At 48.5% G+C, this 125,490-nt stretch overlaps 4 protein-coding genes across 15 annotated transcripts; 3 read left to right on the plus strand and 1 right to left on the minus strand.

The window, feature by feature from the left end:
• Positions 1 to 12,510: 12,510 nt before the first annotated feature.
• IMPDH1 (inosine monophosphate dehydrogenase 1) lies at positions 12,511 to 29,845 on the plus strand. 5 transcript variants are annotated; one of them, XM_086395765.1, is made up of 16 exons: positions 12,511 to 12,770; positions 13,149 to 13,224; positions 17,113 to 17,211; positions 19,364 to 19,412; positions 22,104 to 22,205; positions 22,350 to 22,424; positions 22,689 to 22,895; positions 23,047 to 23,134; positions 23,948 to 24,147; positions 24,773 to 24,863; positions 25,114 to 25,209; positions 26,535 to 26,678; positions 26,772 to 26,916; positions 27,468 to 27,611; positions 27,740 to 27,823; positions 29,081 to 29,845. In XM_086395765.1, the coding sequence occupies exons 2-16, from the start codon at positions 13,202 to 13,204 to the stop codon at positions 29,100 to 29,102; spliced, it is 1,569 nt and encodes a 522-aa protein (XP_086251891.1). In that variant the 5' UTR covers positions 12,511 to 12,770; positions 13,149 to 13,201; the 3' UTR covers positions 29,103 to 29,845. The 5 variants fall into 5 exon arrangements, 4 of the variants coding, with proteins under 4 accessions (XP_086251891.1, XP_086251888.1, XP_086251889.1 ...); XM_086395762.1 differs by lacking the exon at positions 13,149 to 13,224 and adding an exon at positions 28,377 to 28,393; XR_015162191.1 differs by lacking the exon at positions 13,149 to 13,224 and having other exon boundaries at positions 26,348 to 26,678.
• LOC147373851 (uncharacterized) lies at positions 29,780 to 33,824 on the minus strand. 2 transcript variants are annotated; one of them, XM_086395767.1, is made up of 3 exons: positions 33,370 to 33,824; positions 32,233 to 32,698; positions 29,780 to 30,288 (listed from the first exon to the last, which is right to left on the minus strand). In XM_086395767.1, exons 1-3 carry the CDS (start codon positions 33,730 to 33,732, stop codon positions 29,924 to 29,926), a joined length of 1,194 nt encoding a protein of 397 aa, XP_086251893.1. In that variant the 5' UTR covers positions 33,733 to 33,824; the 3' UTR covers positions 29,780 to 29,923. The 2 variants fall into 2 exon arrangements, with proteins under 2 accessions (XP_086251893.1, XP_086251894.1); XM_086395768.1 differs by lacking the exon at positions 33,370 to 33,824 and having other exon boundaries at positions 32,233 to 32,821.
• An 18,557-nt stretch (positions 33,825 to 52,381) lies between these two features.
• Positions 52,382 to 62,910, plus strand: PRRT4 (proline rich transmembrane protein 4). Of its 6 annotated transcripts, none has more exons than XM_086395770.1 (6): positions 52,382 to 52,710; positions 53,923 to 53,982; positions 54,214 to 54,626; positions 54,713 to 54,817; positions 55,705 to 55,824; positions 60,160 to 62,562. In XM_086395770.1, exons 2-6 carry the CDS (start codon positions 53,975 to 53,977, stop codon positions 61,983 to 61,985), a joined length of 2,472 nt encoding a protein of 823 aa, XP_086251896.1. In that variant the 5' UTR covers positions 52,382 to 52,710; positions 53,923 to 53,974; the 3' UTR covers positions 61,986 to 62,562. The 6 variants fall into 6 exon arrangements, 5 of the variants coding, with proteins under 5 accessions (XP_086251896.1, XP_086251897.1, XP_086251895.1 ...); XM_086395771.1 differs by having other exon boundaries at positions 54,357 to 54,626; XM_086395772.1 differs by having other exon boundaries at positions 52,384 to 52,710; positions 53,923 to 54,626; positions 60,160 to 60,386; positions 60,909 to 62,562.
• Positions 62,911 to 67,524: 4,614 nt separating this feature from the next.
• Positions 67,525 to 99,995, plus strand: RBM28 (RNA binding motif protein 28). 2 transcript variants are annotated; one of them, XM_086395774.1, is made up of 19 exons: positions 67,525 to 67,824; positions 71,334 to 71,492; positions 71,789 to 71,883; positions 72,313 to 72,388; positions 72,803 to 72,895; positions 73,705 to 73,776; positions 74,412 to 74,577; positions 74,746 to 74,888; positions 79,391 to 79,463; positions 81,593 to 81,702; positions 84,289 to 84,362; positions 85,364 to 85,499; positions 86,512 to 86,576; positions 88,303 to 88,461; positions 91,819 to 91,968; positions 92,289 to 92,363; positions 94,791 to 95,047; positions 95,612 to 95,711; positions 98,170 to 99,995. In XM_086395774.1, the coding sequence occupies exons 1-19, from the start codon at positions 67,707 to 67,709 to the stop codon at positions 98,302 to 98,304; spliced, it is 2,256 nt and encodes a 751-aa protein (XP_086251900.1). In that variant the 5' UTR covers positions 67,525 to 67,706; the 3' UTR covers positions 98,305 to 99,995. The 2 variants fall into 2 exon arrangements, 1 of the variants encoding a protein (XP_086251900.1); XR_015162194.1 differs by having other exon boundaries at positions 67,562 to 67,824; positions 85,364 to 85,450.
• The last annotated feature ends 25,495 nt before the right edge of the window (positions 99,996 to 125,490 follow it).

Below are 125,490 nucleotides of genomic sequence, written 5' to 3' on the forward strand. Positions count from 1 at the left end.
GTGCTGATTTAAGTTTTCGAACCACTTCCTAAATATGCTCTTGGTCTTGGGAGAGTTCTTTTTGTTGGCTGGAAGCTAAGCAGAGCCTCTCCAGGCTTTTTAGGACCACAGATATGATGCCCTTTTCCCTTTCTTCAATGTATATAGGGAGAAGAAGCCTAGAGCATGCCAACTCAGCCTCACCCTGGCCTGGGGTCCTCAGGCCACCTCTGCACCTTTGAGAGGAGAGGGCTGCTGCCTCCCCTTTTCACCCCAAGCTTGCCTTCTGGTCCTCTGGTGCCTTAGCCCTCCCCAGCCAGCGGCCCCTGGCTGAGCTGGAGGCTCACCTAAGGGAAAGGAAGGCAGTGCTGTGGATACAGGGCCTGCCTGGAGGTAACCAGGTGAGGCTGAAGCTTGTGCGGGGCCCTGGGGATTTGCCAAGGGGCCCAAGGCTCCAGAAGGGACCTGGGCCATCCTCACCATGAGGAGGGAGCTGGGGTGGGAGCTGGAGCGCTTGGGGGGAGGGGTGGAAGCAGGAGGCCAGATAACCTCTCCAAGCATCCCCCAGAGTGTCACGGGGTGAGTGGGTAGGGCAGGAGGGAGTCCAGCCGGAGGGAACCAGCAGGGTCTCAAGGCCTGAGAGCAGGATGAGGGAGGGGATGACACTCTCAGATGTGCCCTTGGATGAATTAGGCAAGTGGGAGGCTATGCCTGGGGATGGGGGGGAGGCTTGGGGAGGCGAGGTGGGTCTGGGGCTACCACTCCTATGACAGAGCCCTCCCCCGCATCTTCTTTCCCCCCAGTATCCAGGCCTTCCCCTCAAGGAGTAGGTGGAGGCCCCATTCGCCTCTCTCCCCTGCCCTCTGTGACCTGGCAGGAGGCAAGAGGCAGGGGCTGGCAGGCAGGGAGGCCAGGGTGGGACTCTTTTGAAACTTGGGAAAAGTGGGCCCCAATTCCCCACTCTCCATGGAGAGGAATAACCTCCCCGTCCTGCCTTCAGTTCCCTCGGGGCACCATGGGGACTGACAAGCACCCACAGTAGCCATCCCTCAGGCCAGGCAATGCACTGAACAGGGTGGGGGCTTGCCCTGGTGCCCTGGGCCCACACTGACCCTACCAGTGCTCTGGGTCCCTCTGGTCCAGCCTCAGGCAAGAGGCAGGAGTGGGCTGGGGTGAAGGCTGGGGTTTGTTATGGTTGTGATAATGTCAAGGCCTCCCAGGCAGGAGAAAACTGCGGTTTGCACATTGCTTACATTTTTCTTATGCAGCCAGGCTGGGAAATAGTTGGAAATAAAAGCGTGGGAAGGTGGACAGACTGTCCTCAAAGAAAAGCTTTTGGTGCCACCTGTGCCCCTTAGGGCGAGGGCATCTCAGTGGGGGATCTTGTGCAGAGGATGCTGTGGGTGTGGGCATGAGGAGTTGCCATGGTTTTGGCGTAGATATTTACTGGCCCAGTGACCTCTACCCACCACCGCAGTTCACACTCCATGCTCACCCATACACCAACCCTGCGCAACCAGAACCTCATCCTCACTGGAGACGCAAAGGCAATCAATAACTGGGTGACATGTGGCAAAGCTGTCAAGCTATTTAAGCCCTGGAGGCCAGGGCTGGGACAAGGAGGGATGAGGGAAAACAGTCATGAGACCATGTGGGTCGCGCCTCCTCCCATTGGCCCCATCCTTGGATGTGGGTAGCTGGCAGGGGTGGGAGAGAGACCCAGGTCTGGACATCTAATCTTGCTAATCTCCCGGGTGCGCCTTCTTCCCTGACCTCAGGCCTCTCCTTCTTAATATCTAGGGCACAGGTAGATGATTCCTTGCCATTGCAAAGCCTGCAGTTGCCCCTGGCAACCCCCAGGGTGTTTTCTCCAAGTCCAGGTGGCAAGCCATCTCAGCCAGCCAGGAACACCTGCCTTCTGCTCTCCTTTCCACCCTCTTCTGCCCCTGCTCCTGATGCTTTGCCTCCAGATCTTTTCTTCCCTAAATGTAGATTGGAGAAGAGAGGCTCCAGGCAGTTAGATCAGACTCAGGAACAGGCTTTGTGATCATGCCTGGGGACCCTGGAACCTCTGTCCTTAGATCAGTGTCAGCCATCATCCTCATGGGACATTTGTGGAGTGTCTGAGTGCAAAACTCATGGTCCTCTTCCTCCGCCAGGTGAAATTTCCTTCGCATTTCACTTGCTCTGACAATACAGAAGACCTACCTGTCCCTATTCCTCCCCGCCCTGCCCCTACCACCTTATGGTGACCACAGCACAGCCAGCCCAAAGTTTCTCTGTTTCTATTGAACCTCTGGTTTCTCTTCCCCCTGTTAGTCTGTTGACTGACAGTTAATTTTGCGTTTGTGTTCTTTAGAACCTGATTCTATTTTCTACAGTTCCTTTCTACAAGTCTTTCTCTCCTTTTCTGGCTTGAGAAGCATAAGAGTGTGTGTGTATTTAGATTCCTATAGGGAGTCCTTTCAAATAAAGAAATAATGATGCTCCAGAGTAGGACAGCTGGATTCAGGACAGAAGGAAGCTTTTCTTTGAGTGATGCTTCAGATGGCAAATCCCAGTTCTGGGTGGGACGATGGCTCAGGGAAGGTGGACTACAGTGGAGACAGCCCAGGACCCGGGCAACAGGAGGACTGGCTTCTTCTCCAACTCAGATAGACCATCCCAGGATCTGCTCTCAAGTTTTCTCTGCTGCAGTTTTCTCATCTGTTACATGGAGATGTGGCACCACCAGCCTGACCCAACCCACAGACTGGGGAGTGGAGATAATGCTCCATCAGAGATGGCCTGCTCACTGTTCCAGAAACCTCCTAGCTCTCTTCACCTCAGCACTTTCACCCATGCCACATTCCTTCCTTGGGATGTCCCTGCCAGGCCCCCTCCCTTCCTAAATCCTAACTTCTTCAAAGACCCAGGCAGGAACTTTTTTTCTCTAGGAAATTGTCCTTGATTACCCCAGCTATAGTGCTGGGTCTCTTCTTACAACTTCTGCAAACTTAACTGGCATTACCAACGAGCATGTAATTCCTTTATATTGAGGATTCTCAAATTCAGAGCTATTGACATTTCACTCTGGATAATTTTTTATTTTAAGGGGTTAGCCTGTGTGTTTTAGGATTTCAGCAGCATCCCTGGTCCCTACCCACTAGATGCCAGCAGCACCCCTCTGGTTGTGACAACCAAAAATGTCTTCAGACACCCCAAAAGGAACCCTGGGCCAAGACTGTCTCCAGCTGGGAACCATTACTTTATATTACTATTTAACTTTTAAAATTTCGTTTTCCTTTAGTGCCCTAACGTGCCTAACACACTGTTATATGCATCAAGTGCTCCACAAATTTCTGTTGAACAAATCAATGCACACTTTGCAAATGTTAAAAGTGCAAGTAGGGAACTCTGCTCAATGTTGTGTGGCAGCCTGAATGGGAGGGGAGTTTTGGGGAGAATGGATACATGTGTATATATGGCAGAGTTGGACTGCTGTGTACCTGAGACTATTACAACATTGTTAATTGGCTATACTCCAGAATAAAATAAAAAGTTTTTAAAGAAGTACAAGTAGAATCATTATGATAGCTACCTTTAGGATTAAGTTACACTTTTAGGAAGTTAGGAAAAGCTACACTTTTATGGGATGGAGATATTCATATTTGCTTCCATAAGGTCAATCCACTCTCTTCCCACCATTAGATCTTTTTTTTTTTTTCCACCATTAGATCTTGAGGAACAATTGTTAGCAAGGAACTGCGCTATGTTGACTGCAGAAACTTTGTTACAATAACTGGGACCCACGATAAAAATATTTCCAAGTTAAACTCCACTTATTTCAAGTGATATCTGACTCAAAGCCTGAATCACAAAATAATCTAGATTATCTGTTGAATTCCCCTGCAATGGGCTATATACCTTGTATTAGATTCTCCACTGGTGGTGTCAGGTTCTGTACAAGAAGATGAGAGTTACTGGGAAGATATTTAAAAGCTCAAGTGTTGGAATAAACAGGCCCACCATCTTTCCTGGACGCCAGCAATCATCAATGTCTTCTCTGCCTGTGGACAAACTGCTTAGCCTCCCTGAACCTCAGTTTCTTTGCCTGAGAAATAATAAATAATGGGAAGCAGAATTAATGAGAAACATATGCAAAGCTCTATTCTAGTGTCTGATGCAAATATACTCAATAAATATCAGTCTTCTCCCCTCCATTGGATTTGGTCCCATATTATAGTTATCCTTGCTTTTTCTGCCTTCCTCTGTTGTAGGTCACTCTAGGGTAAGTGCTCTATCGAATTTCTCTTTGCACATCACTCTAACACCTAAGCACAGCACCTTGCCCATAGGAGGTGTTCCACATATTTCTTCTTCTGTTTTTCTCTTCTTTGCCATACATTTTTGATGAATGGACTATGCACCTGACTTTAGGAAATCTGGAAGGTAAAGAAATACAGACACACTAGTACCTGGACTGACCGCCATCCTTCAATCTTATCAGTTCAGTTCAGTCGCTCAGTCGTGTCCGACTCTTTGCAACCCCATGAATCGCAGGACGCCAGGCCTCCCTGTCCATCACCAACTCCCGGAGTTCACCCAGACTCACGTCCATCGAGTCAGTGATGCCATCCAGCCACCTCATCCTCTGTCGTCCCCTTCTCCTCCTGCCCCCAATCCCTCCCAGCATCAGAGTCTTTTCCAATGAGTCAACTCTTCGCATCAGGTGGCCAAAGTACTGGAGTTTCAGCTTCAGCATCATTCCTTCCAAAGAAATCCCAGGGCTGATCTCCTTCAGAATGGACTGGTTGGATCTCCTTGCAGTCCAAGGGACTCTCAAGAGTCTTCTCCAACACCACAGTTCAAAAGCATCAATTCTTCGGTGCTCAGCCTTCTTCACAGTCCAACTCTCACATCCATACATGATCACAGGAAAAACCATAGCCTTGACTAGACGGACCTTTGTTTGCAAAGTAATGTCTCTGCTTTTCAATATGCTATCTAGGTTGGTCATAACTTTCCTTCCAAGGAGTAAGCGTCTTTTAATTTCATGGCTGCAGTCACCATCTGTAGTGATTTTGGAGCCCCCAAAAATAAAGTCAGCCACTCTTTCCACTGTTTCCCCATCTATTTCCCATGAAGTGATGGGACCGGATGCCATGATCTTCGTTTTCTGAATGTCGAGCTTTAAGCCAACTTTTTCACTCTCCACTTTCACTTTCATCAAGAGGCTTTTTAGTTCCTCTTCACTTTCTGCCATAAGGGTGGTGTCATCTGCATATCTGAGGTTATTGATATTTCTCCCGGCAATCTTGATTCCAGCTTGTGTTTCTTCCAGTCCAGCGTTTCTCATGATGTACTCTGCATATAAGTTAAATAAGCAGGGTGACAATATACAGCCTTGACGTACTCCTTGTCCTATTTGGAACCAGTCTGTTGTTCCATGTCCAGTTCTAACTGTTGCTTTCTGACCTGCATACAGATTTCTCAAGAGGCAGGTCAGGTGGTCTGGTATTCCCATGTCTTTCAGAATCTTACACAGTTTATTGTGATCCACACACTTAAAGGCTTTGGCATAGTCAATAAAGCAGAAATAGATGTTTTTCTGGAACTCTCTTGCTTTTTCCATGATCCAGCGGATGTTGGCAATTTGGTCTCTGGTTCCTCTGCCTTTTCTAAAACCAGCTTGAACATCAGGAAGTTCACGGTTCACGTATTGCTGAAGCCTGGCTTGGAGAATTTTGAGCATTACTTTACTAGCATGTGAGATGAGTGCTATTGTGCGGTAGTTTGAGCATTCTTTGGCATTGCCTTTCTTTGGGATTGGAATGAAAACTGACCTTTTCTAGTCCTATGGCCACTGCTGAGTTTTCCAAATTTGCAGGCATATTGAGTGCAGCCCTACATTAATTGCATCCTAATCCTATAAACCGGCGCACTAAGCGTGGCCGAGAGGAGCTACCCCACGTCCGAGGTCAGGGGCGGCTGCCGAAAGGAAATACCCCGCGAACCAGCTCAGGGGCGGCGGCCGAGAGGAGCAACCCCACACCCGAGGCCAGGGGGGTCGTCTGGGAGGACCAACCCCACGTTCAAGGAGCGGTGGCTGCGCAGGTGCAGGAGGGCCTAGAGGAGCTATCCCACGTTGAAGGTCAGGAAGGGCGGCGGTGAGGAGATACCCCTCGTCCAAGGTAAGGAGCAGCGGCTGCGCTTTGCTGGAGCAGCTGTGAAGAGATACGCCACACCCAAGGTAAGAGAAACCCAAGTAAGATGGTAGGTGTTGCAAGAGGGCATCCGAGGGCAGATGCACTGAAACCATACTCACAGAAAACTAGTCAATCTAATCACACTAGCACCACAGGCGTATCTAACTCAATGAAACTAAGCCATGCCTGTGGGGCAACCCAAGACAGGAGGGTCATGGTGGAGGGATCTAACAGAATGTGCTCCACCGGAGAAGAGAATGGCAAACCACTTCAGTATTCTTGCCTTGAGAATCCCATGAACAATATGAAAGGGCAAAATGATAGGATTCTGAAAGAGGAACTCCCCAGGTCAGTAGGGGCCCAATATGCTACTGGAAATCAGTGGAGAAATAACTCCAGAAAGAATGAAGGGATGGAGCCAAAGAGAAAACAATACCCAGCTGTGGATGTGACTGGTGATAGAAGCAAGGTCCGATGCTGTAAAGAGCAATATTGCATAGGAACCTGGAATGTCAGGTCCATGAATCAAGGCAAATTGGAAGTGGTCAAACAAGAGATGGCAAGAGTGAATGTCGACGTTCTAGGAATCAGCGAACTGAAATGGACTGGAATGGGTGAATTTAACTCAGATGACCATTATATCTACTACTGCGGGCAGGAATCCCTCAGAAGAAATGGAGTGGCCATCATGGTCAACAGAGTCCGAAATGCAGTACTTGGATGCAATCTCAAAAACGACAGAATGATCTCTGTTCGTTTCCAAGGCAAACCATTCAATATCACAGTAATCCAAGTCTGTGCCCCAACCAGTAATGCTGAAGAAGCTGAAGTTGAACGGTTCTATGAAGACCTACAAGACCTTTTAGAACTAACACCCAAAAAAGATGTCCTTTTCATTATAGGGGACTGGAATGCAAAAGTAGGAAGTCAAGAAACACCTGGAGTAACAGGCAAATTTGGCCTTGGAATACGCAATGAAGCAGGGCAAAGACTATTAATAGAGTTTTGCCAAGAAAATGCACTGGTCATAGCAAACACCCTCTTCCAACAACACAAGAGAAGACTCTACACATGGACATCACCAGATGGTCAACACCGAAATCAGATTGATTATGTTCTTTGCAGCCAAAGATGGAGAAGCTCTATACAGTCAACCAAACAAGACGGGGAGCTGACTGTGGCTCAGATCATGAACTCCTTATTGCCAAATTCAGACTGAAATTGAAGAAATTAGGGAAAATCACTAGACCATTCAGGTATGACCTAAATCAAATCCCTTATGATTATACAGTGGAAGTGAGAAATAGATTTAAGGGCCTAGATCTGATAGATAGAGTGCCTGATGAAGTATGGAATGAGGTTCGTGACACTGTACAGGAGAGGGATCAAGACCATCCCCATGGAAAAGAAATGCAAAAAAGCAAAATGGCTGTCTGGGGAGGCCTTACAAATAGCTGTGAAAAGAAGAGAAGCAAAAAGCAAAGGAGAAAAGGAAAGATATAAGCATGTGAATGCAGAGTTCCAAAGAATAGCAAGAAGAGATAAGAAAGCCTTCCTCAGCAATCAATGCAAAGAAATAGAGGAAAACAACAGAATGGTAAAGACTAGAGATCTCTTCAAGAAAATTAGAGATACCAAGGGGACATTTCATGCAAAGATGGGCTTGATAAAGGGCAGAAATGGTAGGGACCTAACAGAAGCAGAAGATATTAAGAAGAGATGGCAAGAATACACAGAAGAACTGTACAAAAAAGATCTTCACGACCCAGATAATCACGATGGTGTGATCACTCATCTAGAGCCAGACATCTGGAATGTGAAGTCAAGTGGGCCTTAGAAAGCATCACTATGAACAAAGCTAGTGGAGGTGATAGAATTCCAGTTGAGCTATTTCAAATCCTGAAAGATGATGCTGTGAAAGTGCTGCACTCAATATGCCAGCAAATTTGGAAAACTCAGCAGTGACCACAGGACTGGAAAAGGTCAGTTTTCATTCCAATCCCAAAGAAAGGCAATGCCAAAGAATGCTCAAACTACCACACAATTGCACTCATTTCACATGCTAGTAAAGTAATACTCAAAATTCTCCAAGCCAGGCTTCAGCAATACGTGAACCGTGAACTTTCTGATGTTCAAGCTGGTTTTAGAAAAGGCAGAGGGACCAGAGATCAAATTGCCAACATCCGCTGGATCATGGAAAAAGCAAGAGAGTTCCAGAAAAGCATCTATTTCTGCTTTATTGGCTATGCCAAAGCCTTCGACTGTGTGGATCACAATAAACTGTGTAAGATTCTGAAAGACATGGGAATACCAGACCACCTGACCTGCCTCTTGAGAAATCTGTATGCAGGTCAGAAAGCAACAGTTAGAACTGGACATGGAACAACAGACTGGTTCCAAACAGGACAAGGAGTACGTTAAGGCTGTATATTGTCACCCTGCTTATTTAACTTATATGCAGATTACATCATGAGAAACGCTGGACTGGAAGAAACACAAGCTGGAATCAAGATTGCCGGGAGAAATATCAATAACCTCAGATATGCAGATGACACCACCCTTATGGCAGAAAGTGAAGAGGAACTAAAAAGCCTCTTGATGAAAGTGAAAGTGGAGAGTGAAAAAGTTGGCTTAAAGCTCGACATTCAGAAAACGAAGATCATGGCATCCGGTCCCATCACTTCATGGGAAATAGATGGGGAAACAGTGGAAAGAGTGGCTGACTTTATTTTTGGGGGCTCCAAAATCACTACAGATGGTGACTGCAGCCATGAAATTAAAAGACGCTTACTCCTTGGAAGGAAAGTTATGACCAACCTAGATAGCATATTGAAAAGCAGAGACATTACTTTGCAAACAAAGGTCCGTCTAGTCAAGGCTATGGTTTTTCCTGTGATCATGTATGGATGTGAGAGTTGGACTGTGAAGAAGGCTGAGCACCGAAGAATTGATGCTTTTGAACTGTGGTGTTGGAGAAGACTCTTGAGAGTCCCTTGGACTGCAAGGAGATCCAACCAGTCCATTCTGAAGGAGATCAGCCCTGGGATTTCTTTGGAAGGAATGATGCTGAAGCTGAAACTCCAGTACTTTGGCCACCTGATGCGAAGAGTTGACTCATTGGAAAAGACTCTGATGCTGGGAGGGATTGGGGGCAGGAGGAGAAGGGGACGACAGAGGATGAGGTGGCTGGATGGCATCACTGACTCGATGGACGTGAGTCTGGGTGAACTCCGGGAGTTGGTGATGGACAGGGAGGCCTGGCGTCCTGCGATTCATGGGGTTGCAAAGAGTCGGACACGACTGAGCGACTGAACTGAACTGAACTGAATCCTATAAAAGTATTTGATTCATATACTTTAAAACTTGAAAAGACTTTGTAAGAAATCAAATCCAATATTCTCATTTCTCAGATGAGGAGACCCAGTAATGATACATAGTTCTTTCATGTAACCAAAACTGTCCATTGTCCTGTGGCTTTATGAAAATTTAGTAGTTTTCCTTTAGTTCTGGTTTCTTCAAATAGTTCCTCTGAACTGGGGTCTCTCAATATCAGCACTACTGAATTTGGGACTGGAAAATCCTTTTTTGTGAAGGGCTGCCTGTGCACTGTCGGACTTTCGCAGCTTCTCTGGCCTCTACTCACCAGACACTAGTAAATCACTCCTACCTCCTTAGTCATGACATTCAAAAATATCCCCAGACATCACAAATATCCTGAGAACCACTGATCTACACTTTACTACAGGTAAAATCCCTTCAAATGACACACTGAGGCCCTCAGGTTATGTGGTTGTCTTAATGAATAGTTGGCTGACAAGCTTCACTTGTAGCCTACAAGCTCCGGAGAAAGCCAGAGCCACTCTGTGATGAGCACCGGTCTCAGTCCCCGGGGGACCCACTCCTCATGTATGTGTGGCATTTATTTTTTATATTCTGCTGACTTCCAGGGACCTTTGAAGTGAACCCTGACATTTCTTTCTCAGAACAGCTGGCTATGTCCTGTGTGTTGCCCAGGAGTCTGGACGGTGTGAAGGGCTGTCTGCCCTGCCACAGCCCTTCTTACATTGTACTCTCACTGCCTGTTTATCTTTCTGCCCCAGTGGACGTTAAGGTTCACGGCAGCAGAGACAATGACCATCTTGTTCACCACGTATTCTCAGCATCCAGTTGGCACATGGAGGTGCCCAATAAGCATTTATTTAATGAATATATAATAGAAATTACAACATATTTCATTTAGTTGTGGGTCAAAAGTGCAGAATTTTTGTAACCATAGCTTTCTCAGCTTAAAATAACACAGGAAGCTTACCTGTGTTATTTCACTAATGGCAAAGCAACCTTATGAGATATATATTATAACTCCATTTGTAAGATGAAGAGAGACGTACCAGGTAGTCCAGTGGTTAAGACTCCAGGCTTCCACTGCAGAGGGCATGGGTTCAATCCCTCGTCAGGGAACTAAGATCCCATAAACCTCTTGGCTCAGCCAAAATAAATAAATAAATAAGGAAACTGAGGCTCAGAGAAAGATTGACTTAGGTAATTATATAGTAAAAGCCTGGATTTGGACCAAGGCTCACCTAACTGCCAATCCTAGTCCTCTTTGATATACTACCTCTCCTGTTCAGTCATAAACCTGTGTGTTGGCTCCTCCTATGTAAAGAATGATCAGTTCACAAATAGGGACCAGAAAAATGACTTCATCACTGTGTACAATTTAGATTAGTCTGCTCTTGCCTCTTTGAGAAACCTGTAGGAACATGGTAATAATCTTGTTATACAAAATGGTCCTAGTCCATTCAGGCTGCTGTAACAAAAATACCATAGACTGTGTGGCTTACACAACAGCATTTCCCCCCTCAGTCTGGAGGCTGAGCAGTCCAAGATCAAGGAGCTGGTAGATCTGATGTCTAGTGAGAGCACACTTCCTGGTTCATAGACATGATATCCTTTCATGGCAGAGTGAGTGAGGGAGCTCTCTGAGATCTCTTTAATAAGGACACTAATCCCACACAGAAAGGTTCCACCCTCATGACCTAACCACCTCCCAAAAGTTCCGCCTCAAATACCATCTCATTGGGGATTAGGTTTTAGTATGTGACTTTTGAAGAAATACAAACATTCAGTTTATAGCAAAAATAATTGTCTTTAATGGCATTCACAGTGACAAGATTTCATGTATGGCTCAGTGTCAGAGAAACTGTGCTTTGATCTTGAATCTGGGGAGCAGGTGAGTACATGTATAGGAAAAGGTACCAGGCAGGATAAAATCCAAAATCTTTCTATTGTGTAAATTCAATTTCCTTTGTGAAATAGTTGCTGAAAGTTCTGACCCTTGACTCTGCCTCCTTTAAATGCATCTTAGCCCTCAGCCATTCAGCGTTTACCATTTGCTCCCTCAGATTGTCATGTTTTTGTAAAAATATATTTAATAAAACAGATTTTTGTCAATTGCTTATGTTCTATCTATTCTGTCTCCTTAAAGAAATTGCCTGAGACGAAGGACGCTTATTTTTCCTTGCCAACTCTGCTAGGTGCTCAATCATTGCTGACAATGATGATAACAATTTTGAAAGAGGAAAAAGTATTCTTTTTAGTCAGTAGATGAACAGAGGTTTGCACACCTGTGTGCTCAGCCCCACTTCCTGGTTATAGGGTACCCCAGGCGAGGGAAAACAAGGTCCTTTTCCTTAAGGAGCCTGCAGTCTTATCTGTTCCTTCCTCAGACAATGACAGGTAAGGGCTAAGGGAAACCTGTTTTCCTCCTAAGAGAATCTGTTGAACAGGTGAAGGGCTCGGTAGGCAAAGGCAGATGGATAATCTCCCAGCCTATCCTCCAGGAGGGCATGGCAACCCACTCCAGTATTCTTGCCTGGAGAATCCCCATGGACAGAGGAGCCTTGGGAGGTCCACGGGGTCGCAAAGAGCCGGACACGACTGAGCGACTAAGCACACACATCTTGCTCTAGCAAGGTAGGTCTGAGGCTGGCCGGTAGGAGGCGCTTCAAAGGACCGAGCCTCGGTTCCCAAGAAGAGGAACCGACGTAAGACGCGAAGTAAGCCCCGGCTGCGCTCTTTTTTGATTTTCCCTTGGAAGGGGCCAGGAAAAACTAGAAGGTCCGGGCAGTGGGGAAGGGGTGGAGGTCTTCTGCAGTTCAACTTCCATCTCCCAGCATCCTGTGGCGGATCCGGGGATGGGAAAGACAGGCTGAGTTTCGGTAGATGGGCCGGTGGGAGAGTTTTGCCAGCGCAGCGGACTCCCGCCCCGGAGCAGCCCCGCCCGCGGCACTGGAAGCCCGCCCCCGGCGCGCAGGCTCCGCCTCGGCGGCCCCGCCCCTTCCCCGGACTCGACTGGGCTGCACTCACTCCCGAGCGGTGGCCCGGGAGCCTCCAGGAGAAGAGGCTCCCGCCCGCCTCGAGCAGCGGCCTCCGCATGGAGGAGCCACGCGCTCCGCCAGCAGGGTCGGCGCCGTTCCCGGTGTCTCTGCAGGGAGGCGGAACCGCTGATGTTCCGGAGCCCGGAGCCCGGCAGCACCCGGGACACGAGACGGCGGCGCAACGGTACAGCGCCCGCCTGCTGCAGGCCGGCTACGAGCCCGAGAGGTGACGCCCAGGGCAGAGCGCGCGGGGCGCATCCGGGGCGGGCGCGGTGGCCCTGGGAACCGGGCAGCGCTGCTGGGGAGGGAAAGGGCATATCCCACCACTCAAGCCCTCTTATCGCCTCAACCTGAAACTTCCTGAAACTGGGCTCAGATGCCACACACCCGGCTTTGTTTGGGGGATGCAAGCGGGCACTGTGCCGAGGGCTCAGTGCTGAGTTGCACCAGGGAGCAGGTCGGGAAAACAACGATCCCTAAAATCTGAGCCCGGGGTCTGACCTCAACTACACACCCGATAATACCTGGTCCAAGTGGCTCCAACTCAGGGGGTTCAAACCGAACCTGTTGGAGTCCAAGTCCAACTTGGCTTACTCCTCCTTAGCTGTCTCCTCCTAGAACTATCTTCAGAGTCTTACTGTCAGGGTGGGTGTCCAGATGGATGACCCTCTCAGAGCCTGGTAAGGACACAAGCCCCTCCTCCCCCATTCACTGAGGTCTGATGAGACTGCCAGTGCAGCTCACCCCAGGGTCTCTCTTTTAAGATTCAAACCCGGCTCTGCCCTTACCCTGCTGGGGTCTGTAAGGGTCATTGGAGGAAGAGTGGAGGTGTTGATCTGGGCCCCAGGGGACTGACTGAAAAGGAGACAGTGGCTAATCTCTGGATTGTACCGCAGCTTGAAATGCAACCCACTGTCCTTCTGGTCCAGAGGATTTGGACTTCTTTCTGTGTCCCATCTGTTGGTGCTCAGCAGCTTGGGGAGGTGACCTGGAAGCTGGGTTTTTTTTTGGGGGGGGGTGGTTGGTGGTCTGGGGGAATTAGCTCTGCCCAGGGGCTGGCCGCTATTATGTAAGAACTTTTAATGGCTTAAGGGGCTGCTGGGTGAAACCGGGCCCCTCCTGCCCCGGAAGGCTGGCTCTCTAGAATTGACTCAGTTTCGGGCACCTGCATCCTTGCCATCCTAGAAACCCAGCTACTGGGGCTCAGGGTCTAGGGTGACAGAGAGAGGCCATAGGAGGAGAGGGGCCCAGGGGGGCTGGATGGAGGCAGTGCCTTGGTTGGGGGCAGGTGTTGCAAGAGTGTCATTTTGGAACTCAGACCAGGGCCATGCAGGAGCATCCTTTCTGCAGACTGTACTTCTGCACCTGTGCTATCGCCACCCCCACCAGATTCTGAAGAGCTGGTGTCAAACCTGAGACCCAGCCAGGTGGCGTAGTAAGATTCAAAACCTGCTGGCTAGACCTCCATCTGCCAGCTCTAGTTTAGAAACTGTGGGAAGAGGACAGGGTTCCATGAGAAGTCTAGGTCTGAGGCCAGAGTTATTGCGCTCTGGCTTGAACCTGGACAAGCTAGGTCCCCTAAACAAGCTCAGCAATGTCAGTGTTAATGCTCCTCCCCACAACTCCCACAAATCTCCCCTTGGAAGTGTTTTGAAAGCTTGTCCCTTCAAAATAGCCCCAGACTAGAAAGAGACCTCCGGGTTCCCTGCCTGGATGTGGGTGCCTGGCTGGGCACCATTCCCCCCCTTTTGAAGGAAGGGCCTTGATGGGGCTTGGCCTGCTCTCCTGCTCACAGCTGATAGGTGTGGAGCCTCAGGGGACCATTGGCCCTTCCTTGAGCTGGGGAGGCCCACCGGTTGCTTGGTGTCTCCTCCCCAGGGAGGAAGCAGCTGGGGAAGATCAGGAAAAGGGAGGAGGAAAGCTGAGGGTGGGGGTGGGAGGTGGATTAACAGTCTCTGGAAAAGGACAGCCTAACCCAGGGCTGAGCCCAGCAGCTTAGAGTAATGAGATGCCCGGACACAGGTCAAAGCAGGAGGAGGTGGGGGGGGCGGTGGCGGGCAGTGGGCAGCAGAAAGGGAGTGGGGTTGTGAGGTCTGTCATGCTGGGAGGAGGACTCTCCCCACAACTCAGCCTGATGGCAGCCCTCCTCTCCTGGTTCTGAGTTCGAGGCGGGGGCAAATGTCATACTGAGGTCACCTGAGCTGGCAGACCCCAGCTGCTGTCCTGGGCCCCAGCCCTGGGGGAACCCTAGCCATCCATGGCCCACGTTGCAGGAGACAGTGACCCAGAGCAGACCACAGGGGCAGCCTGTGTGCTGTTCCTGCCATGCCCTTCTAGCTTCATCTTTCTGTGGCTAGAAAGGTGCCCAGGAAGCAACTGGCGCTGAATGGCCAGTTGCTTCCTCTAGCCAGGCTCACTGCTCTGCCTCCAGGCGGCTACTAGGAGGTCCTCATGCTTGTGCCCTCAGGATAACCCCTTTCCCCATATGGCTCAGATCCTCTGCATGAGTCTGTGAGTGCTGAGGTATCAGGTACACCCTAGGTATCCCTGGCAAGCTGGCCCCAACTCCCACTCAGCAGAGAACCCTAGCAGGCCCTCCTCAACACCAGAGGGCTTCCAGGGGCCCCCATCAGGAGCCTCCTTCAAACTCCCGAGTTGGAGAGGGAAGTTTGGGAATCTGTGATTTTTCTGGTGCCCCGCAGTAAGAAAGAGGGCACAGTGGACATCTGTGAGTCCCCAGCAGCACTCTAGCCTCATGGGCCTCATCGTTCTAGCTCTGTGGGAAGCCTCCCCTTCCCTCTCACACAGATGGAACAGTCTCTCTTTTCCTGGCAGGGTCCCGGGGAGTCACTGAGGGAGGCTGGGCATCTCAGGGAGGCTCCCTTGGGCTCGGCTGCCACCACACTGGTGAGAGGTAAACAAACCCAGCCTCCAGGGCTGGGGACAGGAGGAGGACCACAGACAGCTGCCCTGCCAAGGAAAGGACAGGGTCCCTGGCCCACTTGTCCCTCATCTCACCAAGGGACTAGATGAGGACAGAGGGAGGAGAGGGTGGCATTTGGGCCTGGGGCAGGGAAGGGGCTGACATCTGCTTTCCAGCTTCTCGTCAGGGAGTAGCATTAGCAGTTCTGGTCACATGAAGGGGAAGGGCCAGCCCCAGACACCCCACCTCCTCCCATGGGAATCAACCTGCTACCTAATCTTACTACCTTCATGTAGAAATCTGGGTCTTGCTGGGCATCCAGGGCCACCAAATGTCTGCTTGCGGAAATTCTCAAGACTTCCCTAGCCTCTGTCCTAATCTGTATGTATATTTACTTGCCTAAGTCAGGCCTGTGGTTCCCCCCCACCCCCAGCTTCCCACCATGCTACCCTCCGAATAAAAGCAAACTTTGCTCTCTGGGGCTAAACCTCCCTGGTATCCACAATACTCTCTCAGCTGAGGATAACACAGGATGTCAGATTGAAGCATTAGATCAGGAACCAGGGGTAGTGCCTGTCCCCAACCCCTCCTGAACTGTAGGTTTTGCATCTATAAAGCAGGGGTGGGGGGAGGACACCTAATAATTGGCAATTAGTAGGAGTTGGACACGACTGAGAGGACTTCACTTTCACTTTTCACTTTCATGCATTGGAGAAGGAAATGGCAACCCACTCCAGTGTTCTTGCCTGGAGGATCCCAGGGACGGGGGAGCCTGGTAGGCTGCCGTCTCTGGGGTCCCACAGAGTCGGACACGACTGAAGCGACTTAGCAGCAGCAGCAGCAGAGTAAATGTGATCATTTATGAAAAATGCCTTGTAGACGGCAGAGGGCTCCAAAGCCACCCAAAGGTCTGGGATTGGCATTGTTCAGATGCCTGACCCCTAGGAATGATGCCCGGTTGTGGGGAGCAGGGTGGGGGTGCACTGCAGAGAAGGTATACAACCTCAGACTCCTGTGTGTTGGGCAGCTGCCGGCCCAAACCAGTTCCTCAGGGCTCCGGGCCCTGATTCGAGTCTGAGCCTTAGTCTTGGGGAAGATAAACGGTGTGAGAGGTTACCCTGGGACTAGGCAGCAGGGCCCCGGGGAGACTCATGCCCGCGGGGTCGGTGGCCTGGGTGGCCCGGGATGCTGGCCCTGGCGGAGGCGCTGCGGGGAACCTAAGAGGCGGGACTTGGAGCGGCGGAGGGGCCGTGTCCCGACCTGGCTCCGCCCCCTCCTCCGGTGAACACACGCCCTCCGCCGCCCCGGTTCCCAGCGGCCGCTGTGCCACTGCGGGTAGCCCTGGGCGTGCGCGCGGCGGCGGCTGGGCCGGGCTCCGCGGGGCTCTTTGTGCTGCTGGGGGCGGAGGCGGCGGGCTCCCGAGGGAGGGGCGGGAGGAACGGGGGTGCCAGTGAGGGCGGTGCCCGGGGCCCGCCCCGCGGCTGCCGCAGCCCCCGCCCCCGGCCCGCCCAGCCCGCGGCGGCAGCGTGGCCGTGGTGCGGCGTCAGCAGCAGCAGCAGCAGCAGCAGCCTCGGCGGCGGCAGCAGCAGCAGCGGCGGGGCGGCCCGCGCGGGTGTTTATGTCGGGTCGCGGTGTCTCCTGGCAGCATGGCGGACTACCTGATCAGCGGCGGCACCGGTTACGTGCCCGAGGATGGGCTCACTGCGCAGCAGCTGTTCGCCAACGCCGACGGCCTCACCTACAAGTAAGCGCTGGGGGCCTCAGCCCCACCTGGGCGCGCGCACTAACGCGCCGCGATCCTCCCAGGCCCCGGCCCTGCAAGTGCGCCGCTCGTTCCTGGGTGACGCCCGTGTCCCCGGCCCGATTCAAGCCACTTGGGCTGCGGCGGGAGCGAGCAGGGGGTTGGGGGTGGGCGGGTGCGGGCAAGGCCGGGCCAGGGAAGGAAGGCGGCCCGCGCCGAGAGCAGACGGACGGACGTGGCACAGCGACATCGCGGCCCTCAGTGCCATGCCCTGTTTCTGGCTAGATCCGGGTCCGGCCTGCCCCCTTCCTCTTTCCTCGGGGCATCTTGACCGCATGAAGGGGGCACTGGGGGCGTGTGAGAACAGGAGATGTGGTTCTGGAGACTTTTCCCAGACCTTGGTCCAGGACACTCTCACTCCCAGCGTCACCACGAGGGCAAGAGTCGGTGCAGGGGGTGAGGGGGGGAGGTGGTGGTGCTCAGGCAGCTGCTTGGGTGTTGCCCCCAGGATATGCCCAGCTGGGCAGTTGGGATGGCTCTTTTTTTCCACCCTCCAGTCCAGCCCACTTTCCACGTGTGCCCCTGCCTGCCTACAAGTTAGTACTGGTGTTCCCCACTTGGCCGGAGTATTCTTTGACGATCACCCACCCAAGCCCTCCCCACCCAGGATTTTTGAAGAAGACAAGACCATTTCCCTCTGGCTTAGTGTGTTTTTCCATGGGCCCTGGGCCAGTTGTCCTGCTGGCTGCAGGCCTGGCACTAGCTCTTCTCTTGGCTGCAGGACTGTGTCCATGCCAGGAAAGAGCATCAGGACCTGGGACTAAGGGTGGAGTAGGGATGCTCTGAGCCAAGAGCATCCTTGCCCTGTCCCCTGCTAGCTCCTGTCTTTGCCTATAAGCGCTCCTGCCTGGCAGGCTGTTTCCCTGGACACCAGGATACCCAATCATTCCTGAGGAGTGTCTCCTCTTGCTTGTCTGCGTAGCTGAGATGTGGGCCAGGCGAGGGGTATGTGTGATACCTAGAAAATGCCAAGGGGCCCAGACTCCAGCATTTCTTTTCCTGCCTCTAAGTGAGCCACAGAGGCCTCTTCACTGTACAGAAGGGCCCCCAGGGGACAGGGGCAGTTAAGATTATTTCTTTGGTGGTCTTTGATGAAGTGGGATAGAGTATATATGATATATTTTTCAGTGGTGTCTCCCAGGAACACTCCCAGGGAGTCGTTCTACACCCTGGGGCAAATTAAAGACCCCACTCATCCCTTCCACCCTGTAGCTTCTCCTTCTGGCCCTGGGGTGCCTGCTGCTTTGCTTAGTCTGGTTGGGAGTGTTCCTGAACACCCTGAGACGTTTACTTTTGGGCGTGTCTGTCAAGGCCCTGAGATTGCAGGCCCGTCAGGCCTCCTGGGCTGTGGCCCTGTGCTTTGCGGCACCTGGGCAGGCCTGTACCCCTCTTCTGGGGATTGCTGGGACCATGGCCCAGGTTAGTGTTGGCCACTGCCAGGCTTTGGCTGGGCCTCCTGTGTTGTGGTCCTAACCGTAAGGCCCCTTCCTCTTGTTTCCCATCCCAGGCCGTGTCCGTTGGTTGCTCCAGTCCAACTGGGCAGAGCGTTAGGGATGCCTGCTCTATTGGCATGTACCCCATGCTCAGCCCCCTGGGGTCCCTTGGTGCCATTCTGAGCCCTGTGTGACTCAGCAGCCCCAGCACTGGGCCGAGCAGCTTGCTCTGTGCTGTGTGGTGTTCATGCTGGGTGGCGCTCCTACACTGTTCTCAGGTGCCTTCCGTGTTTATTTATCATCTCCCCGCCTCCAAGACTGAGAAGTTTTCAAGGGCAGACCCTGTATCCACTGGGTGCAGCCTTATGGGAATGTCTGGGTCCCTTGATGAACTCTGAGCCCTAAAGGCAATGGGTGTTTGGGGCTAGCTGCCCTGGTGGCGCCCCAGGACTACAGAGTTTGTGCCACGTTTGGCTCTAGCTCTCTGGGCTGAGGTTGACAACTATCAGGGGGCACGAGGGTGGTTCAGTCCTGAACAGGTCACAGGGTTCAGATACTCGGCTCCTTTCCCCAGCTACACACTGCTTCCCCTGGAGTGGCAGGCCCTGCCCCTTTCAGGAACCCCCTCCTCACCCAGTAATGCTCACTTCCTTTCTTCACAGCGACTTCCTGATTCTCCCAGGATTCATAGACTTCACAGCTGATGAAGTGGTGAGTAAAGGGCGAGGGGCTGTGTGTGTGGCATAGTACACCGATCTCTGGCTCAGGGGTGTGGGAGAGAGATTTTTCTGGGGAAGGTGGATGTAGCCATTTGTGCTGTGGGCAGTGGATTATGCCTGATGGGTTAGAGGCAGTGATGGGGATTCAGTGGGATCCTGAAAGGTGGGTCTGGCCTGGGGCCTGCAGTGAAGTTCAGAAAGGCCCAGGGAGGGTGTGGGGTGGATGAAGGTGTGGCTGCTTTATTACTTACTGGATTTCTTCTGAAGTGCTAAACAAAGATACCCTAGAAGCCAGTAAAATTATGGAAACTTTGGAAGAGGTGGACAGACTTGTTTGTGGATCCATGACTTAGATGAACTGGTGAGAAGATCTGAAGAAGTTAGATTGTGGTCTAATACAAGGAAACAATGCTTCTCTTAACCGGTGGGGCTTAGGAATAAACTGAATCAATGACCAATATCCTTTATACTATTAACATGAAAAGTGAAAGTGAAGTCGCTCAGTCGTGTCTGACTCTTTGTGACCCCACGGACTGTAGCCTATCAGGCTCCTCCGTCCATGGGATTTTCCAGGCAAGAGTGCTGGAGTAGATTGCCATTTCCTTCTCCAGGGGATCTTCCCGACCCAGGAATCGAACCCAGGTCTCCCGCATTGTAGGCAGATGCTTTACCGTCTGAGCCACTAGGGAAGTCCTACTATTAACATATGACAACCCAAATTTCCCTGGTGGCACAGTGTTTGAGAATCTGCATGGTAATGCAGGAGACACAGGTTCGATTACTGGTCTGGGAAGATTCCATACGCCTCAGAGCAACTAAGCCTGTGCACCACAACTCCTGAGCCTGTGCACCTAAAGCTGTGCTCCGCAGCAAGAAAGGCCACCGAAACGAGAGGCCCTCACACCACAACGCAGCGTAGCCCCTGCTCACCACAACTAGAGAAAGCCCATGTGTAGCAAGGAAGACCCAGCACAGCCAAAAAAAAGTTTTTTTAAATAATAAATAAAATTTTAAAAATACGCAACATTATAGGAGCCAAGAGGCTAAATGCTAATGGGTGTTAGTCATTTCATGGAAAAGTTATCCTATGATGAATTAGTATGCATTTTAAAAAAAGTTTTTCTGTTGCTGTTATCATTAATATTTATTCAGGTTTGATTCTTATGGAACGCCAGAGGGCCTGAGTGTGCCCAGATCTTTTATATGTTGGGGAAGCTCACATCCAGCTTGTGTAGTCAGTGCTGACCCAGACAGATTGTTAAGGGGACATTAGGACTATTCTGGATATTCCCTTTGTGATAGCAACCTGGAAGCCTTCTTGGTTTGGCTGTTCAGTTTCACAAAGTGAAAGTGAGCAGCCTGGCCTTGTGCTGGTGCTTCCCTGGTGGCTGAAATGGTAAAGAATCTGCCTGCAATGCAGAAGTCCCAGGTCCGATCCCTGAGTCAGGAAGATCCCCTGGAGAAGGGAATGGCAACCCCCTCCAGTACTCTTGCCTAGAAAATCCCTGTGGACAGAGGGTCCCGGTGGGCTGCACGGGGTCGCAAAGAGTTGGACACAGCTGAGCAACTAACACTTGACTTTGTCCCAGATCCTGGGCAGAGTGCAAGGAAGAGAGGGATGGAAGAAGCCCACTGGCCATCAAGGGTCTCCTTCCTTTGGTCTATGTCAGGAGGCTGTGGCTCTTCTGTGCTAGGACAAGCGAGGACAAGGGAAGTTTTCTAGACTGCAGGCCCAAGGTTCTCGGCCTGACTCTGGGAATAGACTGTAGGGGTCCTTGAGTCTCCAGGAAGTTATGTAGCAAAGTCTGTGTCTGGGGGTTTGGGGGGCTAGGATCCACAGCTGTTAGCCTGAATCTCGGAGGCGTCTGCAATCCGGCCTTATCTACTGCTCACAGGCAGATGCTTCCTGAATACCCTTGCCGTCTTGACCTCTCCTTTGAGCTATGGACAGGTAGTCACCTTCTCCCCGGCTGGGCTGCCTAATAGACTCCTTCCCATGCCTCCATCTCACCAGGCCCCAGAATCTCCCACCTGGACCCATCAGCAGCCTCCCTAGTGGTCTCTCTGCCTAGACCTTGTCACCCAGAATCCCGTCTTCACATTGGAGCCTGAGCGAACTCTTTGAAACACAAATCAGATCATGTCTTTCTTCTTCTTGTGGTCCTCCAGTGGCTTCTCATCGCAAAATTGAATCCAAGCTCCTCCCCAAGGCTTTCAAGGCTACACATCCTTGCCCCCCTCCCCTCCCCGTCTCTCTCCCTTCCCTCTACTCTGCTAGCTTTTTCTTTCTTAAATGCACCTCAGGGAGAACTGGAATCAGAGGCAGGGTTTCACATACAGTTCCCTTGACCTGGAAAGACTCCTGGACTTCTACTTGACTAGTTTCCCTTTGTCATCCCCTCAAGAAAGGTTTTACCAACCACCACATTCTTCCTCCAATGGTCATTCTGCCTCTTGCTTTTCTTTGGAGCCTTCACCCCAACCAGAATCATCTTGGATATGTTTCGTGAGTGTCATTTTTCTTTCCAAGTAGAATGTAAGCTCCAGAGGACGTAGCAGAGACCTCATTCGCTTTGCTCACTGCTGTATCCCCAGGGTCGGTGCCAGGCACACACAGGAGCTCAGTAAGTGTTTGTTGAATGAATGATAACACTTTTCACGTAGACCACGTCTCCACCCTCAGGATCTGACTTCAGCCCTGACTCGGAAGATCACACTAAAGACGCCACTCATCTCATCCCCCATGGACACTGTGACGGAGGCTGACATGGCCATTGCAATGGCTGTGAGTTGGGCACGTGGGTGGAGACCCCAGGGCTGGGAGGACTGAGCAGGGTGGGCCGGACGTCAGGAGGAATTGGAATCAGAGGTGGGGTTGGCAGAGTGAGGACGACTGGCTGACTCTAACTGTACTTCCCTTCTACCCCAGCTGATGGGTGGTATTGGTTTCATTCACCACAACTGCACTCCAGAATTCCAGGCCAATGAGGTGCGGAAGGTCAAGGCAAGTACCAGGCCCATTCCCAGGAAGAAGATGCCCTCTGGTGGTCCCCTGCCTCACAGACCCTCGCCCCTCCCCAAACCTCCATTGCCAAGTCTGTGGGCCCGTGCGCTCCCTGGCTGATTCCTGCGGGGTCTTGTCTGCCCTTCCAGTGAGGGCACAGGGCTCACTGGCTTCCTGCCCCAGTACATTCTGTCCCCTGTGGCCAGACTGTACACCATCTCCAGCTTTCTTCCAGCCTTTTCCTTCCCCTGTCTCTGCCCTCAGAAATTTGAACAGGGCTTCATCACGGACCCCGTGGTGCTAAGCCCCTCGCATACCGTGGGTGATGTGCTGGAGGCCAAGGTCCGGCATGGCTTCTCAGGCATCCCCATCACTGAGACGGGCACCATGGGCAGCAAGCTGGTGGGCATCGTCACCTCCCGAGACATCGACTTCCTTGCCGAGAAGGACCACACCACCCTTCTCAGTGAGGTACCTGTGCGGCAGGGAGGGTATGGCTGGGGGCAGAGAGGACCCCAGGTCTGGGGCCTCAGGCTGGTGCCTGTGACCAGGGACCAGAGGGAGGCCTGGCTCCCTTCTCTCTCACCTGCCAACCTGCAGGCAAATGTTCCTGGCCCCACAGGTGATGACCCCACGGAATGAGCTGGTGGTGGCTCCAGCAGGTGTAACATTGAAAGAGGCAAATGAGATTCTGCAGCGCAGCAAGAAAGGTACCAGGGAGCAGGTGGAAAATACAACCCACCTCCCCACCCCCGCCTCCCATCAGAGCCCCCTTTTGCTTCACAGCTTTGCAGGTTGTCCCTGCAACCAGGCTGGGGACAGGTCTGAATAACCTCAGACTGGAGCATGATTCCTGAGGTCTCTTTCCTGGCTTAGGAAATCCCATCCCTTATTTGGCGTCTTCACAGTATGTTTCTCAAAACAACTCGTTCTGTGAAACACTCATCATGAAGAAAGGGCACTGTGGTCCTAGAAAGCCAGAGAATGCTTCTGTGTCCCCATCTTGCATAAGGAATGGTTCATTACTTTATCAAGGGCTCTGAGAAGTCCTGCAGTTAAATTCATTTGCCAGTGGGGTAGTTGACATAGTATTCATTAGGCCCCTATGGGAGCCACTGGGAAATGCCCCCGTGGCCCAGGCTGGATCGTCCTCAGGGGTGGCAGTGGATGGGACATATGTTCCCCCCGGCAGGACAACCTCACGTTTGTGCCCTGGCTAGGAGGTTTTGACCACTGTGGCCTGTGGCCCAGCAGGTGAAGGGCTGCCAGTGCGCAGGGGCTGCCCACGGAGCCCGGCCTAGCCACAGGGCAGGAAGAGTTCCAGGAACTGGGTTTCTTTGCTTCCTGTTCCCTGGGCAGAGGGCCAGGTCCCTAGGAACACTTCCTGGGTGGGTGCTGTCACCTAGTGGTGGCATTGGGTACTGCAGGGGAATCTCTGGCCTGGTCTATTTTCATCCTCATTATCCATCCTACCCGACCTCCAGAAGCCTGCTCTTCCATCTCACTCCTGCGTTCCTTGTCAGGAAAGCTGCCCATTGTCAATGATCGAGATGAGTTAGTGGCCATCATTGCCCGCACTGACCTGAAGAAGAACCGGGACTACCCCCTGGCCTCCAAGGATTCCCACAAGCAGCTGCTGTGCGGGGCGGCTGTGGGCACCCGTGAGGATGACAAATACCGCCTGGACCTGCTCACCCAGGCGGGCGCTGATGTCATAGTGCTGGTAGGGGCACTGCCCTGGAGAAGGGGCGGTTCAGTGGAGTCTGTACTTTGGAAGACCCAGCTTCACCTCTAATTAAGCCCAGTGTCAGAACTGGGAGGGTCACTGGGACTCTGACAGCTTAGAACTAACTGAGGAGCCGCCTGGGGCACTCTGCATGTAGATAACATGACCTTGATGTTTATCGCGCTCATTGAGTTCGATGGCTCACCAGGTGCCACACTAAGAACTTTATGTAGGTGAATTCAGTTAATCCTCATTGATTATAAAGCCCATTTGTCAGTTGGGGAAGCTGAGCTTCAAGAGGTTAAGTAATTTAGTTAGTGAGTTGGTGGGAATAGAATGTGACTCCAGGTCCCATCTCTTTGCTGTGAGGACTGGTCCATATTGTGGGTATGAAGGGGCTTTGTCTGCTGTGCAACTATCCGTGAGTGGTACTTACCCTCTGGGGGAGAGGCAAGCCCCTTTGAGAATCTGCTGAGAGTTGTCTAGTGACTGCCCAGAAACAGACAGGGGCGCATTCTCATAGGGCTTTCATTGGTTTGTCCACTCAAGACTCCCCAAACCCCCCTCCCTCAGTGAGGGCCCTCAGCCTCCACCCTCAACTTTCCTGGTCCCCTTCCCACAGGACTCATCCCAAGGGAACTCTGTGTATCAGATCGCCATGGTACACTACATTAAGCAGAAGTACCCCCACCTCCAGGTGATTGGGGGCAATGGTGAGTGCAGGGTCCCTGCTCACATCCTGGCCCTCGCCCCCTCACCGTGTAACCTCTCTGTGTCACTTGGCATCCTCTGGTGGTGGCATTGCTCCTGGCATGGGAGGTTGGGGGGGGGGGTGCAGGAATGGGCTTTGGTCACAGTAGGTTGGTGGGGGGTGGGTATGGACTGGAGTCCCAGGACGCCCTTGGGCAGGGCAGGGGCAACCCATCCTGACACTCTTCCTCCCCTCTGACTGCCCCTCCCCAGTGGTGACAGCAGCTCAGGCCAAGAACCTGATTGACGCTGGTGTGGATGGGCTGCGTGTGGGCATGGGATGCGGCTCCATCTGCATCACCCAGGAAGGTGAGTGTCAGGAGGAGCGTGAGTGGCTGCACTTCGAACGTCCCCCAGCCTTTATCAGGCCCCAGGGCCTCACTCTCCTGCCACGAGTGCGTGCAGAGCGCTCACTCAGCCAGGCCCCTTCCTGGGGTTCAGGAGTGACCCAGGCTCAGACTGACTGTTTAGCCCACTGACTTGTGGGGAGACAGGTATCCGAGGAGGTGACTGTAAATTTTTGGTGTGTGTCAGTCTGCTTCTCCGATTCTGGTCTGGGAAGCCCAATTGGTGGGCCCAGGACTGAGGTATTTGGTCCCTTTAGTGAGGGTCATGTCTCCCAAATGCTGCACGACCTGTTTGGTCTTTAAGCCTCTGCTTTTAACTGTCTGGGCTTCCCTGGTGACTCAGATGGTAAAGAATCCATCTGCAATGTGGGAGACCAGGGTTCAATACTGGTTTGGGAAGATTCCCTGGAGGAGAATATGGCAATCCACTCCATTCCACCTCTGTATTAGCTGATCCCTGAGGTAAGATGTAGGCCTCTTCTATAAATTAAGGAATGTTAGTTGAGCACCTCGGAGAAGGCAATGGCACCCCACTCCAGTACTCTTGCCTGGAAAATCCCATGGACGGAGGAGCCTGGTAGGCTGCAGTCCATGAGGTCGCTAAGAGTCGGACACGACTGAGCGACTTCATTTTCACTTTTCACTTTCATGCGTTGGAGAAGGAAATGGCAACCCACTCCAGTGTTCTTGCCTGGAGAATCCCAGGGACGGGGGAGCCTGGTGGGCTGCCGTCTATGGGGTCGCACAGAGTCGGACACGACTGAAGCGACTTAGCAGCAGCAGTTGAGCACCTGCTGTGTGTCGGGCGTTGTTCTAAATCTTGGGGATGTGAAAAGAAAAAAACAGAGGTACAGGCACAGGAGACTTCTTTCCTCCTTTATCTAGCTTTGCATCCATTCCCCAGATATGTGTCGGTTTCTTAGAATTCTCACTTAGAAATCAATACTTAAGAGTCTTGGACAATGAAACTTAAAGAAATACAAACCAATATCCCAAAGGAGGCTGTGAGTACCTAACCCTAGTAATGGTGAGGGGTAGCTAGTGTGTGGAGAGAGGCGAGGCTGAGGTCAGTACTGATGCAGCCGCTGGTGTCCCCATAGGGCTCTTGTAGGTGAGGAGGTGCAGGTTCCTGGAATGACATTTACCCTACTGCTGTTGTTATTTTTATTTGCCACGTGAACATCCAGAGCAGTCCTTTTCGCCAAGTGGAGGTAAGGCGCAAGAGGCCTGTCCTTGGCCCCTATTGCTGTTGACACTGTTGACACCTGTCTTGTGTACCGTCCCCAGTGATGGCCTGTGGTCGGCCCCAGGGCACTGCCGTGTACAAAGTGGCTGAGTATGCCCGGCGCTTCGGGGTCCCAGTCATAGCCGACGGCGGCATCCAGACCGTGGGGCACGTGGTTAAGGCGCTGGCCCTCGGAGCCTCCACAGGTGAGGGGGCCGGTCCGCTGGGGATGGGGCAGGCCGGCGAGGGGTGGTTGGAGGGCCCAGGGGCTAGAGACCCTGACCCCCCAACTGCTGCAGTGATGATGGGTTCCCTGCTCGCGGCCACCACGGAGGCCCCCGGCGAATACTTCTTCTCGGATGGTGTGAGGCTCAAGAAGTACCGCGGCATGGGCTCGCTGGACGCCATGGAGAAGAGCAGCAGCAGCCAGAAACGCTACTTCAGGTGCCTGCCCACCCCACCCCTCCCCAGCCTTGGGCCAGCACATCGGCCTCCAGTCCTTTAGGTCCGCACCTACCCTCTGACTTCCCACGGTGGCACCCAGTCTCCATATTACAGCTCTGGAAACCGAGGCACAGGGCAACGAGTCACAGGCCCGAGACAGTGCCGGGGCCACAACTAGGAACCCACGCTTATTTGCGCTGTAGCACAGAGAGTAACAGCTTTAGGAGTCGTTCTGGGGCTTCCTCGGGGGTGCTGATGGTAAAGAACCTGCCTGCCAATGCAGGAGACATAAGCAACAGAGGTTCGATCCCTGGGTTGGGAAGATCCCCTGGAGGAGGGCATGGCAACCCACTCCAGCATTCTTGCCTAGAGAATCCCATGAACAGAGGAGCCTGGAGGGCTACAGTCCATGGGGTCGCACAGAGTCAGACACTACTGAAGGACTGAGCATGCCTGCTGGCTAGTAGCCCCTCTGCCAGTACCCTCGAGAGGTGGAGTGGGGTCCCCTGAGCCCTGGGCAGTGGGGCTCAGTCTTCCTGCCCTCCACGCAGCGAGGGGGACAAGGTGAAGATTGCGCAGGGCGTCTCGGGCTCCATCCAGGACAAAGGCTCCATTCAGAAGTTCGTGCCCTACCTCATAGCGGGCATCCAGCACGGCTGCCAGGACATCGGGGCCCGGAGTCTGTCTGTCCTGCGGTGAGTGCGGCGACTCAAGGGCCGCAGGTGGGAGGCGAGTGGGAGGTTCCTGGCACCCCCCTCGCTTCCTTTCTCTGTCTCTCCTCCCTGCTTGCTGCCTCTGACCGGTGCCATCTCCCCGCTGGCAGGTCCATGATGTACTCAGGAGAGCTCAAGTTTGAGAAGCGGACCATGTCGGCCCAGATCGAGGGCGGCGTCCACGGCCTGCACTCGTAAGTGTGGCGGCTTCCTGGCCCTGGCTGGCTGGCCCTGGGTCGGGCAGGCGGGGCCGTGGTTCAGAGGCTGAGCCGAGGTTTCAGGGACGGAGGCTGCGGCAGGGTGACCCCAGCACCCTCTCCTTCAGGGCCTGGCCCACCCTGGAACCCCGCCCTTTAGCCCCCCATGCAGGCAGGCCCTCCCCTCCCCTCGGTGGTCTCACCCCCCAACCCCCGAGCTGGGCACGGGAGATGTGACCACTTGTCCCTCCCAGCTTCCCAGCCCTTGCTTGCTCAGAAGCTTGGTGGCTGGTCGCAGGGCTGGCGGTGCTGGGCTCTCGCTGGTGGTGGCATCAAGCAGGCCAGTGGAGGCTGGGGGCGCAAGCCCTTGGTAGGGAGAAGGGCAGAGAGACCGATGCCAGAGCTGGTGCTGGGGCAACCATGGGCGGGGGTAGCGCTAGTTGGCAGCAGTAGTTGCAGGCATGCAGCCCCGCCCTGATCGAGAGGGCCAGTCCCCCCAGGCAGAGGCGGGCATCTAACCTGTGTCTCTTTCTGCCCCATCCTCCCATAGCTATACCTTTCTGCCGTGTAAGTAACTGCGCTGCCCGGGGCCAAGCGTAGAGTAGAGCAGCGGGCAGTCTGGGTGGGGCCTGGGCTGGGGTGGGGGGCGCTGGGCTGGAGGTGGAGCTGGGGTGTCATCATGGGACTTGGACCCTAGGACTACATCCTGGTGGGGGCAGCTGGCCTTGGCCTCCCCTGCAGGGGAAATGTCCCTTCCTGGGGTGCAGAGAGGCGTCCCTGACCACAGGCCTGAGGCTGTCCTGCCTGGGACCGGACCCAGTGACCACAGGGGGCTCAGGCCACTGCGCCTGCACGGGTGGGTGGAGATGTGAGCGGCAGAGCCCCGGCTTGGTCTGACCTCTTCCTGTGAGGATGGGCCGTGCTGTCCTTAGCCACCTCCACCCCGGCCCTGAGGACAGACCCTCCACCAGCTGTGGCCCGAGGAGCATGGCTGTCTCTGGGCCTGGCCTGGCTCTTCCGGGAGCCTTGGCCTGAAGTGGATGAACAGAGGCACTGGGCTTGCTTCCTGTCTCTTCCCACCCCCGACCCCCCACCGTGGCTGAGGGGCAGGGGCTTCAGCAGCAGCTTACTGCCTCCCCTGAGTCTGGGGGCCACCTGGCAGCCCAGGGCCAGCCTGGGCAAGGGGCTCTGGGAAGGCGGGGCCCGCTTCCCGCACGCCCACTCTGGGTTTTCGCTCTGCCTTTGTGCCTGCAGTTACGAGAAGCGGCTGTACTGAGGACGGTGGTGCCTGCGGCCGAGGCAGCGGAGGAGGCATGCCCCAGGGCCCGGCTTTGGGCGCAGCCTCCCTCCGTAACTGAGCAGTCCTCAGACTTGCACTGCTGCTTCCCCGGCTCCTTTTCCAGGGAGAGAGGCGGGGGTGGGCCCTGAGTGTCCACTGCCCTTCCTTGGGCCTCCCCCTGCCCCCTACTCCCCCGCCCCAGTCCCCTCCACCCCTGCAGAGTCAGGACTGCTCCCGGGCTGGCTTGCCCTGGGAGTCCTCCCAGGTTCCCCGTTCTTCAGCACCCCCCTGAGCCCAGCCAGCCTGGACTCTCAGGCCCTGTGCCTGCCTCAGGTCTTTCTCGCTGCAGCCTGCTCCGGCCCGGCTCCCACCCCTGGGACCAGTGGCCCCTCCTGGCTTCTCCCGTAGGGCACCCCCCCACCCCAAAAATGGTGCTCTCCTGGCCTGCCTCCGGCCCCTTCCCAGGCTGCTGCGCCCTCAGCAGGCCTGACCTAGGCCGGAGGGAAGTCTCTGCCCCCTTCCCCTTGCCAGGACTCCCCAGCCCTGCTCCTCAGGCTGCCCGTCCCTGGCCCTGGGGAGGAGGCTGCCCACCATTCCCGACTGGCCCCCATGCCCGGGTGTACCGTCCCTGCCCTCTCCTCTCAGCTGCAGTTGAAGGCTTTAACTTTGCACACTTTGGGGGCCACAGTCGCGTCATTGTATGTTAAAATAATCTGAATAAATCAAGAGGTTTCAGCGCCTCTGCTGTCCTGTCTCCGTCCCCTGTCCACTGGACTGCTGGCCCCCATCCCAGTGGGGAGCTGGAGCCCAGAGTGCCATCAGAGCCGGGCTGCGGGGGCCACAAGGCCGAGCCTCCCCAGGAAGGTGGCGAGGGTGCTGCTGTACTCCAGGGGGTGCTGGCGCAGGTGGGCCGCATGGCGCGAGGTCTCCCAGGCCTGCACCCACACCGGCATGCCCAGCCGCTGCCAGGCGGCCAGCAGCTCCTGCAGGCAGGCACTGTCACAGAGGGGATCATCCAGACTATAGTAGACAAGTGTCGGGGGCCTGACGGGTGGCTGCTGGAACGCGGCCACCGCAGCCTCATAATGCCGGATGGTACAGCTGGGACACAGGTGGAAGTAGAACATGGCTGTGGCCCTGACCACTGGGCCCAGGGCCTGTGGCTTCATCAGCTGAGACACACCTGTGGGTTCCAGGAGGAGGAGGTTAGCACCTGTTGTCATATGCGGCTCAGGCCCTGCCTCCTGGGAGTGGGGGACAGCACTGACACACGGACTGCTGAGGATCCCTAGAGCTGGGGGTCCTGGGACAGAAACACTGCCTTCTCTGCCTTTGTTGTAGCTGGTCAGTGGGCACCCAGCTGTCCTGCCTGGTACAGACACCATTCTGGGCAGAGGCAAGGAAGGTGGCCTGGGAATGCTCTAGTGACAGGAAGGAGCAGAGGGCAGAAGGCCCTAGTTGTGAGTAGTGGAGAGCTGGAAACAGCCCCATGACTGCCAGGGAGAGGTGGCCTCAGCCCACACTCGGCCTGCTGGTCCCTGCCCTTTCCCAGGCCATTCCTAAAAGAGCCACGTGGTCAGGACCCAGCCTCTCTCTCTGGTATTTTCCAGCTTTGTGACATCTTCAGGGACGAGAAGGAAAGATCTAGGTGGTAAGATGTTGGGTGGGTTCAGAATTGGTTCAACAACTGCTCCTGGAGTTGCAAAGTGACCGGGTCATTGAGGGTCCCCTGAGGCCTTATGCCCTGGAATCTGCGGTCTTGGTGAGCACCTTGGAGTCTGAGGTGACCTGACTGGGTGGGAGAAGGAAATCCAGATACCCGGGGATGGTAAAAGAGAAGAGAGGATGGACCAGAACAAGGCCGTGTTTCACAGATAGTCTTGCACATTGCTTTACAAAAACCATACAGGAAGCAGTTTGACCAGCAATTGAAAAGGCAAAGATCTAAGGGTTTTTAGAGAAATGCCAAGTCACTCTGCATCAAGGGTGAATTCTCCTTTTGAGTTAGACCTAACTGGTCAATTAGAACTGACCCATGGGATGGTTTTTTTGGTTGTTGTTTAGTCGTTAAAGTGAGAATGTTAGTCGCTCAGTCCTGTCCAAGTCTTTGTGATCCTATGGACTGTAGCCCACCAGGCTCCTCTGTCCATGGAATTCTCCAGGCAAGAATACTGGGGTGGGTAGCCAATCCCTTACTCCAGGGGATCTTCCCAACCCAGGGATCTGACCCAAGTATTCCACATTATAGGCAGTTTCTTTACTAAATTGTGTCCAATTCTTTTGTGAGCAGTTACTTTGTTACTTGAGGTATGTTAGTTTGGTCCTTTAGAGGAAGGAAGAGCACAGTGGTCCTGAAACTAGTGTGTAACAGAAACCACCTAGATCTAGGACCCACAGGCCCAGGCTCGTGGAAGTAGGATTCAGCACGAGGTGATTCTGAGACTCACCAAAGTTTCAGAATCACTGTTTTGGAGGAAACCCGTGCACCCAATCACAGTTGGCTCTTGAACACTGCAGGGTTTAGGGGTGCTGACCCTTCACGCAGTTGAAAATCAGAGGTTGAAAATCACACTCGGGCCTCCACATGTGCAATTCCACATCTGCAGATTCAACCAGCCTCAAATTGTAGTGCTATAATACGTATTTACTGAAAAAAAACCCCATATAATGGACCCACATAGCAGTTTAAAAAACCCTGTTCATGGGTCAGCTGTACATGATTGCTGAGACTCTTTCCAAAGCTTGTGTCACAAGAAAAGAATTTCAAAAGGCACCACATCTATTTCATGGTCCCAATGTGGGGATTATGTGAGTATGTACGGAAAGTTACAGGTGCTCAGTAAATTAGTCTTAATACAGGCTGGAGTTAAAGGCGTGCCAGGTTGGACCCAGGCAGCACGCTCACTCTGGGTTGTATTTTCAACCACAGTGGGGAAGGCCCAGGTGGGACAAGACGACCGACACTCCAGGTAGGAAGGCCACATCAGGTGGGACGGTCAGAGACTCGAGACACCTCTGGGACACTTAGATCACAGGCCCATTGGTCAGCAGACCTGTCCATCCACCTGGAGTCCAGCCTGGCTTGTGTGGCCCAGGTGCCCCCTCATCCTTGCCCCAGTACACTCACCCAGCGCCATGCGGTCCAGGCTGCCCACCACCAGGCTGTCGAAAATATGGCCCTTCAGGCGCTGGGCCACGCTGCCGTGGCGCCCCAGGTCCTGGCCCATGAGCAGGAGCATCTGTGCAAAGGTGTAGCCACCCAGGGAGAGTGCGTGCACCACCAGTGGGCGGCTGGCCAGGGCCCCAGGCCCCTGCAGCAGTGCCAGCACGTGGGCAGCCCACCTCAGGCCCTGGCGTGGGCACAGGAAGTGGCTCAGCGTGCTCTCCACGGCCAGCACGTCGAAGCCGCAGGCCAGGTACAGCTGCAGGTACTTGCCCTGGGCAGCTGGCCTCGCCCCCAGCCACGGCAGGAGCAGGAGCAGTGGGCGGGGCCCTGGAGACCCCGCTGGGCCCGGCCTGCAGTACAGGTGGATGGAGCGGGAGAGCTGGGTCACCGTCACATCGGCGGGGAGCAGCGGGGCCATGGCCGCACCCTGGAGGCCATGGGAAGGAGGAGTGGTAGGTGGGCCTCCGCTCGCCCCCGCGTTTCCCCCACACACATCCGCTCTCAGATGGCTGCGGCTGGGATTAGCTCTCGGAGGGCCCTTTAAGCTTCTGCGGTTCTAATGCTCTTCCGGGAGCTGGGCAGTCAGCCCGGAGAGGAGGGGTCAATACCCCAGCTGCCCTCAATCTCTCCCTCAATCCCTCGTCCACCCCTGCCCTCCCGCTCTCCTCATACCCAGGAGTGGGGTCTGGAGAGGAGGAGGGACCAGCCATGGGGAGTGGGGGTAAGGCAGCATCTCCCTCGACTCTTCAGAAGAGCATTGAATTCCCACCCCAGCCTCTCTGATTGCCTCTCTGCTTTACACACACACCATTTGGAAGTTGAGGGGCCAAGTCTATCCACCCCAGCCTCTCTGATTGCCTCTCTGCTTTACACGCACACCATTTGGAAGTTGAGGGGCCAAGTCTATCCACCCCAGTGCACTCCCAGCAGCCCTTCTGCCATCAGCTGAGGGGAGTTTGGAGTCAGAGGGTAGTACCAGAGTCAAAGCATGCAGGCCCCCCTACCCCATAACCTCTCCCGGGGCCCTGCTCCCTGACTCCGCTCCCCATACCTACTGTCCTCAGGGCAGCGCCCCTCGCCTGCAGGATGTGGACTCACCTCCATCAGCCTCCTTTCCCTTCCCTGCCACTCAGCTCCAGAGGGAAGGTGGGAGGGGTCTGTGACTTGGGAGACCTTGGTCCCCAACTTCCTGCTCCACCCCTGGGAGACCTTGGTCCCCAACTTCCTGCTCCATCCCCCACCCTTCTTAAGCACATTGGCAACATGAGCTTCTGGGCTGGGAGCCAGGGTGTCTGGCTCACAAGTCAGCGACATCCCCAGCCCAGATAAAAGTCTGGGAGGAGGCATGTGGGTTGCAAGGTGCAGTATTCCCCTGGGACAGGTAGGTAGAGACCAGCCTTTCCTAAGTGCCTCTGCCTCAGTTTCTCTGCTTGTGATCCTAACCAGGGAAAGAGGAGCCATCCACAGGCACCCCAACAGCTTCTTGTCTTTTTATCACCCCCCAACACACACACACACACACACACACACTCAGCAGCGGCTCCACCTCACCCTTCACTTTTCAGGGCAGGCTGACCTCAGGATGGCCAGGTACAGGGGCTGCCCCAGGCAGGAATCCAACTCAGGAGACCTGGTCTGCACTGAGGATTCCCTTTGAAGTAGGGTGATCGGAGGCTCCACGGTGGGGGTTGGGAGGTGGGGTTGGTCTGACATGCTGTCAAGGTAGGTAGGCAGTTTCTCCTCAGGGAAGAAAAGCGAAGTCCACACTAGAGCATCAGGGGCTGAGCGGCTGGCAAGGAGGAGGGAGCCAGGAGGAGATGTTGCGTAAGGACCTGGCTGTGACCTTACACGTCATTCTCCCACCCCATGTTAACGTCTTACTCCCCACCCCGCCGCTGCTCTCGGTGGGAAGCGAACGAATGAGAAGCGAAACGTGTGTCTGCACTGCGGAGTCGGAGCTTCAGGAAGCCTATTAAGGGGAGGGGTTTCCTTCGGACCCCGCACCACCGGGAGTCCTGCTCCTCGATCCTCGCCGTTCTCCAGGAAGGACACTGCTCCTCCCTCCGCTCCCCGTGGTTCACAGTGCTTCCAGCTCCTTTCCGTTCTTCTAGTCTCTGGGAAAACCTAGGGACAAGAAGTAGGAAGGACTTTTCACGGTGGAGATGCTGGGGCGAGAAGAGGGGCGGGGCAGAGGGTGTTCCCTGCCCGGGGATGGGGGGACTCCCGCGTGTGGATGCTTTAGGAGCAGTGTGGCACAATATCCAGCAGGTGGCACCAGAATCCATCGACCTGCTGGACCCCAGGGAACCAGAGTGGGGCAGTTTCCTGGGCGACGGGCAGCCTTTCAGAAAGCCCTGCCCTTGGCAACCGTTCCCTGGTTGCCCGTGTCCCTAGTAAATATTTGGTTTCTGAAGGACAGGCTGGGGGTTAAATAATCTAATCTCAGAAAGGATAGAGGCTGGCTGAGGATGAGAGAAGATTCGAAAGACCTGTTCTCTGCTGTCATTTTGCTAAGGACAGGTCACTGCGGCAGGTGCATCCCACCCTCAGCTATACTGTAAGGCACTCACATGTATCCCTGTGTTGTGGATGGGGAGAATGAGGCTCAGAGAGACAAAATGTCTTGCCCAGGTCACCAGTAATGAGAGGTGTGCCCAGTTAGGAAGCTGGACCTGCCTGGATGACCCTTCCCTTCCACTGCACTTCCCGGTCCTGTGTGAAGGGTCCAACCCCACAAGAGAAGCTGGCGTAGGGGGTGCTTCTGGGGCCCAGACCTGTTGGGAGAACAGGAGAGAGCAGTGAAGAGAAGCCCACCCCTTCCAGCCCAGCTGTTCTTGCCTGGTGTGGGTGGGGTAGTTCTCTATTCAGGGCTCCCTCATCTTGTAGGGCCCCTCTGTCAGAGGACCGCACAGTTGGAGGGGAGGGGATTTAGGGCTTCTTGGGGCTTATGTGAACCCTCTAGGGAAACCAAAGACAGGTGACTCTCTAAGCAGGACGCAAAGCTGGAGCCCAGGACTATTCTGGGGAGAAGAATCAGGAAAGGATGCTTCAGCAGCTGTGCAGAGGAGAAAAGCAACTTCCGCTGGGTCAAGGGACAGAGACTGGGGGACTTCCCTGGTGGTCCAGTGACTAAGACTCCAAGCTCTCATTGCAGGTTCAACCCATGGTCAGGGAACTAGATCCCACATGCCGCAACTAAGACCTGGTGCAGCCAAATAAATAAATATTGGCGGGGGGAGGACAGAGATTGGGAGGATTCAGTTCAATGATCGATTCGGCTCTCACTGCCTCGTGATCTCGTATCTCTGCCTACTCCCCATCTCCTTCAGGATACTGAGTAGGATCTCATGCTGAACAGAAGCAGCACCCCAACTTCTGACTCTGTTGTGTGTCCAATGAAACAGAACCAATAGGACATATACACACAATATTTATTTACGCCTGAGAACTGGGAGAGCCATCCAGCCTGAGTCCAGTTCCAAAAGCAGGAAGAGATCTATGTCTGAGTTCAAGGACTTAGGCAGAGGGAGCAAATGCTCTCTTAGCCTTTTGTTGTCGTTGTTCTCTTCAGGCGTTCAGCAGATTGGATGAAGCCCACCCCCACTGGGAAGGACAATCCACCTTACCCAGTCTTGCAGATTCAGGTGTTCATCCCATCCAGAAATACATGCACAAACACCCAGAATGTGTGACCAAATACCTGGGGACCACATGGCCCAGTCAGGTTAACACATAAAATTAATCACCACACTCCCTCACCGTCCTCCCAGACCTGGTTCTCCTTAAACTTGCCCCATCTCAAAAAATAGCAATTCTATTTTTCTAGTTGCTCAGATAAACAAATAATAACAACCCGCATCCAAACTGTTGGAGCCACCCTCAATTCCTACATCCCATGTTTAATCCATCAGCAAATCCTGTCTTCACTGTATTCATAATATATCGTCAGTCTGACCGCTTCCTCCACTCTCTCCCATAGCAATGCTGGCCCAGGCCATCACCATCTCTTGCCTGGGTTCCTGCAGTGAGCTCCCGTTCTCCCAGCCGCCCGTGTTGTCTCCCTACAGAATCTTCCCAACACAGCAGCCAGGTGATTCTTTTATTTTTTAAAACAGTTTTTATTTTATTTATTTATTCGGCTGTACCAGGTCTTAGTTGCAGCATGAAGGATCGTTAGTTGTAGCATGCAAACTCTTAGTTGTGGCATGTGGAATCTAGTTCCCTGACCAGGGATCGAACCCGGGCCTCCTGCATTGGGAGTGCGGAGTGTCAGCCACTGGACCGCCAGGGAAGTCCCAGGTGATTCCTTTAAAACATAAGCCAGCGCAACTCATGCCTCTCTTCAAAGCCTTCCAGAGACCAGGCACCCCTGGTGCCAAAGTAAGCCCAGTCTCTCTTTTTTTTTTCCATTTCTTATAAATGTATTACATAATAATATTATGATTATTATCAATAATAATATAAGAAACATAGATGACTTGGGGTGTATCACGTAAGGTTCAGGAGGCCTCGGGACTGAAGCAGGAGGTGAAATCCCTCAGATGGAACTCCATACAAAAGGAGGGGCAAAGCAGAACTGACCCTGTAAAGTTAAAAGGCCCAAGTGAACAGAACCCAAAACCCACAGGTGAGTGAGAGTGTGCGTGTGGCAGTCTGTTACAGTGCCACTGTGTGTGTGACCTGGTCTGTTAGTGAAAGGGTTCCTGGGTGTGAATCTGCCCAGGGAATGGGGCCAGCGGGCCAGGGCGGGGCAGGTGGGCACAGACAAGAGTGCCAAACCCCTGGCACACTTCTGCGCTGTGAAAACTTCTGCTTTCTGTATTTAAAAAAATTTCTATTAAAAAAGCTTAAAATGTAGCCAGAAACTTGTGAGTGACATGGATGGAGCTTAGTCCAGAATCCAAACCCTAGGTTTAAAAACATCCTGGGTCCCCCAGCCCACAGGTCATTTCTGAGTGTGAGGAGTCACAGTAAGGGGGGCTGGGGTGCGCACTAGGGTCTTTGCCTCTCCTCAGGCAGTGGCCTGACTCTAGGGGTGCCCCTATGATCCCCTCCTAGAAGCCCAATGGGAGGCGGAGCACTGCTTCCCAGGGCCCTTGGGGGCCTCTCCCAAGCAGCAAGGCTTCACCAAGAAGGCCCCCTCAGGCTCAGCGAGTAAGGCTCAGTCTACTGTGGCCTACAAGGCCCTGTGTGATCCAGCCCCTCTATGCCAGACCTTGTTTTCTCTCCCTCTGCCCTCACCTGCTCTGATCCCACCTCACAAGCCTTGCTATCCTCCAGTGCTTTCACCCAGCCAGAGCCCTCCATTTCCCCAGAAACCCACGGGGCTCACTTCTTCACGTCCCTCGAGTCTCTACTCCAGCTGCCTCTTGTGAGACAGCCTTCTCTCTGACGCCCTGTATGAAGCAGCAAACCACCACCCTACCCCCACTGCTGGCATTCCCTCTTCTTCCTTTGCTGTTTTTCATAACAATCACAAACATACTCTCTGCGTGAGTGAATGATTAAGTACAACACATATGCATCACCTAATACACACCGGTAAGTAGAGCAGTGCTGAGATACAAAGATGGACAGGACACCATGTTCCCCTGGCGGAACCTGGCACCTGGCTGGGCAGATAAACTTGATGTTCTATCTGTGGGCAGTGGCATGTATACATATGATAACATATGATGCCTTTGGAGGGTTTGCCATATGCTGGGCACTGTATAGGCCTGTGTTATGTCATTTAATATAGCCCCATGAAGTGGAGACTATGTCCTCAATTCCAGAGGAGAAAACAGGCCCAGAGAGGCAAAGGGATTTGCCCAAGGTCACCCAGCTACTCAGCCACTGAACTGAGATTGTGACACCATCGCTTGCTTTCTAGGCCCCAAGTCCCTCCTCCTCCCACTTTCCCAGGGGATTCCAGGGGTGGAGAAGGAAAAAGAGGAGAGGAACGGAGAGTTTTTTGCCCCGCAGGAGAGAAGCAGAGTGGGACTGAGCCGGCAGGGGGGCCTGGGTGTCCGGGCACCTCACCAGCCCCTGCCGGCTTCTCCCCACCCCCTTTACTCGTGTGGCCTCTGCAGCCCTGGGGGTTGATGGGGCTCCCTCCCCTGGCACCAGCCTTCTCTGCCACACCCCCACCCTTGCCTGGGGCCTGGCTACACAGGGATCCCTTTCTGGCCCAGTGAGGCATGTAACCCCGGGCTGACAGGCGTCCGGATGCCAGGGCAGCTTGGCTGGCCAAGGGTGAGGTCACGGGCTGAGCACTCGGTGCCTGGCCCCTCCTCCCTCCCATCAGAGTCTCACTCCTCGCCCTGTGGGCTGCAAAATGCCCCCTGCAACCTCCCTCCTGCATCACAACCGGATCTGGCCTTCCCCGGCAAGGCTTGGTGTATTAGTTTACTGTGGCTGCTGTAACAAATTACCATGAGTTTATCTTCTAATAAAACAACACAAATGTTCTATCTTATAGTTCTGGAAGTCTGAAGTTGAAAATGGATCCTCCAGGCTGTGTTCCTTCTGGTTTTTCTTTTTTTCTTTTTGGCTATGCTGCATGGCATGTGAGATCCTGATCGGGGATCAAACCTTTATCCCCTGCACTGGAAACAGGGAGTCTTAACCACTGAACCACCAGGGAAGTCCCTGGCCTCTGTTCCTTCTGGAGGCCCTAGAAGAGCGAAAACTCCCTTGCCTTTTCTAGCTTCTAGAGACCACCTGAATTCTTCAGCTCTGGGCCCCTTCCTGCATCCTTAAAGCCAGCAGTGCATCATCTTCAAACCACACTGCCTTTCTGACCTCGGCTCCCACGGTCACATCTGCTCCAACTGACACTCCTGCCTCCCTGGAAAGTGAAAAGTGAAGTCGCTCAGTCATGTCTGACTCTTTGCGACCCCATGGACTGTGTAGCCCTCCAGGCTCCTTCGTCCATGGAATTTTCCAGGCAAGAATACTGGAGTGGGTTGCCATTTCCTTCTCCAAGGGATCTTTCCAACCCAGGATTGAACCCCAGTCCTCCATATTTCAGGCAGACACTTTACCATCTGAGCCACTAGGGAAGCCTCCCTGGAAGACTCTTATAATCATCACTCCACCTGGATAATCCATAATAACGGCCTGCCTTGAAACCTTTGATGTAGTCTCATCTGCAGAGTCCCTTTGGCCGTGTGAGAGTCACAGGTTCCAGTGACTAGGACATGGGCATTTTTGGAGGGCCGTCATTCAGCTTACCATACTAGCAGGATGCTCACCTCCTCTGTGTTTATGGCCCTTTTACCTGAACCTTGCTCTCTGCTAAATACCACAGACAAGGGACTTCCCTGGTGGTCCAGTGCCTAACACTCCCCGCTCCCAATACAGGAGGCCCTGGGTTCAATCCCTGGTCGGGGAATTAGATCCTAAATAAGAGTTCACATGCCACAGCTTGAAGCTCCTGTGTGCCTCGGCAAAGATGGAAGACCCTGCATGCTACAACCAAGACCCAGCACAGCCAAAGAAATACATATTGAAATACAGTAGACACTGTGTACCACACTATTCCTAAGTGGGGTTCCAGATCCCCACTGTATGACGGAGAGCTTGCAGACTCCAGAGCCTGTGGGCTCGCTGTGCTCCCAAGGTTGCTTCCCCAGATTGGAAACGAACCCCTCCCTTCTGGGAATTCCCACCGGCCGCTATGCTTTAGCTCTGAGCCCCTTGGGTTTGCATCTTGGTCTGGCCCACAGGCTGCCCCGAAGCAGGGGGTTGTGTCTTAGCTCCTGGGGCGCTGGCATGGGGCGTGGAGGAGTAGGCACATACGCAATGTCAGGATGGCAAGAAGAGAGAGGATTTTGTGGGCTGGGTTTTGTGGGCTCTGGCAGCCCCCCGCCATGCATGTAAGGTTGTGTGTCTATTTTTCTGGGCTGAGGAAGCACCAGATTCTTAGAAGGGGGTTGACCTCCGAGGATCAACAAACCCTGCTCTGGCTGGTCCTCACCCGCCTTTTCTGGGTCCCTTCTCTGAACCAGCCTTCTGCAAAGATTCACCCAGCACCAGGGGCCGAGGCCAAGGAGGCTGTGAGGAGATGCTGGGATGAGGGTTGGTTTGTATTGAACTCTCCCCTGTATTCAGTCCATGATTCAGTATTTTCTGCACTTCCACAGTACGGGACTTCCTTGGTGGCTCAGACAGTAAAGAATCTGCCTGCAATGCAGGAGACGAAGGTTTGATCCCTGGGTTGGGAAGATCCCCTGGAGAAGGGCATGGCTACCCACTCCAGTCTTCTTGCCTGGAGGATTCCATGGACAGAGAAGCCTGGAGGGCTACAGACCATGGGATCGAAAGGAGGTGGACTCAACTTCGTGACTAACACTTTCACTTTCACACAGGATGTCACTCTCTGCCCTCCTCCCATGTCACCCCCACCTCTCCCCCACTCCCCATATCTCAGTGTCCACTCTGACTTCCCTTATCACCTCCCGAGCTCCTGCCTGCCCCAAGGCTCCTGGCGGTCTCCACCCTTCAAGTTTTTCCTGTCCTTACCCTGCAGACATGACTTCACCCTCCTATCGGCATCAACCCAGCCCAAAGGGAAAAGTGAGCATTCCTCACAGCTCTGCCCGAGCCAGGACTAGAACACTGCCCTCCTGGTTCCCCAGTGAGGCTTCTTCGGACACATTATTAGTTGTTATTATTATTATCACCGTTACTGTTAATGATAGAGTTTGATGAATCGCTTATTTCACATTGTAAAACAAGATACTTGTTATAAACAATCTGCTCCAACTGCCTGAGGCAACAGTATTTCTGATTTGCCCCTCACCCTTGTCTTTCTTCCTAGAAAAGTTTTGCAAGAAACCTCACCAGCCCCCCTCCCACAGGCAACCTGATCAGAGGTTACACCTGTGCTGGGAGTAGGGCCCAGAACACAGAAACACATAGACCATGGGCCACTTGTACCCACAGCCCGTGTTTCAGGGTGAGGGGACCCCAGGGCATCCAACCGGGCAGCCCCAAGCCTGGAGCCTGTCCGCTCCCTCCTTCCTCACCCAGCCAAGGTGCTGTGGCAGGTAAGGTAGAAGTGAGTCCCCGGTGTCAACTTCGCCATTTACATAATGAAGGCATCAGGTCTCAGGAAAGGAAGAGATCTGAGATGAGGACAGGAGATTGCTGTGAGGTTCCTCAGCTGGCTGCAGGAGAAGCTGGCTCCAGGTTGGGGCTGCTGGCTTCTCCTCTGGCAATAGAGGTTGAGTATGGGGCCTCCCCCAATCCATGCCCTGGCCAGACCTCACGTGGGTGCTGCTGCGGTGGCTGTGGTCATCCCCACCCCGGCCCCATGGGCCCCTCAGCTGCTTCTCTGTTCCTCCCAGCACCTGAGGGCTGGAGGCATCGCCAGGAGGTTGGAAAAGTGACAGACAGAGGCGCTTGGGCTGCGGGTCTCCACTCCCCTATTGCGGAAAACGACTGGGTTCTCCTGGCCCTTGTGGGGAGGCTTTCTGCTGTCAGAAACCAAAGCCCAGCTGTGGTTTGCTCTAACCCCTGTTTGTGTGGGAGGAGGGGCCGAGCCCCAGTTTCGGGTCTCAACCTTTTGCCCCCACTGCCCTCTGATCCTAATCCTGGGTGGTCCCAGGGTCTGGGTAGGATGGGAGGGGCAGAGTAGGGACCTTAGCCCTAAGCAGGGCATGTGCTTTTACACTGGGATGCTAGAACCAGGACACTTTTCCCTGGGGCCCACTCTGCCCTATAAAACTTAAACAGATCAACCTCACAGATGGTATCACTGCTCCTACCAGCCGCAACCTCTTTACTTCTACCTGCTGGGGAGAGTGCACCTTGCCGTCCCTTCCTGGGTAGGAATAATCCTCCTCTCCCAGCCACTTCTGTCTCTTACTCGTCCCCACCTGCTCCTGGTACCCCATCCCCCTCCAGTCTCTTCTGTATGCTCCCCCCAAACTTCAACCCCTCCACTCACCCCAGAGGCTTTGTCACCCCTAGAATCATAACACCATGGTAATATGGCAGCAAACAGCTCCATAGTATTTTGTGTGCCATTTCTATGTATCCAAAGCATTTTGGGGGCTTCCCTGGTGGCTCAGTGGCTAAGACTCTGCCCTCTCAATGCAGGAGGCCTGGGTTCGAACCCTGGTCAGGGAACTAGGTCCCACATGCTGCAACTAAAGACTCAGCGCAGCCATATATATATATATATATGCATTTCGTGTATATAGACTCATCTAGTGGTCCCAGTTACTAGTTACTCTGTGGAGGAAGGGTTGTTGTTATCCCCGTTTGGTAAATGAGGAGTCTGAATCACTGGAAAACAGTAAGGTTGAGTTAAGTGTAAGGACTGCAGAAATCAAGGAGCTAGAGAGCCCCAAAGCAGACATTTGGCAACAGCTGTCCTTGTCAAAAGATGAAAGCACTCTTCTTTTTTAAAAAATTGCACAGTGATGTGTGCAGCAGACCTTCCTGACCCTTGTCCCAGTCACTCCTAATCCCCAAGAGCTAAAGACACAAAGAGATGAAATGCAGAGACTCGCTGAGGAGGATCTCTGCCAACCTGCCCCAGCTCCTCCACCCTGGGGGCCAGCTTGGTTCCTGGAGCCTCCTTTCTCTTACCATGCTGCTTCTCCTTTGCCTCTATTTGTCTTCATCTCTCTTGGAGAAAACAGGCAATCAGCCGCAGGCACTGGCCTTCTGGGTGCTGGGGAGGTGTTCTGACCTGCTGAGCAGAGGAGCCCCTACCCCAGGCCTGAAACCTGACTCTTCTCAGTGGTTCCTGCTGTGGCCCCTCCACCCTTCTGCCTCTGAGGGTCAAACCAAACTCCACTCCCAGGTGGTTGGCTCATGGCTGCCAGGGGCATCCCTGGAATGTGACCTCATCTTCTGTCCACAGAGAAGGGGTAGGAAGTCTCAGAGCAAGGTTCAGAGGGAGTGTTAGAGAACAGCCGGGCTCAGGAAGGCTGGATAGGGCAGTGTCTGAGGGAAGACGTTAGCCAGGCCACTGGGAGGAGCTGAGAGGGGTCCTAGTGTGGGACTCAGGAAGACTGTAGGATTCTTGGGTGATGGAGGCGTTGAAGGTGTTTAAGCACTTGCCTGGGTGATGCATGTTGTACTGAACGTGAAAAGCTCTATTTTTCTGGTTAAAAAGTAATGTTTGGACAAATCACTGAGTTTTCACGGAGGGAAAGTATTTGCAAAAGACATATCTGATAAAGGACTATCATCTAAAGTATACAAAGAATCCTTAAAACTCAACAAGAAAAGGAAATAGCTCAATTTTAAAATGAGCAAAAGAATTGAAAGACATCTCACTGAGAAGATGGCAAATAAGCAAAGGAAAAGGTGCTCGACATCCTATGTTATCAGGGAATTCAAAACAAAAAAGCAATGAGATTCTGTTACATATTTATTAGAAGGGCTAAAATCTGAAACACTGACATCACCAAATGCTATTGAGCATGTGGAGAAACAGAAACTCTCATTCACTGCTGGTGGGAATGCAAAGTGGGGAGACTGGTTGTTTCAAAACACTTTCTTACCATATGATCTAACAATTGTGTTCCTTGATATTTACCCAAATGAACTGAAAACATATGCCCATACAAAAACCTGCCTATGAATGTTGTGGCAGCTCTATCATAACTGCCAAAACTTGGGAGGTAACCGAGATGTTCTTTAGTAGGTGGATGGATAAGTAAATGTGATAATGTGAGAATGGATAACTAAACTGTGGTTCATCCAGACAATGGGGTATCCTTCAGCACTAGGAAGAAAAGAGCTATTGAGCCATGAGACAAGGAGGAAACTTAGACACATATTTCTCAATGAAGGAAACCAGTTTGAAAAGGCTACATACTATATGATTTCAACCAAATGACATTTTTGAAAAGGCAAAACATATTTGGCCACCTGATGCAAAGAACTGACTCATTTGAAAAGATCCTGATGCTGAGAAAGATTGAAGATGGGAGGAGAAGGGGATGACAAATGATGAGATGGCTGGATGGCATCACCGACTCAATGGACATGAGTTTGAGTCAACTCCAGGAGTTGGTGATAGACAGGGAAGCCTGGCGTGCTGCAGTCCATGGGGTCACAAAGAGTCAGACATGACTGAGGGACTGAACTGGACTGAATGGAGACAGTGAAAGGATCAGTCGTTGCTGGGGGCTGGGGAACAGAAAGCAGTAATCTAGGTGAGACAGTGATGGTGACAGAGGGTGGTAAGGGGTGACTGAGAAGGCTTTTAGAGATAAAGCTCCCTGGGTTTGTTGATGAATAAGATAGAAGGATGAGGGCAAGAGAGGAGTCAGGAAAAACAGTTAGATTTTTGGTTAGTCAACTGAGGAGGGGAAAGTAGTAGCATTACACAAAATAGGAAAGAATGAGGGAGACTGAAGGGAAAGTTCTCTCGGTGGAGAGGTTGCCTGGTGTTTTGTGGGAAATGACTGGGGGATAAAGCTGTGTTTTGGACATGACAAGAAGCATCTCTTAGTTGAGCAGAGATGTCAGGTAGGTGGTTAGACAATAGAAGTCTGGAGCCCAGAAGTCAGAGTTGGTATTTAAAGCCAAGTTACTGGATGAGATTGCCTAAGCAAGACTGTATACCATATGTGGAGGAGGCTGAGCAGCAGAGGAGGGGAGCCGGGCAGGCACAGCGTCTCCAGAGCCAAGAGGAGTGAGCAACAGAGGAAACAGCGATGGAGGGTGTCTACTGTTTCAGGGAAGTCAAGAAAGAAGATTCAGGTCCATTGCACTTGGTCTTGACAGGAGCTGTTTCAGGAGTGCAGTGGGATGGAGGCCATGCTGGAGCAGGAGGTAAGGAAGTGGAGATGATGGGGCAGACAGCTGGAGAAGTTCTGCCGTGAAGAGCAAAGCAATAGGCCAGTTGCTTGGCTAGTGCTTCTTACCACTGCTTTCCCCTACCTGTTGATTCTTGTGCTCTGTTGAGTTACATTTAAAAAAAGAAATCATTGTCTATCGCTTATATGTGGAATCTTAAAAAGTTCAACAGGGATCTCCCCAGTGGTCCAGTGATTAGGTGGATTTGATCCCTAGTGAGGGAGTTAAGATCCCACCTGCTTCTCGGCCAAAAAGCCAAAACATAAAACAGAAATATTATTGTAACAAATTCAATAAAGACTTTAAAAATGGTCCATATAAAATGTTCTTTAAAAAAATAAATAAAAATTAAAAGTACAACAAACCAGTGAATATAGCATAAAAGAAGTAGACTCTCAGATATAGAGAACAAACTAGTGGTTATCAGTTGGGGTGCAATATAGCGGTGGGGGAGTGGGAGGTTCAAGGTACTGGGTATAAGATAGGCTCAAGGATGTAGTGTACAACAGGGGAAATACAGCCATTACTTTGTAATAACTGTAAATGGAAAGTAACCTTTCAGTTCAGTTCAGTTCAGTCGCTCAGTCATGTCCGACCCCATGAATCGCAGCACGCCAGGCCTCCCTGTCCATCACCAACTCCCGGAGTTCACTCAGACTCAAGTCCATCGAGTCAGTGATGCCATCCAGCCATCTCATCCTCTGTCGTCCCCTTCTCCTCCTGCCCCCAATCCCTCCCAGCATCAGAGTTTTTCCAATGAGTCAACTCTTCGCATCAGGTGGCCTAAGTATTGGAGTTTCAGCTGTAGCATCATTCCTTCCAAAGAAATCCCAGGGCTGATCTCCTTCAGAATGGACCGGTTGGCTCTCCTTGCAGTCCAAGGGACTCTCAAGAGTCTTCTCCAACACCACAGTTCAAAAGCATCAATTCTTCGGCGCTCAGCCTTCTTCACAGTCCAACTCTCACTTCCATACATGACCACAGGAATAACCATAGCCTTGACTAGACGGACCTTTGTTCGCAAAGTAATGTCTCTGCTTTTCAATACGCTATCTAGGTTGGTCATAACTTTTCTTCCAAGGAGTAAGCGTCTTTTACTTTCATGGCTGCAGTCACCATCTGCAGTGATTTTGGAGCCCAAAAAAATACAGTCTGACACTGTTTCCACTGTTTCCCCATCCACTTCCCATGAAGTGATGGGACCGGATGCCATGATCTTCGTTTTCTGAATGTTGAGCTTTAAGTCAACTTTTTCACTCTCCTCTTTCACTTTCATCAAGAGGCTTTTGAGTTCCTCTTCACTGCCATAAGGGTGGTGTCATCTGCATATCTGAGATTATTGATATTTCTCCCGGCAATCTTGATTCCAGCTTGTGCTTCTTCCAGCCCAGCGTTTCTCATGATGTACTCTGCATATAAGTTAAATAAGCAGGGTGACAATATACAGCCTTGACGTACTCCTTGTCCTATTTGGAACCAGTCTGTTGTTCCATGTCCAGTTCTAACTGTTGCTTCCTGACCTTTAGAATTATATAAAAATAAGTCATTGTAGCTTTGTAATATAGTTTAATATTTATATAAATAGATACATACCACCCGAGGAGCAAGTTTTTACCATACATCCCATTTGCCACTCTTCTGTCCCCAAAAGTTCTTAAGTATTTTTGCCTGTTATTCTTACAGCTGAGCTATAGAATAATCATTTCAAAATTTTAAAAAATCTCATTGATATTTTAATTGGAATAACACTCAACATATAAGTCAAGTTGGAAAGAATTAATGATCTTATAAAATGGTGAGAAGTTCTACCCAGAAACGAGATTTGTTTCTCCATTGGTCAAGGCCTTTTTCAATTTTTTCAGTTTTATTGAGGTACAAATTGACACACAAAATTGTAAGATAGGTGAGCATGTCATGTGATGATCTGGCACGTGCACACATCGTGGAAGGATTCTTTACAGTCTCTTATCGCTCTCATATGGTTCTGTTTTCTTCACCTAGGTTTCTTTCATTTCCTGTTAAGTTTCTTTCTTTCCTTAATGCATTTTGCCTATATCAAATGGGATATTTCTCCAAAATCTTGTATAGAAAAGCTATTGATGGGGGTATTTAGCTTTAACCTAATCACAGTTTTTTCTTATGGTTTTCCAAGTGTTTCACAGTGTAATGCTATTTTGGCATTTCATTTGCTCTTTCCCAATATTTCATACTCATGTTTTTTCTTCCTCCTTCTATTCCTCTTCACCTTCCTCCTCCTTTTTCTTCTCACATTTTTACATCTCAATTTGGCTACAAATTGCAAAACAAAATCATGTTGGAGAAAGCATTGATAGAAGAATCTCTACTTCTAATTTTAATGAGAATTTCTCTTGTGTTTGACAGTTAAGTATGGGGTTAGCTGTTCTTTTGAAATATAATTTTTATCAATAAAGATGATATCCTCCCATTATTCTTTTTTGAGTATCTTTTGAACATCTAGTAAAATGAGAAAATATATTTTTTGTAGTGGGCCTGTTGATATATTATTTAGTGCATTTAAATTTTTATTGAAAAAGGTATTGGTATCATGCATTCAAAAGAGTTTGTAAAATTATATGTAAAAAAAGAAAAAAGTACATATGATATTATAAAAATATACTAAAATGGACACTCATATATCTACCACATAAGGTAAGAAATAGAACATGACCAGCATTTCATCTTTTATTTTGTTTTTTGGCCAGGGATCAAAGTGAGGCATGTGGGATCTTAGTTCCCTGACCAGGAATCAAACCCATGCCCCCTGCAATGGAAGTGTAGAATCTTAACCACTGGACTACCAAGGAAGTCCCTCCTTTGCTTTGGGAGGAAGGGAGTGTGTTAGAAGCCCCCTGAGTTCCCTTCATCCAGTCTTAACCAGTCCCTGGTTATGTCCTCCCCTCCCCTAGGAAATGAGTCTTTTGATGTTTAGGCTAATCCCTTCCTTGCTTTTGTTTATGGTTTCACCGCATCTGTGTATTTTCCTGAACAGGGCTGAGAAGGAAACATAATCCTAACTGTGAAACAAAAGGCCAATCTTGCACTCTTCCAGGATGAGAGATGCTGAACAGAGCTTCTGGGTTTTGGTGTGACTTTGGCTTCCCTGAGAGTTTACAAGATCCTTTGCTGGGAATAACTGTGGAGCACATCTCGAGGGAGTCCTGAAAAACACAGAGCTCACTGCAGTGAGAGCTGCAGTTGTGAACTAGACCTCGGACATCTGGATGGAATATGGTCAGGGCAGTAGGCTGTGCTGCGCTCTCTGCTTCTTCTTCTTTTTAAAAACTTTTTATTTTATATTGGAGTATATCTGATTCACAGTGTCATGATAGATTCAGGTGCACAGCAGAGTGACTCAGCCATGCATACATGTGTATCCATTCTCCCCTCAGCTCCCCTCCCATCCAGGCTGCCACACAGCAGTGTGTGCTCTCTGCTTCTGAGCTCACTCCCATCTTCTCTCGGGAGCAGGTCACACTGGGACCCTTCCTCAGCAGGTGTGGAAGGGTGAACAGCAGCCTCATTGTACTCAGACAAGACAAGGCAAGTACCGCAAATACCAACCGGAGCAGGCTCACCCAGACATTCTGAGCTGAGAGTCTGAAGACGGTGCCAGGATCTGGTGTCAAGGATCTTGGTGATAACTGTCAACGTGTCCATCTCTTGAGTCCCATGTCCCTTTACACGAGGCACACAGCTGATGCCCTGGAATCCCCCTTCACCATCTTCCCAGGAGATCCCTTTGCCTCTCTCCCATGACGGATTTCCTATGCTTTCCAGAAAACCTGCAGGAAAGATAAACTTTTTGAAATCTTGTGTTTCTGAAAAATCTATATATTCTATCTTTTTACTTGATTGATAACTTGAATGAATCCAAATACAAAGCCTTTCTTATATGTAACCCTTTGTATGTTACTTTTTTTTTTTTTTTCCTTTTTGAAAGTTTCTTGGCTCTTCTCTTTAATTTGCCTGGGTATGGGTTTATTTTCATCCAACCAACCCTTATAATCCAGTAACTCATATCCTTCTGTTCTGGAAAATTTCCTCCAATTAGTTCATTGATGATTTCCTCCCTTTCATTTTTCTCTTTTTGGAATTTATATTATTTCTATTATCCTGAAAGTGTCCTTTAAAGTTCTTATCAATAAGAACGTACTGTATAGCACAGGGAACTCTACTCAACACTCTGTGATGGCATATTTGGGAAAAGAATCTTTAAAAGAATAGACATATGTATATGTATAACTGATTCACTTTGCTGTACACCTGAAACTATAATAACACATTGTAAATCAACTATATTCCAATTTTTAAAACGCTCTCATCTTTCCTCTCCTACATTCCTACATTTTCTCTCTCTCTGTACGTTTGTTTTACTTTCCAGGGAGATTCAATCAGCTTTACCTGCCTGTCTTTCTGTTGATGTTTTTGTTTCTGCTGTCATGATTTTATTTCTCAAAACATAATTGTTGCTTTTGCTATTCTCTGGATGTTTCTTTGTATAGCACCTTGTTCTTGTTTCATGGATGCAGATCTTATCCCTCTAAGGATACTGTGGTCTTTTTGACCCTCTCTTCTCTCTGGGTAATCTGTTTCCTTGAAGTTACTTTTTCTGACTGTTTTGTTACTCTCTTCTGCATTTGAAAATTCCCTAGATGTCTGGCAATCTTTGGCTATGATTAAGATTGTGGGGATGGGAGGGAGGCTAGTCAGAAACTCTGAGCTCAGAGAGAGGCTGGGTTTGCCACTGCAGCATGGGCCAGCTGGGCTGTTTCTTATGTCAGTAACTTTAGGTCTTTCCTCTTGGTCTGGTGAAATACCCCAGAGTAGCGTCATCCAGTTTCCTGTCTAGGTCCTACTCCCAGCACTTGGGGAGCCTGATGGTGACAGAAAGCTCAGCATCTCTGCATTTCACCATTCCATGTGGCAAGGTCAACTGATCCTTTGGATTTCAGTATTTTTCAGTGTGGTATCTCCATTGACAACTGTGCTCCAACCCAAACATCGTCTATCTTATCTTCAGAAGAAAACTCCCCAGACTCTGGCTGGGATATGAGAGGGGCTGTTGCCCAGGAGTTTGGAGCTGGGGGAGAGATGGAGGGATCTAACTGCCCATTCTGGTCCTTATCTTAGCAACCTCTTCCACCTTTCACTTCTAGGAATCCATAGGTACCACGGAGAGGTTCTCTATGCCTCTGAGAATCTTGCAATGCAGGTCCAGTTAGTTCTCAGCTCCCGTCAGCCGTGACAGCTGACATGACTCCTTGGCGCCGATAAGTCAGTGCTGGTCTGCCATTCTGCTTCAAAAATGTGGCTGTTGTCTTTTTCCATGTTCTCTCTATCTTTGTAAGTTTATCTCTTGATTTAAAAAACCTCTTTATTGAAGTTTTAGTGGGGTTTTGGGAAGGAGTGAAAGTAGATATACACATTCAATTACCATCTTAACCCAGAACCCTAACATCCCTTTTCAGTATGTTTTTAAAAATATAATTCCTGGGAATCACCTTCCTTGGTCATGGAGGGCTGTTATTTTAATGTACTGGGGTATGTTTATTTCTGTCTTTCCATTTAGAAGTCTTTCCGTGAACATGATTAGCAGGAAATGAGCCTTTCTATGAGGAAGATTAAAGGAAAATGTCTCTAGTGGGATAACTTTTATTAAGTATATGAGAGAAGCCCAGAGGCTGGATCTCAGTATGCAGTCTCCAGGCAGCCCCTAAATGACAAGGTTGTGGGGGGGGGAGGTGGGCGGGCAGAGTTTCCCTACTAGAGGAAGGACCCTATAGCAATCCCTGAGGGTGCATCCAGGGAATGCCCTTGGCAATGTTTTGTTTAGAGACTCAGAATAAATCCCAGATTTCATCAGTGATGTGCCCTGGAAGGGTGGGGGGTGTTCAGTCAGTGGCCTGATTTTATCTTACATCAATTGGGGGGATTCTGTGATAAGAAAGTGAGCCCTGGATGCCTTTCTGAAATGCTACCCATTGCCCATTTGGGCCCCAGAATCGTTCATTCGTTATTCACTTTGCTAATACATGGTGAGCATGCCCCTGGGCCAAGTGCTATGCTGGCCATACCTGAGACAGACCTGCCCTAGGTAACTCTTTGAGCACCCACTCCCCAACCTTACAGAGCAGCGAGTTAGGGGGATCAGGGTAACATCCAAGGCTGTAATCTGGTGACACATTTTCTCCCTATGTGGCTTGTGATGAGGACTAAGTGAGGAGATGCCTAAGCACCCAGCATGGTAGGATGTCTGGGTTTTTCCAGGATAGCTTTATATGGGGCAGAGAACCCACTGTGTTTTATGTTTTCCTGATACTTTCAAATAGGAACATTTTGGGGATTTAGAGATTCAAGTCTGCATAAACCAGCCAGAACTACTTAAATCAGTCACTGCAACAGAACCACAGGGTCCCTGAAGTGTCCACAGTAACTGCCCTGCTCTTGAATAATCTTCCACACTGGCCTGGGTGCACTTATATTCCTGGGCTAACATTCTTTGACTTCACTGTTCTCCTCTTGCCCATTATTAGAAACAAGCTGTAAACCACTTCTCACAAAGCTCTTTAAGGTTTTTTTTTTTTTTTTTTTTTTTTTGAGAACTCAGTCTTAGCAAAAAGAAATGTTACACACAGATTGAGCCTTGGCTGTTCATCTATGAAATGTTGGAGGCACTTCCAACTATTGAAAGCCACCAGGTGATGAAGCAGACAGCAGAGAGACTGAGTTCAGGTTGCCAAACGGTGCCATCTTGGACAAATTCCTGAGTTATTTTTTTCCCCCCAAGCCTTAATTTACCTATCTGTGAAATGGGTACACCCACAGAGTTGTTGTCAGGGACTAATGAAACAAGGGGTGTGGACGTGCTTATTACACTTTCCACTCATCGCTTAATAAACATAGTGGTTCTTCTTGCCTGGGCAGGTTGCCGTGTGTGTGCACGCGCGCGTGTGTGCACACGAGAGTGCACGCGGTGCTCTAGCCCGCGGTGTTTCCCGGGGAGGTCATGCGAGTGGATGTGCATGATGGGCCGCCCTGGGAGCGTGCGGCTGCCGGCACCAGGCTGAGAGCGCAGCACCGGCGCCCGCCCCGGCCGGCAGGCAGCGCTGAGTGAGTGAGCGCGCGTGGGGACGCAGGCACAGAGGCGGCGGCGGCTCGGGGCTGCGGTGCGCGCCCGCCTGCCGGCCGGGTAGGGGGCGGACCGCGGGCCGCGGGCCGGGGGAGGAGGAGGGGAGAGGGCGGGCGCGCGGGGCGGGAGCGCAGGAGGCGGGGAGGGCGGGCAGAGCGCGGCTGCCGCGGAGCCCGGCGCGGGCGGCTCTGCCGGGGAGCGAGGCTCGCAGCCAGGAGGCGGCGCGGCGGGTGGGAGCGCGGAGCCCGAGCCGGGCCGGGCCGCCCGCCTGGGGCCAGCGTTGCGGGCCGGGGCCGGGCCGCGCCAGACTGGGGGCCGCGCGTCGGCGAAGCCGCCGTGACCGGGACGAGCCGAGGGGGCGTCGGGCGCTGGGAGCACCGGCCAGACTCGGTGGAGAGTCGCCCAGCCGGGCGCCTGGGTCGCCGCGACCGCCCCTTTTCGGGGGACTTGGCGGAGGAGAACCGCCTGCGGGAGAGGAGCAGGTCTGCTGTCTGGGCAGGGGGAGAGGGAGGTGTGTGTGTGTGCGCGCGTGTATGTGTGTGTGCGCGTGTGCCTGTCTGTAGCGGTGGGTGTGTAGGAATGTGCATGTGGAGGGGGATGATGGGGTGTGATGTGTATCTGTATTCTGACTGTGCGAATGTGTATGTAGGGGTGTGTGTGCCTCTGTGTCTGTGTATACTGTGTGTCTGTGAGGTAGGGGTGTGTGTGTGTGTGTGAGACAGAGCAGGCTGGAAGCTCAAAGAGCTTGGATCTGAACCCATGTAGGAGGGAGGGGGCTTGGCAGGACTGAATGTGTGTGTGTTTGTGTGTGTGTGCACTTAGGCGCAGGGATGTGTGAAGGGTGAGTAGGTGAGTGTGGGTCAGGGTGCTAGGTGTGGCCGTGTGTGTGATGTAACAGTGGTGGGTACACATGTGTGCCCCCTGGCTTCCCCTCCCCTTCCCCTTCCAGCTTTGTGTGCCTGGGGTGGGTCAGGCGTGTACTGCAGCCAGCCCTTGGTCCAGCTTGCCTGCCAGGCCATCCCTCCCCCCAGTACTTCTAGGGTTAAGGGATGGAGAGCAAGCCAAACCCCAGGCAAGAGGGAAAAGGCTGAAGGGGCAGAGCTTCTGCCAGCCCAGGGCACGCTGCTTCCCTGGCCAGAGCCGCTTTCTCCAACCTCTGCCATCACTCACTCTGTGCTTTATCCCTCCAGGGCTCCCTGGGTCTGAGTGAGAGTGAGGCTGGAGCAGGGGTGGGAATAGGGGTACACTCATCTGTGAGGGGAGCTTGTTCACAGTTCTGTTACCAGAAGGGTGCTCGGCACGTAGTAGGCCTGAACAGATACTCTAGGGCAAAAGGAGGAAAGAGGGAAGAAAGGAAGGGAGGGGATCAGAGGCTGGGAGTCAAGTCCATGCACTCAGTTATTAGTCAAGGGTGAGAGCAGCTGGATGCAGTCAGACCCCAGGCCTCAGACTGAGCAGGTGGGGGTGGGGTGGGGGTGGGCACTTAGGGAAGAGGAGCCTTGGCTGGAAGGGAAGGGGACTGCAGGGGAGAGACTGGTGCTGGGGCCTGAATGTTCAGCAAGAAGCTGGCCACTCTCCTTGGGCAGAAGCCTTTGTGTCTTGCCCCCACCACCTGCTTCTCCTGGATCCGCAGCGTCTCTTGGAGGCATCAGATTCCAACCCGGTAGGGCTCATAGCACCTCTCCTCTCTCCAGGACCTTCGTGCGCAAAGGTGCAGAAGACCCAAGCTCGCGGCCCTACCAGGCCATGGCAGGGTACGGCTATCTGGGGCTGGGGCTGTTCTGCTGGGTCCTGCTTGCTGTTCCTGTGGGCCCCCAGCCTGCCTCCTCTGTCCCAGGGGCCCCTCTCACCACTTTGAACCCCCCGCCCCAGAGTGAGGCCTCTATGCTGTCTCTCAACCTGGGACTTAACTTCAAATTCCACCTTCGGGGACCGGCTGCTGTCTGGGGGAACCCTGTCACGGAGACCCAGGCACTTTCTCCCAGGCCGAGCCGGGAGCCCAAGGAAGAGGCGGCCAGTGGGCTGAGGACTGACCCGCTTTGGGAACTGCTGGTGGGCTCTCTTGGAAACTCCCCCCCAGAGTGGGGCTCTGCAGAAGGCAGCTCTACTTCGTGGGCCTCCTCCCCAGCTCTGGAGTCCGCATCCCTCCTCTCGAGGCCCGCTGATGGGCCCACTGCACCCTATCGGCCCGGGATGGGCACTGTGACCTGGAACACTGCTCTGACAGCCACAGCGCCTCCATCCAGTGCACCCAGGCTCCGCCAGAGCGAGCTGGAGCTGAAATTCGATGTGGCACTGAGAGCAGGTGCAGCCCCCACGCTCGGGCATCGAACGCTGCCCCTGCTGCCCAGCCTGCGGGCCAGCCTGGCAGAGATTGCTGGGCGCCTGGGACCCTTTGGTGAGTACCCACCCCCTCCCAAGGAGAGCTGCTGCTGGGCCATCTGGCAGGTAGGAGGAGGCTTCAGCATGGGGCTCCTTTTGCAGGGTTCTTTGGCACTACAGTGTCCCCGCTCCGGAACTTATCAGGCCCAAGCCCCCCAGGCCCAATTACATCCCCAGGCTCTGCCTCTGGAGTTTCAGATTCTCCAGGTGAGTGTCTATTTCACTGCAACAAACGTTTATAGAATGCCTCTAAATGACAGTGCTTCCTTTTTTCTCTGACTTAAGGGGAGCTTGCATTCCTTCTCCCAGGCCCTGGGATACAGCCACTGCTCCCATGGGGAAATGCTCTCTTTGTCATACAAAGTCTGATTTGGCCCTTGTAGTTTAGCTTCTGGTATACACGTGGCTGGGCTTCCCTGGTAGCTCAGCTGGTAAAGAATCTACCTACAATGCAGGAGATGCTGGTTTGATTCCTGGGTTGGGAAGATCCCCCTGGAGAAGGGATTGGCTACCCACTCCAGTATTCTCGGGTTTCCCTGATGGCTCAGACGGTAAAGAATCCGCCTGCAATGCCGGAGACCTGGGTTCGATCCCTGGGTTGGGGAAATCCCCTGGAGGAGGGCATGGCAACCCATTCCAGTATTCTTGCCTGAAGAGTCTCTGTGAACAGAGGAGCCTGGTGGGCTACAGTCCATGGGGTTGCAAAGAGTCAGACACAACTGAGCAGTGAAGCACAGCACAGCACATACATGTGGCTGGGCTTTCTAGGTGGCACTGGTGGTAAAGAACCCTGCTGCCAATGCAGGAGATGTAAGAGACGGGGTAACCCTGGGTGGGGAAGACCCCCTGGGGAAAGAAATGACAACCAACTCCTATATTCTTGCCTGGAGGAGCCTGGCGGGCTACAGTCCCTAGGGTTGCAAAGAGTCAGACACGACTGAAGCCACTTAGCACGCACACACGCATACATGTGGCTCCAATTCCTGGGACAGTGACTCCTTTTGGTCAAGCTCTGAGAAAGGACTTGATTTTCTCCAAAGTTCCAGAGGCCAATGCCCGGCTGGCACTCTAGCCCTAATGTGCTCCCTTTGCAGGATTCTTTGGCACCACTCTGTCCCCACCCCCATCCCCCCAGGAAAGAAAGCTCCCAAGTCCAAGGCCACTGGACCCAGCTGCTTCTCTAAGCTCTGCGTTAATTGCAACAGCATCACTAGGTAAGTGTCCGATTCATTTGAACTTGATGATTATTTATTGAGCACATAATATGTGCTAGCCATGCACAGACATTCTGGGATCCTTTTATTTGATGGTCATCATGATCATGATCACCATTCTCTTCATCATCACCATGGAGATGTATATTAATGGTCTGAGAGCAAGTGTTGCTGAGGATGGTCCCACAGAGTTAAATAGCAGTCCTCTGGGAGTTTTGTAATCATAGGCAGAGCAGGATGTAGACAAATGTATCAGGGCAAACAGACTCAGGAACTCCTTCCTGATTTCCACAGCCTCAGTACTAACCCCACCCTCCACTTCAATCTGCCTGGCCTGCCTCCCACCCTCCCACTCTGAGCTTGGGGCTCTCTCCTTTGCTGTCTGATCTGACATGACATGCTGTCACATATGGGCAGAGCAGGGCCCCTCATTGGGAAGACATTGAAGAGAAGACCCTGAGCAGACAGACACCATCCTTGTCAAGGGAGCCTTTCAGAACATGCGTGGCGGCAAGCTGGTGGTGCAGAGCAAAGACCAGGGGCTGTGGGATCTTGAGACCTGGCTTTGGATCCCAATATACTTCCTAACTGGCCAGTGGCCCCACCCTCCTTCCCCTTCCTCAGTGATGGCTGGATAGGCTATTTAAGTTCTTTGAGCCTTAATTTTCTCATATATCTAGGGTTTAGTAATAGTGCCTATTTTGCTATTGTAAAGCTTCCATGTAATGTAAATTTTGGGCATGAGGCTGGTCATGAAGTATTAGCTCATTAAATAGTATCTGTTAATGTGGTTTCCCCCCATCATGTTCCAAATACACTTCCAGGTATACCTCTCAGACATCGCAACTGTGGCCCCAAAATGTGATGGGACAACACATACTGTAAAAGGCAGAGGACAAGCTGCTTGGGGAGGGGTTCTGGGAGGTGAAGCCAAGGGAGCCATGCAAAGGGCTAACTGTGACTGGGAATGCTCTGAGCCACCCCACACCAGGAACTGGTGCAGCAAAGGAAACCACTGGTCCCCAAGCTTCTTCCAGCTCTAGACTTAACACAGCACCTGACTGTTGCTCACTCCCTAGTGGTCCCAGCACTCCCGGGCATGTGGGTGGGAAGCCTGCTGTCTCTTTCCCATCCATCCCAGTGAGCAGCAGTGGCAGGATCTGCTGTGGAGCTGGGGGCAGGCTCTGTGGCCTCAAGGGAAGGAGGCTGGCTGGCGGTCTGTCAGCCTTGGTGACAGCACTGGCCAAGCAGGTTTAATGAGTCTGGACAGTATCAGAGGCAGCCCGGCCGGCTGGTGGCCCCACCCTCCTTCCCCCTCCTCAATGATGGCTGCAGGAAGCCAGTCTCTTCCTGGCTGTTCCTCCTGGATAAACCCCGGAGGGCTCCAGGCCTCCTGGAGAAAAGGCCAAAGGGTTTTTTGTTCACGCCAGTACCTTCTGAGGGGAGTAGTGCCAAGTAGTTAGGAGATAAAGGAATCTCTCTGTATCTTCTCTAGGAACTTTCTAACCTAGGTACAGTTAACCTTTGGCCCTAGGGCTTCTCTTCTCTAGTTCCTCTTAGGACCTGAAAGAGGAATGTGAAAAAGGTGGCTTAAAACTCAACATTCAAAAAACTAAGATCATGGCATCCAGTCCTGTCACTTCATGGCAAATAGATGGGGAAAAAGTGGAAGCAGTGACAGACTTTATTTTCTTAGGCTCCAAAATCACTGTGGATGGTGACTGTAGCCATGAAATGAAAAGATGCTTGCTTCTTGGAAGAAAAGCTATGACAAACCTAGACAGCGTATTAAAAAGCAGAGACATTACTTTGCCAACAAAAGTCCGTATAAAGCTATGGTTTTTCCAGTAGTCATGTAAGGGCATCTGAGGAGACCAAAACATGAGGGGTGAGGGAGAGTGTGTGTGTATTTGATCCCACTGCTGTCAGACTGGCTCTGCCCCACCCCACCCCACCCCACCAGCAAACCGTCAGATCCAGCTGAATGATTCTCCATTTTAATTCACTGCTGTGTCTTCAGTAGGTGTTTGGGAATGGTCAGTCTATCCAAATGGTGTTCTTCAAACAGGGTTCACAGAGTGAGACAATGTGTTGATGTTCACTGATTTGGCTAATTGTTGACTTTATAAGGGACAACAGCCTTTTGTTAGTTAAATCAAGAATGAGTTTGAGGCCCCAGAAATGGTCACACTCACACGGACACACACCAATGACTGATGGGTGATGAACATTAGCCCATAATGATGAGACCAACAGCAGTTGTATATTGAATGCTGATTATGCACCAGGCTCTCTACAGAGCTTTGCACACATTGGCCATTTATCCTCATCACAGCCCTGCTCTTATTTCAGACTCGAGGAATGTGATGGGACAGGAACCAGGGAACATGCTGCCACTGAGCAGGCAGCCTGCTGTAAATATGTAATGTTTTGGCAGCTCCCTCTCTGCCCTCTCCAGTTGCCCAGTTCTACCTTTCCCTCCCTTCTCTCCGGGACTGCTTTCAGGCCCCCTCACTCCTTACCCTTGTTCTCAGGATTGCTCAGTTTTGCATGTCCTAAACTTAAGCTCGGAGAAGGCAATGGCACCCCACTCCAGTACTCTTGCCTGGAAAATCCCATGGACGGAGGAGCCTGGTAGGCTGCAGTCCATGGGGTCTCGAAGAGTCGGACATGATTGAGCAACTTCACTTTCACTTTTCACTTTCATGCATTGGAGAAGGAAATGGCAACCCACTCCAGTGTTCTTGCCTGGAGAATACCAGGGATGGCGGAGCCTGGTGGGCTGCCGTCTATGGGGTTGCACAGAGTCAGACGCGACTGAAGCGATTTAGCAGCAGCAGCTCAAGCTGGCACTGCCTGGGGTGGGGTGGGGTTGGGGGGTGTTCCTGGAGCCTTCCTGTTCTGTCCCACCGAGGCAGGGCTGAGTATGGCCAGGCAGTTGGGGCAGGGGTCTGCTTGTCAAGAGATCCTCCTTGCCTCATTCTACACCTGTCTCCTGTGCACCTCCCCATCCCCAGCTGGCTCCCCCATCCTTCACCACAATCTTTCTGCCTCCATCCCTGCCCGCAGCTGTGCTTCTGCCCAGCTGGCTAGGTGGGGGAGGGAGGTTTAGCCTGAAGCGTCTTCCCTTGCTGCCTGGCCAGAAGGAAAATCCTTGGGTCTAGCTCTTTCTCATTCCTCTCTTGTTCCAGGAGAGTAGCATGGGGGATCTTAGTCCTCACACTCTCTTACCCGACTTTCCTTTCCCCAAGGGATGTGTGGGGCTGGGAGCCCAAGTTAGCCAGAGCGCCCCAGAGCATCTGAGGGGCTCATTTGCTAAGATGGCATTTTATCCCACTATGACCCCCACAACTGTTCCTTCCTGGGAGTTCAAAGGTAGTCTTGAGACCTAGGGGAGTGATCTCAATGTCATCTTCTGTAAAAGGGGTGAAAACCAAAGGAGTATTAAGGGCCTCAGACTAATAGCTTGTAGTTGAGTCAGGATGGGGACCATGGCCATTGGTAGGCTGAGGGTTGGAGGTATAGCAGGCAGGAAGGCCAGTAAATATGAAAGATTGCTGGCGACAGGAGGGTTGTATCACTTCCTCTGCTGTGTGTGTGCGTGCGTGCACATGCACGCTTGGTGGCCTTCCCTGAAGAGACTGGGAGAAGGGGGAAGCTATTGAAAAAAAGCTGGAGAAGCTCCTTCTAGCACCAAGGTGTGAGATGGGAGTCAGGGGTGCAGAACAAGAGACAAGCAAAGTAGTATTATGAGGTTGCTGTGCCATCAAGAAGAGGGGCTCAAACTGGTGCTCAGATCTGGATTTTAGATGCAGCTCTGCTAATGTGTAACCTTGGACAAGTCACTTTGCCTCTCGGCACAGCCTCAGTATCTTCACTTGGCATGTATTCAATGAGTATCTTCTGAACGCCAACTCTGTGCCAGGACGTTTTAGGGAGGAGTATTCAGATGTGAGCAAAGCAAACAAAAATCTTTGTTCTCATGACTCCTCCTTCCTGGCAGGAGAGTTCAGTTAGAGGGGGCTTCTATAGCTCCCTCCACTTGTAAAATTCTGTGACCTCTTAAGAAAAACCCTTTTCAGTGGAATCACAGTATACTGAACAAAGCTGGGAGCCAGGCCTGGATGGGATGACCAGAGGGGATGAGAGCTGAAACTCTGGAGGAGTTTGATATGGGAGGGGCCGGTGAGTGGTGGCCAGGTCCGTGAGTCTCCTATTTATGACAAGTCCTTCCTGGATGTCAGAAGGACTCCCATTGGCATACAGGCTACTGGCTGTATGGTGGGTAAGGGGAGGGTTGCACGAATGCCTCAGACGAACATTCTTTGCCCACAGAGTCCACCACCCCCACCTCTGGCCTGGACGACCCCTCTCCTGCCAGCCTTGGGAACCTTTCGGTGCAGCCAGAGTGTGGGCCAGGGTCCTGCAGTATCAGAGAGCTGCCTGAACCCGAGGGGCAGCCGCCTGCGGCCCCCCTGCCCCTCTTCTTCCTGACACTGGAGGCCGACTGGGCAGAGGCCAAGGCTCGCTGGGGTCTGGCCTGGGAGGCCCACGTGTACGGGGTAGGCGCGCTCTTCGGCCTGGTGGCCTTGCTGGCGCTGCTGGCGCTAGCCCTCCTGCCCTGGCGCTGCCCGCCCGGCGCTCCCTGCCTGGCGCTGCTGGACATGCTCCTGCTCTCGGCTGGGACCACGCGGGCCTTCCCGCTCTTCTACGACGCCTACGGGCACCGCGACCGGCTGCCGGCGCTGGCCTGGCTGCTGCTGCAGGACCTCCCGCTGCCCTGCCTGGCCGCCGGCCTGGGCCTGGCCTGCCTGCTGCTGGCCCGGCCGCGCCCGCCGCGCTGCCCCGCCGGCCTGGCCGCGCTGCTGCTCCTGGGGTTGGGGCTGGCGGCCGCCGCCGCCCTCGGGAGCGCCGCCCACCGCCCGCTGCGGGCTCTGCGGCTCGCCTCCCGCGGGCTGCACGCCTTCCTCGCCGCCCTCCTTTCCGGGCTCCTGCTGGCGCTCTCCTGCTTGGGGGGCCGGCGGCGGCGGGCCGGAGCGCCCCTGGGAGCGGCCGGCTTCAAGGGCGCCACGCCTCTCCCGCAGGCGCGCAGCCCCTTCGGCCCGCGTGAGTCCTGGCGGCGCGCGGCGCGCACGGCCCCGGTGGCGGGCACCTTTGGGCTGCTGAGCGGAGCTCTGCAGGGCTACGAGGTGCTGCACGCCCTGGGCTACGGCGGCCAACCTGGCCTGGAGGGGCCCTGGCCTTGGTGGGCCTTCCAGCTTGGCCTGCGCCTCGGCGAGGTGGGCGTCGCGCTCCCGTTGGCGCTGCTGGGCCTCTACCCGGCGCTCTGCAGTCCCCGCGTGCCGCCGCGCTGCTGGGCCAAGCTCTTCCGCCTGTCCCCCGGCCACGCCGCCCCGCTGCTGCCCGGAGGCTGGGTCACCGGGGCCCCGGACAAGAAGCCGCTGGGGAGCGCCATCGCGCGTGGCGACGCGGAACTGCTGCAGCTGTGCGCCCTGGCCGGACCGGGCCCCGACCTCCTCCTCCAGGGAGGAGGCTGCCGGAGCTTCGACGGCGCGGCCGCCCACCCGGCGCCTTCCCCGGCCTCGTCTCCCTGCAGCGATGACACAGTGGACTTCCGCCCGCCCTCCCCCATCAACCTGCGGCGCAGCATCGAGGAGGCCCTCTGCAGCGAAGCACTGCTGGCGCCCGGCCTCTTCCAGGTCCCAGCCTTCGGGGAAGCTCTGCCTAGCCTCGGCGTCTACCGCACCGCCTCGCTGGGGGCTCAGACCGGGGTCGGGCCCATTGGGAGGTCTGGGGAGGCCCCTGGCTCCCCGGCGCCCCGCGAGCTCCCGTCTCCCGGGACCTGGCCCGCGGGCAGCAGCGCCTCCTCCGGCTCGCTGTGCGGACTCTCGCGGGACAGCTCGTCCGTGCTCCTGTGCTCCAGCCCGGACAGGGCCCCGCGCTGTCCTCTGGTCTGCGTCCTCAGCCCCCCGCGGCCCTCAGGAAGCAGCCCCAGCCTCCCGGCCTCAGGATCCTACCAGGCCCTGTCCCCACCCTCCCGCGACTCCCCAGAACCTGCTCCTGAGCTGCAGGCCGAAGAGGCCTTGCTGCAGGAGCAATTCCTGGACGCCTGCAGACAGATTGACGAGCTGAGCATGGGCAGCGACACCATAGACCTGTGAAGAGGTGGCCCCCCAGCCACCCCCGATCGCACGCCCCCTTCTGGCGCCTGTTCTGCCCCCCCCCCCCCCCCCCATCTCCCCACCCGAGACCTGCACACTGTAACCCTTCCCCAATCCTGCCTGGCTCAGATACCTCTCCCGGCTTCCTTTCCCATCCAGAGATCCCTGGATGGGTGGGTCAGCAGCCAGGCTCTGTTGATGGGGAACTAGTGCCACCTTCTCTGGAGCCCCGGGGCGTTGATGCCCTCAGCTGCAATTCTAGGCTGGCAGGGGTCCCACTGTCCTTGGCATTCACCAGCAATAAAGCTCCAAGGTGCTCCACTCCAGACCACCACTTCCCACTCTGGTGCTGAGTGAGAGGGGCTGTCCTTAGAAGACCTCAGGACCCACCACTGTCCCCAGACCCACCTCTGCTACGCCCAGGAATCCCATCCCTGCTGAGTGAGACTCCCATGTCCTCCACATGATCCTTCCCCGTAGAAGGGTCCATGGCCCATCTAGGAGACTCTGCAGCAGTTGGGTGGGAGGTGAGTGCTTTCAGAGTTAATTTATCAATAAAATATTTTCAGAGGAGAAAGGTCTGACCTTCTTGGAAAAGCCTAGATGAGGCAACAGCAGCAGTGGTTCTGTGAGAACAGAAAGAGAAGCAGTGTTTGGGTGGGGTGGGTCCATCTCAGACCCTAGTGACTCCTGACCCAAATGAGTCTTGTCCTCCACATGACCTTTCCCCATAGATGGCTCCATGGCCCATCGGGATGAGCGAAGGTCCTGGGAGTGGCCCCTTGAAGATCCTTCTGACTCCCCAGGAAGTGGCTTTTCAGAGATGGAACACAACCCTGAGAGGTGAGGCAGAAACTCTGCAGTAGTTGGTGGAAATGTCTCTATTCCTAGGGACCTGGCTTCACATCCTGGGGGACAACTGTTTAGGGACTAGTTAGTAGCAAAGTCCTTCATGGAAACGTTGATACGCATCTCAAAAGCATGATCACTTTGAGCTGGGATTCCCAGCAATCTCCCTGCCACATATCTAGAGGAATTCACAGAGGCCTTTTGGATTCACAGAAGAAATTGCTCGCTCCATCTACCAACAGGACCTCTTCAAGTCTGCACTCACAACCCTCTTCCCTGGAGAACATTCATCTCCCACAGGTGCAGAGCCTCCCTGGGGAAAGCCTGTCTTCCCCAAGCCCCAGCACCATCCTACCCACCAAAGCAGAGCTCACAGTGCAGAGACCCATGAATACATCCAGCCACCAGGCACTCTGTAGTCCCTCCCTTGTCCAGGGCATTTGGCTCTGAGCGCTGTAGTATGCATTTGTCATTTGGCTCAAATGCAGTAAGTTCAGAGTGGCACTAAAACAGAGTTGTAGATTTTAGAACAAAATTCTGGCAGTGTTTTGGCAGATGTCCTGCACATCACAGGGAGGCCCACAGGGGCACACATACTAGGCTTGAAGTGGAAAAACAGGAATAGGAATGGTTTTTTCTTCCAACTCTGCCCATCAGCTCGTGAGGATTTGAGAAGGGAAGCACGGGAGCGAGGAGGGAGGCAGGCTGGGAGGGGGCGGGGCGCTCAGCAGACCAGGTCTAACGCTCTAGTGGAAGAATTACAGCGCTGTTCAGCTTGCCCCTGAAGCTCTGTCTTGGCTGAAGGGAGCACCCAGGGCTTGGAACCTCAGAAGGAGAAGGGCAGTGAGTGAGAGTCATAGTAGGGAAGAAAATGAGAGGAGGATAGGGCAGGTACTGCTGAGGGATGAGACCGAGTGGTTCTGACTGTGTCTTCTCCATCACCTGGCTCAGCTTGGCTCAGAAATTCCTGCTGCATCGTCACTCTGGGCTGAGGCCCAGAGAACTGCCATACTCCTAATTACAGGCATATCTCACTGGTGTCGTAGTGGCTGTAGTGGCCCCAGCCTCAGAGCTGCTTTGTGTCATGGAAGGAGTGCTTGCTGTTCTGAGAAATTGTTTCTTTTCTTCCCCACGTACACCTCCATCTGCCTCTGCTCACACTCAACTCCTCTCTGCTGTCTCTTCCTCATTGTAATGCTTGCCAGCTGCTCTCACTCACTCTTCCCACCATGGGTCCTTGAGTTCAGGTACACACCTCCCAGCAAAGCAGTCCAAGACCCACGTACCTCCAGTCACTCTGTCTCTCTGTCTCTTTCTCTCTCTCTCTCTCTCTCTCTCTCACACACACACACACATGTACATACACATAGGCTCCTTTTCTGTCTGGACATTCTGAATGGGGCTGGTGAGTTGGGAGTGGGGTGGGGGAATAGAGCTTGGTGTCCATCAACTCCATCACTTCTTTGATTTTCCTCAGTGAGAATCACCTTAGCCCTTTGACTTGATCAAGAGACTGAGGCTTTGGTAAGACAACCCTTCCCTTTTATCTCATGCCTCAGCCCTTCCTAAACCAAAGCAGTTTCCCAGAAGAGCCTGGGTAGACCGGGACGTAATATATACACCCTCGGTTCCAGTTCTTAGTGTTATAGGAGACTGAGAGACAAACTCATCTTCATTCATTCAATCTCTTTAAAACATTTTATTGAGTTCTTACAATGTGCTAGATGGTGAGAGTAAAAAGGTGACCTAGGTGGACAACGGGAGAAGGCAATGGCACCCCACTCCAGTACTCTTGCCTGGAAAATCCCATGGATGGAGGAGCCTGGTAGGCTGCAGTCCATGGGGTCTCAAAGAGTCGGACATGACTAAGTGACTTCACTTTCACTTTTCACTTTCATGCATTGGAGAAGGAAATGGCAACCCACTCCAGTGTTCTTGCCTGGAGAATCCCAGGGACGGGGGAGCCTGGTGGGCTACCGTCTATGGGGTCACACAGAGTCGGACAAGACTGAAGCGACTTAGCAGCAGCAGCAGCAGGTGGACAACAATCCTGAACTCGTGAAGCTGAAGCTCTTTGGGGGAAACCCGACATTAAAGAGCACATCATATAAGTAATTCCAATAACACAAATAATTAAATACAGTGGTGAAAAGTGCTAAGAATGAGAAGTATGCAGTATTATAAGAATGTTTAGCTTGCAAGCAGGAATGTAGCCAAAAGGATGGAGCTTGGGAGAGGCTGGCTGAATACAGCCCAGCCCTCTCCTACTTCCTTTCCAGGCTCCTGCAAGTGATGGATGAGAGAGAGTCTAGCAGTTTATTTCCCCTGGAAGCCACATTGCTGATGTGCTGCAGGGTACCACGACTCCTGCTATTTAATAAAGAACCCTGCATGTGTCCTGGATAGATAAATGAGCAAATATTCCTGATTGAAGAACCACATGGCCTTCCTGATATGAGTGGATAGGAGGGGATGGGGCTGAGGCTGAGGCTGGGAGACTGAGATGGGGAGCCAGGTCTGAAAGTTGGGAAGAGTACAAAGGGTCAGCTGCACTGTTTTCCTTCCCTAGGGGCATGGAGCTCCTCTGCACTGTGGGTGGCTGCTGCCCTCTGATGGGCACAGGACCGCAGTTTCTTTTTGTTCTGTAGGGAAGGTTTGGGTCCAAAGCAGCTCCAACTTAACACTGTAGGAGGTGTCCCAAAGGGATGCTGGAGCAGCCTTCTCAGGATTCTTTCCCCAGTGCACGCTGCAGCCAGGACTGGGAAGGTGTCCCCACAGCTAGGGCCCTGATGCTTGTCATTTAGACTTTGGGTATGAAATTTTGATTTCTAAGGTGGTGAGGGGGCAGGAGAGGAGGAGAAAATAAAGGAGAAATGTGGAATTCCAAACCAACTTTATTCAAAGGGTCCATTTTCCTTTGTCTATTTGTCTCTCTTTATCCTGGATGGAATTAACCCATTACCTTATACATCTGTTTCATATTTCAATACTTCCTCCATTGAGTTATGTGTTTAAAAATAACTGTGGCTTTTTCTTTTAAGCATAAATGCTTGGCGTTAGGGTTTCATAAATCTAATGTTAAATGTTTTCCCTTTCCCCGCATCGCTATCAACCAGTTATCCACCAATCCAAAATATGTGGAAAGTAGATGGGGTTTGAGGAGAAAGGGGAACCCTTTTCACTGTACCTTTTGTACTTTTTGAATGTTCTACCTGCTCTGTGTTCAGGTTATACCGTTTAAAAGTAATTACTAAAAAGTCGCATTGGGTACTTTTGTTCTATACAAATGTTATGCAGGGTGCTGCAGTCTTGCACACAGGTCAGTTCCTGAGCCCAATGGGGTGGCAAACACTGTCTGTGTTCCAGGATCCAGGAGCACCCAGATCTCCTGGCCAGTGAGATTACACAGCCTTGGGTCCATCTAATAAGTTGACCTGAGGAAAGCTGTCTCTGGGAAGACCTGGGTTCTAGGTCTGTGTAAGCTGGATGTATTGCTTGTTCTGGGTGTGTTCTCTTGTGATCTTGCATGGTGCAGGCTTTGCTTTACTTGTAAGTTTTTTTTGTACTGATGTTTGTCTATCTCCCCAAAACTATTCTCCATGAAGGTAGGAGCCCTGTCTTTTTTTAGCTCATCAATTTTATCTTTAGTGCCTGGCACATAGTAGGAGCTCAGTAAATATTTTTTGAAAGAATGATTATGTATGACCTGTGCCTATTTGAACCTTAATAGCTTTGTCAGCGAAGTGTTAAAGGCACAGATTTAGTTATCTGTTAAAGTGTGACAGATGTCTCATATTCTCTGAGAACTGGAAATTTGTTCAAATGATATATGTGATTACTTGTTTTGACTTGCATTATGGCTGTGTTTTATGCACGTAATCTTGGGTCTCCTGGATCCTGGAACACAGGCACTTTAGAAAATATTTATTAAACATCCACTATGTGTCAGATCCTGGGTTAGACCCAGAGCAAAAACAGCTTCTCCTGCCTGCCCTGCTGAGTTTGGTATCGATCCCCAGCAAGTTAGATTGTAATAAGCCTAGAAACTGCTGCTGCTGCTGCTAAGTTGCTTCAGTCGTGTCTAACTCTGTGCAACCCCATAGACGGCAGCCCACCAGGCTCTGCTGTCCCTGGGATTCTGCAGGCAAGAATACTGGAGTGGGTTGCCATTTCCTTCTCCAATGCATGAAAGAGAAAAGTGAAAGTGAAGTCGCTCAGTCGTGTCCGACTCTTAGCGACCCCATGGACTGCAGCCTACTAGGCTCCTCTGTCCATGGGATTTTCAAGGCAAGAGTACTGGAGTGGGGTGCCATTGCCTTCTCCTGCTGCTGCTGCTAAGTCATTTCAGTCGTGTCTAACTCTGTGCAACCCCATAGACGGCAGCCCACCAGGCTCTGCTGTCCCTGGGATTCTGCAGGCAAGAATACTGGAGTGGGTTGCCATTTCCTTCTCCAATGCATGAAAGAGAAAAGTGAAAGTGAAGTCGCTCAGTCGTGTCCGACCTTCAGCGACCCCATGGACTGCAGCCTTCCAGGCTCCTCCATCCATGGGATTTTCCAGGCAAGAGTACTGGAGTGGGGTGCCATTGCCTTCTCCGAGCCCTTCTCCGAAGGGAAGCCAAATTTCCCTACAGAGGCGGGGGCGGTACTTGGGTTAGGGGGTGGAGCCCCGCTCAGGAAGCTCCGCCCTCAGGCGGCACTATTTTTCTTCCCTTCCGGAATGGTTTTTCCCTTTCCTCTACGTCTTCCTCCGGACTCTTTTGACTGACGCGCACTTCCGGAGTCTCCCGGCAACTTTAGTAAGCGTGGTCCTCTTACTAAAGCCAGTTACTTGACTCGCGTGCGCGACCTTGCGCGCCAGTTTCTCGGCCTCATGGCCGGACTGACCCTGTTTGTGGGCCGCCTCCCGCCCTCGGCTCGCAGCGAACAACTGGAGGAGCTATTCAGTCAGGTGGGGCCGGTCAAGCAGTGCTTCGTGGTGACCGAAAAAGGTAGGGGGCGGGGCGATCGAGAACAGAGTTGGGGTTCCCGGGAGCCGGATGGAGGCAGAGGACATTCTTCCAGCCTTAAGTGAGCCCTTAAATGAAAGGCCTTGGAAGTTGAATTTCTTTTCCAAACGGACTCTACACTAGATAAATCCATAGGAGCCGTTTCTGAAAGTCAAGTCAGCCCCTTAAGTTTATGTAGGCTTCCTGTTTATCATGCGCGCTCACATACAAGATTTCATTTATTAGTGAAAAACTTAATAAATGTGATGGACAGGGAGGCCTGGCGTACTCCAGTCCATGGGGTTGCAAAGAGTCAGACACGACTGGGCGACTGAACTGGACTTAATGAAACACCACTAAGACTTACTGAGAAGCAGCTGATTGCCAGGTGCGGTGCTTGAGTTTCATCTGTTACTTCCTTTAATTTCCCCATCAGTCTTGTTGGGTGGAGAGTAAACTCTATTTTACAGATGAGAAATCTAGGGCTTAGGGAAATTTAGTAACTTCAGCTTAAGTTCGTACTGCTAGTAAGAAGTGGATTCAGAATTTGATCACCAGACCCCGAGCTCTTAACCAATCTGTTATTCATTCACCCATTTATGTATTTCGTAAATATTAATTGAATGTTTACTAGGATCCAGGCAACTGTTGTAGGTCCTCGGGATACATTAGTGCACAGACCAAAAGCCTTGATCTGTGTTCAGGATGTGGAAGACAGCCAATGAGCAAAATATATAGTGATGATGGTGATATATATTGAGGAGAAAAATAAGTCAGGGAAGAAAGATAGGGTGGTGGTGGTGGTGGTGGTGGTGGTGGGGAACCTGTAGAGGAGTGAAGAATAGACATGGGGAAACCTTACTGATCTGAGAAAGTGAACTTGGGTTTCTCAGTGCGAGGAACAGCTTAGGCAGAGGGAGCTCAAGGATACTGAAGAGGAGTGCGTATAGTATATTGGAGGAATATAGACGAGACCAGGCCTACTGGTGTGTACTGAGTGAAGGAAAGAGAATTAGCAGATGCCACCTGGTCCTTCCAGATAATGTAGGACCTTACAGGCCATCAAAAGGACTTTGACTTTTACTCTGAGATAGGAAACCACTGATTTTGAGCAGGGAGCAGTGAATATGATCTGCCTTGCATTTTGAAAGATTCTCTGAGACTGCCATGCTGAGAATAGGCCATTAAGAATAGGACAGGAGACCAGTTACTAGGCTCTTGTGGTAATCCAGGTGAAAGCTCATGGGGTTGGACCAGGTGCTCTAGCAGTGAAGAAGGTAAAACATGATTGGAATATGGATCAGATTTGGGGTCTGAGAAAAAAAGTGTCAAATCTGACTCCAGGGGTTTTGACTTGAGCCACTGGAGTTATTTACTGACTTGTGGAATACTGCCATATGCCTCTCATTCTATTTGATGTTCATGGCATCACTATGAAGGAGGGTTAGCATGTATTAGAATGAGTAAGAATTGTAAGGGTTTTAATTGTAGAAGCATTTCTTCTTACCTAGACTATATTACATGGCACCTGATGTTGCCCAGAACACAAATTTAGCTTCCTTCCAAGTCATCAATCTGTCGCTGTAGGTGGCTGCTTTCTTGCCTTTCAGGCTAGCAACTGGTTTGAAGTAATATCTTGGGTACCCCTCTCTTCCCCCATGGTACCAGAGTATGTGAGTAGGCAGTCCTAAAACTGCGCTAATAATCACTCCATCCTTATCTTCTGTTTTGTTAGTAACAGAAATTAGATTTAAGATCACTGACATGGCTCTGATTGGTATACACACAGCTGGGGCCTTTATCATTTTCAGTATAGATATGGGCAAATGAGAGAATGAGAGTGCTGTACAGCAGTGTTTCTTAAATGGCAGATCATTGTTCATTTGTGGGTCTTGAGTGGTTCATGACTGGAGTTTTTTTTGTGTTTTTTTTTTTTTTAATGAAATAGTAGTATATCTGTATATGGTAAAGGAGAAGTTTTCATGAGACTTTTTTTTTCAGTATATAAACAACTGGGTCCACTATAAATCACATTTGTTACTGTAGGTCATCAAACCAGTCTGAGAAACATTGCTCTGCAATGCTTGGTTGCGTTCCAGGGAAGAGCAGGCCTTTGAATGGGAATTCTCCTTTGGGTCCTCAGAATATAGGCTACGTGTAACCTTACCTGTAGCTATGTACATAGTCAGCATCTTTAACAAAAGCTCCTATTCCCATTAAACAGCAACAACAAAAAAGTTGCTTTCCTGTCTAGACAGCCAAATGTATTGAGTACTCTACTTCAAAGGATGGGAGGGAGGGGATGGCAGATGAGGTCTTACCACTAGTGGTGACTTGAACTTGCCACTTACCCTCTTTAAGATGGGAATAATTTCACAGGATTGTTGTAATTGTTTATAAAGGACGGTGTTTTTGTGACTGTAGGCTTTTTTGTGACTACGTGCTTTTATTTTGTCAGCAAACTCCTTCACGTTTCAGCTGCTTTTTATTTTTGGTTGTACTGATCAAGAAGGGCCCTGATTTTTCTTGTTCTTGTTTTCTGAAAGGTGAGTGGGCAGGCTTTTGTGAGAAGGAGTTTCAAGGATAAGAAATATATATAGTATGCTTTCCTAGTGCCAGGTGTCAACTTTAACCAGTTTATGTGGCTCAGCGTCCCGTGTTAGAAGGCTTGCACCCTAAAGCAGGTAAGGGTGTAGTTGTAAAGGAGAGCGTGTAGAGTTTTGTTTCTTTTTCGGGTAGTAGGTCTTTTTCTGCTTGGTCTTTTTCTTTTTTGATGCAGTAAATTACTTAAAATTTTACTACACAAAAATATTAAACTAAAAAAAAAAAAGCATACCAGAAAGGGCAAAGGTGAGTTACAGTTGACATTTGCAACTGTTCAACAATTCCTTTGGAAAAAAGCGATGATAATATTGGCTTTTCCCTTCTTGGTATGTTCTGACAAAATGAGATAAGAGATTTACAGCTGCTTTGGAAAGGTTTAATTTGATATTGATTTCTAAGGCTTGGTAATAACGGTAATAGTATCTGCAGGCTCCTGAAGCAGTGTTTATTGTTTGAGGTTCTTTTCTCAGGGCCCCCAGGATTCATTGCTGATCTGTCCTCTTTTCTGAGGAGGGGCAACTGAATTATTTCATTGTAGTTTTTGAAGCTACCATCCTTATCTTTCCTACCTTCTCTGGTGATGTTTTGTTCTGTGTGATGTTGAGTTCTTCTTTGGAGGTGTAATGCATATTATGGGTCCTCCATATTCTTGAGATTACCAGGAAAGATGGAAGAAAGGGAGCTAACAGCCAAGACACCACATTAGAAGAGGAAGCCTAGCAATTTTTGAGGAGAAAGGAGATGGGGGGTGGCTCTCACGTTAATCTTGTCTCTTTCCCTCTTGAGAACTTTGGCCAACTGATAACTGGCTGGCCTGGCTGTATATCTGCCAGTTGAGGGCTGTGAGAATTGACTGGTTTAGAGATCTTGGCTTACTGTTAATCCCTCCCCACCCCATACTGTTCCAGGGAGTAAGGCATGTCGAGGCTTCGGCTATGTCACTTTTTCTATGGTGGAGGATGTTCAGAGGGCCCTCAAGGAGATTACCACCTTTGAAGGCTGCAAGATCAACGTGACCATTGCCAAGAAAAAACTGAGAAATAAGTCCAAGGAAAAGGGGAAAACTGGTGAGTTTCTAGTAACTGAAAGGAGTTTTCCCCCAGGATTGAGGGGACAATGGATTGGCTGGGGGTAGCATCTAGACCTAAAAGCTTCCTGAATTTTCTTTTGATGTCCAGAATCATCCAGTGTGTTTGTTACTCATTTTAGTCTTTTGTTTACTTATGAGTTTGGAAAACCTGGTGTTGCTGGGCATTGCCGTACTAAACCCTGAGATAAATGCCTTCTGTTGCTAGTACTTCTTTCCTGTGATATTCTGGGCTGAGAGGATCACAGACTTACTTCACTGCCTGTTATTTTTCAGAAAATTCAGAGTCCCCAGAGAAGGAGCTGAAGCCTAAAAAAGCCAAAGTGGCAGATAAGAAAGCCAGATTAATTATTCGAAACCTGAGCTTTAAGGTAAGAGAGAGGAAACACTGACTGTTCTGAAGGCTCTTGGGGCCAGGGCCTGCTTGTTGGTTGAACTCCCCGCCAGGGTGGTATAATTGGGCTTCATTCCTCCTGGGAATGACCTTTAGCAGTGTTGAATTCAGAAAATGGGCCTGTATAAACACGAATTTATTCAGGATAGACAGCATGAAGATGTCTTCCTTTTGTGGAAACCACTGCTGAGATTGGGAGAGGAGGACAAGCTCTCTCACGTCTGTCCTTTTTCCCATTTGGGTACAAAGCAAGGTGTCCTCTACTTGGGAATGTTTGATGTCCTAGTCTCAAAATTTTAAAAGGAGTAAAAATACTCAAGCTCTTCCCAGTGAACTAATTTAATAGTTGATGTTTTATATTTATTTGCCGTGATAACATCTCTTTCTTTCTCACTTTCCGGTTCAGTGCTCAGAAGATGACTTGAAAACAGTATTTTCTCAGTTTGGAACTATCCTGGAAGTAAATATCCCCAGGAAACCAGGTACCTGCCAACCTTTATTTTGTGTGGATTAGGTTATTTTACATAATGGTGTTTTTCCATGTCACCTTTCAACTAAGCACTATTTGAAATAGAAATAGAAGGTTGGGGTCATACTCTCCAAGCCCCAGATGATATGGCATATATAAAGTATAGTGCTTGACACAGAACAGTGTTTATTCCCCAGGTGGTGTTTTTAGTTAGATCAGAACTCCGTTTAGAAGACGAATGAAATGTATTGCTCTCTTGAGCCTGTGTCAGCCTAACGTCAGCAGGATAAGGCTCTTGCTTTGGGCAGGGGGCTGACTGGCTGGCAGGATTTGAGCCTTCTCGCCAGTCCAGGTTGCTGTATAGTCTGTCTTAGTGTCTGTTGGTTCCTCCTGCTACCTCTGATTTCTTTGTTATGTTTGCACACAGATGGAAAGATGCGTGGTTTTGCTTTTGTTCAGTTCAAAAACCTCCTAGAAGCAGGAAAGGCTCTCAGAGGCATGAACATGAAAGAGATAAAAGGTAAGTTTTCTGTGCCCATCCTATTGACTCAGATATTTCTGGTGTTCATGCAGATTAACACAGTAACCCACTTTCTACATTTCTGAAAGGTGTTTGCCTTGTTGAGAGTCTCATATATATAGAATATATATATATTGGAACTATCCTGGAAGCTAATATAGAAGTTGCTTTGATCTTAGGGTTAAACTCGACAGGACCCTTCCCAGCCTTCTCTTTTTCTTTTTTCAGTGATGAGTGTCCTTTAAATCTCTTAATGAGAAACCATTGCTGAAATGATCATTGATATACAGGCATATTGCTGTCTAGGGGAATGTGAGATTAGCGGATTCTTCCCTCTTGATTATGATCCCTATTAAGCATATGTGGGCTCCTAAACTGACCTTGAGGTTACTCTGGGTATTGATTTACCAGGTACTCTGCCTAAAGAAGGGATTGGCTTGGAGACTTCCTAACTTCTGAGTAATGTGCAGATTATTCCAGAATGTCTGTTTTCCCTCTTGCTAATCTAACTGGAAACTTGATCTAACTGGAAGCACTGTACTAACGCTTTTTTTTTTTAAGTCTATCTTATCCCAGGTGTTGTGACTGTGTAGAAAGGCAAAACTTCTGTTCATTGATAAAAAAAGGTTAAGGGTTAAAAGAATAGATACCTACCAGGAGTTTTGTTTTAGGACCAACAGCCTCTGAATCTGCAGTTTATATGCCTCCTTTGGTTCCATTACTGTCTTTGATGACTAGGAAGTTGTTTATAGGAAATAGGAGTGTTAAAGAGAAGAACGCCTTTCTGATGCTACTTTTGTGTCTGACAGGGCGGACGGTGGCTGTGGATTGGGCTGTGGCAAAGGATAAATATAAAAGTACACAGTCTGCTTCTGTCCCAGGTGAGATGCAGTGGTGTGGAGTAGGCGGGGTTGTGTGTCCTAACTGTGTGCAGGTCCGCATTGTACCATCTGGTGATCTGGTCCCAAAACAGGACCTTTTGAGTCCAAGCTCACTCCTCGATGTGGATGTGAGTAGTGGAGCCCAGGTTCATTGTCCCTACTACTTGCTGTCCTTCCCCAGTTTTCATAATACGGAGTGATGGAACATTATAAATAGGGACGCTTGAGACTTGAGTTTTATTTAGAAAACAATTGGCTTTTAAGCCACCAGGAGCTCAGAGAACAAACCCACAGAGGTTAAAGCTCATAGCTGGGCTCCAGAGTGTTCCCTGTGCTGGCCGTGGCACACAGTGGTGGGCTGTTTGCAGAGGCTCAGTTGCTGAGCCAGGTTTTAACCTTAAGGCTTCTGATGAATGGAACAGTCTCCAAGGAAACCTCAGGGATGAGGGGTTTTTGTTGTTTGTTTTTTGCTTTTTTTTTTTCCTCATACTTTCTCCTGTTAGGTAGAGAAAGAAAAATATATGAGCGTCTGAAAGACCATAGGAACCAGTAACTTGGGGTGTTAGGTACTGTTGTTTAAATGACCTTGTTTTGGATACTCGATGAATTCCTAACTTTCTTTATCGACTATGAAGGTGAGGAGAAGAGGCCTGAACCTGAACATCAGGAATTGGATCAAGAGAATGGCAGGGAAGAAGAGGATATGGAGGAGGGGGAGAATGAGAGTGATTATGATGATGACGAGGAGGAGGAGGAGGATAAAGAATCAAAGCTGCCCAAACCTGTACAGATTCACAAGAGGTACGTGGCTCAGTGTGTTCTGAGACAACAGAGGAAGATTTAGGACTGTCTCTAAGAGGAAGGTGGTATCTTTCCCTGGCCCCAACATTGGAGAATTGGCATGAGTGGTGAAGTTGGATAGGGCCCCCTCTCAGCCCAGAACCTCAGTTCTGATCTGTGCCATTGCAGGGTGGTCAAGAGGCCAGCACCTGCAGAAAGCAGTGACGAGGAGCATTCTGATGACGACAGCGACCTGGAGGAAAGAGATAGTATTGATGGTGGAGAGGACCTGGCTCAGAGTGATACCAGCAGTGAAGAGCAAGAGGAGGAAGGTTTGCCTGGACTTTTTATAGACACTTAAATTTAAAATAGTTTACTGAGAAGTGGGCATCAGTTCCACTCGGGCCTCTTTTTAAATAGGACCTTAGGATGTCCTGTCAAACTTGTGTTTAAATGCTGAAAGGGAAACTTTTATATTCCTTTCTTCTAAAGATATTTTTGTTTTTTAAATGAGTTTGGAGTGGTTTTGAGGATTAAGATTCTTAGGGAATTTAAAACCTAGCTTACTGCTGAGGTCTTGTCTCTCTCTCTGTCTGAATTATCCATGTTGAATGAATAATTGGATAAACAGGATATTGCATCCTGCCACCAAAGTAGGTCCTCTTTCATTAATCTAATTATTTTATTTTTGTACTAAAATTACATTCTATTAAATGTGACAAACTCATTTTTCCATCCCTGTTGTATTTTTCCATTCTTGCTGTTGTCTGTAAACAACAAATTATATGAAGTAGATTTGAAAACCCAAAGAGGGTGTTTTTTCCCCTCAGTGATTAAGAGTATTATTTGAAGTGTCTACAGTGTTAGCAGTGGAGAAGGAAATGGCAACCCATTCCAGTATTCTTGCCTGGGAAATCCCATGGACAGAGGAGCCTGGTGGGCTGCAGCTCTTGGGGTCACAAAAGAGTCAGACACAACATAGTTACTAAAACAACAACAGTGTTAGCAAACCCCAGAAACTCAGCTTAGGATATGCTACTCAAAATCAGAGGTACTTGAATCACTGACACCTTCCAAGATGGAGACTAACAGCAGCAATAAAGTAATCCATTATTATAGCAACAAACTACTGAATTCAGAATTTTTTATCGGAAAAGGTCAGTTCTTTTTAGGAGTCATCTCTGCCTTTCATTGCGTGGGCTTAGGAGTCAAATCACGTGGGTTCAAGTCCTGACTCTTTCATTTGCAGCTGTATGGGCCGGTCAAGTCCTTGCCTCTAGTGTCCTCATTACTTCATCTGTGATTGGATATTAGAGGTCCTCATCTCCTGACATTTAGAAGAGTACCTTCCCTACAGTAGACTCTCAATGGTATTAGTTGCCTTTGTTGCTACTGTCTTTTTTTTAGAAAAGAAGGGCTTCCCTGGTGGCTCAGAGGTTAAAGCGTCTGCCTGCAATGCGGGAGACCTGGGTTCGATCCCTGGGTTGGGAAGATCCCCTGGAGAAGGAAATGACAACCCACTCCAGTATTCTTGCCTGGAAAATCCCATGGACAGAGGAGCCTGGTGGGCTACAGTCCACGGGGTTGCAAAGAGTTGGACACGACTGAGCGGCTTCACTCACTCACTCACTCCAACAGTCTTCTAAAAAATGTGCGAGTCTTATGAAGTTAGATGTGAGATGGCTGCTGATAGAATCTTCTGGCTTTAGCGGTAACTAGGATGGATGTAGAGGCAGTTTTTGAGTTCTGCTAACTAGAATGTAATCTTGGCATTCCACTACTCCATCCAGTTCAGCAAAACAAGTCCCCTCTCCTCTTCATTCACTTAAAAGAAACACTTATTGAACACCTACTAATGTTAAACTTTGAACTGAAAAAAAAAAAATCCTTGTTCTCCTGGAGGTTTTGATCTGGCTCCGTGACTTTCAGTCCCAAAGAATTGGCAAGAAAACAAGCAAAGACCAACAAACACTTCTGCATTTGCAGAGTTTTTTTTTTTCAATGTAGATAAACAAATTTGGAACTGATGAATGAATGTTATTCTGTGCATACCCTTCCAAATTGTGTGCAAATAAATGCCCAGTGTTTGCTGTTTGAATTGTTGTAATAGATGCTGCATGTGACAGTGATTTTTGAACCTGTCAGGATAGAAAAATGTACCTTTTCTTTTTTTTTTTTTTAACTATTTTTCAGTTGCTCAGTTGTGTTTGCCTCTTTGCTACCCCATGGACTGCAGCACGCCAGGCTTCCCTGTCCTTCACCATCTCCCGGAGTTTGCTCAAATTCATGTCCATTGGTGATGCCATCCAACCCTCTCATCCTCTGTCATCCTCTTCTCCTCCCGCCTTCAATCTTTTCCAGCATCAGGCTCTTTTCCAGAGTGAGTTCTTTGCATAGGTAGCCAAAGTATTGGAGCTTCAGGATCAGTCCTTCCAGTGAATATTCAGGACTGATTTCCTTTAGGATTGACTGGTTTGATCTCCTTGCAGTCCAAGAAACTCTCAAGAGTCTTCTCCAACACCACAGTTCAAAAGAATCAATTTTTCGGTGCTCAGCTTTCTTTATGGTCCAGCTGATTTTTCTGTAGCTCAGATGGTAAAGAATATGCCTGCAATGCAGGAGACTTGGGTTCGATCCCTGGGTCAGGAAGACCCTCTGTAGAAGGGAATGGCAACCCACTCCAGTATTCTTGCCTGGAGAATCCCATGGACAGAGGAGCCTGGTGAGCTGGTTGGTGGGTCACAAAGAGTCAGACACGACTGAGTGACTAACACTGCTACTACTCACATCCATACATCTGACTACTGGAAAAACCATAGCTTTGACTATACAGACCTTTGGCAGAAAGGTGATGTCTCTGCTTTTTAATATGCTGTCCAGGTTTGTCATAGCTTTTTTCCCAGGGAGCAAGCATCTTGATGGCTGCATTCACCATCTGCAGTGATTTTGGAACCCAAGAAAATAAAATATGTCACTGATTCGACTTTTCCACATCTGTTTGGCATGAAGTGATGGGCCCAGATGCCATGGTCTTAGTTTTGTGAATGCTGAGTTTTAGGCCTGCTTTCACTCTCCTCTCTCACCCTCTTCAGGGCTCTTTAGTTCCTCTTCTGTTTCTGCCATTAGAGTGGTATCATGTACATATCTGAGGTTGTTGATATTTTTTCTGATATACACACCTTGGTTTATTCAGACAGCAGATATTCAGAATGCCTGCAGTGCTGGATACTGGGTGAACAGGAGTGAATTAAGAAAATAAAACCCATGTTTCCTAGAGATCACAGGTGTAGCTTGTTTAGCAAAGGGTTTCAAATCCTATCTCTGCTCCTTTCTTGAGGTATGACTTTGGGACAAGTTACTTAACGTCTTTATAACTCAGTTTCTTCATCTATAAAATGGCTCTAATAACTACATAGAGTTGTGAAGATTAAATTTTTTTTACTACTAATGACTTGATGGATGTGAGTCTGAGTGAACTCCAGGAGTTGGTGATGGACGGGGAGGCCTGGCGTGCTGCCATTCATGGGGTTGCAAAGAGTCGGACACGACTGAGCGACTGAACTGAACTGAACTGAACTGAATGACTACCAATATTATCATTGGTAGATAATGGTAGAATGACTACTACAATATTATCATTGTACTGTTCTGTGCCAGTAGTGGAGTATAAACCACAATTTTGAATTGAAATGGGGATAAAGGACCTCCTGGGGCATTTTGTAAAACTAACCAAACTTTCATCAAGAATGTTGGATTCAAACTCCACTTATTTATTGAGTGAGGCAGGTCATTACAGAATCAAGAGTGGTCAGTAAGTGGTCCTTTAGTTTCTTTGGAGGTTTTTATTCACTAATCAGGTCTCCCTTCTCCCTTTTTTGTAAGTCTGGCATGTTGATTTGACCATATGAGAAATCTGAGGAAATAAACTTTTTCTATGAGGAGAGAATGGTAGACACCTTAGAAGCAAAGAAGCTTTTACACTGAGAGAACTGAGAGACCTTTAATTCTACAACCAGATTCCGCTGTCTCTTCTTTGACTTGAAAAAATGACTGATAGACACTAATGAGAGAAAATTAATTTAAAATATATGTGTGGTGCAAAAGGGTGTAATACAGAAACTAAAAGTTCCTCACCAGTCCTCCCAGTAGTCCCCCAAAGTAACCTCTGTTATTTCTTTTGTATCCTTCCAGAAATTTTCTTCATATATATAAGCATATATGTCAGTTCTTAAAATCAGTGAATCTCCCTTAAACCCAAATCCACAGCCACTTAAGGCCCTTCCCCAGAGACAACCTGATGGGCTACAATCCATGGAGTCGCAAGAGTGGGACACAACTTAGCGACTAAACCACCAGACAACCAGTGTTCTTGTGTATCTGAGGATAGTCAGTATAATACGTCTGTAAGCTAAAACATGAATGTATATGCACTGGTGTAAAGTGTAATGTATATTTGTCTATGTGAATGTATTTTTTTTTCTCTTCTGATGTTCTACATTTTACATTTCTAGAAAGTTTACCGTCAGACAGTGTAGGGGAATCTCTTTCTCTCTCATTTTCCCCCACACCCTTACCACAATGAATTTAATCTTTTTTGATTTTTGCCAATCTTCGGTGAAAAATAATATCTCATTTCTGGTGCTGTGTCTTTCTTTAATTATGAGTGAGTTTGAGGATTTTCATATATTTAGTTGCATGTCCTTTGTTCATTTTTAATTGGATTTCTTCTTAATTTACGTAAGATCTTTATATATTTAACAACTTAGCTCTTTGTTGTAAGGCTTGCACTAGTCCTAAATTCAGTTTGTTGGTTTTCTTTTTACTTTGGATATAGAAGTCTCAAAGAAGAAGAGGAAGAAGAGGAAACTACCCTCTGATGTGAATGAAGGGAAGACTGTCTTTATCAGGTATGACTTTCTGTCTGGAGAACTGCTGTTTCTGTTGCCTTCGTAAGTTTTTCTTCTCTTCTTCCTCTCTCCCTTCTTCTTCTTCTTTTTTTTCCACTAATTCTGTTAGGTAGGCCAAAAAGTTAGATGCATGTAAGACCATCAGCACATCTGCCTAGGAACGTAGCACACGATGAGAAACGTGTGGGAGAATCGACTATACACAGGAGATAAACAGCGGGGGTCTTTGTATCTTGTCCTCATTTAGATTTCATTCTTTGTAATTGGGGTGGCGTCAATGGAACAAATGAATTCTTCAACTGTTATTAATAGAAGCATCTTGCTTCTGGCCTTTGTTTTAGGGTGAGTGCTGGGGAGGGATTGTACCTCTTGTCCCGAGTTGATTCTCTCCTCACGCCTGACTGATCTAAAGTCACGTCCATAAAGTGAAGCATCCCGTCTGTTTCCTGGAAAAGCGAGAGAGGGGGACACCGTGTCATGTTGCCTTTGCTGTTTCAGTTGCACTGACTGCGTAGGTTGGCATTTTCAGGAAGTCGGGATGTCCTTGGCACACCTCAACGGCCTTTTCGTCCTTTCTTAAGTACCATTTTTGCTAGGGCTATTTGGGTCTTATTTTAGAGATTTCTGTTTTATTCTCTTGTATAGTCTTTTAAAGATGGTTTTCATTATGCAAGTAATTTATGTTTATTGTGGGAAATTTAGGAAATGAATAGGCAAAAAGACATACACACAAAATTAACTTTCATCACTACTCAAGGAATACCCTTGCATGTGTTCATATCGTAAATACTTAACAAGGATGATTTCAGCTTATACATGCTGTGCTGTAGCCCATTTTCTTCCTTTATAGCACGTCTCTCCATTTTTTTTTTTTTACTGTGTTATTTGGAATTTCCATATAAACAATTTCATGTTTGTAGAGAATTCTGTGTAATAGGGATGAGGAATGTCACACTTAGAAGCCTGTGACCTCAGTACCAAGATTCCCTTCCTTACACATCTTTTTAATTTAAAGAGAATTTAGGAAAGTAAAGGGATGAAAGAGAGAAGGCTATGAACACGATGAGGCAAATTAGAAGCAATAATGTAGCTAGGATGTGTCTTATTGCAGAAAATCTTTTTTATCTTGGTTGCTCAATAAGATGAAACTGTTTATGGAGCTGTTAATTGAGCAAAAGAGAAGTAAAATTGTAGATATTTATTTGGAACTCTTTTTCTTGCCCCTGGAAGGCTGTGCATAACTGGGTTAAGAACCTTTACACTATGTTGAAGTTTAGTAGAACAAAATCTCCTTCCAACATTTTTTAATCCCATCAAGGGAAATAGTAATTTTCTCTCTTCCTCTTTTTTTTTTTTTTGTACTTAGCTAATAAACTTTACCATGTTTGGTTTTGAGTTACTATTTTGAAGGATTTTCTGACTTTTGTAAACTTTTAACTGAAACCTAGATTTCATAGGAATACAGAGGAGACATTGAGATGTTTGATTTCTCATTTGCTGTCAGTCTTTTGGTTCTCAGGGAAACTAATTTTGGCCAATTTAAGTGAAAAACCTGGTTTGTTGGATGAATGTTAGGGTAGCTCACAGAATCAAGGTTGTCAAAGAGCAAACCTCAAGAAGGGCCCTTTGCTGGGTCCTTTGCTGTGGAAGACTGTGTGATCCTTTGTCTGAAGACACTCATTCTTGTTTTATCCCTTGTTGAGGTATAACATGTATTCTGTAAAGTATGTGTACAACCCAGTGACATTTTTCATGTATATAGCCACAGATATACATATACCTTTATATGTGGAGATACATATATATGTTACAGAACATTTTCAGCTCCCCACACTGCTGTTTTGAGGTGAATCTGTGTCTGCAACTTCTGATGTTTGTATATGTGTGTTCAAGTTTTATATTCCTGGGAGAGAGAATCTGATTAACAGAGGAAGGTCAGTCAGTTATGGCCGATGGGCAGAGTCATACATCAGTGGCCTGGCTAGTGGGGGTCACCCCTTGGTGCTATCCTTGGGGAGGGTGGTTCCGAGGAACCACTCCAGATGATGTCTGACTCACTCACCTGGTACTGGAACACAGGGTCTCACTTTTGTAATTGACCTCTCTTGTGACCTGATTGTCCTCCATAGAAACCTGTCCTTTGACTCAGAGGAAGAAGACCTTGGAGAGCTCCTGCAGCAATTTGGAGATCTTAAATATGTCCGCATTGTCTTGCATCCAGACACAGAGCATTCTAAAGGTATTTGCTGTCATCTGGTCAGGCCCAAAACTATTGAGACCACTGTCACGAGTACTGATTAGGCTACATGAGAGCATAATGTGTGCCCTCCCAGGGGTCCACCGTCATCCAGGTTTCTGTGATCCATAGAAGCACCAAGGACATTCTGAGGTTGTCTTCCAGTGATGTCAGACTCAGCATCTGTCATGGTGTTGCCAGCCGTAATTTTGTCTAAGCTTTTTAAGCTCTTGCTTATTTACTTTAGGGTAATGAATTCCATTTGTTGTTCTTTGAATTTCAAATGTGATAGCATCTCATGGGTATTAATCATTCCACAGTGCTTGAAATTACGGAGATATTTTTCAATTGCTTTTGTTATTGAGGGAAGCTGATGGAAACTTTGTTGCAATGCCAACAGTCAAAAGGAAAAGCAGAAGTGCTGCCTTAGTGGTGGTGCTGGTTTTTTTTTCCCCCCCTAAGCTATTTCTTTTGAGCTTAAAGATTGACCACTCCTCATTCTAATATACTGTTGTTAGATAAGCATCTTTTCAACCCATTCATAATCTTTGATTTTTATCAAGTGCAGTTGTTCTGCTAAAGCAGTGACTTTTTAATTCATTCTGATTCTTGATCCCTTTGAGATCTAGCAAGAACTCTGAACCCTATCCTCATAAAAATGCCATTTCTGAGTGTTTTGGAGCTCTCTGGAGCCTATCTATGGATTAATTACCTCCATTCTAAGTCTTATTTTCCAGTTTGATGAAACCTGATCATTTTTAGTTTTTACTTAGCTATAGAAGATGTAAAATGAGGTAGTGTAATGGAAAAAAGACTAACCTGCTTTCTGGAGGTTAGGGGTCTAATCCCAGCTAAATCACCAGCTGGGTGGTTTTTTGGCACCCATTTAACCACTGTGGGCTTCCGTTCCTTATCTGTACAATGAGTGGGTTCAACTAGAGTAATCACTTCAGGTGCTTTTAGCTCTGATACTCAATTATACTTCTTGGACCTTCTCCATTTTTATTTTTCTGAAAATGGGCAACTAGAATTGCATAGAATGTTGCAAGTACTGTCTGATACTGCTTGACTTTGGTCATCTCTTTTATCTCTTTCTGAGTGCCCTAATGTATTGGGTTGACATTTTTAGAATGGAGTCTGTGGTTGAACTGCTCAATCTCTTTCTTGGTCTGTTAATGTTAGCTGAGAGTTAATGGTTTTAATAAGCATAGTTTTTGTTTTTTTTTTTCCCATGATACGTTGTCTTTCCCTAGCTCATATTAGATTTTCCTGGCACTTTTTCTGCCTACTCGCACAGCCTTGGCTGCCTCCTACCCCTCATCCCTGTCAGCTGCTGTTTTGCTGCCTGGAAGGGCTAAGTATTATCTGAAGACTTTTGGGGAAGTGTTAAAACTGACCCAGTAGATACCCTGGAAATTCCCATGATAACATTCGTACCCATTCAGAGAGAAGAACCCACCTCATTTTCTTCATATTGGACTTCTTTCTGTATTACTTGTTGCTTCCTATTGATTATCTGTTAACGGTGGATGTCATGGTAGGTGCTTTGGATGTAGAAACAGCCAAGAAACATGAGCTTTCTTCCTGAGACGTTCAAGTCTTTTAGGGAAGATGCTCCCTGACATCCATAATAGAAATGGGAGTGGAGGATGGCCTGGGTGGAGTGTGGGGCAGGGGAGGGATGCAGGGGTACTTAGCCCTGCCTGCAGGAGGCAGGGAAGGCAGGGAAGGCCTCACTAGATGTGGCCTTTGGGTTGGCCTGCCACATGCGTCCTTGCAGCTAGTTGGCTGCCATTCATTCTTAGAGGGGCAAAGGGTCAGTGCCACAGTAGCTCTAAGAAATATGACACTGCCTTCCTCTGTGAGGGAAGAATTAAGGTTTATAGGAATGCTAACAAAATATTATGGAACTTAATTTTTTTTTAGTTTACTGTAAAGTGAACTTTTTTTTTCCCTTATAAAAGCTGCTTTTTATCAAAAGCAAAAGATTAGGGTAGTTGATAGGCCCTGCCTCTAACCAGTGAAAGGTATACCTGTGGAAATTCTATAGCAGGAGTCAAAAGTTGAGCTCATGACTTTCCAGTTCACCACTATATTCACAGGGTAGAGGCCAGGGACTTTTACTCCAGGAACTAGACCTGCCCTCACTTGATGCCTCCTTAGGGACTCTGATGACAGTGAGATCTGTAGTTTCAGGCTTAAGTGGTTGCTGCTTCATTTTTTTTTTTTTTTTTTAGTCCTCTAACAAGCATGTAGAAAGTAATACTGAAACATTAGCCTGGAATTTCTCTAGTATTTCTTGTGGATATTTCTCATTGCATGAGATGGTGCAACTAAAGTTTCTAAGAAGCATTAGAAAAGATGCAGGCAGTAATAATAAAATTCCATTATGAGCAGGTGTGCCATCTTGCCTGTCTTGAACCCCTGGTGTTGGACACAGTACTTTTTAGTTAAGTTTCATTGTACTTAACACAAGGATGCTACTACCCCTTCCACTTCAGTCAGGCTGCCACCGTGCGTAGTGTTGTCTTTGGCTTCCAGTGGGCTGTGCGAGTTTGGGATCTCACCTGGTTTTGTCTCTCTGTGCAGGCTGTGCATTTGCCCAGTTCATGACTCAAGAAGCAGCCCAAAAATGCCTGGAAGCTGCTTCTCCAGAGGCTGAGGTAAGGAAGACATCCTTTACTCTATAATTTAGGTGATTGCCTCCCAAGGGCAACAGCTGATATTTCCACAAAACTTTATTATTATTATTGTCAATGATATGAAAACAATAAAGCTAAGACTTACTGAATACATAGTGTGTGTTAGGACTTCCCTGGCGTCTCAGCTGGTAAAGAATCTGCCTACAATACGTGAGACCTGGGTTTGATCCCTGGGTGGGGAAGCTCCCATGGATGAGGGCATGGCAACCCACTCCAGTATTCTTGCCTGGAGAATCCCATGGACAGAGGCGCGTGGTGGGCTACCGTCCATGGGGTCACAGAGAGTCGGACACGACTGAGGGACTGAGCACAGCAGAGTGTGTGTTAGGCGCTGAGCTTTACACGCATGACCTTGTTAAATCCTCACCTCAGTCCTATAGGTGTTTGTAAGGTGAGTAATCCTTTATAGGTGAGGAAGTAGGTATAATAATCTATATTATGGGTCAGTTTCTTATATCGGTCTCTATATCGGCTGATGGCGTGAAAGACTGGGACAAGAAGGGATTAAGGCCATCTATGAAGTGGGGTAAATGAGAGAGAAAGTGTGTAGGTGATAGAAAATTTTTCTGTGTGTTCTATAACCAAGTATAGATTGTTTTGAGCTGAGTTACTGTGTATTGCCATTGTCTCTTAAATTCTCATGAGTAGAGTTATCAATACTATTTCATTAGCTTTCTTTAGCATACTAAAAATTTGCCTATTTACAGATCGTTTTTCTTAATTTGGTCCTACTTTGGGACTAATCAACTCCCTGAAAACAAACGAACACGTGGCCTTTGCACAGCTGTGCTAAATTCTGTTCGGCTCAGTGATCCACTTGCATCCAGCTGGCCTAAAACACCCTAGCGGCGGGGTCCACACAACAGTGGGGTTTGCTGTTTTCCCTTTCCTTCGTGCTCCTTGTCAGGGGCTTAGTTTCTACTCATCATGAATTTTGAGAGAGAGGTCGCAATCTGTTTCAGGGTGGTGGACTTAAACTGGATGGCCGGCAGCTTAAGGTTGACTTGGCAGTGACCCGTGATGAGGCTGCAAAACTCCGGACAAAGAAGGTGAAGAAGCCAACTGGGACCCGTAACCTCTATCTGGCCCGAGAAGGCTGTGAGTAGTGGCAGGGAAAGGGGAACCAGGCTTCGGAGAAGCTGGCCACTTGCCATGACAGCAACCTGACAGTAGTGTGTTTGGAGCATGTTTCAAATTAAATCCCTGCATCCTCTTTAATGGTGGTATATTATTATTATTCTACTTTAGCAGATATAGCAGATTCCACTTTAACAGATGCACAGCTGTCTGTTAGGAAGCCTTCACCCAGTTCATGGATTAGCCAGTCCCCACTCTCCTTTCTGACTGATGGATTGCCTTTAGACCTTTTCATCAGAAGATTATCAGGGCAGAGAGGGAGGAAAAACCCAAATTACCTTTGTCCCTTGTCATCATTTCTGATAGGTTTTCTGAAGGAGTTGAAAATTATGACTAAAATTACTCTTTTGGATTACTTATGGATTTAAAATATGCACTGAGTACCTTTCCCTTAGTGTCAGAAAGATAATCAGAAATTAGCTTTAATTAAGATAAAAGAGAATTCCTTCCTTTAGGTCACACAATATTGCTACTTGCTGCACAGCCTTACTGCCCGGACTAGCAAATGGAAGGCCGTTAACCTTTGAGGCCGGGCCCGGTGTTATACAGTGTGGCTGTTCTCTTGGTTGGCTTATCTCACCGCTTAGAAATGGCTCCCAAATACATGAGCAGGGAGATTTCCAAGGACAGGTTATAGGTAGAGCATATTAGCATTCCAAATGCCTAAAATGTACTTATTTCCAAAACTTCCTTTAGGCCTTCACATCTGACTTTGGACACGACATGAAATTTTTTGAAGGGAAGGAAGAAGAACAAAATCACAAAATGTTCAGTTTTAGTCCTTGAGAGCAGCTCATAGACAAGAACTTAGCCCTGTAGCCTATTTCTGGACCTACCCAGATACCACTGTGTCCTGGCCAGCATAGTCCTCTGGGCCCTCTAGAGAGAGCTTGCATCATTCACATCACATTCCTCTTATTGCTCAGTGAAAATTCCCTTGCTGATGTCTTGGCCTTTTTCCCTCTTTCTGCAGTGATTCGTGCTGGGACGAAGGCTGCAGAGGGTGTGAGCGCTGCTGATATGGCCAAGAGAGAACGAGTGAGTAGATTAGGCACCAGTTTCAGGTTCTGCAGGACTCAATTTAAATCGATAAATAATAATGCTGAAGGTGCTCATCAAAGAGCCAAGCAAGTCTCGGTCACAGGTGCTACTTACACTATTGTTAGAAAACAGGTGTACAGGTGGAACAGCCACTAACCCAACATTACACATAATACCATGTCAACATTATGTACTGGGTCTTATTCTTTGTTTTTGGAATGCTCAACAGTATGTGTTTCCCAGATAGTATGCTTCTAGATCATGAAGTAGACACTTAAAGGCTCGGGCTGTATATAATTAGGTGTCAGTATAAATGCAGAGTAACATGAGAAAGGAAGGTCAGTGTGGGCTAAATAGGGAGGGAAGTGCGGATGTGGGTCTTGGAAGGGAGAGATAAGATGTATTTTGTTGGAGGGAGGGTATTTCCAGATTATGAAATCATTTTAGGAAAACCCCATATTATGGGATTTCTAGTGATAACTGGTACTGTTGAGTTCCTTTGCTGCTTAGCAATCTTTGTTCCAATAATTTTTACTTTTGCCCGTATAGTTTACTTTCACAAAGCTAAGCCAGCCTAGAATGGTAAAGATGCATGATCATTAATAGAATTAGCTCTGGAACCTGAAAGTGCAAAAGATGACTGACAGAGATGAGAATGTAGTGAGCCCGGAGGCAGCATTTCTTTTCCGTGCAGGCTCTAGACTGGTGTCCTCGACGGTTTTCGGTAGTGAGCATCTAGAGATTATGGTATGTGGGGGGCATTGGATGCCCTTTTCTGATCATAGTGCAATAGTGACACATTTAATTCTCCTTAAAGTGAATTTTCCTAGCAAAAGGCTCACTAGATTATATGCATTATAATTAAACAGCAGACACAGCTTTTCCTGGGAGAAAAATAGCACTGTTGAATTTAAGCATGATAACCCTTCAGATAGCGCTTTTCATATTTGTTTCCAGGGTATTTATTTTGTGAGTTGCTGTAATAGTACCTTTACCAAATAAGAAGTGGCAAAAATGAAACTTGATAAAAGTTTAACGTAAAACTTATTTCTGCTGAGCTGCTCTTAAGAAACAAGTCAGGAGAAGAAGGTCACCCTTTCACTTTAGAGATAGATTGTCCTGGGGCCAGTGCTTTGTGCAACATAGGTCAGGCTCTGGATATTTGTTTCTATTGATGTTTTTTTGCCTCAAGGTGGCAGAGTTGAGACAAGACAGTATTCTGTCGCGTATCCTTTAAGTAAATCCATTTCCTTTTGGAAGGACTAAATAATCAGTTTGAGTTGGTGGATAGGTAAGGACTTGGCACAGATGTTAACTACAGTATTATTTATTATTTGCTTTGGGCCAGATTTGAGCTTGGGGTTTTATGCATATTACCTTATTTCAGCCTCACATCAGTACTGAAAAATCGGTATTATATTTTGATCTGCAGTTCTACCCTGTAGGTGAAATTATTGAGGCTTAAAAAGTGTTATGTAATGTCTCGAATTCAGCCTGACTCCAGAGCCCATGATCTTATCACCCACCCCCGCTCTTGCCTCCTCGAACCTTTCTTTCTCTGTGTGCTGGGCATCATCAAAAGGCTGCAGCGTGGGTGATTTCTATTATTTTTTCTAGATGTGTGGTTACTGGATTGGGGTCATGGTTCTTTTCCTGTTGGAGAATTATGTGCCTGTATCTTTAAAGAGTAGATTGTACTGTTAACAATTTGTTGTTCTTTCAGTTCGAGCTGCTGAAGCATCAGAAACTCAAGGACCAAAATATCTTTGTCTCCCGGACCAGGCTGTGCCTGCACAATCTCCCAAAGGCTGTGGATGACAAACAGCTCAGAAAGCTGCTGCTGAATTCCACCAGAGGGGAGAAGGCGGTGCGCATCAAAGAGGTGAGAGTTGGCCCTGCCCACTCGGGGCTTCACCGCTCATCCTGGGTCAGAGCACATGTTTAGTTCAGGCTGTGGTGCTAGTGGGTTTCGCTGGTGGCTTCAGCAGTAAAGAATCCACCTGCATTGCAGGAGACATAGGAGACACAGGTTCGATCCCTGGATCAGGAAGATCCCTTGGAGGAGGAAATGGCAACCCACTCTAGTATTCTTGCCTGGGAAATCTCATGGGCCGAGGAGCTCGGCGGGCTACAGTCCATGGGGTCACAAAGAGTCGGACATAACTGATGCGACTGAGCACTCGTGCCCATGGTGCTAGTAGATTGACAGATTTTCTCTTGGGCTCATTGTCAGCAGACAAGACTGTGTTTGGTGATTTTCATGGTTTGGGGAGGTTTAAAAAACTTTTTTTCCCTTCTAAGAACTGCTTTTCACATCTGACCAGTTGCAGCAGAATGTGCAGAAGTATCTGCGCTCATGACTTAATTTAGCAAGCATTTATTGGATACCTGCTGCATTCTCAGCATTATACCAGGTGCTGTAATGCTAGTTTTCTTGCAGAGAAAATAATCTATGTCCTCTGCTCCTTAGAGGAGCATTTCACTACCATTTAGGCTCTTGCACTATAGTAAGTTCTCAGTGCCCTGTGGTGGGCACAGGGAGTCACTCAGGTCTTCAGCAGTTGTGTTAGACAAACTCTGAGCTCACACCAAGACTTAGTCAGGCTCTGTGTGACTACAGGAACCGCTGTCCTGCCCCCACGGTGCCCCCACATGCCTGCTGTGGGATTTATTGCTACACTGTCCTGTAATTATTCATCAGTCATTTCTCCCAGCCACACTGAGCTCTTTGAGAGCAGGTGTCATCTCATTGTTCCCAGTTGTTGGCATAGAAACTGGCACATAGTCATCTCTTGATCAGTGTTTATTGAATAAGCAGCATAGCCAGTATTATGAATCTACTTTGCTCTGATTCATCACCATAAACTATTTTCCTACTCCTGGAAATCCTCTTCAAAATGTATGATATTGCTATTCAGGGAATTATAGGAGAGAATGTGAGCATAGCTGACACCACTGTTAGTAAAACCATTCAAAGAGTTACTGTCATGGGAGTCAGTTATGTAATTTCTCATCAGCATCTGTGGTACTTAGTAAGAGTCTGTATATCTAACACCTGTCATCGCTTAGAGACATGTATGTGTGTTTTATAGTATTTGCATTATATTGAATTTTCTCTTTAAATCTTTCGTATGTGTAAGTATAGTGTTCAGCTAAGATAGTAAGCTTTTTGAAGATAAGAGCCTCATTTTATGCTTTTCTTTTTTTAAACGAATACCTGAATCATTTTACTATACACTGAAAGTTAACAACATTGTAAATCACTTATACTTCAATAAAAACTTTTAAAAAGCCAAAAAATCAGTTATATTTTCTTTTGAAATACAATCCAAATTTCTTAATCACTAAGAAAACTAAGGAAAAAAAGAGTATCAAGACACAGTTTCTATGGCTCTGTTATAAAGCATGCCAGACTAGCCACAGGTTGCTGCTACTGCTGCTAAGTCGCTTCAGTCGTGTCCGACTCTGTGTGACCCCATAGATGGCAGCCCACCAGGCTCCCCCATCCCTGGGATTCTCCAGGCAAGAATACTGGAGTGGGTTGCCATTTCCTTCTCCAATGCATGAAAGTGAAAAGTGAAAGTGAAGTCGCTCAGTCGTGTCCGACTCTTAGCGACCCCATGGACTGTAGACCACCAGGCTCCTCCATCCATGGGATTTTCCAGGCGAGAGTACTGGAGTGGGGTGCCATTGCCCTCTCCAGCCACAGGTGAATATAATGTAAATGTTCAACTCAAAAATAAAAACAACCCACCAGTAGTGCCGAGGGATGGAGTATTTAGTAACATCCCCACTGAGGATGAGAATATTTCCACATTGTTTTGAGTGTACAATTTTAATGTTTTGCTAAGGTGAGTCTTCATCACATACCACTTCATCGATGCTGTGCCCAACCAGTCTGCCATCCGCAGTGGGACAGTATCTCTTGATGGCCCCTCCTCTGGCCATGGGTGGTAATCACTTCACCTGCTCAGTACCGTCCTGACTCAGTCCTTTCATTCTTCTACTGTGTTCAAAAAACTGTCAGCTTCTCTGCCTTGGGCATCACAGTCGTTAACTCTGAAGGTCCAGAATAAATCTGGATCCAGGCGAGTAAATTCTCAAATTGGCAAAAGCTGCCATTTTTATGTAGGTTGCTAAATAGCCATGGTCCCACCAGGTGTGCACTGACTCCATCATCACCTGCTCCCAGAAAATGGACTAGAGGCCTTTGGAACGGTCTCACCATCCAGTGGTCTCACTTTGGCTCTTGAGCATGAAGTCGAGGGTGCTGTGCCATGCTGCATCGAGGCGAGTCCCTGGGCCAGGCCTGGGGGCAGCAGCTGAGGAGACTGGAGGGCTGTGCAGCGTGTCCGGCTGCCTATATGCTTTTCTTGATTTCCCTGCAGTACATGGCACCGTTCTAGGCACAGAGTAGATACTGGGCATATACCAAATGTGGCATCCACATGTCCCTGATACCTAGACTTCTCCATTACCCGACAAACACAGCTTCCTGGGAGTGAAACCATGTAAATGATCAGTTTTCCCAAAATACCCTGCCATTCCTCGGTGCCCCAAGATGCCTGGTACAGCTTAAAGTTTTAGGAAAAAATCATTCAAGAGAAGATCTGAGCTCTGAGCAAATACAGCTGAAGCTCCTTCCTGTATTTCTGAGGCTATTTGTTGGTCAGGATCTTCCTCATGCCAGAACTTTCTTATCTAAAGCCATCAGGCCTTCATCCTTCCCTTCTTCAGTAATATTTCTTCTGAGTGATTTCTTCAGTGAGGAGACCTGCAGACAGCACTTCAGTCCTGGTGCTGATTTATACCACCCCAAGTACCACATACCTCTCAGCTTGTATGTGCTGTCACATCAGCAGTTAGCCATTAAAATTCTTCTTGGGAAGTTTATCTGCATGCTTATTTGGAGGTCTGTGTGGATGTTTGTAAACCCTTAGAAAGCAAGAAAATACCTATTTAATGTGTTCTGTGCTCTCAGGTATATTCTAATAAAACAGACATTCATAAGTGTTAACTCCAGTAAAACTCTTGTGATGGTGATATAGATGAAGACTGTTTCAATAACCTAATTTCTTGTTGAAGCTGTTAAGGGTCTTTATCCTCTAACTATGGCTGATTCATGTCAATGTATGGCAAAAACTACTACAATATTGTAAAGTAATTAGTCTCTAATTAAAATAAATAAATTAAAAATAAATCCTCTAACTACTGATTCTTTTCCTCACTCTACTGGTAGTGTCGGGTGATGCGAGACCTGAAAGGAGCTTATGGGAAAATTAAGGGTCAGTCCTTGGGCTACGCCTTTGCAGAGTTCCAGGAGCACGAGCATGCCCTGGCGGCCCTGCGCCACATCAACAACAATCCGGAGATCTTCGGGCCTCAGAAGGTGAGCCTTGTCCTGTGGCGGGGGGCCTGTCCTCCGGGGGCCATTTATGGGAAGCCCTCTGACACTTGTGTGATGGATAAGAGTGGCAAGGCCTTGGAGAAGTGAGCGGTGACTCAGGTGACGGGATGATTGGAGGGAACTCTAAATTGGGTAGTCTGCTTGCAGAACTGGCCCCTTGCCTTTAAGTAGAGGGAAGTGAGCAGCACCCTCTGACTTGCAAGCAAGAGGGTAGTGGGGGCAGGGGTGGCGAGCATCTCAGCTCCATTGCATGCTGAGATTAAGAAATCAAATGAATGACAATCTGTCTCCTGCTGCTGCAGAGACCAATAGTGGAATTCTCTTTGGAAGATCGAAGGAAACTTAAAGTCAAGGAACTGAGGATCCAGCGCAGCCAGGTACAGAATTGAAATTTTTTTCTTTTCTCTTTATTTTTTAGTTGTGGTAATATATGCATCACATAAACTCTACTATTTTAAGCATACAGTTCAATTTTTTTTCAGACCATATTTAAGCTCCTGTTTTGTTCATTTGTGGTTCTGTTCCCTTAAATTAGGGCTCTGCCTTGCTAGGTTCTTGGTTACGCTTTCCTCTTAGTTTCCTAGAACTCTGCAGGCCGTCTCTCCTCCACTGGCCTGGCTGGTGGTAGCTCCACAGAAGGAAAGGGAGAGGAGAAGCAGCCCAATGCTGTTGGCAGTCAGCAGTGCTTGTACTGCAGTGTTTGGTGATGGTACATGTCAGAATTAATAACCAAGGTTAAGTTGTCCGTTACCTGTAGATTTCAGCTATCTCTTCTGTAATTCTCTTTTCATCTTGTACGCTCCAGAGGAGTGATTCCTGGTAGTTTTAGTACTGTTTCTAATCTAGTGTAGTGTAGAGGAACTCTGGGAACAGGAAGACTCATGTTCAAACTCAGGCTCTGCCCCTTTCTGAGTTCCTTGGCAAGTTACTACCCCTTTCAGCTTCAGCTTCTAGTTTATAAAAATAGGTTTAATATCATCTGTGTTAACATGTGTAAGTTGTCTCACAAGCTACACGGTCAGTACACAGTCAGTACTCATTCTCTCATCCATCATGCCACAGGACATAGAAGACCAGATTATTCTTGATACCATAACTCTTACAGATCTCATCGATAGTATACCTTGACTTGGATATATACCAAACATTTGCTGTGTTCTGGGTCTTTATGGTGTATATCATGAGCATGACCCATAGAAGAGGAGTTTCAGTGATGCATACCATGACCCTAGATTGGAAAAATCTGGGTTCTGCTTATTATTTAAGACAGCTTTGTTATTGTAGTTATAGAATTATTTACTGCCTCAATCAGAGGTGATTCTGTAGCTTCTGGCTTAAAAAAAAAATTCAGGTGGCCTTATTTGTTATCTACACTTACGTACATACCCGTCTTTCTGTGTAAAAGTGCCCCTTTCCCGTGACTCAGGGATCCTTCTCAATTTCCATGCTCATATTCCCCAAGTGACTTTTCCCCACCTCTCTCAGAAGAGAAGAGACTTTATTGCTTGTGCTTTCATGAATGTCCTTAGGCTCTTTTTCAGTTTTTTACTTGGTTTATATCTCTTTTCTCCACTGGGCTGTGAGTTCTAAAAGGTAGACACTTCATTCTTTCATCTGCACCCTTACCACTTAGAGACTGGCACATAAGAGGCATAAAATAGATCTTTGTTCTCCCACTATGCCTGTTTAGATTTCTGAGGTGAAAAGGACAGAATAACATTATTATTACTGCATTGATTTCACATGAATCTTCTTTGTCTTCCCCCACTTGTGCAAAATAAATATGTAACATACTTTATGTCCTCCTCCTCATGTCTTTTCCTTATCTTCATTTCATTTATTTTTTTCTCTAAGGTTCTTCCTTTTTTTTTAATGTGGATTTGAGTTTCTAACCTGTTGTTTTACCTTTCTTAGTAAATTCATTTAGTATTTCTTGCAATGAAGGTCTACCAGTGATAAATTTCCTTAATTTTATTTTGGAGGTGGGTAGGTGCCTCACCGAGCGGCTTGCAGGATACTAGTTCCCTGACCAAGGATCAAACCTAGGGCCCTGGCTGTGAGAGCACCAAGTTCTAACTCCTGGGCCCCAGGGAATCCCCATATTTCTTTAATTTTTGTTTGTCTGGTAAAGTTTTGTTTTTCCTTCACTTTTGAAGGATAATTACATGGATACAGAACTCTAGGTTGGTGATTCCTCTGCCACACACACATACTTTTAAACACTTTATTCTGTTTTCTTCTTGCTTACATGGTTTCTGAAGGGAAATCCAGTGTAATCTTAACTTTGTTCCTCTGTGGGTAATGAATTTTCCCTACCTTTGGGGAAAGATTTTTCTCTTTGATTTCTTACAATTTGATATGATACGCCTAGATGTACTTTTTTTTTTTTAATCCTGTTTAGTGTTTGTCTGAGCTTTCTGAGTCTGTGGTTTAATGTCTGTTGAAGTTTGAAAATCTTCAACTCTCATTACTTCAGGTATTTCTTCTCATTCCCATTACACCTGTGCTCCATGCTGCTGGCCCTTTCTTGTTTGTTTTCTGCTGGCTTTTGAGTTTGGGGCGTACCTACACTTTCTCCTCGTTTCTGCATGGGAAAAGGAAAATGGTTGTTTTGTGTCTCCTACCCAGTAACCCTCTGTTACGATGTCAGGACCTGTGAACTGCTTGTGTTCATTTTCTTAAAGTCTCTAACTATTTGGGGGAAGAATTCCCCTTCTCTCACCAAACTTAGTCCTCTTCTGCTGCGTGTTTCCAGCAAATAAATCTCACCTAGTAACCAAGTAGCATTCTCTCGTCTTCTGCAGCAAAAAGTGAAATCCAAGCCTGGAACTGGTGAGCCCCAGCAGGTACCACCAGAACCTGGGAAAAAGCAGCAACAGAAGGCAGCTCAGAACCACATGCAGGAACAAAGCCAGGCCTCCGTGCAGCAGAAGGGGACAGCAGACTCTGTCTCGTGGGCAGGGTTCCAGACCAAGGCCGAAGTGGAGCACGTGGAGCTGCCTGATGGGAAGAAGAGAAGAAAGGTCCTGGCGCTCCCTTCACACCGAGGCCCCAAAATTAGGTGAGATGTGGGATGGCTTCTCAGAGGGTTTGTCTTACTTTGCCATTTTTCCTCTTTGGGGCTTTTGTGTGGATGAAAGGGATGCTGGTTGCTCCAGTCCCGCATGCAGTATCTCTATGCCGGCAGAGTCACTCTTGCACCAAATGGAGGCCAGAACAGGACTGGCCTTGGGCCCCTCAGAGGGGCCTTCCAGGGTGGGCTCTCATGCTGCTTTTCTCCTCCTCTGAAGCGCTTCCTCTTGTCTTGATGGCTGTCTCTGAGGCCCACCTACTTGAGGTTTCTATCTAGAACAACAGATTAATGCTGTCAACAAAAATCAATCTTTACGAAATTTTTGTTAAGTAAACAATGGTTTTTAAAAGTCCCTTGAGGTTTTTAAACCAAAGCAAAAGACAAGTATACAAATGTTGAGCCCTAGGACATTCTGTTGCAGTATCCCTTGATTTCTCAGGGGCTTAGAAAGAGCCAGTGTAAGAAAAGGCCTTTTATCTTTTGGGCTGAGAAAACCTCAGGAGTGCCAATTAGAGGAAGAACTCAGGGTGACACTTGACCATGTTGTTTCAGGTTGCGGGACAAAGGCAAAATGAAGCCTCTCCCTCCCAAGAAGCCAAAGCCCCAGACAAACCACCAGAAGCAAGAGAAGCAGAAATTATCTTCCAAGCAGGTAAGTTCTGTAGGCCCTGAGGCTTTGGTATGGCACAGGTCTGCCAGGGTTGGCAGCCATTTGAGCCTTGATTAGTTAAGCAAAGGAAAAGACTTCTTCTAGATTGCGGTTATGTACAGGGCTGCAGATGTGGAGGTACATAGTCCTAAAAGTAGGGAGAAGAATACAGTGGACCCCATGATTTTGTTACTGTGCTTCAACAATTATCTTGTTTTACCTACCCACCCCCACCCCATCCTGTGAGTATATTACAGTGAACTCTACCTCACTTGTAGATGTACCCCATGTAGAAACATATCTCAGGATTTATCTCCAGCTGATCAGGCCTTACACACATATGGTGGCTCATAGGGTAAAGAATCTGCCTGCAGGGTGGGAGACCTGGGTTTGAACCCTGGGTTGGGAAGATCCCCCTGGAGAAGGGAATGGGTACCCACTCCAGTATTGTTGCCTGGAGAAGTCCACGGACAGCAGAAACCTGGCAGGCTGTAGTCTGTGGGGTCACAAAGATTGAGACACGACTGAGCGACTAACACTTGCTTTCACTTTAAACACACATAGACACAGACACATGTTATGCGATCATCACATCTAATGAAATTAATAAGAAACCCTTACTAGCTAATGTGTGGCCCATATTAAAACATTCCCAGTTACCTCAAAAATACATATTTTTAAGTTGGTTTGTATAAATCGGGTTCCAAACAAAAAGCCGGGTTACTTCCTTGACCGGGGATTGAAGCAGTGCCTCAGCAGTGAAAGTGTTGAGTCCTAACCACTGGACCACCAGGGAATTCCCTGTATTTGGTTTTTAAATCTCTTAAATCTTTTTTCCCCTATAATATCCAGTCTTCCTTACTACACCCTTTTTTCCATGCTATTAATTAGCTGGATCAGCCAGGTCCTTGGCCTTTTAGAATATATTACCTTTTGAATTTAGCGGCTTTCTTCCTTGTTGCTGTCATTTAACTTGTTCCTGTAGTACCCCATGTTGCTTACAAACTGGACTTTAGGTCCAGAGCCTTGATTAGATTTAGGTCCAGTTTTCTTGGTGAGAGTATTTCATAGGTGGTGCTGTGTGCTTTCTGTTGTATTGTACCGTGAGGTGCATAGTGTCTGGTTGCCTCTTTTTTTTTTTTTTTTTTTACTTTTTATTTTACATTGGATTATAGCTGATTAACAATGTTGTGATAGTTTTAGGCGGACAGCAAAGGGACTCGGCCATATATACATGTATCCATTGTATACATGGGTCTAGGTTGCCACATAACATTGAGCTGAGTTCCCTGAGCAGTGCGGTAGGACCTTGCTGGATATCCATTTTAAACAATACTGCAACGTGTGCGTGTCAGTCCAAATTCCCTAACTGCCCCGTCGCCCCATTCTTCCTCCCTTGGTTGCCCCATTTTTAGTGATGCTCTGATTCATCAGTAGCCTTAGAGATTGTCTGCTTCATCCCTCCATTTGAAAGTCTTAGCACCCATTGATGATTGCTGTTTATTTAGATATGTATTTCAGTACGAGTTGCAGAATGGTAATTTCTTAATTTTATCAATCCTTATGTGTTTTTTAAGTAAAAGTCTAGAAAAAAGAGCCTTCCCTTATCAACTGTTTGGCTACCACAGAATACCATTTGTGTAGGAAAAGCAAGGTAATTGCTAGTTTTTTTTTTTTTTTTTTATCAGTTCCCAGAGTAATGAGTTGTTTCCCTACCAGCCTTCTCTGAGAAAGTAAGGTTTTTGTAGCGTTGTGACTTTGCGAGCTTCTATGTACTTGACATGTTTCAGCCGGATGCAGTCATTATTCTGTCCCATCTGAGGCCAGCAGAAGCCCCTTCAGGTTGACTCCTGAGTCCTGATGCAACCTTGCCTGTGGTAGTGTCCTTGCTTCTAACACAGTGGGATGTCCCCACGTATCTGTTACTTTGTCAGTCCTGGCATTAGCTTCCAAGGGGCCCTGGCTCTTTTTAGTAGAAAGTGGTGGTCATGCGTTCTCGATCATTTGAGGTCAGATTTTCTTTTTTCCTTGCCTAGTCCCTTTATTTTAAGGGTATAAGATGCATTTGCCGTCTCATCCCACTCAAGAAATCTGTGTCTCTGGGAAGCCTCTGACCCAGCAGACCATCTTATAGAGGTCTCTTTGAAGCCCTGTAATCCTTGGTGAAGGAAAGGGCAAGCGAGACCATCTGGACTCGAGGCTGACTCATCCTTGAGGAGATCTGTGTGAGCATTTGGGAGTTGGAGTGGGAGTGGTGTTTTAGCGGGGTCCTTCTCTTAAGCATTCCTGGTCTGTTTTCTCACCAATGGACAATCATTTTGGGGTCACTCCCTGGAAGTCCCTCATGTGGTGGACAAGATCTCTGAAGCTAACTCTCTTTCTCCCTTGGCTGGCCCGAGGGTAAGGTAATGCTTAGTGCTTGAAACTGATGATCTTATGTTTCCTTTCCTTTCATTTGTAGGTACCTAGGAAAAAAGCTAAAGGAAATAAGACGGAAGTTCGCTTCAACCAGCTGGTGGAACAATATAAGCAGAAATTATTGGGACTTTCTAAAGGAGTTCCTCTTGCAAAGCGGAGCAAATGGTTTGACAGTTGATGATGCTAGAAGACTGGGTAAGGAACTGGATTGTGTGCATCTTGGTAAGGCTTCCTCCCCCCGCCGCTTGTCACTTACGAGGGAAGAAGCCCCCTGAGAGCGCTGCCACTTCGGGATGTCAGCGTTTGGACTTTGGTTCCTCCTGTGCGTGGTTAGCTAACCACAAAGAGGTATATCAGAAAAACATGGGACGCTTTTTACATATTCTGAGTGAAGTTGTGTCTATTAATTCTTACCCATTTTAATTGTGTTTCTCAAATGGAAACAATTATAAAAAGCATTCTTGACTGCCGAAGTTTTAAGATGTATATTTTGTTAAGTGTCTTCTCTAAATGAGATAATTTGTGGCTTTTTGAATAACAGACTCTCATTTTTAATATATGTGACTCCTTTATTATAATTTATAAATGTCTTTAATATTCCCAACTCTCATTCAGTCATGTAGGCCTACATACTGCAGGAATTAAGAAAGAGCAGAGAAAAATGATTTCCAACCTAATCTCTGAGGTTGGGAGAAACTTGGAAAGTAATCGAGGGCATGGGGCCTGGCCAGGAGCAGTGCTTGATAATCGTCTGCCAAGTAAGTGGGGAGTAGCTGGTAGTTCACTTGAAGTCATTTGCAGTGGCCCACAGACACCAGCCTGGCTGGTGCTAGCCTGCATTTCCTGTCTTCCAGCACCACCTCCTGTGGACTCAAGAGATGTAGTGGGTAGTGGAGAGAGCAGTGAGCAGGAGGCCAGAGAAAGAGTTGGAAATACAGCAGAATTCTTAGTTCCCCAGTCCAGTCCGGTGCTATCATGAGAGATGCTTTCTTCAGAACCATTGCTGACCTAGGGATATCACTATTTCATTGAAGTATCTTGGGAAACCCGTGAATGCTCAGAAATACTCTTAACTGGCTTAATAATGGGTAAAAGAGAGACCATGAAAATGCTGAAAGCTTTTGGAGAGAACTTGTCTCCAGAGTTACCTTGAGACTGTGTGACCTGGGGAGTCCTGGCAGCAGCTTGGCAGCCCATCAACCCTAGGATGGGGTCAGACATGTTATTAAGGGTGTATTGATGCATAGAATATCCACAGCCTATCTGTCCTTTGCTCTGTTTTCCCTTCTCCAACTCTCTGCCCACCAGACAGTTTTTCCCCTGTTGTCCAAATATCTATAAATTAACCTTTAAAAATAATCTTAACATTTAGGATAGAGAACAGTTGGTGTTCATTCAGATAGCTTTGCCAGATTTTCTCAGATCCAGATGTTTCTCCTGACGGGTTTAGCAACCCGGTATGTTTAAAACATCATTCAGTTGCCCGAAAAGTTCTTTAAAAAGTTCTAGGGTGAATCATCCACTTTCTCAACACCCAGATTCCTTGTGTGACGTCCTCCTGGGGGGCACATTACCACCGGTTATCTGGGTAGCCTCTTAGCTTGCCTTGGGAGTTTTAATGCAAGGAGAATTGTGCCCACTTCTGCACTTCAGAGCCTGATGTTTCATGAAATGGAATTTTCTGAATTAAACATGAAAGTGGACTTATGGGCTCCTTGGTTCAAAAACAACATCAAAACAAGCATTTCATTTAACTTCCAAGACTGAAGGCTGTCGGTCAGAACTGTCAAGTGTAGGTAGATTTTCTGGCTCGATTATGTAGCAGCTTGACTCAGAGATACTTCTTGTAAATAAAGAGTCTTAAGATTGTGTACTGGCTGTTTCTTTGCTTTTTTTTTTTTTTAATAAGAGGGTGGTGTAAGTGGGAGACTCGGTCGATGTGAAGTCTCCGCTTTGATCCACAGTGTACAAGTCCCTTCCTCTAGACTCGCCTGCGGCAAGGATTCTGCCTCCACTGTCTTGAAGTGAGGTTTCCAGCTCCCTCTATTACAAAGTCAGGGCATGTGAAGTTGTTCTTGGAAATACTTCCAAATGTCCTCTGGTATGTTTTTGTCTTGAAAAGAGGTTTTCCAACTAAAAATTCAGAGTACAGAACCTCAAGGCTCCAGAGAGCTCCTTCTCAGCATATATTTGACCTTCAGTCATCTGAGGAAGCAGGAGGTCACGTACGCCTCTGTGAGTGCTGACCACTCAGAATCTTCGGTTCACAGGCCCTCTGGCTGACCCATATAGCCAGTTCATTGCTTAATATTCTTGTCACTCACTTTTTGAGAAGTGACTGATGGGCTTCTGCCAATTTTGTCATGGAACTGGCAACGCTGCCCACCCACCTTGGAAAGTTCCTGAGACTCCTCCGTGGACTGCTCCCTCATGGCAGTAGCCATATCATCAGACTGAGGATTCCCGAGGTAAGATTGCATTTCCGTTTATCTCAGATGATGCTCAGCTGTGCTTTCTCTCACTCAGTCCTCACTGGCGCTTAAAGGACCAGGATAAGGTTGCTTTGTTACCTTCGGGCAGAGTAAAAATTTCCAAACCTCCCTTTGCCCACGGTTGACTAATTTAGAAGTTACACAGATGCACTGTCTTATTTTGGTTCTTTTGTTCTTGTCCTGACGCCTCTTCCTCTCCAGGATTAATTGCAAAGTCCGAGACTGCTCATTGATTGGGATGTTATTCAGTGGCCCGGCGGTGGATGAGTTATAAGTACATCTACAGTGACTTTGGCTTTTGATTCTGAACTAGTGTTTGGCTGCAGACTGGCTTCTGTGTTTGTGGAGTAATATAGTGGGAAGAATGTGGAGGACAGACTGACTCGAGCTCGGTAACCAATTCTGAGAAGGAAACTGCAGAGTCACCAGAATAACCTTTTGGACCACCCCCAAATGGAGCATCTTGATGGATGGTAAATCCAATTTTCCTCGGGCTTGTCCACGCCACCCAGAGCCTGCTGCCTTTTGTCAGACATAAGACTTCACTGCTGCAGAGTCATCCTGGGATCTCCTTCCCTGGCCTTTTGACAGAAGGGAAATCCTTTTTGTCTTTGAGGGCAGGGACTATATTTTACACTTTTCTATATACCCTGCAATACTTAACAATGATTTACCCATAGTAGGAATTCATTTAACTCCATTGAACTCCCTGGAACAGAAGGCCATCTGTTCCAGGGTTTAGCGGGGTTTGTGAAGGACAGCAGAGTCATTTCCTGGGGTGATGTATGTGAAAGGGATCCAAAATACAAAGTGATAGAAAAAGAATAATAAATTGTTGGTCACAGTCCCTTGAGCATGCCACCTGTGTTCTCTCTGCTGTCCCTTGTCCATGCCAATTTGTCCCTCTCCACTCATATCTACCATTTCTCCCTGGGAACTTCATCCACCGCAGGGCATTGCAGTCCCTTCCCAGGTCCCTGACACTTTCTGGTTGGTGTCCTACTCTTTCGACAATATATGCAGCTAGCTGACTAGGCATTTCATTGGGTCTGACCTCCCCGAGTAGACTGAACCCATGATGGCCATCCCAGCCCCAGGGCATGGCCGATGTGCCCTTAGTGATTGCTAATAAGGATGATGAAGATAAGGGGTACAGCAGTCACCTGCTGTAGTGACCTCTCCCCAGCCTATCATTTGAAGTATTTCCTTTTTTCTTTCTAGTTCAACCTTGTTCCTCATAGTAGGTGTTCAATTAATGTCAGTTCCTGTCTCTCATTTTCATCTTCCCTGGACTACTGTCTGAGCCTCAGTCCACCAGCAACTTCCCTCAGATATTGCTCAATCTGCCTTGTGTCTGGCGCCCATCCCATTCCTGTCTCCCTCTGCCCGAGGGACTCCCAGTCCTTAAGTACAGGGCTGTACATTAAAGGCTGTGTGCAGAAACCTTATTAAGAAGCTGATTCTCAAGTGTCACCTTCTCACTCTCAACCTCACTATTTTCCCCTCTTACTTTCCTCTGTCCGGGGTCTGCCACTCCATTGTCTGCATGCATTTTTCAACCAAAAGATACTCAGGTGCTGGGCTTCTGATGAGGTTTTCCCCTTGGAAGCTACTGCAGGACAGATGCTTTCTATTTTAACCTGTGTTGGGGAAGACCCTATCGTGGTAGTTGGCACCTCAGATGGAGGAAGAAGTCCAGAACATTGTTCCTATGAGAGGATTTAGGTGTACCCTTCTTATAAGATAGTGTAATATTGTGATTTATAATTTGAAATGTATATTTGATCTTTGTCCCTGTTCGTGGAACAGAGGTCCTAAAACTCTTGGAACTTCCTGTGCAGGGAGCAAAAGAGGTGTCTTGTTATAAGGTGACTTTTGGAACATCCATAAAGATGCCAGCGGAGCCAACCCAGAGATCGGAGGGTTGGAATTTTCAGGCCTCACCTCCCATCTCCCATGCAGGGAAATAGGCTGAAGATTCCATCGTCAGTGGCCAGGGATTTAATCAATCACACCTCTTTGAGGAAGCCTCCATGGAAACCTGGAAGAACAAGGTTCTGAGGACTTCTGGGTTGATAAACGTGAAAGGAGCTGAAGAAGCTGGCTCACTTAGAGAGGGCATGGAAGCCCCCTGCCCCTTCTCAGTGCTTTGTCCTGTGCGTCTCTTCCATCTGGCTGTTCCTGAGTTACATCCTCTTAGGATTAACTGGTAATCTAGTTTCTCTGGGTTCTGTGAGCTGCTCTAGCAAATTAGGAGGGGGTCACTGGAACCTCCGATTGGTTAGAAGCACAGGTAACATCCTAAATGTGTGATTGGTTTCTGGATTTGGGGGTGGGAAGCAGTCTTAGGGGACTGGGCCTTTAACCTGCAGGATCCGATGCTATCTCCAAGTAGATAGTGTCAGAATTCAGTTGGAATGTAGGACACCCAGCTGGTGTTGGAAAATTGCTTAGTATGGGGAAAAAAACACACCCTTTGGAGTTGGATGCAAAATTGTAGTTAGAATTATAGATAATATTCTTTTAAAAGTGCCCCAACAAACACCCCTCCTCCAGGAGTGCAGTGGCCATCAGTTGCTGGAGTATATGTGCTTGTCCTGCCCTCACGATACCGCTGCTGCAGGGCCCTAGGGAACAAAGTAGGCCTGTATCTTTAGAGGGGGTAATGCCATGAAGCAAGCTCCGGGAGATGGTGAAGGATAGGGAGGCCTGGCGTGCTGCAGTCCATGGGGTCGCAAAGAGTTGGGCACGACTGAGCTACTGAACAACAACAATGCAGAGGAAAAGAACAACTCCGAGGCAGAGTGCTCTGGCTCCTCCCAAGCCAGCAGGGTCAACTCTGGTGTAACTCCCTCGTTACATCAGACCCCAGACCCACCTTATGTGTTAGGCAGGCCAGAGAGCACTATCTCTTTTGGAGACGGCAAATTGAGGCCCAGACAGAGGAGCCGGCACAGGACGGGGCTGGGATACAAGCCCAGATCATCTGATACCCAGACCAGTGCTCTGTCCTCCTCTGATCTCTGCTGCCACCTAACCTGCCCCCCTCAGGGCCTCCATGTCCCCCTTTGCATAAAAAGAGTTTCTTGAAGGAGCATGGGCTTCACTTGTTCTGGCTGTCACCAGCTATGGCAGGATGTGGCCCCAAAGAGCCTATGACTGTTGAGAGGGACAGGGCCACAGCCACACTGGCCTCTGGATCAAAATAGTGGAGTGTGGGCAAAGGCAGGGCTGAGGGGTGGCCAGTCAACTTCATCCTGGGGCTCCAGACTTTCTCGGGGCCATCCACCCATGGGAGTGTGCAGATGAAACCCTGGGGTGAAGTAGTGGGCAGATGGTGGGCCCCTCCATCCCCTCCTGGCTTGAAGCTTTGCTAATGATGGGGAAGACACCATGAAGAAAAACATCTGGTTTTTTTGCTCAAGCCAAACAGCAGGTGGGACCCTAGTTCCCTGACCTGGGATCGAACCTGTGCCCCTGCTGCAGTGGAAGTGCAGAGTCTAAACCACTGGAATGCCAGGGAAGTCCAACAAAAACAGTCACAACTTTTTTTTTTTTTTTTGCCTGCACCACATGACATGTAGGACCTTAGTTCCCCCACCAGGGATTGAATCCACACTCCCTGCGATGGATGCACAGGGTCTTAACCACTAAACCAGCAGGGAAGTCCACACTGCATTTCTCATTTCCCTTCCCGGCCCTTCCCAGGCAGGCTGAGGACAGCCCAGTCATGTGAGAATAGATGAAACTTGCCTAAGGGAAGGTGGTCTGGCTGTGACAGGCATTTAGTTCAGTTTTGCAGCCTTGTGATCATGGCCCCCTTGGTGGCCACTGGGTTTGAGCATTGCTCCTTTCTCATGAAGACTGGCTGGGCAGGGCTTTCATATCGCTCATCTCAGGTGATCTTCACAACAATCCTGGCTTGGATCACCACGGGGTGATTGTTCCCATCCCCGTCTTACAGCTGATGGAAACAGAATGACTCTGTCCTAGGAACCCTTGGCAGCTGAGATAGGACCAGAGCAGGTCTCTGACCTGGCCCAGGGCTCTGTCTCTGGGGACTCTAAAAGGAACTTTTATTTGAAAATACTTTTTCCCGGGTACACCATGTGTTTTTAGGGTAAAAAAAAATGGTTTCTCTTTTTCAAATTACATGATAAGAAAAGGAAGGACATTTTCATTGTCACACATTCTTTGGAAGCAGTGAACAGTTTAAAGTCCTTTGCTTCCCAGCTCCTTTCCCCCCAACCCCAGGCCAACAGACAACAGTCTTCACGTCTTTTTGTAGTTGTTTTCCTCTCTCTCCCCCCGCTTCTCTCTCTCTTTTTGGCTATGAAGCCAGATGTACTCATATACATCAAAACAGGTGAAGAGAGAATTTGAGAGCCTACTACACTTATTTTGTGATTTCTTTAGCAGTCGCCAGGGCTCCATACCTTCTGTTGGCATTGGGGCTGTAAATACCGAAAGGACAGATTGACGCTACTCAGTTTTATAACTGCCTTTCCGGGAATTCTGCAGACATCTCCATTCCCCTGGAGGTCAGATAATGGCTATTTATTTTCCATCGTATGAAAACCTCTGGGGAGAGCCATGGCAATTTGACGAGGACTATTAAAGGGACATTAGGATTGAAGTGGCTGCTCAGGAAATCACAGACCCTTGCTCCCGTCTGTGGGGACAGCTGCCAGCCGGGCTTTCCTGCCCACGGCCAGCTGTGCGCGGGTGCAGCTGGCGAAGGGGAAGAACCCTTTGCCTCTCTTTGTCTCTGCAAGAGGATGGATGCACTAAACTCAAATATATAAAGGTTCATAGCAGCAGCAGACAATTGGTGACCACGTACTCTGTGTCAGGCATGCACTGAGGATTATCCTGTTGAATACAATGCATATCCTGTCCCTACCCCCAAGGCCAGGGGCCAGAAGAAGAGGACAGAAGGGACTTAAGTCTGTATAGGAAGGCTAGAGGTCCCTTTCCCTCCACTTGCAGACCTTCTGGGACAGGGAGCTCAGTGTCTGCCACAAACACCCCATGCATTGTCACACAGCTTGGAATGCATGTTCACACTTGACTAATTAGCTGAGAACCCAGGGCACCTATGATGCCCTCCACGGTGCCCTTGAAAGTCTATTACTGGGCCAGCCTTCTGCGCTAGGGTGTGAGCTGCAGGAGGGTGGGTGGGGTGGGGTGACTTTCCTTCCATCTGCCCAACCCCAGGCATACTTGGTAGCTAGCAGACACTTAAGAGAATGCATTGAGGGTGCCCTCCAGGGGTGGCCCCCAACAGGTCCTCTGTCTTTTCAGGAGGCATGAATTTTCTGGGGCTGGGATGGTATTGGGGGAGCATCCATACAACTCCCAGGGACCCGCTGCAGGGCCTCTGGGGTTTGAGCTCCTTGGTGAGATTTAGGCAATTTAGGGTTTTAACAAGGGACCCATGTTCTACTTTCCCAAGGAAGCAGTGAAAGATCTGAGCAGTTCTAAGCAGGCGAGGGACAAAAGGGGAAAAGATTCGAGGGCTGCTCCCCACAGATTCCAAATTCTGGAGGACAGGAAGTGCTGGAAAACTCACCCTCTGCCCACGTTCACAGTCTCTCTTCCCAGAATAAAAGGCCAAGGGGCAAAGGGGTGGTCTTGGACAAATCACTCAGACTCTCCCGTCTTCTATTTGAAAGTGAAGTCTCTCAGTCATGTCTGACTCTTTGTGATCCCATGGACTGTAGCTCACCAGGCTCTTCCATCCATGGAATTTTCCAGGCAAGAGTACTGCAGTGGGTTGCCATTTCCTTCTCCAGGGGATCTTCTGGACCCAGGGATCGAACCCAGGTCTCCCGCATTGCAGGCAGATGCTTTACCATCTGAGCCAGTAGAGGCAATAAAGCCACTTTGCAAAGTTGTTAGCACTAAGTGAATGAAAGTGCTGTTGTAGGGGAGTGTGGACGTTGACGGCGGGGACCCGCAACATCTGGGGAAGAAGGCTCTGGGAGGTCTTTTGCCCTCAGTGACCTGAGTGAATTCACAGGGATGAGGAGGAAGGATGATTGTCCCAGAAGGACGTTGCCCATCTCCAGAGGACTGGCTAATTTCCACCTCTCTCCTGCCTGGAGTCCAGAGCCCAGAGCCCACTGCCTGTCCTCACGGGAGGGGTGGCCTCACTTGTGCAGGGAGGCACAGATACGTGGGCGAGGCTCTGCTCTCGGGGCAACCTGCCCTCATTGGAGACAGTCCTGCCTCCTAAAATTGCCAGGAGGATGCATCTGTCTTGTCTGGATGTTTTACTCTGTGAGGAGCTGGCTATGCCATTTGAGGAGGTCTGTGGTTAGGAGTGCTGTAAGGAGACAGCAAAGATGGGGCACCCAGGCCACCCTACTTGCTCCTTTGCTCGGGGCAATCGTTGCTAACTCATTTGTCACTCCTGCCATCCAGCCTCAAGATCCTTTTCAACAAAACAGTCCAGGCAAGCATATCAACAATTGAAGCTGGCATGTGAGGGGATGCCTACTTGCCAATTTTGCTGTAAGGGAACAGTCTTCTTTGTCAAAACATAACCCAATATTAGTTATTAATATTGGGTTAACTAATAACTAACATTATAAAGTTCCTGGTTTTTTCCAGCCATCGTGTAGAGTTTCATGAGCATGAGTGTCTTCAGTCCCCACAAGATCAGGAGGTGGGTGCTGTTAGCATGCTTATTTAATGATCTTTGAGGCCCGAGAGAGGTCAGACCTTCTTTCACTCAGCAAGTGTTAATTGATCACCTCTAGGAGTGGCAGACAGAGAAGGCAATGGCACCCCACTCCAGTACTCTTGCCTGGAAAATCCCATGGGTGGAGGAGCCTTGTGGGCTGCAGTCCATGGGGTCGCTAAGAGTCGGACATGACTGAGCGACTTCACTTTCCCTTTTCACTTTCATGCACTGGAGAAGGAAATGGCAACCCACTCCAGTGTTCTTGCCTGGAGAATCCCAGGGACGGGGGAGCCTGGTGGGCTGCCATCTATGGGGTCTTACAGAGTCGGACATGACTGAAGTGACTTAGCAGCAGCAGCAGGAGTGGCAGAAAGCGCTGAATAGAATTGAGCTCCTACCACCGTGGAGCTCACATTCTAGATACCAAGCCCCAGTTTAAAAGATACTGCTCCTCTGTCCCTCCTAACCTAGGTCTTCAGCAACTGAGTTCCCTTCCCTAGAGGCACCACCATCAGGGATTCTTGTGGGTCCTTCTAGAGAGATTCTGCACTGACAAGCACCTAGGTATGTACAGTGGAGAATATTGCACTTGGTGATTTCCACCAAGGTTTTTCCTTTTTATGACATGTCTTGGAGACATTCCATTCTTTTTCATGGCTGCATAGCATTTGATTGTATTTTTTTTTACCAGCACTTATTTACCCTACTCCTTATTTGGTGGCAATTCCATTGGTTTCTAATCTTTGCTATTACAAACTGCTAAAAAGAGAAACCTTGCATGTACATCACTGTATTAATAAGGTTTTTAATTTTCTCTGGCTTCCCTGATAGCTCAGTTGGTAAAGAATCCACCTGTAATGCAGGAGAGCCCGGTTTGATTCCTGGGTTGGGAAGATCCACTGGAGAAGGGATAAGCTACCCACTCCAGTATTCTAGGGCTTCCCTTGTGGCTCAGCTGGTAAAGAATCTGCCTGCAATGCGGGAGACCTGGGTTCAATTTCATGATACTTTGACATGTGGGGCTTGATCATCTGGCCCGACCTGTGGCTTGACATGTGACACGATCATCCTGCCCCTTTCAGGGTTGTTGTTGTTTAGTCGCCCAGTTGTGTCCAACCTTTTCAGGGTTAGCTGATTCCTAAAGACAGTGAACAACTCACCAGAGAGCATGCCTTTCATATGTAAACCAGTCAATCCAAGCCAACCACCTCCTTGGCTCACACACCAAGTCAATATTGCCCCTGCCCCTGGTACCCAGGACCAGGTACCTAACAACTAGGGGCCACCCTTTTAGCCTAGAGCCTGCAGAAATTATTCAGACCAGTCAATTGTAAATCTATCTGCTCTGGCTTGCCTTGTCTTTCTCATGGAAACCATAATAAAAGCTTGTGCCCATCTGTTCTCCTCACTCTTGTCTTCTAACTGACCCTGGAGCTTCCTGCATGACCCTACCTGGCAGAGCATGCATGCTTCCTTCCCTTGAGAATTGTCAAGTAACAAACTCGGCTCTTAAAAAAACAGTTGTCATGGTAAATGTGTGAAGTGATGGATGTGTTAACTAACCTTATTGTGTTAATCATTTCACAATATAGACATATATCAAATCATCATGTTGTATACCTTAAGCTTATACAATGTTGCATGTCAATCATATTTCACTAAAACTGGAAGAAAAAAAAAAGCAATGGTCTCCATGTCTATCATCTCACCATGTCCGATTAAAACAAATCCCAAGTTCATTTAAAAACAGTCATTTTGTGCATGTGCAGCCCTTGCTGTCAGTTAAAGGGAAAATTTGAGCAATTCTTAAATGGAAACCCACTCCAGTATTCTTGCCTGGAGAATCCCAATGGACAGAGGAGCCTGTCCAGAGGTGGGCTACAGTCCATGGGCTTGTAAAGAGTCAGACATGGCTGAGGAACTAACACGTGTTTGACCCCAAGGAAGGCGTGCTTATGCATAGAGAAAAGAAAAGAAAAAAAACAAGAAGAGGCATTTGAAAATAAATGTTTTTTTGATGCTAAAAATAGTACAAGCTCAGTAGAAAAAATCTGAAAAATGCAGAAGAAAACTTAAAAACTTAAAACCAACCATTCATCAAAAAGTTAAATATGTAATTATCACATAATCCAGCAATTCTATTCCTAGGTATATGCCCCCCAAAAATTGAAACCAGAGACTTAGATACCTGTACACTAATGTTAACAGTAGCATTATTCATAAGAGCCAAAGGGGAAAACAATCCAAAAGTCCACCAATGGATAGACTGATAAACAAAATGTGGTATGTAAATTGCATATAATGGAATATCAGCTATAAAAAGGAATGATATTTTGATGCATGCTATAACATGAATGAATCTTAAAAATATTGTGCCAAGTGTCTTAGTCCATTCAGGCTGCTAAAACAAAATACCATTGAATGGGTGGCTTATAAACAACAGAAAATTGTTTTTTACAGACCTGGAGGCTAGAAGTCCAAAATCATGGCAGCTGCAGATTCCGTGTCTGCATGCTAAGTTGCTTCAGTCACGTCCAACTCTTTGCAACCCTAGGGCCTCTAGCCCACCAGGCTCCTCTGTTCACAGGGTTTTCCAGGCAAGAATCTTGGAGTGGATTTCCATGCCCTCCTCCAGATGATCTTCCCAATCCAAGGATCAAGCACAAGTCTCTTGATTTTCCTGCATTGGCAGGTGGATTCGGTACCACTAACACACCCTGAGTGGGAGTCCAATTTCCTACTGATAGCCCCCTTCTCACAGTAACTTCACATGGCTGAAGGGATGAGGGAGCTCTCTGGGGTCTAGGATAAATGCACTAATCTCCTTCATGAGTGCTCCACCCTATGATCTGGTCACCTCCCAAAGTTCCCATCTCCAAATATTACCACATCAGGGGTTAATATTGCAATATATGAATTTGGGGGGGGGGGATCTAAACATTCAATTCACTGCTCTAAGTGAAAAAAGCCACAAAAGGAAAATACTGTTTGACTCCACGTATATAATAAAGTACCTAGAAGAGGCAAACTCGTAGAGATGGAAAATAGAACAGGGGTTACCAAGGGCTATGCAGAAGGCTGAGCGCCGAAGAATTGATGCTTTTGACCTGTGGTGCTGGAGAAGACTCTTGAGAGTCCCTTGGACTGCAAGGAGATCCAACCAGTCCATTCTGAAGGAGATCAGCCCTGGGATTTCTTTGGAAGGAATGATGCTAAAGCTGAAACTTTGGCCACCTGATGCGAAGAGTTGACTCATTGGAAAAGACTCTGATGCTGGGAGGGATTGGGGGCAGGAGGAGAAGGGGACCACAGAGGATGAGATGGCTGGATGGCATCACTGACTCGATGGACGTGAGTCTCAGTGAACTCCGGAAGTTGGTGATGGACAGGTAGGCCTGGTGTGCTGCGATTCATGGGGTCGCAAAGAGTCAGACACGACTGAGCGACTGATCTGATCTGATCTGATCTGATGCAGAAGGGAGCATGGGAGCATAGGGAGTTATTGTTTAAAAGGTATAAGAGTCTCGGTATGAATTCTGGAAATAGTGGTGATGATCACACAGCATTGTGAATGTACTTAATGCCACTAAGTTATTTACCTAAAGATGATTACAATGGTAAATGTTATGCTATATATATATGTAACACAATAAAAAATTAAAACATCCCAAAATCATGCTGCCCAGAAGATAAAATATCCCAGCTTATTTTAATCCATTTTTTCCCCTGCAGTTCTGTGTTTTATAAAGATTAGTTTATAATATACATGTAATAGTGAGCTTTTTGGTCTTAGATTTTTACTGTGACTATTTCATTAATTAAATGGAAATCACCACCTTTAGTGATTTCGTAATGTAACATTACATGGTTGTGCAGGATTCCCCTGTTTTTGGACAGTGGTGGTACAGTGGTAAGGAATCTGCCTGCCAATGTAGGAGATGCAGGATACGCCGGCTTTGATTCCTGGGTTAAGGAAGAGGCAGCCCACTCCAGCATTCTTGCCTGGAAAATTCCATGGACAGAGGAGCCTGGCAGGCTACAGTCCAGAGGGTTGCAAAGAATTGGACACGACTGAGCACGAGGATATTTCTAATTTGTCATTATTATAAATTATGCAGGAATGAACATCTTCATAGGTAAATATTTGCCTAAATTTGGTTTGTTTCCTTAAGCTAGACTTTTAGAAGAATTTCTTTATCAAGGGTGTGAATTTTAAATATCTATTTATACCTAGCCCCAGAATGCATTCTTAAAAATATAATTTAAACTTTGAACAGTATTATTGGGTGCATACCAGTTTTACTGTACCCTTATCTGTATTAAGTAGTATCACATGGCTAATTTGAAAGGCAAAATTGACCATCTTCCAATTTATATGAATTTGGTTACTAATAGGTTTAAACATTTTTTATGTTTACAGTCATGGACATTCTGTGAGTCTTCTGTTTGTGTTCACCTGATTTTCTCCTGGGTTTTAGAGTTCTTATATATTAAGAATAATGTCCACTTACAAACCGAAAAGACAACCTTCAGAGTGGGAAAATATTTACATATGAAACAATTGACAAGGGATTAATCTCCAAAATATACAAACAGGTCAAGCAGAACAATAAAAAAAAAAACAGCACAATGAAAGAAATGGGTGGAAGACCTAAATAGACATTTCTCCAAAGAGATACAGATGGCCAACAAACACATGAAGATGATCAACATCACTAATTATTAGAGAAATATAAATCAAAACTACAGTGAAGTATAACCTCACACTGATCAGAATGACAATCATCAAAAAAATCTACAAACAATAAATTCTGTAGAGGATAAAGGGAAAAGGGAACCCTCCTACACTGTTGGTGGTAATGTAAATTGGTACAGTCAGTATGTAGAACAGTATGGAGGTTCCTCAAAAAATTAAAAATAGGGCTGCAATGACCCAATAATCCCACTACTGGGCATATACCCAGAGAAAACCATAATTAAAAAATATACCTGCATCCCAGTGTTCATTGCAGCATTACTTACAATATCTGGGACATGTAATCAACTTAAATGTCCATCAGCAGAGGAATGGACAAAGAAGGTGTCATACATATGTACAGTGGAATATTATTCAGCCATAAAAAGGAAGGGAATAGTGCCATTTGCAGAAATGTGGATAAACCTAGAGATTGTCATAGAGGGAAGTTAGAAAGATAAAAACATATATAGCATAATATTGCTTATATGTGGTATATGTGGTGAAAGTGTTTGTCACTCAGTCATGTCTGACTCCTTGTGACCCCACAGACTGTCGCCCCCCAGGCTCTCTGTCCATGGAATTCTCCAGGCAAGAATACTGGAGTGGGTCACCATTCCCTTCTCCAGGCATCTTCCCAATCTAGGGATTGAACCCAGGACTCCTGCATTGTGGGCAGATTCTTTACTGCCTGATCCACCGAGGAAGAAAACTGGTACTGACGAACTTATTTGCAAAGCAGAAATAGAGACACAGAAGTAGAGAACAAACATGATATCACGTGGGGAAGAGGGGTGGGTGAGATAAACTGGGAGACTGACATATATACACTGCTATGCATAAATAGATCACTAGCGAGAATCTACTGGATAGCACAGGGAATTCCCGCCAGTGCTCGGTGGTGACCTAAATGGAAGTGAAATCTAAAAAAGAGGGGATATAGGTATACATAAACGGATTCACTTTGTTGTACAGTAGAAACCAACACAACATTGTAAAGCAACTATACCCCAATAAAAACTTTTAAAAATTAAAAAAAAGAATAATGGTCACTTATCATGTTGTAGCAATTATATCTTCTCCTAGTTTGTTGTTTACCTTTTGGTTTTGGGTAAAGCTATTTTTTATGTTAGTTTAAGTTTTTTAATGTATAACAAGTATTGATTTCCCCTTTGGATTTTTCCCATCACTTTTATGCTTATAAAGTCCTTATTGCTTTTGGAAGCACACGCATTTTTCACCTATATTTCCTTTAAAAATTTAAACGGTTCCAATTTATACACGATGTTAGTTTCCTTGGGCTTCTGTAGCCAAGTACCACGAAGTAGGTGGTTCATTTTTGTTTGATTTTTTTGGCGTTCATGGCATCATGAACCATGCAGGATCTTAGTTCCCCAACCAGGGATTGAACCTGTGTCCCCTGCATTGGGAGCTCGGAGTCTTAACCACTGGACTCCAGGGAAGTCTCAAGAACTGTCTCAGTTTTGGAGGCTAGAAGTCCGGTGCTGGTAGGGCCACACACCCTCCGAAACCTCTAGGGAAGGGTCCTTCCTTGCCTTTTCCTGTTTCTGGTACCCCAGATGTTCCTTGGTTTGCAGCTTTGCATAACTCCCATCTCTGCTTCTGTCTTCACGTGCCGCCTTCTTGTAAGGATACCAGTCCTACTGAATTAGGGACCCATCCTACGCCAGTATTGACCTTATCTTAATTAATTACGTACGCAATGACCCTATTTTCAGAAAAGGTCACATTCCAAGGTGCTGGGGGTTAGGATATATATGTTCAACCCATAACACTGAACTCTTTCATCATCTGGAATTTACTTATTTGGATGACTGGTGTGAAAGAAGGTATAATTTTTCCTCCCGAATAGTTAGTTAACCAGCTGTCTCCATACTATTTATCAAATGATGCTGCCTCTTCTGACAGGATTGCAATCCCCTTGACCTGTCTTCCAATTTTTGCATTATTTTAGCTTCATTGTGTATTTAATAGCTGGTGGGATAAAATTCCTTTTCATTCCTCTACACATTTTTTTCTTAACTATTCTTGACTCTGTGTTTCTTCTCAGTAAACTTTAGGATAAGTGTGGCATGTTTAACAAGAAAATGACAAACGTCCTTGGACTTTTAATTGGATTGTGTTTAATTTATAGGTTAAGCCTATGGTACAGTCACTCTTCCCACTTAGGAACATGTCATGCCTTTTCTGTCTAACTATTTCATATGTGTTAGAGAAGTTTATATATTTTTAAGATCTAGTTTTCCTGTTTCCCACACTTGTTGGTAAGGTCAATCTCGGGTATTTTCATTACTGTTATTGTTTTTCAACTGATTTCTCTGCTCCCTCTATCCATCCACCCTCATTGTATTTTCTAATTGGTTGTGGCTAGTTGATGAGGAAGCTATTGAATTTTGCATGCAGCCACTTTATTAAATTCGCCTGTTAGTTCTAATAGCTTTTCCATTTATTCTTGTAGGCTCTCTGGAGTCTTTTGCACAAACCAATTCAGATGAATAATTAACTCTGTAGCTGAATCAATGACCTTCCCTAAATTGGGTCTCTTATAAATTTAAGAGTTTGACTGAAAGAGAATGCTGTGTAAATGCAGTGTGAATAGGGGTCTTAGAAAGTTCTGGTAGTCTCTAGAAAACTTACATTCTTTCATTCATAATGTCACTGCTCAAGATCTGGCCTAAAACGTTATCAGAACTGCGAAGGAAAGAATTTAGGAATCAAGACATGCATTGCAACGTTTTTTATTTATCACCGTGAACAGGGAGACAACTAAATGATTAATATTTGCAGGTTGGTTAGGTCAATGCTTACTTTGTTTCCACCTGTCTCCTAATCCTCTCATTCTACCCACTCCACCTCTTGCTCAGCTGCAGCCTCTCCAATCCCACAGAAAGCTCTGATTGTATTTCAGAGTCTGTCTACGGGGATACTTGCCCTGCTCAGAGTTCTGTTCCCCCTCGAAACTCAGCCTCTCCCTCCTCCAGCTAGGTCATCTGGTGGGAAACTCTTGAGACAGGGATCTGTGTCTGATTATTGGGGAGACTTCGAGAGCAGCATCTGCCAAGGAGTGAGGGAAGAGGAGTGAGCAGGAGGCGACTTGAACTGTGATATAGTTACAACAGAGTCACCAGCTAATCCCGTGGGGAGACCTAAAGCTGGGAGGGCCCTTCAGGGTTGTTCCAAGTAGAGGGAAGGGGGCTCTGGCATCCCCCACATGCACCAGTCATTGGGAGGGGGCTGTGCTTTGAGTGGGGGGGATCTTTGGGGGAGGATAGCTCCTGGTAAGACACCCAGCTGTGAGCAGTCACTCTGCCAGCTGGGAAACAAATGCCTTCATCTGGAAGGAGGCGCTGGATGCTTCATTTTATGAGTCAACTTGACTTAGTCACAGGGTGCCCAGATATTTATTTGGTTAAGTATTATTCTGGGTGTGTCTGTGAGGGTGTTTCTGCATGAGAAACATCACTGGATGTTAATTTCCAATTAACATCATTGGAAAAGCCCCTGATGCTGGGAAAGATTGAGGGCAGAAGGAGAAGGGGCCGACAGAGGATGAGATAGTTCGAGGGCTTCATGACTCAATGGATGTGAGTTTGAGCAAGCTCCAGGAGATAGTGAAAGACAGGGAAGCCTGGCGTGCTTCAGTTCATGGGGTCACAAAGAGTCAGACATGACTGAGTGATGACAACAAGAAGACTAAGCAGATTTCTCTCCCCAGGGTGGGTGGACCTCATCCAATCTGTTGAAAGCTGGAATAAAATAGAAGACTGAGTGATAAGAGATTCTTTCTCTGCCTTTCTTTGAGCTGGGGTATCAGTATTCAGCCTTCAGACTCAGCCTAGGACTGGAACTTGCACCACTGACTGGTCTCTAGCTTGCTAACTTCAGATCTTGGACTTCTCAGCATCCATAGTTGCATGAACCAATTTCTTACAGTAATTGTAAATGAGATAGATACTGTGGCTTATTTGTATCTGTATCTGTGTCTGCGTCTCCTACTGGTTCTGTTTATCTGTGGTGCACCGTAGCACTCATACACCTGCTGTGGTGAGTGCGAAGGACTTCCCTGGTGATCCAGTGGTTAAGACTCCTCCTGCCAAGGCAGGGGACATGGGTTCCATCCCTGATTCAGTAAGATCCCATATGCTACAGGCACCTAAGCCCATGTGCCACAACCACTGAGCCCATGCTCTAGAGCCTGTGCTGTGCTCTGGAGCCTGTGCTGTGCAGCAAGAGAAACAACCACAATGAGAAGCCTGCAGACCACAAGTAGAGAAACCCTCCTCTCTGAAACAAAGATTCAGCGCAATACAAAAAAAAAGTATTAAAACAAAGAAGGCTGCCAATTCTTTGCTGCTCTGTCCACTGAGAGGTGGAAAGTATTTTCATTTCTTCTATATGAGATGGCTCAGTGACAGCTTTTGTATTAGTCAGGGTTCTTCAGACTGGAGACAGAGATCTATCGATCACCAAGACGCATTACAGAGAATTGGCTTATATGATTATGGAGGCTGAGAAGTCTCACAGTCTGTAATCTGCAAGGTGGAGACCCAGGAAAGACGGTGGTGAAATTTACTTCAAGTCTAAAGGCCTAGGAAGCAGGGGAGCCAGTGGTATAAAGCCAGTCTGAAGGCAAGAGAAGATGAAATGAGATGTTCCAGCTCCAGTAGTAAAGCAGAAAAAAAGCACCAAATTCCTCTTTCTTCCTTCCCCCTTTTTTTCTATTCAGGTCCTTTACTGAGTCCACTGATTCAAATGCTAACCTCATCCAGAAACCACCTCACGGACATACCCAGACATAATGTTTAACCTGGGCCCCCATGGCCAGTCAAGCCGACACATGAAAGTAAATTAACCGTCACACACAGCCTTTAAAACAACATTATGAAATGCTCAATACCATAGAGAATGTCTTATCTACTGTTAAGAAAAACAAGCAGGGCACAAAAGTAAGACGACAATATGAGCTCAACCGTATGAAGGCAAAGAAGCAGCAGAGAAGCTTGGAAGACAATATGCTGGAGGTTTACTAGTGGTCGCTTCCAGGTAAGGGACACTCCACAACCATTTTCGGTCGTCTTTATATTTTTTTGATTTTTTCATCTTTTCTACAATAAGCATGTATCATGATAAGGAAAAGATTTCAGAAAGCAAACTCTGAGGGCTTGGAGAGTATTGGTATCTCTTTGGTCCCCAGAAAAGTCAGTGTAAGCGGGCATCAGGGAGCCTCCAGCCATGACCACCTGGATGTCCCTCAGCTGGGCCAGCAGCCGAAGCCCCCTCCTCAGTGTGGAGCAGCCCCCTCAAATGGGAGAATCAAGCTGCTGCAGGGCCAGACTGGGGTGCTGGAGACTCCTATAGGGTCCCCCCTACTGTGACCCACCATAGGAGGGAAGGGCAGTCACAGGAGGCCTGGGCTTTGGCTCCCTCTGCACCACCTCCCTTCACACAGCTGAGGGGGATGCCAGGAGCTGCAAGGTCAACTCTGTGAATGCACCTGGGACACAGCTCCATCCTGTGCTCCTGTGCAAGCTGGGGGAGAAGCAGAGAGAGACATGGAGATGGTGTGTGTGTGTGTGCATGTGTGTGAGTGTGTGTGTGTGTGTGCGTGTGTGTGTGTGTGCGTGTGTGTGTGTGTGTGTGTGTGTGTGTGTGTGTAGGATGCTGACTCTGCAGGGGAACCCATGCAGCACAGGAGGCCCTTCTCTGTGGTGAATTCCTGCCGCTGTCACACCAAGACCTGGCCTTCCTCTGGCTCCCTAAGTCTCTCTGATGCGGAGCTGCCAGGGAGAGCCACAGGCCGCAGGAGAAAGGCCATGGATAAAATCTAAATAAAATAGAACCCCAACCCGTCTCCTCTCTAAATTTCCAAACACAATTAAAAACCAAACACTTCTTGGTGACAAATACCAACCTTGACAAAAATGATCTGTGGGCAACTTTATTTTTAATTCACCATGGAATAATTTCTTTCTTTTTTAAAAATGAAAATGAAAATCTCTCAGTCGTGTCCGACTCTTTGCGACCCCATGGACTATACAGTTCATGGAATTCTCCGGGCCAGAATACTGGAGTGGGTAGCCGTTCCCTTCTCCAGGGGATCTTCCCAACCAAGGATCGAACCCAGGTCTCCTGCATTGCAGGCGGATTCTTTACCAGTTGAGCTACCAGGGAAGCCTATATTTTTAAAAAATATTCATTTGATTTTTATTTATTTGGCTGTGCTGGGTCTTGGTTTCCCACAGGCACATGGGGATCTTCAGTCTTCGCTGTAGCATGCAGATTCTTTTTAGCTGTGATATGTGATATGCGGGATCTTTTTTTTTTTTTTAGTTGTGGCATGTGGGATCTGGTTCCCTGACCAGAGATTTAACCTGGACCCCTGCACTGGGATAGTGGGGTCTTAGCCACTGGACCACCAGGGAAGTCCCCATGGGCAACTTTGGAGTTACCTGGTTCCCAGTCTCAGATGAGTAAGAGTAGAAATGGTTTTCTGCACCAAAGGGGCAACCAAATGGGAAAGAAATTTCACTTGCCCCCAGGAAAGAGAGAGCAGCTTCTGGATGCTGCTGATGCTAAGTCGCTTCAGTCGTGTCCGACTCTGTGCGACCCCATAGACGGCAGCCCACCAGGCTCCTCTGTCCCTGGGATTCTCCAGGCAAGAGTACTGGAGTGGGTTGCCATTTCCTTCTCCAGCAGCTTCTGGACTCATGTACAAATGAATGAATACCTTTCCACCTTTCCCCTCCCTCCAGTCCTGACCTGCCATCAGGCTGTTGTCCTTCTACCCCGGCTTCCCAATGGGCTCACAAGTGAATTCAGAAGCCCCAAGACAATACTCTTTAAACGAACATCATTGGTCTTCCTTAGGCCTAGTCTACTGGGGAAATAATATGAAAAATTTCTAGTCTGAGGTGTGGGATCCAGTTACTAGAGTATTAGTGCCTATAATATTTAGTGCCTGTGGCATTTAGTGTCCACAATATTTAGTGACTGTTGTATTTGGTATCTACCATATTTAGGGACCACATTATTGAGTGGCAGTAGAATCTGGTGACCTCCTGGAATTCAGTGATTAAGAATGCGCTCTGAGTTCTGACATATGACCCTGCAATCCCACTCCTGGGCATATATCTGGAGAAAAACATGATATGAGAGGATACATGCACTCCAATGTTCATTGCAGCACTGTTTGCAATAGACAAGACATGGAACCATCCTAAATATCTATCAAGAGAGGAATGAATATAGAACATATGATACATACATACAATGGAATAATCAGATCAGATCAGATCAGATCAGTTGCTCAGTTGTGTCTGACTCTTTGCGACCCCATGAATCGCAGCACGCCAGGCCTCCCTGTCCTTCACCAACTCCCAGACTTAACTCAGACTCATGTCCATCGAGTCAGTGATGCCATCCAGCCACCTCATCCTCTGTCACCCCCTTCTCCTCTTGCCCCCAATTCCTCCCAGCATCAGAGCCTTTTCCAATGAGTCAACTCTTCACATGAGGTGGCCAAAGTACTGTAATTTCAGCTTTAGCATCATTCCTTCCAAAGAAATCCCAGGGCTGATGTCCTTCAGAATGACTGGTTGGATCTCCTTGCAGTCCAGGGGACTCTCAAGAGTCTTCTCCAACATCACAGTTCAAAACCATCAATTCATCGGCGCTCAGCCTTCTTCACAGTCCAACTCTCACTTCCATACATGACCACAGGAATAACCATAGCCTTGACTAGACGAACCTTTCTTGGCAAAGTAATGTCTCTGCTTTTCAATATGCTATCTAGGTTGGTCATAACTTTCCTTCCAAGGAGTAAGCGTCTTTTAATTTCATGGCTGCAGTCACCATCTGCAGTGATTTTGGAGCCCAGAAAAATAAAGTCTGACACTGTTTCCACTGTTTCCCCATCTATTTGCCATGAAGTGATGGGACCGGATGCCATGATCTTTGTTTTCTGAATGTTGAGCTTTAAGTCAACTTTTTCACTCCACTTTCACTTTCATCAAGAGGCTTTTTAGTTCCTCTTCACTTTCTGCCATAAGGGTGGTGTCATCTGCATATCTGAGGTTATTGATATTTCTCCCGGCAATCTTGATTCCAGCTTGTGTTTCTTCCAGTCCAGCGTTTCTCATGATGTAATCTGCATATAAGTTAAATAAACAGGGTGACAATATACAGTCTTGATGAACTCCTTTTCCTATTTGGAACCAGTCTGTTGTTCCATGTCCAGTTCTAACTGTTGCTTCCTGATCTGCATACAAATTTCTCAAGAGGCAGATCAGGTGGTCTGGTACTCCCATCTCTTTCAGAATTTTCCACAGTTTATTGTGATCCACACAGTCAAAGGCTTTGGCATAGTCAATAAAGCAGAAATAGATGTTTTTCTGGAACTCTCTTGCTTTTTCCATGATCCAGCGGATGTTGGCAATTTGATCTCTGGTTCCTCTGCCTTTTCTAAAACAGCTTGAACATCAAGAAGTTCATGGTTCACATATTGCTGAAGCCTGGCTTGGAGAATTTTGAGCATTACTTTACTAGCGTGTGAGATGAGTGCAATTGTGCGGTAGTTTGAGCATTCTTTGGCATTGCCTTTCTTTGGGATTGGAATGAAAACTGACCTTTTCCAGTCCTGTGGCCACTGCTGAGTTTTCCAAATTTGCTGGCATATTGAGTGCAGCACGTTCACAGCATCATCTTTCAGGATTTGGAATAGCTCAACTGGAATTCCATCACCTCCACTAGCTTTGTTCGTAGTGATGCTTTCTAAGGCCCACTTGACTTCACATTCCAGGATGTCTGGCTCTAGGTCAGTGATCACACCATCGTGATTATCTGGGTTGTGAAGATCTTTTTTGTACAGTTCTTCTGTGTATTCTTGCCAACTCTTCTTAATATCTTCTGCTTCTGTTAGGTCCATACCATTTCTGTCCTTTATCGAGCCCATCTTTGCATGAAATGTTCCTTTGGTATCTCTGATTTTCTTGAAGAGATCCCTAGTCTTTCCCATTCTGTTGTTTTCCTCTATTTCTTTGCATTGATCGCTGAAGAAGGCTTTCTTATCTCTTCTTGCTATTCTTTGGAACTCTGCATTCAGATGTTTATATCTTTCCTTTTCTCCTTTGCTTTTCGCTTCTCTTCTTTTCACAGCTATTTGTAAGGCCTCCCCAGACAGCCATTTTGCTTTTTTGCATTTGTTTTCTATGGGAATGGTCTTGATCCCTGTCTCCTGTACAATGTCACGAACCTCATTCCATAGTTCATCAGGCACTCTATCTATCAGATCTAGGGCCTTAAATCTATTTCTCACTTCCACTGTATAATCATAAGGGATTTGATTTAGGTCCTACCTGGATGGTCTAGTGGTTTTCCCTACTTTCTTCAATTTCAGTCTGAATTTGGCAATAAGGAGTTCATGATCTGAGCCACAGTCAGCTCCCCGTCTTGTTTGGTTGACTGTATAGAGCTTCTCCATCTTTGGCTGCAAAGAATATAATCAATCTGATTTTGGTGTTGACCATCTGGTGATGTCCATGTGTAGAGTCTTCTCTTGTGTTGTTGGAAGAGGGTGTTTGTTATGACCAGTACATTTTCTTGGCAAAACTCTATTAGTCTTTGCCCTGCTTCATTGTGTATTCCAAGGCCAAATTTGCCTGTTACCCCAGGTGTTTCTTGACTTCCTACTTTTGCATTCCAGTCCCCTATAATGAAAAGGACATCTTTTTGGGGTCTTAGTTCTAAAAGGTCTTGTAGGTCTTCATAGAACCGTTCAACTTCAGCTTCTTCAGCGTTACTGGTTGGGGCATAGACTTGGATTACTGTGATATTGAATGGTTTGCCTTGGAAACGAACAGAGATCATTCTGTCATTTTTGAGATTGCATCCAAGTACTGCATTTCAGACTCTTTTGTTGACCATGATGGCCACTCCATTTCTTCTGAGGGATTCCTGCCTGCAGTAGTAGATATAATGGTCATCTGAGTTAAATTCAGCCATTCCTGTAATACTGAGCCATTAAAAAGAATGAAATAATACCATTTGTAGTAACTTAGATGGACCTAGAGATTGTCATATTGAGTGAAAGAAGCCAGACAGAGGAGGAGAAACACTGTATGACATCCTTTAAATGTGGACTCTAAAAAGAAATGAGACAAATGAAATTATTTACAAAACAGAAGGAGACTCACAGACTTAGAATGAACTTATGGTTGGCTGAGGGAAAGGATGGGGCTAAGGAACAGTTAGGGCATTTGGGATGGACATGTGCACACTGCTAAATTTAAAATTGATAATCAGCAAGGGCCTGCTCTATAGCCAGTGGAACTCTGTTCAATGTTACATGGTATCCTGGATGGGAGGGAAGTTTGGGGGAGCATGGCTATATGCAAATGTATGACTGAGTCCCTCCGATGTTCACTGGAAACTGGCTGTATTCCCATAGAAAATAAAAAGTTAAAAAAAAAAAAGGGGTTAAAGTAAAAAAAAAAATGTGCTCTGAGTTTCCTTTGCTGCTTCTGAGCAAACTGCCCTCCCAGCAGTTCTTCTGTCTGCCTTGTCAGTTCAACCGCTCCCTGGGCCAATGCCCTCTGCTCATAAGCAATTTTTCATTCCCTTGGTACAGCTTCATTAAAAAAAATATACCTCTGTGCAGCACCCGAAAGATTTTTGTGCTGTAAGAGTTCAGCTGTTTCCGAGTCATTTCCTCTACTTCTCTCTGCCTTCCACCCCTGCCTGGCCCCCCAGTTGAAGCTCTTCTGGCAGTGAAATCTGGATTTTTCCATCTCTGGCCTCAACCTCCAGAACCAGAATGTGATTTGGCACAAGTTTTGGGACAAGATGGGGTGAGTGTTTATCCAAAGGGTCACAGCAACTGAGCTCTGAGTTGGTGAGAGGAGGGCCACTTGCTGTGACTTCAGCCCTAGGGTTCATGGGGGACAGGTGTGGGTTGACAGGCTCCGACTCTGTGGGTGAAGGAGGGTGGGTGGCCCATGCCCATGCCTTGGCCAATGGTGTCACGCAGGGGCCTCTGGGAACCCAGAGGTCCTGACTGATACAGTGGACATAATAGCATCCCTCTCTTCAAGGGCTGTGATGAGGTTGGAATGGGGCCCGGGGTCGGCTCATTGGACAGCGCTAGTTTGGTGGCCTGCATTCGTAGCTGCAGGATTAACTGAGCGGTGACAAGCGCAAGGCTCTGGAGCAGCCACGCCCCTTGTGGTAATTCGAGAAGCAAAGGAAAGGTTCTTTCCACCTTTTCTCCACCAACCAGAAAACTTTCCATTGAGAGCTGGAAGTCCACTGGTGAAGAGTTCACTGTGCTCATATCTCCTTCCCTTTCCCATTTGAAATTTAAAATCTATCTGGAAGGGAAACACATCAACCAACTGGTGGAAACTTTTTTTTATTAATAATTATTAGTAATTAACAAATAAAATATGCTTAATTCTACAAACACCGACTGAGCACCTGCTGACTTACTATATACGAGACACTGGGCCAGGCCCCATAAATTTGAGTGAGAAAGATATGGTTTCAGTGGGAAGGAGGCTCAAGAGGGAGGGAATATATGTATATTTATGGCTGATTCACATTGTTGTATGGTAGAAACCAACACAACATTGTAACAACATTGGAGCAATTATGCTCCAATTAGAAATATATTTAAAAAAAAGAAAGATACGGTTTCTGCAACTTGACAGAACTTCCCACCATCCCTTCACTCCCAGAGCTTGAGGAGGGGGTTCCTGGGTCCCTGTTTGCGTCCTTGGAGGAGTCAGACTTGTCTCCTTGAGATTCCGTCCCAGATCCTACCTTCTGGCTGATGCTCCCCTTTGAAGCCTCCTGCCTCACTGTAGCCCAGAGAACAGACACTCATGCTTGGGAGGGGTGGTCCCAGTGCACCGATAGAATGGCCCTTTTCACTCTTCATTTTCTTGCTTATCCTTTGTCCTGTGGTTTGGGACACACTCAGAAGTGTCTGATAATTTCCGACTTCTATGACAACTTAAGAATTGCAAAGGCAGCAATTAAGCCTGGTCCCTGGGGTAATTTAGACTCTCAATCAAGCCTTTTAGGCTTTTTGATTAAAATAGAGACATTTAATATCATTAAATGATGCCCCCAAACATCCTCCAGCTTTACACATTAGTCTCCCTTTCTTGCCTTCTCAAAGAACACTTTTATTTCCTCTCTTGGGTCCTTTTCTCCCTCCCTCCCTCTCCATTTTCCTTTCTCCTTCTTCTTCATGTCCTGCCACAATCCTGGGAGACACCAGCGTGCAAGGAAATGACCTGTTGAACTCCTAGCCTCTCACATCCTTGACTCCTCACCCACAAGGCCCTCTCCTCCATTCCAGCCCCTGCTGTGGATCTTGGTTGTCCCCTGATAACACCTGCAGTCCATGTGGCCCCTGGCTGCAGCCCCCACCCTTTCAGCTCACCTGCTTGGTCACCCGTAACACCCTGCTCCTTAGGTCCTTTGGGACCACCAGCCCATAATGCCTCCGTGCTGTCTCCATCCCCCGGTCCCCACTGTGTTCACATGCCTTCCTTCCCAGCTCAGATTCCACACTCCAGCTCCAAGCGCCAGACTCCCTCTCTCCCTTGTCCTTCCCTTGAACGCTCCTGGGAAAACTCAAACCGTCAACAAAGGTAGCCAACGACTTTCCATAACGCTTGGCAGGCAGGCCGTGAAGACCTGGTCTCACCACAACGGGGCCCAGCAGTCTCACTAGCCCATGTCCCCAGTCAACTGTTGCTTCTGTCCTCCAGAAAGACTACTTCACCTTCTCAGACTCTGACAAGCTGGCCAGCCCAGTGGTATGCCAGCAGCCTTTTGAAAAGGGGCTCTGGAGGGGGCGGGGAAAACCCTGATTTGTAGTGTTTCCTGACTCCTACGGTATACATACTCCCATTGTGGCCTATTTCAAGCTGCTGACATGATATCAGTTACCATAGATGTAATATCTTTAAGAGCTGAGTATGTGTGTGTTTAGTCGCTCAGACATGTCCTACTCTTTGCGACTATAGCCCACCAGGCTCCTCTGGCCATGGGACCCTCCAGGCAAGAATACTGGATTCCCTTCTCCAGAGGATCTTCCTGAACCACGGATCGAACCTAGATCTCCTGCACTGCTGGCAGATTCTCTCCTGAAATAGAGTGAAATAATTAGGAAGTGATGAGTTTATAGTATTTATCTTTAAAACTATAACTTATTTAATTGTAATATATATAATTTAATTTTTAATTATTTTAAAATCCACCTGTCTATTTTTTAGTCTTTGGTCATGCTGAACAGCAGATCTTAGCTCCTTGTCCAGGGATAGAAACCTTGCCTCCTACATGGGCAGCATGGAGTCTTAACCACACCCCCAGGAAAGTCTTGATTTAATTTTTAAAATATTTTATTTTGCAATAATTATACAT

The sequence above is a fragment of the Bos grunniens genome, chromosome 4 (genome assembly GCF_055505025.1).
Source record: "Bos grunniens cultivar Pamir isolate PY7600 chromosome 4, Bosgru_T2T1.0, whole genome shotgun sequence".
Classification (NCBI taxonomy): Eukaryota; Metazoa; Chordata; class Mammalia; order Artiodactyla; family Bovidae; genus Bos; species Bos grunniens.

Excerpts from the sequence above, each read along its gene's own strand:
- IMPDH1 (XM_086395762.1), top strand. The coding sequence starts at position 12,601 with ATGGAGGAGCCACGCGCTCCGCCAGCAGGGTCGGCGCCGTTCCCGGTG. Across the intron at positions 17,212-19,363 it reads GCCGACGGCCTCACCTACAA|CGACTTCCTGATTCTCCCAG; the intron begins GTAAGCGCTGGG and ends CTTTCTTCACAG. Across the intron at positions 22,425-22,688 it reads ATGAGGTGCGGAAGGTCAAG|AAATTTGAACAGGGCTTCAT; the intron begins GCAAGTACCAGG and ends CTCTGCCCTCAG.
- LOC147373851 (XM_086395767.1), bottom strand. The coding sequence starts at position 33,732 with ATGGCTCCTCTTTCCCTGGTTAGGATCACAAGCAGAGAAACTGAGGCA. Across the intron at positions 32,699-33,369 it reads GGGAAAGGAGGCTGATGGAG|GGTGCGGCCATGGCCCCGCT; the intron begins GTGAGTCCACAT and ends CATGGCCTCCAG. Across the intron at positions 30,289-32,232 it reads CCTGGACCGCATGGCGCTGG|GTGTGTCTCAGCTGATGAAG; the intron begins GTGAGTGTACTG and ends TGGAACCCACAG.
- PRRT4 (XM_086395769.1), top strand. The coding sequence starts at position 53,975 with ATGGCAGGGTACGGCTATCTGGGGCTGGGGCTGTTCTGCTGGGTCCTG. Across the intron at positions 54,627-54,712 it reads TGGGCGCCTGGGACCCTTTG|GGTTCTTTGGCACTACAGTG; the intron begins GTGAGTACCCAC and ends CTCCTTTTGCAG. Across the intron at positions 55,825-60,159 it reads AATTGCAACAGCATCACTAG|AGTCCACCACCCCCACCTCT; the intron begins GTAAGTGTCCGA and ends CTTTGCCCACAG.
- RBM28 (XM_086395774.1), top strand. The coding sequence starts at position 67,707 with ATGGCCGGACTGACCCTGTTTGTGGGCCGCCTCCCGCCCTCGGCTCGC. Across the intron at positions 74,889-79,390 it reads TGAAGAGCAAGAGGAGGAAG|AAGTCTCAAAGAAGAAGAGG; the intron begins GTTTGCCTGGAC and ends CTTTGGATATAG. Across the intron at positions 85,500-86,511 it reads CTATCTGGCCCGAGAAGGCT|TGATTCGTGCTGGGACGAAG; the intron begins GTGAGTAGTGGC and ends CTCTTTCTGCAG.